The 128,790-nt window shown below is 42.1% G+C and overlaps 2 protein-coding genes across 5 annotated transcripts in view; both read left to right on the forward strand.

The window, feature by feature from the left end:
* Nucleotides 1–324: 324 nt before the first annotated feature.
* Nucleotides 325–70,124, forward strand: GSTCD (glutathione S-transferase C-terminal domain containing; the record flags this gene model as incomplete). Its single annotated transcript, XM_084251987.1, has 11 exons — nucleotides 325–747; nucleotides 1,329–1,796; nucleotides 6,053–6,304; nucleotides 10,787–10,880; nucleotides 49,114–49,229; nucleotides 49,374–49,418; nucleotides 50,819–50,947; nucleotides 63,691–63,824; nucleotides 65,527–65,557; nucleotides 67,100–67,169; nucleotides 69,970–70,124. Exons 1-11 carry the CDS (start codon nucleotides 328–330, stop codon nucleotides 70,122–70,124), a joined length of 1,914 nt encoding a protein of 637 aa, XP_084108113.1. The 5' UTR covers nucleotides 325–327.
* Nucleotides 70,125–99,906: 29,782 nt separating this feature from the next.
* NPNT (nephronectin) overlaps nucleotides 99,907–128,790 on the forward strand; it is a gene marked incomplete at its 5' end in the record, with an annotated part of 52,122 nt that continues 23,238 nt past the window's right edge. For 2 of the 4 annotated variants that reach the window (XM_084252070.1, XM_084252072.1), the window contains 4 exons: nucleotides 99,907–99,977; nucleotides 102,337–102,437; nucleotides 116,204–116,254; nucleotides 127,993–128,085. In XM_084252070.1, the coding sequence (XP_084108196.1) occupies nucleotides 99,907–99,977; nucleotides 102,337–102,437; nucleotides 116,204–116,254; nucleotides 127,993–128,085 (316 nt within the window). The remainder of the gene's footprint in view (nucleotides 99,978–102,336; nucleotides 102,438–116,203; nucleotides 116,255–127,992; nucleotides 128,086–128,790) is intronic. The other 2 variants (XM_084252071.1, XM_084252073.1) reach the window with 1 other exon arrangement.

Here is a 128,790-nt window from a genome sequence, read left to right on the forward strand (position 1 = left end):
TAATGCATCTACCAGATCCACCGACCCGGAAGCCCAAAGGCACTCTGAGAGCTGGCTGAGCTGCGAGCTGGCGGAGAGCCAAAGAGGAAACCCCCAAAGCCCACGTGTCTGGTTTTATACCAAACCTGGCTGCTTAACCCCACCCTCCGGTCCCAGTCACCTTCCCTTTGGTGGTGATGGGATTTGGAGTTCCCAGTGTCTTTTGGCTTTGGTCTGGAGTAGGGGTGGAGTCCACAAAGCCTGTATGGAATTAGCTTTAGGACATCCTTTTCCCCCTAACATAAGGTCCACTTCACTGTATTTCAGGTGGCCCAATGAAAGAAGAAAATGAAAGGCATTAAGAAAAATATGACAGAAGAATACCTATACTTGGATTTTTCTCACATAATTGAAGGATGTGTTTTTCCTCTTCATACATCTGTGACTTTATTTTTGTTATCATACTGTGACTGCAAAATCTTTAAAGTTTGCCTAGTTCTCACCAAGGAAAATACAGATATTTCACTACTTAAAAATGTATTGTCCCAAAATGTAGAAATAAAGATTATTTCAAGGCAAGAGCTCCCACCAATAGTCCAGAACTGCTGTTTACCAGCAGTAGTAGAAAGACCAGACAATTTTTGTAGAGCAGGACTTGCTGTTATACTAAGACACATCATCCAAAAATCATACGAAGCAGACCCCTCAAAGAAGGAAATCTTGGGACTTCTGGGTTTTAAGAAGACTTGCCTGAAAGCCTGTGCTGAAGTAAGTGCAATGTCTCTTTTCTCTTTTTTAAAGTCATAAAGTGATAACACAGTCACCTAACTTTAGCTTTCTGTTGGAAACTAAAATTTCACTTACTTAAAAAACCTCCAGTAAGCAATCAAGTAGTCTTTCATACGTGCCAGTGTATCAGTTTAATAGTGAAACATAAGAATTTAAGACTGATTTCCTGAGGTATGGAGACTTCTTTATCTTTTGTGTAAATTACTTTGAAGACTTTTAAAGGGAATGTTTACATGTCAACAGGAGCTCAAATTACAATGCTTTGGAAAACCTGCTTTTTTGAGGGTACTTTTGAGGTTTGGGGAAGTACTGAAGTATTTATTCAGGAAGAGATACAGGAGGGTAGTGTGTATTGGTATCTAGCAGTGTAACCTAGCCCTCCATTGTTTGATAGCATTTCTGAAACACTGTAGTGCTGATGGCACAGAAAAGCCTAGCTTAGCCATCTCCAACCCTAAACTCTCTAAAACAGCTTTAGTTGCCAATAGGAAGTTATTTTTCTTCACACCAGATTGTGCATGAAACATCCTTACACTTCTTGTTTTTGTTTTGTTTCATAGGTAAGTCAGTGGACCAGATTATGTGAGCTCACCATCCCTTCAGCTATTGAGAATTTTCTCAAAGACTCTTCTGGCCAGCACCCAGCCATTCCTGCAGAAATAATGCTGCTGGAGAATAAGCTTGGTGAGCCCGTCAGAGTCCATAATGATGACAAACTCCGTCGGCAAAAGCTGAAGCAACAGAAGGCTGCAGGAGTTGATCCTTCCCTGCCTAAGGGAAAATCAAAGAGTGAGCCCCAGAAACAGGAAACTTGGGATGAGGTGGACTCCTCATCCCAGAGCCTGGAGTTGCAAATGGCATTCTCCAAGCTCACCGTGCATGAGGGGCCAGCTGCTACACACAGGGAGCCAGCCCACATCAGAAAGGCGAGCACCGCAGCCCTCCCGCCCCTGGAGCACGTGTTTGCAGAAGGCCTCTACTTCACTCTGGCAGATATAGTGCTCCTGCCCTGTATCCATCAGTTCCTGGTAAGGCTTCCTGAAGTCTCTGCGCTATTCTAAGTTTGTCTCTGAAATGGCCTAACTTGGAATCCCAGGTCCATTTCATTCATTATGCTCTGGGCCAACTATTAGTATCTGCCACTATTTTCTTCTCTGTCGAATAATAATGGTTCCTGCCTACCAGGTTCAGTGTGAGGGATGAATGGCAATTTGTGTGAAGTGTGGAAGAACAGTGGTACATAGGAAATTCTCAGTGTTACTCATTATGACTTCTAATTTTGAGTTGCTAAAATGTTAGCAGTTGTTACTATTTTTAATTTCAAATTGCTATTGTGATTACCTTCTAATATTAGAGATTCCAGGATTAAAACACTGAAGAATCTGGTCAGCTATATATTTGAAAACAGTCTCTTAAATACTAATGTAATTATGCTAAGTAGTTATCAGAATATTATCAGAAATTTTTTATCCTCATCTGTGATTCTCTGTTCTCATAGATTGCATGGAAAGTTTTCTTTCCTGATGAGGGGTCGAAACAAAGATACAGATAAATATTAATTGATATCTACATTTATCTCTCTCTATATGAATCTCTTCCTTCCCACCTTCCACATTGTGGAGGAAAAAAGAAGAAACATGGAAAGCTCTCTGTCTGTGCTGCCTTCCAATTGGCTTTCAAGAGCTGTACTTTTCTTGCTTAAAAGCATTTCACCCTCTCCCCTACTAAGGAATCAGATATCAGATTTCATTCTTAGATATCACCGACACTTAGGTGTCTCTACTGAGAGATGAGAGACAGTGTCTAATGAAAATCTAAATATTTGGAGATTGGTGCTTCACTAAGTTAGGTGGTATTAATCAGTTGGTATTTTCTTTAAAAATTTCTCTTTTCTTGAAAATGGGAACAAAAGAAGACTAGAAACCAAAATCAGTTCACACCTAAAGGATGTAAAGGAGAGATTCAGGAGTTGTTTAGATTTCAGTATTTTACGTGAGAAAATTATGTGAGAAAATTATGTGAGAAAAATCCAAGTATAGGTATTCTTCTGTCATATTTTTCTTAATGCCTTTCATTTTCTTCTTTCATTGGGCCACCTGAAATACAGTGAAGTGGACCTTATGTTAGGGGGAAAAGGATGTCCTAAAGCTAATTCCATACAGGCTTTGTGGACTCCACCCCTACTCCAGACCAAAGCCAAAAGACATTGGGAGAGACAAATCCCATCACCACCAAAGGGAAGGTTGCTGGAATCTGAGGGTGGGGTTAAGCAGATATTTCACTACTGTTGGTCGTCTTCTTGATCTTCTTGGATAATTGTGTTTGTTTCTTCTTGCATAAGAATTGTATCAAAGCGGCACGTCCATTAATTCATTGAAACCCTACTTTGTGTGCCGGGCATTGTGGTGAGTATTATGAATCCAGGGACGGACATGACAGATAAGGTCCCAGCCCTCATGGAGTTAATATATGCTAGGGGAAGATAGACATATGTAAGTAATTAAATAAATAATATATATTTAAATAAGGGTGAATGCTCCAAAGAAAACAGGCGACAGAGAAAACAAGGATTTGCTCCAAACTCAGCTAGACATAAAAAATTGGATTCACTTAACAGGAGTGTTTGTAGATCATTATCCAGACATCTGTAATATTTGCAGTTTAACTGTAGCTTCATTTAAGTACTAGTCTACTGGCTAGGATTCACTGGAGCTGAAGTATTCCTAATTGTAGGGCTTTCTCCCTCTCTACCCGGTAGGACATCTGCCTGACAACTACTGAGTAAATTTACCTAATGCTACCAAGGAACTTTGTTTTCATCTGAGTTTAAAATAGGGGAAAACTTGTATAGTCAGCCTTTTCTGTTACATGCACTTATATGATTAAATTCTTCTCTTTTGACCTCTGTATATAAACTAATTCTCAAAATATTTTGTTTGTTTGTTTTTTTCCTGGATCTGCACATTTTCTTTTAGGAATTAATATTTCTTTGCCAAAGCCTTGGTGTTATTTCTGTTCTATTTACTTTACCCTCTTTAAAGTCATCTGGATTGTGAAGCAGTTGTTTTAGTTCAAATGGTGCCTGAAAGACTGAGCCATTATGTGGTGGCAGTCCATGTGACCAGAATCAAGTCCATGGTCAGGAACCAAGATCACAACATAGAGCTGGCCCTAGGATTGGAGTGTTTCGATACACGATTAAGGCCAGGAATATAAAAGAGCGGTCAGCATTGCCAAGTCAATGTTTGAAGTATCAGAAGTCAAAATTAGAGGAGTTAGGGGAAAAGTCCACTTACACCAAACAGAATAAAGTCAGCGATGCAAACAATAGCAGCAAGAGTGGCCAGGTTGTGTCTACACCAGCTCTGAGCTACTCCTCTTCTCAGTGGATATCAGTTTGTAGTGTTAACCCCAGATGGCCTGATAAACCCCTCTCCTCTGGAAAGTTTAGGGATAGGTTAAAAAGGAATCCAATTGAATGCACATTGCTTATGAGCTCCCCCCACTTTAGTTCACTTTTTATTCAGACAGTTCAGACCTTCATTACAATTAATTATAAAGCTACTAGAGTTTCATTTTGTGCTCTTGCTAACAATTATTTTTGTACCATTATTTTAAGAATAAATTCTGTTATTTCCTTGTCCCTAAGTATCTTATATTTATAGTGGTTTTAATCTTATCAGCTAGGTTAAAAAAAAAAATCATTTCTCAGGAGCAAATTTAATTTTCCCCGCACACATTTTTCATTAGCTACTTCCTTATATATATCTTCTTGAGTGTAATGAATGTGGTTCAGTACCTCCTGAGCTCTTTGGATATTAGTAGAGCAGCCTGGCATGTTGATTAAATGGGTTGACCTGTCATGCAGAGTAAAACTCCTCAATTTCTCTTAAACATGATTTATAGTTACCTAATCACACCTTACTTTCCAAAGGAAGGAAAGATGCCATATGCATTTAACAAATAAGAATAAATCACTACCAAGGAGAGTTAAGGAAGGTGGAAAAATAAGAACATTTCTTATTTGATTAATCTATCATGACTTAAGTGCAGTTCCCTTAGCACATAATCTATTTCCAGGCAATTAAGAATTTTTCTAAGGATTAAAAAGTTTTTGCTTCCCAGAGTGCCATTTAGACAATGGTTTTTAAGCCTTTTTTCCACTGACAATAAATAGTGCATTGTATAAGGTGATTGAGCGATTACAAATCTCTATATTATATATAACAATATATATACTTATGAATACTTGTGAAATAACCTATCTTACTCTGCAGCCTATTTTTTTTTTTTTAAAAAAAAAAAACCTATGTTGATTTCACAGCCTCTAAATGGGTCATAAACAGCAGTTTGAGAAATGCTAATTTGAGGATTTATTCTTTGAATGTAATAAGTGGTTTATTGATTTTTCTTTTCATTTACTCAGGTTTTTTGCATGACAAAAAGTGCTTGTAGTATATTTTAAGTGCTTGTAGTATACAAAGAGTTCTGTATAAAACCTACCTTATCAATTACTTGTGCTTATTTAATTTCACAGTCCAGTTAAAGCAAAGTAAACTTTATATATATTTGTGAATTTTTCACTGGTCTGTCCTTACTGGCTCTTGCTTTGATAATGGTTATTGCTACATATATTGGTAGAGAGTTTCTATGATTTGACCTTATTACTTATCTGCTCATAATCATCAATTATAATCTGGTTGTGTTATTGTAACTGTTTCTATGGATATAACATTCAGTGCCTCACAAAGAGCAAGAACATCTTAATTTTTAAAGAAATTGAAGTTTGGTGATGATGCTAAAGAGAAAGCATATGCCCAAGGGATACTAAAGTACATCAGGAGTAATGGTTTCAAATTTTTCTAATTTGAATAAGTAAAAGCCTTACATTAACTACTGCATCACAATTAAAAAAAAACAAACAACTGATGAAAGCAACTACCTGGATGAATTGCAAAAACATAATGCTAATTGAGAAAGACAGACATATTTATGATTCTATTTACATGAAATTCTAGCAAAGCCAAAATTATAACAAGGAAACTTGATGAGTGGTTGCTTGCAACTGCCCAGGGAAGCTAAATTGACTGAAAATGGTCACACGGGTATCACTGTGGTGTGACCCACATGTCGAGTTCTCCATTACAGTGGTAGGTGCACAGCTGTACAGATGCACTAAAACTCATTCCAAATGTGTGTGTTCTGTGGCATGTAGTTACCTCAATAGAGCTGCTGTAAATAAACAGAAATATAGAATAATGTGTCTTGTCCTTTTCCTGGCTAGGTAATTATCTGCAAGAATCTTTCTGAAAAATTGATAGAATTTCCACTGCTGGTTGCTTGGTACCGGAGGATTCAGGAAGTTCCAAGAGTGAAAAGAGCAGCTTCTCAGTGTGGCATCCACTTTCTGCACTTGCCGGAATCACAGACCACCTCCAGGGAGCAGCAGCCAAATGCAACTGAGGCCCCGGACGTGGAGGAGCAAAATGATCCTTCATTTGTAGGCGGACCCAGGCCCACAATGACCAAGCTAATGGTACTTGCATTGCTTTTATTAAAATTTTCTTTGAAAAATTCCATGTGACAATGTTGTTGAGCATTCTACTCCAACTGGTAATCATTTGTTGACATTATTTTTGTTAAGAACTTATTTGTATCTATTATTGTATCTATCTTACATCATTCTTGAGCAGAGAATATTTTTGCTCATTTTTGTTAAGTGTCCTTGGAACCAAATAAGTCAGAAAATATTTTTTTTTATGGTATTTTCCTTAAAATATTTTTTGTGTGTTCATTACAAGAATGGTATATCATGGCCAATCAAGTATGTTGCTTTAACCTGATGATTTCCTGGTTGCAGTAGTTTGCTCTCCTTTTGTAAATTTTGAGATGATGACTTGAAGTCAAATAAATATGAAAATGACTATCTCAGTTCACTTTTCAAAATTTTGTCTAAATTTAAGATTTTTTAATTCTTTGAATTTGTTTTTACTTGATTTGATTTTAATGCCTTTCATATAGTATGGTTACATATGATCTATTTTTCTCTTTGTAGTATAATTTGTTTCTAATAGTATTATTTGGAAAGGTTTTTAGTAATAGATTTTTTTTTCCTTCTATCCTTTGAAACAATATACAAAAAGCTTTACTTTTTAATGTAGACTAACTGGACAATTTACTTGAATAGAGAAGACTACAAGTAGTATTTAGGCCTTTTATCGAGTTGTCCTGGAAAAATAGTCATTATAGTTCCCTAGTTGGGTTAGGAAGTATTTGAGTTCTGTCGTTAACAGAAAGGTTGCTGATTTAGAAAAGCACAAGATTTTAGTTAGTGACACCAATTTCTCATTTCAACTAAGCTTTGGTAGCTCAGTAATGAAATTATTATACAGTTGGTTTTGGAAGGTATCACAGCATGTCCAAAGCTTGATATGTCTTGATCAGGTGGGCCCACTGTGCAGAGATCTCTGGTTCACTTCTTGTGTGTTGTTAAACTAATAAATATCAGGGCCTCCCCTGGTGGTGCAGCAGTTGAGTGCTGGGCTGCGAAGCTGCGCGCAGCCTCTGCCGTGCCAGTTCAGTCCCCGGCTGCTGGCGAGGGTCCCACATGGCGCGACAGACCTCTCCTGTCTGCCTGTTCTGTTCCCTGCTCTGTCTCTGGTGAATTCTCTCACCCTCCGCGCTTCTGACTGTACCCAGTGCTTGTATAAATAAATAAATAAATCTTTTTAAAAAATTAATTAATAACTATCAAAGGAGAATAATTTGCTTTCTATTAAAATTATAATTTCAAAAATTTCAGCATCAAAAATCTGTCATACTCATATGGAATCTTGAAAAAAAATCATAATTCAGTTATTTCTACTTAAGCATTTACAGCAATAAAATGGCATTAGGAAAGACATATTTTACATATTTAAAAAGTTACAGACTAAGAGAGTGGTTACAATTAAGAAGAATAATAAACGATTGTGAAAAATAAGCCCTTTTGTGTAATATTAAAAAAAATACAAAGGTATCCTGAATTTTTAATTTACAGGAGCTGTGTTACTGCAGTTCCCCCAAGAAGCGAACTTGGGAGGGGTTAGATGTACAGGAGGCCTGTGGGGAGAAGCCAGAGAGAACTGTGGTCCCTTTAGCCCATCATGCAGGTTTGGCCTCTGTACATAAGACAGAAAAGAAAGGAAGCAAGATAAGGGTAGAAAAGGTTTGCCAGTTCAATACAGCTAAATACAGTTCTGAGAAAGTTCTGGCAAGTCAGTGGGGAGTCCATGAGCTCATATCATTCCTTGAGAATTACATGTTTCTCAGGAATGGGCCTGTGTGGCTCTGCCCCTCTCTGTCACTGGTTTGCATAGCCCAGCAAGGACTCTCCCAGGGACCGAGGGACTGGGATTCGAGGCCCAGCTTTGTAGTTCAGCTAACATTGTGACCGACCGTCATTTAAGCAGAGGGTTTCACTTCCCCTCTTCGACATTAGCTGATTTTTAATGTTATGGTTATAGAAAAGATGAGTGCGACATTACATCTACAGTTTGTATGAAAACCGAGGTTCAACTCTAAAAGTAAGTTAAAATTTTAGTTTTGTTTGAATTCTGACTAGACAGTACATATTAGATACAATAAATTCCTTTTTAATGGCATTATTTTGGCTACTTAATAATTTCTCTAGTGCCATACTTTGAAAGACAGTGAATGTCATATCAAAGTAGTAAATTATGTAAATTTATTAATTTTACTTATAACTTTCATTTCTGTATAGGCACAGTATTTTGTGCCAACTGCAAAGATAGGTGAAATTGATGCTAAGTGGACGTAGGAAATGGGAAAAATTACCGTAGGAAGAGTCACATCTCACCGTTTTTTTAGAACAGAACAAAACCTTCTGTTTTGTTTTGAACAGTCTTGCCTCAAAAATTTCTCTTGGGCTACAGAGTTTTAAAATGTATTCATTTGGTCAGTCATAAAAATGTACCTGTCTTTCCTAAATACTAGGAATTGTTCTTTTTTTAAAATCGAAAAGTGGTGATGGTTTTTTTACAATAAAGCTTTGAGTTTATATATATATATATTTTTTAATTGCACTTCTTTTTGTGTTCACATTCTTTTTTTATTTTTTACATCATTGTTCATTTTTTAACAATATTTGTTCCCCCCCCCCCGCACCTCAGCTAGAAATTGATCTTAATGTCGGAGGTATATAAAGAACAAATTGGACTGCCCTCAAGTAGCTTAACATTCTGGTAGAGGGTAAATAAAGAAAAAACACAAATAAACGTATAAAATATTAGGTAATGAAAAGTGCTGTGAAAAAAAAAGAATGTAATGTGGGTGGGGCTGGTGGTGATGGGAGTTGCAGTCCTCTCTAGGCATTGTGTTTAGGAAGGTGTATCTTACAAGGTGAAAACATTGAGCAAATTAACTGGAGTGAACTGATTTGGAAGACGTATTCTAGACAAAGGGTCCAGCTAGTAAAAAAGACTTAGCAAAAGTATAGAAGCAAAGTGGATATAAGTAGTTGACCAGGCCTGGCAAGAAGGGAGAATGGAGGTGTTACTATTGGGTGCACCTTCTTTTGGAGGTGATGAAAATATTTAAAAATGAATCGTGGCAGTGGTTGCATATGCTAAAGACCACTGAATTGTGTGCTCTAAGGAGGTAAATTTTATGGCATATAAATTTTATCTTGTTATATATAATAGTTGTATGTTGTTGTTTTTTTAAACCCCAATATTGGAATGAGTTTGGTGAGGTAAGGAATGGCTTGTAGGAGTAGACTGAAATAGGGCAAAAGGACAGCAGTAGATAGCAGAGAGATGCATTCATCTTCCGAGACACAACCAAGTGCTCTAGATCTCTTAGACTAATGGCTGTATCTCCACCCCCGCTAAAGAATCTTTTCACTAGTACCTTGCGACTAGAATTCACCTAATTTTCATGATGGAAAGTAATGATAGATTCTCAGATACTTTTCTTTTGTATAGAACATTCTGGAGATTAAAAAAAGTAATAATTATATATATATATGTATATATATATATGTATGTATCCTGCGGATCATTACCCCAAAATATGTTTGGAAGGGATCTGAGACTCAGTGTGTGCTATTCCACTGTCTATGGATCAAACTCATAAATACACAACTTATACCATGGCAAAGGAACTTGAAAATTTTTGATTAATCGAAAAGTGGTCCTCATTCTTGAAAATGCTGGAAACCATTTGGTTAAACTAGAGGAATTCTCTTCTAGACACATATTGGGCATTTATGGAAGCCTGGGATGGGTGTCAATTGAAGTGGGACTTTCTGGTCCTAAAAGTACAGCTCTCATACTGTGGCAGTTTTCATATGTGTGAAGTCAGAGTTTGATGCACATATGCAGAATCAGTTTTGTATTATCTCTGTGTGGATTGTTGATAACCTTTTTAATCAAGTGACTTTTCTCTTTGATACCCAGTATTTCTAGGTAGCTTATTACTGCTCTGTAGTTTCAGGCAATGATTTAAGTATAGCATTACATTTTACTATCTCAAGATACCAAGAAAAAAGTAACTGCTGCCAAAACCCTCAACATACTATGTTTTTTATGTCACTGAATATTTTGAGGAGTGTCTGCTGATTTTTAATATTTATGTTCCTCTTTGCTAGTATTTTTTTTAAAGATTTATTTATTCATGCATGCAAGAACCAGGGTACAGGCCAGAGGCGTGGGATGGTGAGAGGACTCACCAGAGACAGACTGGAGGAGCAGAACAGGCAGACTGACTGAAATACACTTCTGAGGGGAGCAGTGGGTGAGACAGAAGAGGTCTGCCTTGCCATGTGGGAATCTCCCTGGCCGGCCGGGAATCAAACCTGCTCTGCAGAGACTGTGAGCAGCTTCACAGCACTGTGCTCAAATGCCTGTACCAGCAGGGAGACCCCTTTGCTAGTATTTAAAGTAGAAATTTTGCATCCTCGAACACAAGAGGGCTTTATTAACTCATTAATTGGGAAAGGGCCTGTTTACTCTTCTAGGAAAAAGGCATTGAAGTGATGTTCTCTCCCCACCCTTGCCCTGCTTGGACCCTCGATTGGAACAAACTTCCTGCAGCAGTGAGCCCAAAAGAAGGTGAGTTTTTGCTCCCTTTTAAGTTCACTCATAATCTGGGTATCCTCTTCAGATCCATCTTTGGCTCTATCTAATATATTTAATGTCCATCGATTTCTTATTATAAAAGTTTTATCTGTATGTCACTCAGGTTTAATATTGCCTACATTTTTCTACATTTGCTTCATCTGTCCTTTTTTTTCTTTGCTGAAATATTTTGAAATGAATCCCAGAATACATGTCCTACTGTAGCACACAGATATTAAAAACATTGACTTCTTAAATACTCACCATGCCATTATCACAACTAATAAAAATTTAACAAAACATTCTTGGTCATCTAATAACCAGTTCATAGTCATTTCTCCAAAACTATTTGAAAAACATTAGCTTTACTTGGGTTTTTATACGGTATCTTTCATTACCAGATATTATATGCGGTTGACTTGTTTTTGATAATAAACTTTTCCTTGCTCATGATTGAGTTTCCCCTTTTTATAATTTTAGAGCATATTTATTACATATTCTATAGTTATTTCTAATAGCTGATGTCCATAGAAGTCTACTTCTGTTTGTTATTTCTGTTGACTTGGCTCCTGGTGTCCTAATGCTCTGTTGGTTTTGTAATTTTAGATTTGTATTCATTTTTGAGTTACCTAAATGTGTGGGAATCTTCTGAGACCAGGATTAACCATAAATTCCTGCAGAAAGAATGTGTATTTGCTTTTACCAGGCATCTTGAAGTATTAGAACTTAACACTACTTATCATTAGTTTTCAGCTTGAGATTCCTTTAGACTTTTCTATGAGGATCTGAGGTTTAAACAGACAAATACCCTTTATCATCTTCCTTTGCTGTTTGGTAGCACTTTTTATTTTTAAATATATCTTTTCATGGAGAATATGACTTTTCAAGGTTTCAACTTTCATGTAGTGGTAGTTATTCCATCTCTTCAGAGTGCTAGCTGTCAAGGGCTATGCTGTCTTCTTTGTCCCACTGTTAAAACCTCAATCCCTATGATTAGCAAGTACCTTCCAGGCAGCTGTGGTGTCTATTCAAGATTAGTAAACCTTTCCCCAGTTTATTTCCCCTTTTTTTAAATAAGTAACCATTTGAAATTTTTAAAATTTTATAAAAAGTAACATTATGCCATGATCTTTATTGGATAGAAAGATCATATAGGGAGGGAAAGAACTAGTAGAAAAGTGTCTTCATTTTTCAGTGTTACTTTCTTCATGTGAAATTTTAAAAGGTCTGTAGTTTCTTCATTTGAAATGGTAAGTCTAAATAAGAAAAAAGAAATCATGCAACACAAAACTTTATTGTAGTGGTTTAATTATACATTTATTTTTATTTAAGTCCCTTTTACACCTTTTACAAATTTTAAAGCTTTTAAAATTTCATATGAAAGCTCTTGAATAATCATATTATCCTCAAAATTATCGGTTTTATACAATTTTTAGCAAAATCCCTACAGGTAAAATTTAGATAAGGTTATTCTAAATTTTATATGAACAAATAGTTTGAAAAAGAAGAGAGAGAATCACTCTACTCGAGGTCAAGACTTACTATAAAATTATTGGAGAGAGAAATATGTAGATCAATAGATGTGAATAGAGAACCTACCCAAAGGTATAAGAGAAACTCAGTGGAGAAAGATGCTTGTTTTCAACCAGTGCTGTTGGATCAGTTGGCCAGCCAGAGGCCAAAACAAAGGAATGTCTAAATTGCTTTAGCGGGGAGTCTTGGTAACAAGAGATCACAACTTTGGTTCTTTAAACCCATTAGTGTTGGCTTACTGGGGTTCCTATGGTTTTCTTCTTTTTCTGTTTTTACACCAGATTATCTTTTTAATAAAATACAACTTTTTTTTTTTTTTAAAAAGTATAATTTAACCTCCAGTTATTGTTAAAGAAGTTCACTTTTCTTCCCGGAGTTAGATTTGCTATATTCTTCCCAGTACTATCTAACAACACTTTATTGTGTTCCCTCAGGCTAGGCTTCCAAAAACCTACTTACAGACCATGTTTTTTTGTTTGTTTGTTTGTTTTTGTTTTTAAGATTTATTTTTTTAATTAGGCAAGCACTGGGTACAGTCAGAAATGTGGGAGGGTGAGAGAATTCACCAGAGCAGGGAACAGAACAGGCAAACTGATGAAAAAATACACTGCTGAGGGGAGCAGTGGGCGCAACAGGAGAGGTCTGTGTTCCATGTGGGACCCTCGCCGGCGGCCGGGGATCAAAACAGCACTGCAGAGGCTGCGTGCAGCTTCGCAGCCCAGTGCCAACCACTGCGCCACCAGGGGAGGCCCACAGACCATGTTTTTAAGTACTTGGTGAGTAGAGCCCATGATGAATGATCACCATGAAAGATTTGAATGGCTAGTTCGCCTAGGGTAGTTTACATAGCATCTTGTAAGAGCAATGCCTTTTATTTTTTTGATTTTTATTTTTAAAGATTTATTTATTTATACAAGCACTGGGTACAGTCAGAAGCGCAGGAGGGTGAGAGAATTCACCATAGCCAGAGTGGGGAACAGAAAAGGCAGATTGATGAAATACACTGTTGAGGGGAGCAGTGGGCAGCAGGAGAGGTCTGTTGCTCCATGTGGGAACCTCGCTGGCGGCCAGGGATTGAACCGGTGCTGCAGAGGCTGCAGGCAGCCTCACAGCCCAGCGCTCAACCGCTGCGCCACGAGGGGAGGCCCAGCATTGCCTTTTAAAGCAAAAGTACTTGACATAGGAAGTCACTATGTGATTATATAAATTTATCTAAAGTCTTAATTCAAGTAGGTTATATGTAGAGTGTAAGGATTACTTGGATTTTTTTTTTCCTTTGGTCCATACACAAATGATCAAATTGAGAATTTATTGGGGAGTCAAGGATATTGGTTCTGTTCTTCATGCCACTGAGTCATTTATTATTAATACTAAGGCAAGATGGAAAGATTCATAGTGTTTTTGAACCATTTGTGAATTCATTGATACTTAAATGATCCATTCAAGAATGAATATTGTTAAGGATTAATGTATTTCAGAGACCAGTTGCTCCAAAAGTTGAGGTGGGATTTATGTGAGTAATGAAATACTGATGAATCCAATTAGTTCCAGACTAGGGTTCTGGTCTCCTCATTATTGTTGAAATGTAGTTGGAGTGGGACCATCTTATTCAGCCCTACCCTTCCTGAGAGCTGGTGGTCTAAAGCACTGTTGCAGACCTGCTGAGTCCCTGGCAGCACTGCTGCTCCTCAGGCCAGGAGGCGGGTGCTCGCTTCCAGTGAAGACTTTTCCTAAGAGTTTTTCAGAGTTCTAGTCATTGCAGATAGTGGGTACCATAGCAACAGCCTTTAAGGTTTCAGAGTAAGGCTATCTTAGATGAAAATGTGCAGAAATTTTATAATACTAATGGGTGAATTTTCAATAAATACTCATATGGAACAAATCGTACTGTTGATGTTGTCTAGAAGCAGTGAAGAACAGGGAGGAGCCTTGATCTGAAACAAAGATATCTGCAGTGAAGTGTTTAGTCCAGCCTTTGACATGTCCTCTGCTGAGGTCAGATGGAGAAACAACCCATCATTTTCAGAGTGGCATAGAAGCCATGAGTTAAGCTACTCTAAAAGATTTCTGTTCACCATTATTGCAAAGCCAACTCTGCATTAACTCCACTGTGCATTGCAGAGAGATACTTCCTCCAATGGTGTAAGCTACTGCATGGGCTTCCCAGACTACTTGTTTTTAAGCTTAAAATCTCTCTTCCTGCTGTTACACTTTAACATTTTTTTTTTTAAAGTTTAAAAGTTTGTAATCACATACCGGAGACAGAGGGAAAATTAATGATGTGGATCCTTATTTTTTTGCAAATGGAAACTAATTAGTATTATTCATTTCATTTTAAATTGGCATTCGCTGTGCTGTTGCAGGCAGTTGTGATTAAAATCAACTCCACTACACAATGAAGTATTTTACCCTGTGCTTTGAACCGTCTGCACCCAATCCCATTCATTATTTTTATATTTAATTAGGCCTAACTTACATTAGAGGTACCTGAAGCAAGGAAATTTCCCTAATAGTCACAGACTCTGCAGTTTTTCAAGATTGAATTATCAGAATTTTGAAAAGTCTAACCATAGGACAAAAGTATATTCATAAATAGGAAATAGTCATTATTTAATTAGGTAATTAGCAGTTTCAGCATAAAAACTAGTAGTTTCCCAGAAACAATTATATAAAGTCTATCTAGAAACATTATGCTATAAATTACTAATTACAGTAGAAAGTTGTCTGTGCAAATTTATATGCTTCCTTGAAAAAATGGCTGAGAATTTTGCAGATGATGGCACAGCAAATACTTTTTAAAACTTGGGCATACTCAATTCCCAAGATAACTATGTATTTTAAAAGCAGGTGATTTTATATGATGGTTTTAGTTGGACTTATAATGACAAAAAGACAGGTGTTTTGTGGCACATGCACATCTAACAAAGTAGACGTTAACCATTATTTGTAGGGCTTTTTGGGGGGAGGGCTTGGATGGGGTCAAGGCCCCTTTCAACAACTTTATTGACTGTATAGTTCCAGGTCTTTGGGGACATAAATTTAATTCTTTTTGACAAAACAAAGAAAATCAGACTGCCAGAGGTAATAGTAAAGAAAATAACTTAGAAAATTGCTTTCCAGTCTTGCCCTCATCTGCTCTCATCTAACGTAGATGGTTCACTGTAAGTCAGGTCACTGTTGCATTAATCACACTGTGATCTAGCCAAAAAGATGTTTTTAAATACTTCTCCTTGTTTATAAAAACCCTTAATCACACTATTTACAAAGTTGTCATATGAGTCAGATTCCCAGTAGGCAAAGATGACATTCAAATTGGAATCATCAGAAGGAACTTGTTTATAGAGAGATAATGACAAAGTTGCAGGCAGGGTCTGTGGAATAGGAAGGGACAGGGCCTGAACTCAGGGATGGGGACCACAAGCTGTTTCCACATCTCTGCCCTCTGGACAAGAAGAGGGAGAAGGAAGAACAGTCTGCTTTGAGAGGGTGGTAACCTCAGGTAGGAGAAGAGGCAGCCCTAAGTGACTGCAGGATGAGATTGAGAGGAGTGAAGACCCTGTCCCTCATTCTCCTTTACCATCTATCTAATTTCCTGTCAGGGTTTTCACTGACAAGCCCTCCCAGAGTGCAGGTGGGCCTGATGTTGACCCCTAAGATGAACCTCATGGTGGACAGGGCAAATGTAGACGTGCAAACCTCAGACAGATTGAAAAAAAAAAAATATGCCAATAAGAAATTTAATAATAGCATGTACACCTCCTGTGTACACAAGAGAGAACTAACCCTAACCCACAAGGCTTCAGGAGCCATTTCAAATAGGTTAGCTAAGAGAAAGGTGCTTGGGGGATGGGAATGTGCAGGGAGATCAGCTAGGGAGGTTTCTCGGGAAGGCACAGTAAATAAAGGTATGCAGATTAAATTCTGTGTTCTCCAATGAAAAGAAATGATTTCAGTGTAAATGCAGAATTTTCTTATTTGAGAAAGCTATAAACCATAACGAGCAAAAATATATTCTAGCTTTATAAATATTTTCACTGGATCTTTAAACACTTTCCTTTCACACTTTTGCTTTATCAGGCAGTGTGGTAGAAGTTGTCATTTTTATGTCAGATCACAGTCTTGCTCTGCATGATGACATGTGGGTCAGTGGCAGAGCTCATGTGGAATGTGGATGCCCAGAATCCTAGCTTAGAGGCACCCTAGCCTTCCTGTAACATTTCAGCGTTTTACAGCCGCAGCAGCTTCCTGCATCTCATGTTTATCTCACCTCCTAATAACATCATTGCCCCTCATGCTTGATTTTATCTTGTGTTGTTGTATGCATTGTGGCCCCTAAGCACACAAAATCCACTGCTAGTGTTGCCAGTAAGAAGCCAGGTCCAATGTTGACATAGAAACAAAATGAACAGTGACTAAGGACTGTGACAGTGGCAATTCATGATGGTCATGCACCCTGGCCAGGCCTGTCCCTGTCCCCTTCCACCATGGCAGCAATCTTGAACAAGAACAATGTGACCTTGGACAGTGATGTTCTCGGTGCTGAGACTGTCCCCATTGGTAAGTGACACATGCTTGTACATTGAAGAGTATGGCTGTTTTAATGTAGTGTTTGCTTTTGAAAGCATTATACCATTTGAAACAATACAACCATATTCTAGTAAAACTGCTAGTTTTTAGTGATGCCATGTCTTGGTATTTCATCAAGTAGATTTTATGTTTTCTTCATGTATCTGCAGTTGAATCTGAAGTTGCTCTCAGCTAACACTCTGCAGATAATAACACTAGCATGAGGACATCCTGAGCATAGCTTGCTCTGTGTTTTGAACTGTTTCCCAGAAGTGAGTCAAAGGACATGAACATTTTTGTTGCTTATATACTTACCACTGAATTGATTTCCAAAGGGGCTTTACACAGCTTACTCTACCATCAGCAGTGTTCCAGATGCCCAGCTTCATCTCAACTGCACTTAACCTCCCAGAGACTCCTTCTTGGCCACCATTTTGTTCTTATTTTGATAAAAATCTGGCATTTCAGTGCAGATGACTGCTGACTGACTTGGCGTGGTTATTTCCTGGAGTAGCAATACTGGAGTAGCATACTCCTTGGGCAGAAACTTGGCCACAAGCACACAGAGAGAATTCCACCTGTTACTTGTCAAGGGTTCATTAGCCTCTTGGTGCGCCTTAGTCATCTTTTTGTATCTGTGGCTAATCACCCTCCTTTAAATCTATTTGAATTTGAAAATTCTATTTCGGGAGTCTCTCTTATGCATTATTGGCAGACCTCATTTACTCATTGAGGGAGGGACAGGGTAGTGTCGGGAGGAAATTCCCCAGAGTTTGTAAGACAGTAACATACTCTTTTTCTTTGTTGTCAGATTGGAAGTATCTTTGCCTTTAGTCCCTGAGGCCACATTTCAAGTGTTATCCTAAAGGAACCTCTCACATGGAAAATAGGCAGTCCTCCCCTGAATAATTTTTGTCACCTAATGAGTGATTCAGATTGGGTCTGTCAGCACTAGGGTGGGCACCTGATTGCAGGGGCCAGGTGAGTGGCAGATTGAAGCGATGGCTTATCTGTGACTGGCAGCCTGAAGTCCCAGATGCGATGTCCTAACTCAGTAAGGTCCCCCCACCTGCTTTTTAAGAGATTTCTGAGCCAAACTGCAGTTTATTCAGAGTTGGCTGCTTTTTCTAGGTCAGTTAACACATCTGATTTAAATGGGATAAACACCTAAACAGATGAAAAATGATTCCTGAGTAGGTCTGTCCAAGTGGACACAATCTTGTACCTGACCCAGCTGGTACGTCTGACCTATTCCAGGAGTGTAGGGGCATGTGTTGATATTTTCTCCACCAGCAGTTTGGTGGTGTTGAGTAGGATATGCTTAGTGCACTGTGAAATTGACATTTCAGAGCTCCTGGTTGCCATTTACAGTGACCAGTTTCTATTGATGAACTTTGTGCTTTTTTACTTACAGATCCACCAAAACTTTTAAAAATTTACCCACTCTTAAATTGATTCAGGCCTTTATTTCAGATAAGGTTGTATGAATTCACCTGATATTTCTGTTCTTGTTATCTATCGAGGAATGGCTTCCATTTCACTCTTTACTGCATATTCCTCAGTAAAAAGAAATTTTGGGTTTTGAAATGTCAGTCATTTGAGTTGTTTGCGGTTAAGAACAGACTTAATTCATCTCAGACAAGCACAAAATGTCTCATTAAAAAAAAATAGACTGAGTTTACAGTAACTGTTGCATACCTAGCTTGAGGTATCCCTGGCTCACATAATGAGCAAGACAATATATATATATATATATATATATATATATGAGCCACATGTTGGCTCATATGAGATACATGTTGGTATTGTATCAAACCTCACCTTGAAAATTTCACATGAACAGTTTAGAATTTAGGAGTATAGAGGAGGTGTGCCCCCAAGCGTGGGGCAGGTTCACTATCGATTTGTGCTGATGGATAAAGAGAGTCCTGGAGCCCTCAGTGGGTTTTTCAGGCTTTAACACTCTATCAGGGAAATCAGGTTTACAGGCACACCAGGCAGGGAGACAGGCGTGCAAGGAAGCAGGCATGGGGCCCCCAGCAGGGGTTGGGAGGCAGGCAGCCCCCCCTCCCCACTCCGTGAATCTTTACACTTTTTCTGGGCTCTCTCTGGTGTACCTCTTTGGAGTAGTCTCTGTAGTCAGGTCTCTAGTCCTCTTGCTGCTGCTGCTGCACAGCTTTTAGCCCAGACCCTAAGCTCAGATGTGTACACTCACACATCTGCACACATCTATACTCCAGATGTCCACAGTCAGGAACATGTGCTCCATGCCCAGCACTCCCAAAGGGTCTTCTGCTTTAACATGGTCAAGTCTACAGGTGACAGCCACAGAGGATAGTGCCCTAAAAGGCCTGATTAATTCATTTACTCAATAAAAGGATATTAAGATTCTTCCTAAAATTTTGTTTTTTATGAAACCCTTCATTGTTAGTGCACCATGAAAGACATCTCTGTAGGGGTGAGGTGGAACAGAAATAAATAAAAAGGAAAAGGAAATAATTACAGTTAAGAACTTAAGTATTGTACTTTTTTACATTGATAAAGTTCTTACTATATGCAAGACACTGTCTTAATATTAACTCATATAATTCGCATAACAACCCAGTGCTATGCATATTATTATCTGCAGATAATAGAAGTCTACAATCTATGGATAAAGAAACTGAGGTACAGAAGAATTAGGGAATTTACACAAGGTCCCACATCTTGTAAAAGTTCCCACATCTATGCTGGGATTTGGAGACAGGCTGTGATTTAAAAACATGGTCTCTGGAGCCTTTTCTCATTGAATCAAAAATATAAATTTCATAATAATTTGATTTTTTTCCCAGTGTTTTCTGTGACCCCCATCGCTATTAGGGGTCACTGATAAAGTCATCTTGGAATGATTATTGGGTGGGATAAGAAGCCTTCACATAACCGTATTTTCAGAGACCTGGGTTTCGTTGCATACTTTATTACATATGTTCTTGAATACTACATCACTCTAAAATCTTTTTTCTCTGGAATTGATAAATGTTGTCAGAGTTGGGCCCTAATAATAGCAAAACTAAGTCAGGAAATAATAACAGGAGTTTCACAGTATGCCTCTTCATAGTATGCATAAATTGATCAGTCAGTCTCCCAATAGTATACTTATGTATGCAAGTATTGATTAGCAATTTAAAAAGTGAAACAAGTTTTATAGAAAAATGAAAAACAAATGTGTGTAAAAAAATTAAATTTCAGTATATTTACACTACTGTATGTTACCATTGGATAGTGCAGATATTTTATATGTAATCTTTACAGCTTCCACTACTAATTTACATTTGCAGTACTTAATTTAAACTGGGTGACAGTTTTATCATTTGTGAGTGACTAAGTCAGGTTTGGCCAAAGATGGCTGCAAGTTCCAAGATGAGGTGCCAGCAAGACAGGTTTCTGGTGAGCGAACCATTCCGGGCTTGCAGTTGGCCTCTTTCTCTCTCTGTTCTCTGACGGCTCTTTCTCTGGGCCCCACACTCCTCATGTCTCTTTCTTTCCTGATCTGGACACCAGTCCTGTTGGGTTAGAGCCTCGTCTTTATGACCTCATTTACCCTTTAATACACCCTTAAACATTCGACTCCAAATGCAGTCACATTGGGGGTTAGGTCTTCAGCATAGGAGTTTTGGGTGGATGCCACTCAATATCAGCTTCAATAGTACGGGTGACCCGCCATGTTCTATTGACCACGTTCTCATACTTTTCATGTTCCACAAAACAATTTTTTTCTTTTAATTTATCTCACTTAGAATGGAAATGTTTTGTAATCACTTTATACCTCAGTTTAGGCAAGGGGCATACTAATATGATGGGTTTCAAAAATTTTTAAATTTCACTGACTTACAGAACTAGATTGTCCATCACAAACAATTCACGTGCACCTACAACCACATGTACACATACACACATTACACTCTGATATTTTTATTCTTTCTGTTCTCATATTTTTAAATGGTGGTCATGACTTCATTGTTATGACCTACTAAATTGGCTCATTGGTTGCCACCAACAATTTGAACTGTTTGCTTAAGACATAAAAACTCTTGTTTGAACCATTTTGCCTCAGAAGGGCACAGTTGCTGTGGTGCATTTCTAATAACTTAACTGGAGTGTCACTATGTATTCTTTGTACCAGAGTTTTACTATGCAGCTGTTAACAACTGCCAAGTACTCCACACGTAGGAAGAAATTCCCTAGAAAGTGTACCCATCAGTTTAGACGGTGGCCTGGTTTCTTCCAAATCTTGAAACAACTCAGATAAAAAATAGGAGATTGGTACCTTGTGGGGTTGACATTCTTGCATGCCAGATCCCATGAGGATACACAAGGGCACAGTGAGTCAGCCTTTTGTCAAGTATCTTGATGTAGTATTCACTGTCACCTATGGTTTTGTGTCTTTCACATTAATTGGAGATACTGTTTTTATTCAAGGTCCTTTGACACAGCAAACAACTATTTTGAACAGGGCTAGTGCAGTGCAGGTAGTTAGTTATGGGGTGGTAACAGAAGTCCAGAGAGCAGTGGTGACTCATTCCAGAGCACGGCAGTGGCAGGACCCACAGGCAAGGCAGTGTTACCCCAGCCCACAAGCTGAGCTGTCTGGGTGAGGCAGTGCCACAGAGGCAGCTCAGCTGCTGCTGGAGACACCCCCAGAAACAGAGGGAGATGCTCAGGCTTCTCTGTCCTCCCACCACCCAGTCTTCTCCCAGTGCCACTTATTGATTAAAACTGCTGGAAGCCAGAGAGTAGGAGGAAACACAATCAAGGAACAGAAAAATGATCTAAGACCAAATAAGCAACTGATTGGCATCGACATGAGCACTTGTCTCTTTTCTCTTGTTTGATTCATTTCATTTCTTTTTTAAAGATTTATTTATTTTTATACAAGAGCTGGGGTACAGGCCAGAGGTGCGGGAGGGTGAGAGGATTCACCAGAGACAGAGCAGGGAGCAGAACAGGGAGACAACAGTAATACAATGCTAAGGGAAGCAGTGGGCGCAACAGGGGAGGTCTGTGGCACCATGTGGGACCCTCGCTGGCCCACCGGGATCAAACCCGCACTGCTGAGGCTGTGGACACTCAACCGCCTGCCCCACCACGGGAGGCCCTGATTCATTTCATTTTATTCATGACCCCATATAAGGGTTCACCATTGTGAATCACATTCATGCCTGTGAATTCAATGAATGAGTTCTAGGCTTTTGGAAAACCTATCTTTCTCTTATGTACTCATTAAATAGATATGCCATGATTTACTTAACTGTTTTCTTCCAGTTGAACACTTAAAGTTGCAGTTATTTTGCTTCATAAATTACTCTGCAGTCACTGTGTTCATATATGCGTGTGTGTGTATGCTTTTTCCCATATTGTTTTAAAAGCCATATACCTAGAAGATGGATTAATGTGCCAAAAGTATTAATGGAATCATGGCTCTTGTTATTTATTATCAGCTTGCTTTTCTGCTGCATTGTTCTGTTACAGGCCAGGGAGAGGGGCACCCCAGAACCCCTAAACCTGCCCTCTCTAAATAGCTCCAGCTCTCTAAATAGCTCCCTCCTTTGGGTGGAGCAGGGAACCTGGAACTGCCCCTTTTTCAGGGGATCCCCCGTTACAGTTCCAGTGTGCCAATACCAACATGTGATAGAACCTTTGTAGTAACCGTTGTCTGCACTGTAATAGTGGCATTGAGAACATCTTGTTGCCCCATTTAATTAGTGACTAATGGTAAGGTGTTTTCCATTGTTGGTCTTTTGTTTATTAGGATGCTGAGTATACTGTTCATGTTTGTCAGCTAGCAATATTTCCTTTTCTGCAAATAGTTTATTCACATTCTTGCATGTTTTTCTGGCAAGTTTGCTGAGACTCTGGAGTGAAGAAGCCCAAAAACAACTAATATGAGAAAAACAAGAAGCTACAGCTTTGTGTCCTTTGTTGGGCATGTAGCCTAGGTGATGTGCTAGAAGGAAGCATCTGAGAGATCCTGCAGCAGTGGTTTCTGCACTGTCCCCAGGCTGGCCTCCTTTGCCTTCTGTTCTGCACCCTTAGTACCTGATGGGGGCAGGGAAGCTTCATAAAGTTAGTCTTAGACTTTGTAACAACTTCAACATAATGATCAAAGTTTTCCTTCTTCCTGAGAGAATTCTATAGTGGCTTTATAGTTTTCTTTTTACTTCAAATCATATTTATTCACAAGTGGAAAAAATTAAGTGTTTTGAGAGGGAATTGCATAATAGTTTTTATATGCTTAAATCTTTAATACCAGTCTTTTTATACATACCATGGCTTATTGCTTTTTTTTTGGCTTTAAAAATGAGTTTTTAGTGTTAAATAGGTGTGAACGTTTTATAAGAATTGGGATCTTACAAGTGATCCGTCCTACTGTTTCATTTGTTACAAATCTACTAACATGAGGAAATCTTAAGAGCTTTAAAAGAAAAAATAAACATCTTTTTAAAAAAAGTTTAGAATTCTTCCTTATACTTGAGGTTTACAATAATAAAAGGCTTACCTGATCTTTCTATAAATGCTTTAGTTCTTTCCTTTGAAAGCATTAAACAGAACACTTTAAAATCACTGTAATTGTTTAATTAGCACTCATAAGCTATATAATATGACTGGCTAAAGTAAACTGAGTTTTTACTTAAATGTTAACATGGTTAATATTTATTTGCTGCTACTGGCTGCCATAAAGTACTTTTTATGACTTCTTATGAGAAAATTAGTAAAGATTTACATTATGCTCACATCCATTAAACAGAACAAGTACAGAACAAAAAGGCACAGAAGGGTAACAGTACACACATATTTTCTAAAATGTTTTACTTTGAATGGGGAAATTATTTTACTTTTTCTAAATACATATTGAGATAATGTATACCAACTGAAATTCAATTTCTCTAGTGTAAAGCCAGGTTTCATTATCAACATTTTCTGTTTTAATCATAAAAGTAGAAAATTATTTTTAAAAATATTTTTAAAAATTATTTAAAAAAAAAAATGCCCGTAGCAATTGTTACTCCCTGCCACAACAGTAGAACCTTGTAATTCCAGGTCCAGAGCAGGGTAGTCTTCCTGTGCCAGCAGTCTCGCCATGGTAAAGGAGGTGCTGTGTACTGTGTGGATAGGATGGCCCCGCCTGGAACCACACTTTGTGAGTCCACAGCTGGAAGATACAGGTTTATGATCTTCTATGATCTCTTTGTCTTGTCTGGATTTTCATTCCAAGTTGTTCTTTTCAGGCTTTTGAAGGTCCCATATGGTTTCCTGCCTTTACTAGTACTGTTTTCTCTTCCTACAACAACACATTACCAGAAGGATAAACCTTGCTTAAAAGTCTATTTTAATTTCAGATCAGCAAGTTGCTGTAATGATGAAGTTCAGGCAGCTAGTCTTTCTTTTTTCTCTTATATTTGGTTCTCTTTTATTTAGCTTGTATGTTGGTTATATTGTTTGAGCATTTTTTCCATGTTGCACCTTTCTGAAAGTTACTTGCTTAACAAAAATTATGTGCTGCTTATCATAAAGATTCTAATTCTATATATCTTGTCCTGGTTTCTTCCTCTCTAGTATAAAGAAACCATTGGATGATCTTTATGGGGCCATCCATTCATCTCTGATGTGTGACAGTGTGTTTTAGAAACTCTTAATGCTTTATAATTGCCCCTCCCCAATCTCCATATTCTACTTCCTTCCAGCCCACGAGATTAATCTTCATAATATATGGCTCATAAAATGTGACCTGTGTTTTATAATTAATAAAACAAATGTTAGTAACTTTTGTCATGCAATACGATTATTTTGGGTTATCATTAACAACCTGCTACCTACTTGTTAAACAGAAATTTACTGATAATTTTTTTGTTTGTTTCTGGTTGTATTTTTAGGGTTAGGGATACTGAATTGATTCAGATTGGGGGGGTGGTTAAAATTCTCTTATTTAGTGTTTAACCTTTATAGCTGATATGTGTGTTTATCTTTTAAATGTTAATTTCCATAACAAAGAATATGAACCTTCCAACCATAATTGGTTGGCTTCTTTCTGACAGAACAGAAACAACTGGTTTCTGTCTCCCCTGTGGGTCCCCAAATTCCCAATATCTTTGCATCCCTGCTAGTTGGAATGACTTTCTCATTGTTTTCAACACTGAGATTACTTGTTACCTAAAAACCTTTTATCTGCCTCTTCCCTTTTTATGGAGTATTACCTTTTCAGCTTCTACTATAATCTGTTTAGCTGCATAGCTGCATGATTTCTCCTTGTTTAGCCTAATACTTCTTGAGGGCAGGAAATCACTTAAAAACGTAGACCTCAGAGTCAGACCAGCTCTGTCATTTACCAGTATGCCTACCATTTCTCTCAACTTCAGTTTCCTTATCTGTAAAAGGCGGGTGTTAATAACGACTGCTTTTTAAGGTGATTGTAAGGTTTAAATGAGTTACCACTTGTGAAGTGCTTAGTACACTGTGAGACATGCTAATAGGTGTCTAGGAAATTCAAGACCTTCTAATAAATATAAATGTTAATAAAGTAATAGCATTGCTTTTGTATGTAATTAAAAGTATATTAACAGCCCCTCCTTCTACCCTGTGGCCTCTTTGCAAAAAAACTTAGTGTCTTTAATGTAGTGTTTAATACATGTTATTTTAAAAATTTGAATGAAAGTTGTTAAGTAAAGGCTTATATAGGAACTCAAACAAAACAGTGGTTAATTCCAATTGTGGGATTGAGGCAGGAAGACATGGTTGCAGTTTGTGATGAACTTTCACATCTCAGTGTGATTTCAGCAAATAGAAATGAGCAAAAAAAGGGCATTTAGTGCCAAGAGAATAGTATGCAGTTTCAAAGAGAAGTGCTATCCTAGCTTAGCATTAGTAATAGATCTACTTCATAGGGTTATTTGGGGTAATAAAATATACCTGGAATACTGGCATAGTAAGAATGCAGTAAACATCAGCTGTTATTTTAACAGACCACAAAAACTATCTGTTAAATAAGAAAAACTCATGGGTATGTTTTAGGGAGGAGGGTGCCTGCGAGTCTATGAGAGATTGTTTCACTATAGAATGAAGGATCTTTATATCGCAACATTTCCTTAATATTTTTGTTTACAATACCTGTTAGAAAGTAGCAGGACAGCATATTGTTTATTTCAGCTGTGTATTACTGTTTGTTTAAATTTGTGAGACAATACTTTGCAAATAGTTTTAAAATTGTCAGCTATTGGGGATTATCATGTTGTTGTTCCCCCTTGGTTTAGTTGATTTGAGATAAAAGTATTTAAGTGATAGTTAACAACAGCCGCAACTCCTTGATAGGTGGAAACAGTCGAGGGCTCTATTTGAAGCTCAAGGTCACTATTTTAATTAAACATATGACTTGACTTATACTTTTTATAGGAATGTTACTAGGATCTTTTTTGTTATACTCTCTTTAAGCCTTTTGTCTTGATATACTTTCTAGGCTTAGTAAAGTTGCGTGATCCGTGCTAATATTCACATATACCCTTTCCCCAGCTTTCTCAGTGTTAAAATATTGATATATATGTTTGAGATTATTCCCGAAATAGCTGTTTATTTACTCTTGAATACTTGAGAGTGCATTTTCTAAAACATAGAAAAAGCAAGGACATTTTATCAAATATCAAAAAATTCATTACCCAAATTATGAAATAAACAGAATATAATACTGTTATCTACAGACCTTATTCAGTTATTGCCATGGGACCCAATAATGTCTTCCAGGAGCAGAAACCCTGTGTTATGGATTATGGATTGCACTTACTTGTCTTGTCTCCCCTCTCCTTGAATCTGGTACGCTTCCTCAGACTCGGTCATGCTTGATTTTGAAATTTTTGAACATAGTTCTTTGAAGAATGTGGATGTTCGGATAGTTTTTAATGACTCAGTCAGGTGATAGGTTCTTGGAACAGGAATATCTTAGGACTTTACTGTTTTCATCTCAGATCATCAGGGCAAGAGAACAACAAAAATCTTGAAAGATGAATAGAAACACTATTTTACTTTTTTGGAATATTTATACCTTTTTTCTGAATTCTTTTGTTTTTATTTTATTTTTCCCTTTTTAGACTATCATTGATCATGCAATGTGAAATAACACTTTTCCTGCAATATTCTTTGTCAAATTATTATGTTTTACCCAGCATATTGAGTGTTAAGTGAAGGACAGTGCAGAAAGTTACTTTTTGGTAAGAAATGTAGTATCCATGATAGTAAACTGTGATGTAGATTTGAAAGGAAACAGTATTGTGGTGAGTGTTTTTCTTTGACAGATGTAAACAGTACTTGAACTAAGTATCTTGTCTGCCAGATTTTGACCACCAAATTCTTGGGTCACCGACAGGGAAAGAATGGCAGTATCTGCTGTAAATGTTCACTTTGTGTCAGTTAGGATTTCAGAGACATTGAGGGAGGTTGTTTTCTGTTAGGTCAAAAATCATTTTAGGGCCTCCCCGGTGGTGCAGCGGTTGAGCGCTGGGTTGCGAGGCTGCCCGCGGCCTCTGCGGCGCCGGTTCGATCCCCGGCTGCTCCCCGGCCACTGGAGGAGGGTCTCACATGGCGTGCAGACCTCTCCTGCCGCCCGCTGCTCCCCTCAGCAGTGTACCTTGGTCCTTCTGCCTGCTCTGCTCCCCGCTCTGGCTCTGGTGAATTCTCTCGCGCTTCTGACTGTACCCAGTGCATGTATAAACAAGCAAACAAACAAATAAATAAATAAAAACATGCCTCTATTTAAAAAAAAGAAATCATTTTAAATCTGTCATGCTTTCCATTCAGATGATACAGAATACTGAGACTTTAAACCTGACCTTTTTTGCTTATTTACCTTTTATATAGGAAAAAAGCCTGAATGTAAAACCTGCTGCACAGATGCTGTATCTAATTAGTGTTCCATATTGTTACTTGCCAACAAATCCATGTTAGTAATAATGAATAATCAACCTTGCTTAGTAAGAGCAGCACAAAATGTGTTTCTGCTGTTTCCCATGATGGATAGACCCAGGGGTGCTTAGAGTTGTTGTCCCAAGCACGTTGGTGGCCCATGGCTTATTAACAGCAACCTGCATTAGATGATGAAGTGTGAAATTGATGGGCCCTGCAGGGAATTTGAGCTGAGCTCTCCAGGAGAGGGGAGAGCTGTCTTACAGGATTCTGCTGTAGTGCTCATTGGCTGCCTGACTTCCCCTTCATGATGCTCTGGAAAAATTTTCCTAAGTTAACACATGTGCTACTCTGTCTGACTAGCAACCATATTGCTAGCTTAATGCTTCTAGGAAATTTTACAATGTCCTGTTCCCAGTTTGGTCACTAGAAGTCTGAGCCATATGAAGATGGCTAGACAGGGAACAAGTGGGTGAAATATTTCAGTCGGTCATTATGAGGGAAGAAAGTCATGCTGGAGGAAGAGATATGTAATTACCATCATGTGAGGAACTGTGCAGTCACTGGTTCCCACCCACTTCTAAAACTTTACACATTAGTTCGTGATTCATAGAGTTAACATAAGTCTGAACATTCTTTTCCAATAAGAAAAATAAATATGTGATTTTCATTTCATGTAATAAATTGGTCAGCTGGCTCAAATTACGTGTAGTTTAATTTGGCATATTCTGAAAGTGTAAATTATATCCCTATGTATTTATAGTCTGAGGAATTATTTTTTGTAAAATTGTTTCCCTCCTGATATTTGAAAAGTCAAGATAAACTTATGTTTAGTAGTAGTGGGCAAACTCCAGGGAGGCAGGAGAGAGATTTGCAGGTATAAGCTTCTTTTTCAAACAGCCCTGATAATTTGAAGTCATTTCCTAGGTATATAATCTCAAACAAATTACCTAACCTCCCAAGCCTAGATTCCTGAGCTGAGACGTTTACCTCCTGTCATGAAGTAAAATTGTATGTGAAATGTCTTGCCTGGTGCCTGGCTCTGCTTGCTTCTCTCACTCTGTGCTTTGATAGCTTTGTTGAAACAGAATAGAGTAGAAATGTTAACATTACCACTGTTTTATTTTATCAAGAGATTTTTGTTTTTCCATGATATTCTAAAACTTTCCTATCTTTTGAAACAAAAATGAATTTGTACATCTGCTAGGATTCTTTGGGAGTGCTCTGCCAAGGGTAGATGCATCAATGGAACAAGCAGGCAACAGTGAAGAGGTTTCTGTCATTACAGAAAAGGGAGAAAGAAAAAACAAAACACATTTTCGCAAGATTGTTAAAGATGAAATCTAAATTTTCGGATTTGTTTTCTGGCTGTAACCTTACCTCTTAGTTTCTTAAATGTTATTTATGGTAAGTAGGGTACAGATTTGGGGCAAGCTGCTAGAAATCAAAAGGCGCCTGTCCCATGGCTGTCAGGGATTGCCTCAGTGTTGTTCACCCAGGTGTGTGGTGTCTTCGTGGAGGGCAGTCCTCATTCTGAAGCCTGAGACATAGGGCGATGACTGCTTCAGCACTCTTAATCACCTGGCATGTTTTATCTTAATAATTAAGGATTTGTTTCAGGTTTTTCATTTTGAATCATATGAAAAGAATTTTCATTTTTGAGTCACATGAAAAGAATTATTGTGTTTTTGTGTGTATATGGTATGTAAAAATAAAAATATCTGTAAAAGTTCAGCCTAACCTCAAGTAATTTTTTCTGTCAAAGTCATCTCGTTGTTAGTAGCAACTGTGCCATACCATCAGTTCACCCTACTGTGCAGCGCACTTCTCACATTCCTGCCTCTGCTGAAAATGGACAGTTTGCTCCAGTTTTGACCTTTCTTGCTCTTAGAGGCATAAATTTGGACTGATTCATTTCAACAAGATTGAATATTGCACCTGGCGTGGGTAATACTAGATTACATCTTCAGGAAATTGAACTTTTTTTTCTATCCTTTAGAACAAACAACATGCTGAAATGAATGTGTTGGAGACAGTGTTAGCTTTTTTTGTTTGTTTTAACTTTATTCTTCTACAGTAGTCTTTAGGTGTTAGAAAAAAGCAGTTTCCTGTTGCTTTAGGAAGGTGACAAGTGTACTTTGAAACTGCATTTCATGGTGTGTCTTGATAAAACTTAACTTTTGTAGTTGGTGACATAGATGCCTTAAAACTCTATTTTAATATATTCCAAACTTAAGGAAAATTACAAATAATTACAACAAAATATCCAGATTCTCCAGTTATTTATATTTTGCTCACTTTTCATTGTTCTTGCTTGCACCTTTCCCCTTTCTCTTCGTGTATGTGTCTGGGCATACAAGTGTGTGTGTGTGTGTATATGTATGTTTATAGAACCATTAACATGTAAGTTATACATATTTTAATTCTTTATCTCTTACATTCTCTTACATAACCATAGAACAGTGAGCCAATCAGGAATTTTATAGTGACAGTACTATTTTCTCTGTAGCCTATATTCACATGTTGGCAGTTAAGAGTTGCTAAGTGAACCACTAGATAGTTAGAGAATCTTGTGCATTATTGTTCACAGCACTAAAAAGAGTCCTGCTGAGCCACTAAAAGTATTTAGCAATCATCACTGCCCAAGATGAACAGAGAGGAAGGAGGGATTATGGTGGGGGGTCAAAAGAACAAAATTATTTGTCTTTCGATGCTGAATTGCTCTGATTTGGGAGATCAACACATATTCCTCCTACCACCCCTGTTATTGTTTTTAAAGAGATAGTTTGTTTTCCCTTGATTGAAATTTCTAAATGAAATGTTCCTTCATAAACTGATTCTTTTCACATGTAGAATTATATACCAGCCCTCATCTGAAAGAACCTCTCTCATTAAAATAAACCCCTTGAGAATTGCATTACAAATAAATCAACCAAGTAGAACTTTCATCTATCTAACTGTAAGAAGTATTTTCTCCAAGACCAACAAAATAAACCTTATACCAAGCCCTTCCAAAACCTGGCTTGTGGGAATAGTGGCATCCTTTCGCTCTGGTGATGCCACATTCTCCTGATTTTTCTGGTAGCTCTTTGGTTGTTCTTCTAGACTTCTCTTGCTGGCTCCTCCCCTGCAGGGAGCCTTGGCCCTCCGTTTCCCATCCTGCCTGCCTTCTGCGTTCCCTCCATGCTTCAGTTACAAGTCTCAAATTCCTTTTTTCCGCCAGGCTTCTGACCTGGATTGGCTCCTCACACCAGCATTCTCACTGATTTCCTTCCAGCACCACACCTCTCTGACCCGACTCCATAAACCCTCGGCCTCCCAGAGTGCTGGTGGTCAGAGCCACAAGGGTGGTGTGTTTGTGGACCCCTGCAAGCTTGTGCTGGGACGGCTGTGCCTTGGGGGTCTGTGAGGTGACACAAGGCAGTGGTTTGGGGGGATGTGGTGGCTTTTGAGTGCCTATCCCCTCATTTTGCTCTGTTACTAACTCTGAAAGGTCTGTCTGGCTTCCATCAGTTAACTCCACACAGATTTGGAAACAATAATAAGTTTCAAGTGAGCAATATTTATTGTGATCACACAGTGAGGGGAAGGAGTCCTGGCTTTATGGCGTTGATCACCAGGGTCAGGGAGCAGGGAAGCTGGGCATTAGCCCGCCAGGCTCTGTGTTTTTCAACAACAGGAAGGTAACACACAAGGACCAAGTTCCAAGGACCCTGTAACAGTCAGTCATCAAGTCTCGTGTTGGCCTGCTGCTGCCCCTTTTACCTCAGGTCCTTTCTCAGCCTCTGCATCCTCTTTATCCCTGTCGCTGGCCTCGTATCACCACCTCCTACTTAGGTCATTGCAGCAGGCTTCCTGCCCGCAGCCCCTTCTCTTCAGATCCAGACTGATTCTTAAAACACTGACCTGGATATGTCATGCCTGTGCTTTACCTGCTTTCAGTGCCTTCCCATTGCCTCTACACTAAGTCCTCTAACCTTAGCATGGTTAGCCACCCTTGACCCTTCCTCCTCTTGGCACTTTACCTGTACTGGCCTATTTCCCTCCCCTCTGCCTGTAACCTTCCTCTTCCCCTCCGCCAGCCGTGGGTGTTGGTCCTCTTAGCAGCTCCCGTTGTTCTAGGCAATGCCCATCACAGCTCTAAGCACAGTAGATTTTCATTAATTGTCTTTTCTGCTCACCAAGGCTATACGTACCTTTATCAAGGACAGTGTCTGTCTTGTTAACTAGTGAGGAAAAAGTAAGGGAAAGGGAGTAAAACCAGAATTCATCAGAAACTGTGCTCTATTTTTGGTGATAGAGAATTGAATTGCAAATAAATTTTCCACAATTTAAAATCCAACCTCTGTTTCATATTTGCTCTCTCTGGCGCCGTCCCTGTGTTTTTGCATGTGTAATGAGGGGATGCACTGTACAGGGTGCAGGTTCTGGCTCAGATCTCAGCCACTACATAATCTTGCTTCTGACCCACCCTCACACACTCTACCCCAAAATCTAAGTATCTATTCCACAAGCCAGTGAAAGATTTGCGTATTTCTGGGTATTTTTTATCTGTATTATGTGAGTGTAGCATGAAGCCCACCCTGACAGAGCTCTGCTCTGCTCTTTTTGAAGTTAGATTAAGGACTCCCTGAGCAGGGCGTGCCCATTAAATTACATTGTCTTAAAGTTTGAATCCTGGAAATACATCCTGCTTATATGTGGGGGTTTAATAGGATTAGCCTTGCTATGAAAGAATTGGAGAACATGTGTTATGCTCTTGTGAAACTGTTTGTGGGTTAATTTGGTATGAAGTGATGAGCTACTTTCCCTGCTATGTCCCAAAAAGATTTGTTTATACATTGAGAATTTGTGAAATAAACAGAAAGCTAGCATCTCAAAGTATTTTAATCCTTATTCTATATGTTTTGTTACTTGTGTTCTTGAAATAATAACATTGAAGACACACCTTAACTAAATGACATTCTAGAAAAGACAAAACAGTAAAAAGATCAGTGGTGCCAAAGTGGGAGAGGATGGATAGAGGGATGAGTGAGTATAGCATAGAATTTCTAGAGCAGGGAAACTGTGCTGTGTAATACTAAGCAGCAGATACTTGTCAAAGTACAGAGAATGTTCCTTGTCAGGAACAGACCCTACTGTCAACTCTGGACTGTGGCTGGTGATATCATGGCCCTGCAGGCTCACTGATTATAACAGATGTCCACTGGGAGTGGGGGCAGGTGTTGGTCATGGGGCAGGTTGTCCAGTTAGGGCCAGAGGGTATATGGGAACTCTGTACTTTCTGCTTAGTTTCACGGTGAACCTAAAACTGCTCTCAAAAAAGTATAAAAATCCCACATCTTATCATCATTTCTGTGTTTTCCTGAATTGCTGGAATGTTTAACAGCTTTGTGATCTATAGAGTGCCTTCTGTCATTAAACATGTCCTCATCAGCAAAATATATCCAGGCAGTGACCAAAGCACTGGAATCTTTCACATTTCCAAAATTTGTGTTGGATTTTTCTTTTTATTCCTGTGTTTGCTTTTTTCAGTTTATCTTATTTTCTTTCTTATATATTGTGGTTATTGGTTACTTGATTTCTTGGATCCAGTGTTTAAGTAAATTTCCTCCATGCTTCTTGTTCTTTAGTACATATTTTTTTAAAAGATTTATTTATGCATACAAGAACTGGGGTATAGGCCAGAGATGCCGGGGGGTGAGGGGATTCACCAGAGACAGAGTAGGGAACAAATCAGGTAGATTGACTGAAATACACTGCTGAGGGGAGCAGCGGGCGAGACAGGAGAGGTCTGCTGCGCCATGTGGGTTTCTCCCTGGCCTGCCGGGGATTGAACTCGCTTTGCAGAGACTGTGGATTGCTTCATAGCGCAGTGCTTAACCCCTTGCACCACCAGGGAGGCCCTGGTACATATATTTTTAATAAAGGCTCTACACTTTATTCTGACACCTGCTTTGACTATATTTCATACACTTTTTATATACAGTTGTGTTCTCATTGTTACTTGTGTTGGAATAATTGTGGTTATTGAGTAATATTTTCATCCTAGAGTTATTTATGGAGTGCTTTCAGTTTCCAGGTGTTTAGTGTTTGTTTTGATGGCTTTGTCTGTTTATATTGCATTGTGATTAGAAACTCTAATCTAGTGCATGATCAGCTTTGTAAATGTTTGCGGGCACTTGCAAATGCGTATTCTGTCTGAGCCAGAGACAAAGCTCATATCTGTGTATGAGTTCATTTAAAAAGTATATCTTAGATTCTTTTGAAACATCTAGAAACATTAGGCCTGTATCCCCTTGGCAACAACCTGCTAGAGCTGAATGGAAGCCTCTCCCCACATACACTTGGTTAGGAAGATCATACGCTCCTATTGCCCCAAATTAGCAAATACTGAGCCATTGCTCCTGGGGAAATGCAGAATTAAATTCCTGAAGCCTGTGGGCACAGTGTTGGAGGGCCAGTGCATATTGTTATGTGTGTTTTTATTTAAAGACACCTTATTTAATATGTGTTGTGATTGACTAGCACTGAACTCGCAGCCAGTGTACTAGCGCTAGCCTGGCACACTTGTATTCTCTGTGGGGACATCATAGTCTCCTCACACTAACACTCACAGCACTTCAGCAACACACATGGGCTTGAGGCACAAAAATAGGAAACATGTGGCTTAAGACACGAGTTTGCAGAGCAGAGAGAGAAGACAGCATGTCTCCAGGTTCAGCCCAGCTGGAAACATTTGTCTGGGTACTCTTACTGGGCAGCCCCTATACATGTCCACAAATGTTATGAAACCACAAGTGTTGATTTTGAGGTTACAAATAAGTCCTAGTGAGTGTGCTAATTCGCAGACACAGAACTTTTGGTATCAGATTTGGAGAGGCTATGCACAGCAGGTTAGCACCTGTCGCTTTCTTATAGTAATTAGCTTACTCTGTATCTTCTCTCTCTAAACTTTCTCTTCCAGGAGCTATTCCCTTTGGCTTAAATATATGGACTCTGACACAGTCCCTCTTTCTTGTACTGACTAGCTAGCTGTATGGCTTTGAGCAAGTTGATAAACTTTCCAAGTACAGTATTCCCTTGGCTGTAAAATGGGGATCATGAAGGATATTCCCCCATTGTAAAAATGGGAATAATGAAGGATATAACTTATTAACCATAAAATGGAGATGATGTTATGAGAATAAATGCTGTGTAAGAGCTATTTAGACTAGACCCAGGCATATCATGCTGTTGTCTGTTTTTTCCCTCCCTTTCCCCAGAGAAGGTGAATATACTCTAAGCACTGTTCTGTTGTCGTCACTGGTAAATGTAGTGGTTTCAAGAATTCTTAAGCCATGACTGTATTCTGTCAAAACTTTGTAAATACTGCTCCCACGTAATGCTGGAGAATAAGCTGAGACCACCTGGTCTTTTCTATATATTTAGATAACCTGTCATCCTGCCTTCTGCTATAACACTTAGAGATGAAACACTTTATTTAAGTTCTCTTTTCCCCTAAGGATACTGAAAGACAGTCCCTAATAGTGATTAATCTCTCTTCATTAATTTTGCCAGAGCTGGTTGGTTCATGTCTGGTTTTTGTTTGGGAAAGTTCCCTTCCCTTAAGCCAGTATTTCTTTGAATAAATTTTTCATTCAACTTTTTCTTTTCTCTTCAGTAACTTCAAGTTATCCATATTGACTTTTCATTGTCTCTTCTTCATATCTCTTTAACTCTATTCTCCTTTCTTTTTTCGCCTTTGAGAAGTCGTAGTCCAGTTTTTCTGTACGATGACTCTTAACATTTATGGTATGGTGCTTGCTGTAATTGGTGAAACTGTATGAATCTTACCTTCAGGAAGGCAGAATGTCTGGAACTATGTAGAACACATCTGTGACGAGGAGGTCAGCCAGAGAGTCTGGTCTCTCGAAATAGGTGGGCAAACACCACCGTCTAACGTGAAGAGAGTAGAAGCAGAAGGGCAGCCGCCTATGTTACCGAAGGCCAGGGGCTGAGCTGGGGCTACACTGCGGAGCTCTTTATTTCTCACAATGGTTCTGTCAGATGGTGATTGTTATATACATTTTATAGAGGAAAAAGCAAGTACTCAGAAAGATTTAGTTGCTTGACAAGGTAAGACAGCTCACAAACGTAAGCCAAACCTGCAGTACTAGGCCTTTTGTTCCTCCCATAATGCCCTTTTATCTCACAAGACAGTACACATTGCCCCTCGAAAAAGCTCGAATTTAGTTTCCAGTCATCTTATTTTTTTCTTCTTTTGGCCCTATACTCAAATTTCACTGGCTGGGGTCCAGGTCTATGGGGAGGAAAATGAAAATAGAGAACTTTAAAATAAACATTGTAGCAGCAAGAAGTCTCTTGCCAATACCTAGTGAGTGAGAGAGAACTATAAAAAGCAGACTGGATGTACTAATTGTAACAAAAATAATTAATATACATCTCTAAATCTCTGCAGGCATTATTATAATACTGTGTTTGTTATAAAAGCTGATGTTCATAAATATGACATTTCATATTTTTAAGAAATATGTTTGGTTGTAATAGCAAAAAATTCAAAACATTCTAATTGACTATCAGTAGGAAAATAACTAAATTATATTGTGGTTCCACAAGTAAGTACAGCTTCATGGGTCAGCAGGGATGAAGTTTACAAACAGCAAAAAACATGTTTCATAAAAATATGCATAATTCCATTTCACTAAAGGTTAGAAATATTCACAAGTAAATAATATGGTATTTGAAACACATATCTATGTGGCAGAATAGGAGGAACACCAGTGTAATGGTAAACACAGAATCGGGGATCACAGGGATCTGAAGACAGGAGGTGACAGGGTGGGTGTGTTCTGCAAGCACATGTGCACATCCCTGAGAAAGTGTTAGTGGCCTTCTTCTTCTTAAGTGAGTATTGGACACCACCCTGTGTATTTTGTCCTCAGTATCAGTATTTATAGCATACATATACAAAATCCATGTGTATTTCAGATATATTTAGTAACAAAAGACATTTTGATTCTGAGGAGGATTATGGTTCAGTTGTCTAGAAATTTTCAGTCATGAGAAATATCTCCAAAGATATCAGATGATTTATTGTTATTAACAAACATGATCAGATGGCTATATCAGGGAGTATATTTGAAGTAACAATACTTTTTATATAACTGCCTAAATAAGCTCCTTTTTATTGGAATGTTGGGTTCTATGTGCATAAGATGGCTTTAATAAGAAGGGTAATTTTTGAAGAAGTCACATCCTTTAAGTTATGGTATACTCTGTGGAAACCTATCTTTTAATATTTGGGGTTCTTTAAGTTAATCAAGGACAAAATTTCAGAAAAAAAAATAACGTAAAATTCTAGAGAGACTGTCACCTAATTCAGGTAATTCACATGTCATATTTCATGTTAAGTTCTGATGAAGGTGTTTTAGAATTTTGTGGGTGCATTTTTGTCCTCTACTAAAAAAAAAAATCACTAAGCATTTGCATTCCACATGTTGCATACTATAATAATAAAATACTTTTACTTCTTTACATTAAAACCAAGTGATTATTTTTATTTAAATTATACAGAATAAACTGTATTATTAGTATAATTAAGGAGGAAATTTTCCAAAATATTTATTGTGAAAGAGGTGTAAGGAAAAAATCTCTACCTATTTGGAATATATGGACAAATTTTTGTTAAAGGTTAAAATCAAGCCAGAAGTCTCTTAAAAATTAAATTATATGAAGATTTAGGAAGCTTTCTCTATTTCCCCATTGTGTTTATATTTTAATTGCTTTGTAATCCATAATTAATACTGTAATGTAGATTGGCATCCATGATTAAGAAGAAAATTCTCTTTTCATCTCCTGCTGTTGAATAAACGGGTTCAATTTCCCTCTGGTTAAAACTCAAAAGGCAGAGTTATTTTGAAAGGTTTTCAAATATTTTTCTTACAAGATGATTTTTTAAATTTCATCTTTAATTTTAGGAGGAAATGAAATATTAGATTCCGTTGTTTTTTTTTTTTTTAAATTGCTTTTTAACTAGTGGCTTGGGAACAGTACATTGATGCCATCTATGAGGGCCCCTCTTTATATGCAAAATGCTTTACTTTTCTTGGAAACTAATCTCCTTAAAAGCTAATAACCAAATCAAACAATGTACCCTTTTCAGTGCTGAATAAAAATAGGTCAGGAAGGGATTAAAATACTGGCACTGTACAAAAGTGAAAAAATGAAAGTTTTACTCTTTCTGAAGCTCTGCCTTGTTACATGAGAATTTGTACATCACCACTTAATTCAGACCCCTCCTTCCGCTGCCTCTTGCTTGCACTCAGTGTGTAAGCCCTTATTGTTCATGTGTGTGTGACATTGCTTTCTAAGAAGTTTTCCCACTGCTTGCGTTAGAAGTGACTGTCAGTCACCACTGAGCCCCTCCAGTTTGCTTCTCTGTAGCTTTCATCAGGGAAGAGGCTTGAGTGGAATAGCATAATACTTCTGGTTCTGCTGGTGTTTCTCCTTCACTCCCCTTTCCTTTCCCTCAGAGTATCTGATGGTCCCCACTGTGCCCTGGGTAGTTTTAGGGTCCTTAGTACTTTAATAGGTTCAAAAAGTGTTTCTGAAAACCCACTGGGTGCAAGGAAGTATGGAGTCCACATAGAGGTGGATGAGATACAAGGCTGTCAGATTTCAATGAGAACACTTAATACTGATAGCTGATAGCTGCAATTCTGCATTTACTGATAGCTGCAATTCATATGTAAGTGCCACCCATTCATGCGACAGGTGACACTGGAGACCATGTCAGTTTTTGAACCTCTTGTATGAAAGAGGAAAATAGAAGTTAAAATGTGTACCTTTTATAACGACTTACATAAGTAGTTCTTAATATAGGAGATCGTACACCAAGTAGTCAGATTAGCACTACCTTATAGGAGGATTCCAATGAGTGGTTTTGTATGTTTATGCTGTTGTTACATTTGGCCAGTTAACTGTATGCATTATCTCCTCGTGATCTGCTTTTTTTACTCTCAGTGCTTCAATATGAAAGGATGGCCACATCTACCTTTCTCTGCCTATAAAATGAGTGGATTGAACAATGAGTTCTAGGGTTTCTTCCTCTTTGTGTAGATCTCTAGTTAAGGAAGTCCAACTTTAGTACTAATAACCCTTAAATAGCGTTTTCCTGGTCAACTCAGTACGTAACTGTTTCACATCAGATCCACTGTAATTCACGAAAGAAAAATAGGAACAATCGGAAGAGTTTCTACATGACTCCACCAGCGAGTATTCCAACATACCAGCTCCTGTGGCACTGCATCCCGGGCACTGCCCACTTTATACCTCAGCCTTTTTCACTGTGCACTCGAATCTCATCCCCTCATGCCCTCAATCAATTTTCTCCTGGATCATTCCCACCAAATGCTGAATGCTGAAATGACAAAACTGCTGAAGCCCCTTCATTTTAAAAAATCCTCTTTTGCCCTACTTAGCCCTATAGCTACTACCCCATTCACCTCTCCCCTTGAAACAAAACACCTTACAATTTATGCTTTTATCTTCTTGTCTCCCACTCTCCTTCTTTCAATCTTCTATTAAAAATTATAAACCTTTGTTTTAAAAAGTTGCACAAATATACAATGAATTTCCCTGTAGCCTTCATATATTTGTCAAATTTTAACTATTTTGTCTTATTTACCGTATTTCTTTAATATGTTCATTCTTGAAACATTTGGCATTTCCTTTATAGGCTGTGACATTTCACCCCAAAATACCCCCTTGTGTATCCACTAAGAACAAGGGTGGTCTCCTCTATGATGGCCACCCAGTGATTACACACAGGAAACAGCAGAGTGCTCTCATCAAATACACTGACCACATTCAAGCTCTCCCAGTTGCTCTCACTTTTTCAGTATCCAGTGTCCAGTCAAGGATTATGCATTGCTTTTAGTCATCAGATATCTTTAGTTTCCTTTATCCTTTAGTGTCCTTTATTCTAAAACCCTGGCCTTTAAAAAAATTTTTTTAGAGATTTATTTTATTTGTACAAGAGCCGGGGTATAGGCCAAATGTGCGGGAGGGTGAGAGAATTCACCAGAGACAGAATGGGGAACAGAACAGGCAGACTGATGAAATACACTGCTGGGGGGAGCAGTGGGCAAGACAGGAGAGGTCTGCTGCCCATGTGGGTTGCTCTGAACCCGGCAGGGATCGAAACGGCACTGCAGAGGCTGCAGACAGCTTCACAGCACTGCGCTCAACTGCCTGCACCCTTTAAATTTTTTTGTCCAAACATTTGAAGCAGTGTGAACCTATTCCCCTAACTCATCTACAGTGTTGTAAACCAATGTTACCTTGAATTAAATAATAAATTAATTAAAAAATAAAATTGTTTTGCCTTTTATGAAATCGAGTTTTTTTTTTTTTTAAGGATCTAGGATAGTTATCTTGCAGAATGTTCTCAATTTGGCCTTATCTGCTTTCCCTATTAGAAGGAACCAAAACTATTTGGCATGTCCACAGTGAAATGACCCCTGGACATCATGGAAAACACACCAAGTTGACGCTGTGCCCTGAGCACTCCGTGACAGGGAGTACTTACCAGCTCACACATCATTTCATGATAAGTTTGGCCACTTGGTTAAGATGGTGTCTGTTGATTTCTCCTTTATGAACATACTGATTTCTCTTTGTAATAATAAATAATACTAGGAGCTACTTTGAGAATATCTTGTTTCCCCTCCTCCCAATCATTTTTCACCAATAGTCTTAGTATCCATTGATAATTCTGTGCAAATCAGTTATTGCTATGGACATTGTAAAATGCTGATTTTTTTTTCTATTTATTTTATGCCTTGTGCATTTCTCAGTTTTCTGTTTTCATCTTTCTTGAACCCATATTAGTGAGACTTCTTTCCCATCATTCCAACAAAACTGTTGTCAAGGTTACCAACAATTTCAGCTTACAAAATCTATTGGACAAGTCTTCCTTAGTATATCAGTTGCCGTTGACAAAGATAATCATTCCCTTCTCCTTAAAATGCTTTCTTAGAAATTAATAAAAACCCAGAGAATGAGTTGTCAGTCTCCTTTGCTGGGTTGTTCAGCTCCCCACGTTGAAACATTGAACAGCCTCCAGATTTAGTCTTGGTTCCTCTCCTACACCTCGACCTTGGTGGCTTGATTCTTCTAACTGCTCTGGTCTAAAAGTCTGGAGTCATATTTGACTCCTTTCTTTTACCCTGTGTATCCACTATCGGCAAATTCTGTCAGTTCTGTTTCCTAAATACACAACAAACGTCATGACTTCTCACCTGTCACTGCTCCATCCTCAGTCTGAGCAGCCATCAGTCTGACCTTGACTACTGCAGAGTGTGTTAGTCAGATTCTCTGCCTGCCTATAGCTAAGCCTTTTTCAAATCAAAGCCCAAAATCCATTCAATTCAAGTAAAACCCCAAGTTCTTACCTCGATGATAAAGTCTTACATACCCTGACCCCTGGCTACTGCTTTAGCTTTCTCTTCTGCCAGTGTCCTATTTACTAACTCTGCTTGTTATCCTTTGTCTTAAAAACTTTTACCCCAGATAAGAGGGGAAGAGTTCGCTTCATCACTTCTGTCAGCTCTTAAATGTTAGCTGATTGAGAAGTTCTTGCAGATGGTCTTGTGTGAACAGGCTGTCTCCCTAGTCCCTGTGCACTGATGTTTGTTGGTGCACATCCTCTGTGGGCCCCTCCTAGCAGTCAGAACTGCTATTTCCCTGCCGCCAGAACTGTCCCTAGCACAAAGTAGTCATCTAATAAATATTTGTTAATTGGCTGTTGTAATTCCTCTTGCTCTCTTCTATTGATGAAAAGAAAATAGTTTGTTCCTACTTCCAGGAGAAGTCTTAGTTTTATAACAGCTCTTTTTTCTGAAGCATTGTTTACAGTTTTTCAAAGTAACTCTAGGGAAGAAATTGTTTTTATGGCTTGTATAAATTAATGGGTTATTTATAATTTTGTTTTGCTTATTTTTAAGCCTAATATGTTTTTCTCAATGTTTGGATATGCTTCCTTAAATAAGGGAAACTAAAATTCTCCTCTGTTAACCTAGTGTTATTTCTTTCATTATGTTTGAAAGTATAAAACCTTTTGCTAAATCGTCCATTTATGAAGTTTAAAGCCCACCAGTACAGCAGTATTTACTTTAATATCCTCTATAATCCTCTAGGAAATGTACTGTTTTCCATTAGCTAATGAAGGGAGAAAGTTCTGATTCTTTTTATTACCTTGAAACAAAAAAAACTAATCACATATTTATAAGATGAAATAATAGAAATCAATGAACTTTTTTTATTTAGTTTTTTATTGAGGTAATGATTTACAAAACTGAATGTTTTAGGGGTAGAGGTTCACACTCCTTCAGATGCATGTCATCATGCCAGACCCATCACCAAAGCCCCCATAATTTTCCATCAGAGTCTACTGGACCCCCACCCCCGTTGCCCATCACCTCACTCTCCCCCTCTGGTAGCCTCAGTTCTGCAGTCAGATTCCAAGAATTTGTCTTTGTTTGGTTTTGTCTACTCCTTTGCTTTGTTACTTCCACATACGGTGGAGATCATCTAATATTCGTCTCTCTCCTTCAGATTTATTTTGCTTAACATAATCTCCTCCTCTTCCATCCACATTATAAATGTCATGTTCTCTTTTTATAGCTGAATAGTATTCCATTGTGTGTGCAGACCACACCTTCTTTATCACTCATCTGTTGTTGGGTACTTAGGTTGTTTCATATCTTGGCTATTGTAAATTATACTGCAGTGGAGTGGAAGTGCTTATGGTAGTTATATTTTTAATATTTTTGAGAAACCTCTGTGTTGTTTTCCCTAGAGACTGGGCCAGTCTGTATTCCCACCAACAGTGTAGGAGGGTCCTTTTCCCCACATCCTTGTCAACAGTTGTTGCTTCTGATCTTTTTTCATATGTACCATTCTCAAAGACGTAGGGTGATAATTGTGGTTTTGATATCCAGTTTTCAGATGATAAGTGTGATGAGCATTTTTTCCTGTGCCTGTTGATCATTTGCATGTCTTTTTTGGAGAAGTGTCTATTAGGTCTTCTGCCCATTTTTTGATTGGGTTATTTTCTTTTTGTTGAATTGTATGAGTTTTTTCTAGATCTTGGATATCAGCCCCATTGTCAGATTAAAATGTGCAAAGATTTTCTCCCATGGAAATTGACGAAATTTTTGGATCAGTCACCATCTCCTGGGATTCTTGTTCTGTGTTTGATTTCTCTGTGTATCACATGTGCTTAGGTTTGGGTGTTGGATTTTGTTAGCATATTTCAAGCCTCGGTTGTGGAGAGAGGAAGATGAGAGATATCTTTGTAATACCAAAACTTTATCCATCCCAACTTAATTCAAACGTATGTCCAGATTCTTATGTTCTGAGTTACGTTCTGAACTGTTTTTAATGATCCGAATCTCGGAAACCTTCGTTTAACAAGTACATGTTGGAAATGCTGTGATGATGCTGGCTGGCTGGCTGTTTTTGCACATCTACACCTGTGCTACCCACAATCAGCTCTTGGCCGTTGTTTTTGCACAAAAAGCCCAATTAGAATATTAGCATTTATTGGATTTTAACATACAGTGATCACCAGGGTAAGTCCTGAGTAACTTTTAGTTTACTAATTAAGACCATGTATGCACCTATGCTTCAACCCCAGCATTCCCATTTGGTAACATTTTCCTGAAAAATTGAATTTACTGTACCTTTCATGCTGAATTTGAGGTTAGAACTCAGTATCAAAATACAAAAGAATGATGTTCATTACTGATGGAAACTTTTCTCATGTCAGAAATATAGATGAAACATATCTTTGCCACACAGGGAGGCAGCATATGCATACAAAGTAGACAAAAGTACTGTTTTTGCTTTCTAAAAAAGACATTAACTTTACTGATATTATTTAACTAATTGGCAATCTTAGATCTATTGGGTCCTGCTCAAGAATATTTTGCTGATAAGGCTTTGTGATTCCTGGGATGACCCCCAAGAGTACAGACCCTGGGGTAAAATGGCAGGATTCAAATCCTTGATCCATCGTGGAGTAACTCAAGTTCCTTTATTATTTTTGATCAAATTCAGTTATTCACAAAGTGTAATATTGCCAGCCTCATTAAACTGCCCTGACAAAGGATTGAAGCAATAAATGTAACATGCTTAGTACATCTTAATCATTCAATAGTGCTAACACCAGCCAGTGAGAATATTCATTTGGTGATTTTATATGTGGTGGTGGGGAGGATACATATACAACTATAAGGGTCATCCTCAGACATCTCTAGACCCTCCCCACCTGAAGACCACATCAGTAGTCCCCTTGACTGGCCTGGTTTTTCATCTTTAGTCCCTAAGCTGGCCTCTGGTCCCTCAGATCTCTGTTCTGTTACCTGTTCTGTGAGACCTTTTCAGACTACCAGATCTCAAATACTCATCCAGTCAGTTTCAACCATATTCTACTTTAATTTTCTCCTTGTCATTTGTCACTTGATTTAATTTTTTTGTTGCTAAGCTCCCTGCACTGTAATGTAAGACTCTTCCTTGTGCTCCATGTATCCCAGCACCTTGATCAGGGCCAGGCATATGTATATAGTAAGTGTAAGTGCTTAGAAAATATTTGCTAAATTAATGAGCTACTCTGTAGAGGTAAGAATGAAGCAATCAGAGATACAGGTTGAAAGAATCAGAGAAAAGGGAAATGGTTCAAAATTCCAGTTTAAGAAAAGTCAGCTCTGCCTCCTTTTGCCTTGCCAGGCCGTGAGCCAGTGTCCTGGACACTGCCTTTGAGGGGCTGCCTGTGAGGTTGACGCAGTCCCTGTGCAACTTGTGGTGGATGCCTTGGAGCATCAGCTCTTAGTTCTGTTGACCATTTCTATTTGGGTTCCTGTTGTAGTGTCCAGCACCACCTCATGTACTGGTAGTGCCCTCGTAGTACTGTTATTTGATGGCAATCCTTACATGCCCCATGTTAGCATGTCCTACTGATGGTCCTTTGATGCACAGATAACTGGCACAAAGCTGAGTGTGTCTTTAAACACAATGATTTCATTTATAAGTCCACCACTCAGGTAGCGCTTGTTTGGGAAAACTTATCTGTTCACACAGCCTCTTGGGGATTGTCTTACTAAAGCAGCTTGTAGTGTTCCAAGAGCAAGTGTCCGGAAGGAAATGGAGAGGAAGCTGCCAGAGCAGCAAGCACAGTGTGGTCCCTGATTCACCTGTCAAGTGTCATACAGGTCAGAATCAAGGAAGCTGCCTCTTCATGGGGGCACTATGTAGTGACATGGTATTAATATTATCCAAGAATTGGGGGCCTTGTTTCCTTACGTAGTTACCATTTTCATTATTTTCATTGATATAAAATATATTTAAAAGTCACAAAACCTGTGAGTCAGGTTATTGTAGAGATTAGAATACTGAATGCACGCAAGAAACGTTTATTTTAAAATAACTTGCCTTTGGAAATTGATTTATTTTAGCTTACCATTTTGGGTTACTGAAGTATTATTTAACCCAAGTGTTGAGATACGCATCAGATTGGAAGCCAAATGGAGATTACTTGAATGATCACAAGAAGTTAATGCAACTTAAAATACATTACTGTTATTAACTGAAACCTCTGAAAAAGAAGAAGAAATAGCTTAACTGTTTCTTAGACTTGAGTTTTTTGTCCTACTACATTTCAGTTTGATCTTATGGGCAACTTGGAAGGTATTTTGAACTTTCTCGTTTTTTTAACAAAATTGCAGAGTAAACTATCTTTATTTCGTGTGGTGTAAATCATAATTGAATGAAATGAAAAGGTGTGTGTTCTACTAACTCTGGGTTCTGGTTATTCTCAAGTAGCAATCTTAGAGAAAAAACATTATAAGGAATAAAGAAGGGCTTCCTAATTTCTACTATTCACTGGATCTAAGCTCTCGTATGAACAAAGCAGAAGCTTTGATTGGGAAATAATGAGACTATGCTTTCAACTTTTGTCCTTCGACCCAGCCTCTTGCCTATTTTCTAGTTACTGGTTTTCATCAAAGACAGCCCAGAGCAGCTACAGGAGGTGAAGGTTGATGCCGTTTTAAGTCTGCGTCTGCTCTACCATAGCATGAAAGATCTTCCCAATCCATTTTCATTTCTTTCCTCCTGGATAATCCAATTTTGCAACAAATTGATTGCTCAATCTCCCCATGTCACTTTTCTATAAAATGAAAAAGGTTGTTCCAGTCCCAGGGTGGGGAGATGGTCTCTCTAGACAGAGTGGCACTAAAAGGTCACCTCCCTACACAAGTGACTGATGCCACCTCCAAATGACGCCTTAGGATACAGACAGAGTGCTCAGGTTCTGGACCTGATGTGTCCTTTGTGCTGGAAAGCCTGCTCTTGGAAACCTTATTTAGAGCGAAAACTGAAATAAAGTATATTTTATGAGTGATTATGAAGAAGTAGAAGTTTTTTCCTAAGATGTAGTTACTAGGGAAAGTCCCTGCTAGAAAGCACCAGTGTCCTTAAACTTTCCCCTAATGGGACACTAACTCTGAAGTTATGAAAGCACAGGTAATCAGAGTCATCTGTCTGAGAAACGTAGATCATATCGGAGAAAAGACTGCGCCTGCAGTGAGAATCCTTGCTTAGAGTCCCACCTCACACCGTAATAGCCGTGTGTCTGAGCAAGTGCTAGGTTTGAGCCACCGCCTAAGTCTCAGTGTTTTCATTTGAAAAGAAGGATGATGTCATCTGCCTGACAAATCTGCAGAGTGCTGAGATCAGATGAGATTTCAGATATGCAAATGCTTAATAAATTGCAAAGCATTGTATTAACAGAAATAATTACTGCTCATTTTCGAAACTTTGATGAAAGATACGGATTTTTGTAAGTTATCATTGTTAAAATGTCACTAAGAGCATATTGTACAGTGTGGTTAATAAAACAGGTTCTCTAAGTTCAAGTGTTCTGTTCTAATTATACAAGTACTAATTCATTAAGGGTGGAAGCCAAGTGCTACACTTCTTTGTGTCCCTAACTTCATCTCCACAGTCCTGGGTAGGCCAAACTGGCCAGTTCCTTTTGTTGGTTGAATGATTAGATTATTTGTGGTTTGTTAGTTTCCAATTTAGAGAGGGATAAATTGGCCTCTTTTAACATTTTGAATTTGTAATTAATTATTGAGTTCTCTGATACTATTCTAGCAAAGCTGTCAGAGTGAGTGAAAATACCCTCACACTGTCTCACTATTAGAAAGCTAGGTAATTCTAAATGTCAGTGGAAATATGGTACAGACCTTGCTATTAGTTATTCCATTTTAGAAATGTTCTTTTCTTATCGCCTTGCTCTTAAGACATAATTCTTCTTGGCTCTCTTTAATGAAAATCCTTTGGCCTAAGACTTGTTAAGAGACGTCCCCACGCAGGGCAGAGCCAAAAGTGCTTGTGCTCATGGCGCTGCTGGGTCACTGCCTTTAATGACAGCATTTGCAACTCTAGCTCCCACAGGAGCCTCCACCTTCCTGCTCCTCATCTTTGTGCATATTCTCGCTCCTCCAAATCAAAATGACACTCGTAAAGTAAGAAGGTGGGTTTCTGAGTGGACAGCTAGGGGAATGCGCAGGTGCGGATGCCAAGCGCAGCTCACGGTTCTCCACAGGATCTAGACGAAGGGTATGGAGCCTCTCCCTGTTCAATTTTGCTTGAAAATCGTCATACTCATCTCATACAAGGATGGTTATGCACAAAGGCGGGGATAACCTTAAATTTTTCACAATTACATTAATAGAGAAAAATGAAAATAGCTCTTTTAAAGCTACATGAGACTGCCTTCCCAAATGAAATCACCAGCTAAATGCTCCTCGTGTTTAAAATTCACATGAAGTTGTGTTAGATCATTACCAGTGTACAGACTGGGGTGTGCAGTTGTGCCCACATCATGACAGTAGGAAAGGATTCAGGAGTTCTGGTGTATATGGTCAGAGGAATACTTACACTATAGAAACAGTGTTCATGTGCTGAGTCGGGAAGGCTCCACATGTTATCTACAAAGCCGTGAGTGGACTTGTGGGTGTGGCTGAGAATGCATATACACAAAAATACTACCTCTGAATTATGAAAGAATGAAGCATTTTTTTTTTCCTAAGAGGTCTTTCTTAATCTACATCTTTTGTTTTTTTCCTAAAATAAAATTTTCCATATGCTTTTATTCACATTGGGAACATAAGAAGGAAAACAGAAAAGAGAAGAAGAGAAAAAAAGTCATGCTATTTTTTTTATGAAAATGAAGCAGGGAAACCTTGGTATCTGTACCTTTTTGATCAAGCCCTAGAAATTATCTGGATTTTCCCTTTCATCTTTATCGCCAAAATCTATTCTTATATTTTCTTCATCTTGCTGCTATAAAAAAGTACACTCAAAATATGTAAAAACAAATAACTTCATTCATTTTTCTGGAGATTTTTTTTTTTTTTTTTTGGACTTGGCTAGTGGCTTTTGAAAGGGAAGTTGAGATGTTTTCATGCGTCTAGGCCCAAGGCATTTGGTACTTGGAAATGCCCTATCTTTAATCTCTAATTGCATTAAATTTCTGAGTCTGACTCATGAAGAGAGGAAACTTCAAAGGAGAAATGGGAAAATCCAATTTCTCTCTAAATACAATAACCACTGATATATTTCAGACGTGTGACACCTATGTTCCAAGTGTTCTAACCAGAGGAATTTGGACTTCAAGGATGTGCCAGAGATAAGAAAAATGTTTTCACTTGTCAAAGATCTTTTCTCTCCAATGAGATATAAGCAGTGCATTGAAATTAGGTAGTTTTCACAACATTTCTCAGAGAGGGGTAGAGAAAAGAGACTTGCTGTTAAATTTTATTCATGCAGTAAACATTTGTTGAATACTGACCTTGTCTATCATTCTGAGCCTAATGTTTCACTTACTTTCTTGGGAAGACATTTTTGATAAGTTTTTGCTCAATGGCTATTGAAAGGAAAGTTCGATGGGAGTGAAAGTGGGAGTGAGCGATCTCTGGGTTCAGTTCTCTAGTCTCTCATCAGAGTATATGGGAAGTGTGATTCCCTTATGTAGTCATCCCTCCCCCTCGTATGTGGACACCATGTTGTACCTGTACCTTCTTGGTCCCTCATAACACAGAATGTTTCATTTCTTGTCTCTTGTCTTTTTCAGGTAAAATGTCCAGTGATCGAGCTTTGAGGAAGCAGCAACAATTAAACAACCTGGTTTATGTGGTGACAAATCGGGCCAAACCTGGTGACCGAATTGTGGATTTCTGCAGTGGTGGGGTAATTATATCCCTCCTTTTATTCTTTCTAGCCTTACCAGCACTGTGTGACTTTACCTTACATTTATGGCAGTGCTTTTACTTGGCAAGATTGCTGTCCTAGAATGAACAGTGGCTCACTTGTTGCTCTCCCTGCCTATTTCAGGGCCACGTTGGGATCGTCCTCGCGCACATGCTGCCCTCATGCCAGGTAAGGTTGGCTCAGCAGCCCCGAAAATTATGGACCATAATTTATGTATTTATAGTTTGTACAAAGTTAGGGCTGTTTTTGGTCTTCTGCCATATTAAATGAGCCTGTGCTTTTAAATATAAATTGAACTATGATAGATTCTTTGCTTGCGAGCTCTGGAAGGTGCCAAATTATAAGGAATCCTGGGAGGGACATGGGTGTCTGTGTCACAATTAAGGAAAACAAGAGTTTCATGGTGAAGTGAGGAGAGGAAAGCTCAGAGAGGAGGCCTTAGAGAAGCAGTCAGGATACATGTCTTTGTTCCCTTCCTGGAAATGCAGATGCAGAGACTTTGAAACAGGTCGGTGGAAGTCCTGACTAGAAGAACAAGCTGCAAAGCTTTGACACCACTGTGCTGTGACAGGTTTTTTGTGCAAAGGGATCCATGATTTCTCCATAAAGACAAGTATAAGGACAAAATAAGGACAGAACTAGGAAGGATAATAATAAAAGTGACTTCTGCCCTTTTTCTCCATCTCCACCAATGATGGCTCCCATCATCCCTTGGGAGAGAGATAATACCTTGGCCTGGATTACAGTTAGTCTCCTAGTTGGTTGTCTTGCCTCTTTCTTGCCCACCCCAGTCCCTACTATAAATTGCAGCAACTGATCCTGTTATTATCACACATGATCTGGTCCCTGTTGAGGTCCTCTCTGGCCTCATTTCCACCCTCCACACCCTGTCCTCCACCCCACCAGCACCATCACACACATTGTGTCCCATATCTACCAATTTTCTGTTCTCCAGACACACCAAACTCTTTCTCACCTTGGGTTTTCAAACATGTTTCTCTGCCTGAAATGCTTCCTTGTTTCCCCAACTAATTTCTATTCATTTTTAGGCATTCCTTAATATTTTGCTTTTCCATAAACACTTTCCTGAGTTAGCCAGTCTGAATTCTCCGTAACACATTATGTGTCTTTCATTAAATACTTACATCATGATATTATAATTGCCCATTTCATTGACATCACTAAACAGTCATGTATCACTTGGCAACGGGGCTCCTGCTGAGAAAGGCAACATTAGGTGATTGCTCAACTGTCAACAGCCTGTAGTTACAGAGACCTGGCATTGTCCACTGACATGCCTAGGCCTTGTGGCATAGCCTGTTGAGAACACCATCATTTAGGCAGCTTCTTCATGAACTGAGCCATCTTGACACATGACTGTGTTGTAAGTTTCAGGAATTCAGGACCTTATTCATTTTTGTACCGCATTGTCTGGTAGTCTTCCGGGGACAGGATAAGTATCTATGTAATATGTTCTGTATTATTAAAACTATGACATATAATAATAGCTTGCCCTAATGTCTGAGTTATGTTACTGAATTTGCTGTTGTTTCCTGGATAAATTCTAGGTTACGTTAATAGAAAACAAGGAATTATCATTAATTCGTGCTAAGAAGAGAAGTGATGAACTAGGTTTAAGCAACATTTGGTTCATTCAAGCAAATATGGAGTATTTCACAGGGGTGTTTAATATTGGGGTAAGTAATCAAGCAATTAAATTTCTTTAATTAGCTAAGTAAGAATAAATATATGTGTAGAATAAATAGAGGAGAAAATTTATGTCTTTTTAAAGGAAGAAATGTGTAATATTTGTTCTGTGTTCCCTATAAAGTCTGGCATATCTGTATGTGATAAGGGATATCATGTAGATAATGAGTGTCTTAAACATTGTACATCGTAGCATGAAAGAGAGTATGTCTGTTCCTCTACCAGGTGAGAATTTTTCTTCTTCACTGCCTATGTAACATGTAGCAAGTTCTTAAAAATAGTTACTAATTTAAAGAATGAATTCTAATTCATTCCCTTGGTTTAGTCTGCATTTTTAAGAGATAGTAGAAGGGGAAAAAAAGCCAATAGAAAAAATGGCATATTAACAACCTATAAATACTGGAATTGCCTTTAGAAAATATTTTACTTAGGAATTTTATTTACTGGTATTCTTAGCCTCCAAGAGACAGAAAGTATATTGGCTATATGTCTAAAACCTTCAGATCAAGATGTTACTGTTTGATATTACTAAAAAGAATTAAGATCATTGATTCTGCCAGTTCATTTAAAACCAAGATTTTGTGCCTTCATACTCTGTAGATTCTACTTTATTTGAACACTGTCATAAATCTTTCCCCTACTCATTAATCATGTTTGGTGTTTTTTTTTGTTTTGTTTTGTTTTTGGTATAATGCAATCATTGCTATGATGGATATCTTATGCATCATATAAGCCTTTTGATGCAGTTGCCAAATTACGTTCCTGGGAGGCTGTGCCAGTGGGCACTCCCAGTTGTGTGTGTTCGCATTAGCTTAGGCTTGTCTGGGTGGGTCGCCTGTCCCGTTTCAGAAGCTCAGACCTTTTGTAGTACTGCGGATTTCTGTCCAGTGAACTTCATTTCTTCAGTCTAGACTACTGCAAATTTGTGGAGTTTGTGGTTTTTTTCAGCTAAAAAACTTGCAATTTGTTTCTTGGTGCAATTTGTTTCCTGGATTAGTTATCCCAAGTCAAGTCTACACAAAGAGAAGTTAAACTATTAAGAAAACTATTGATAAGGAAATTCAAGAAAATGTAGACATTTCATACAGAAATTGAAAATTTCCAGTATATTTGCAACTTAAATTTTACATAAATCTCAAAATAACGGTAAAAGCTTGTCCCATGCATATGTCACATTACCAGTCCACCAGGCAGAATGTGACAGGTAGCCAGACAGACCTGTTTATTCATTGCTGAAGTCACAGAACCTGCAGACTACCAGCCACGCATCTACTCTTCTGTTGATTACAGGTGCTGAATCATTATACTTTTCTAACACCAACTAAAAAATGTATGTCTTTTTGGAAAGTGACATTTTCTCTACATATCACAATTATATATCCATAATGTTTTTTTCTTTTATAATTACCTTTGTCAAGATATATAGAAAATGAATTAAAATTACTGGGAGGATTAGACCAAAATTAGATTCACTCTCAAGAAAAATAATTTGCCTGGGAGCACTGTCACAAGATAACTCAAACTAAATGCATCAGTGGCTCTAACTCTTGTATGAAAATAGGTTCCATTTCAAATAAGGGTTCAGTTGTCATTTATCTTTGCCTAGTAAATGTGTTTTTAAAATTATATTTCTTTAAATTTAAAAAATTAGTGAATTAAGAAATTTAGGGAGAGAATTTTTAAGTCTTAGCAGCTTAGTTTCCTTGTCTGTTTTTTGTTTGTTTGTTAAATTGAGGTAGAAATAGTTTACAGCACTGTATATGATTCAGCTGCATAAGATCACACCCCCTCAGATGCATATCACCACGCCATACCCACCACCAAGGTACCCACAGTCCTCTACCACAGTCAATCTTGCCTTCTCCCCACTTTATCTTCACCCTCCCCACCCAACCCCCCCTCAGTAGCCTTAATTCTACAGGTATTTAGGGTTTTTTTAATTGACTCAGTTTTGCCTGATCCTTTATTTTGAAGAGACTGTTTTTAGGAACTTTAAACAAATCATTTATAGAAGAATTGAAATAGTAATTATTAGTCTTATGTCCACTAGTATAGCATTAGCAGGTAAAATGAATAAATATACTTTGTTAAGCTAGTTAATTGAAATAATCAAAGGAAACACATCTAAATATTTTTTTTTTCCATATGAATTTCATCAATAATTGTTCTATTTCTTTGAAGAATAACATTGATATTTTTATTGGAATAGCATTGAATCGGTATATTGCTTTTGGTAAGATGGCCATTTTTTTTTTTTTTTTTTTTTATAAATTTTATTGTTATATTCCCCATACAATTGCAGCCCCCCATTCTGACCCCAATCCCTCCCCTCCCGCCCCCGCCCCCCTAAAAGTGTCTCTGGTTCATAGTTTTTTGTTGATTTTGATTTTCACTTTCTTATAGTTATTCATTTTCCTGGTCCCTTATTTAAGTTTTCTAGATTCCTGCTATGAGTGAGACCATCCGGTATTTTTCTTTTTCTTTTTGGCTTATTTCGCTGAGCATGATCCCTTCCAGCGCCATCCATGTTGCAGCAAATTGCATGTGTTTATCATTTTTAAATGCTGAGTAATATTCCATGGTATATATGTACCACATCTTCTTGATCCAGTCATCTATTTTTGGGCATTTGGGTTGTTTCCAAAGCTTAGCTATTGTAAACAGTGCTGCTATAAACATAGGGGTGCAGGTGTTCTTTGGAATTGATGTTTCTGTGTCCTTTGGGTAAATACCTAGGAGTGGAATTGCTGGGTCATATGGAAGCTCTATGTTTAGTAGGTCCAGAAATCTCCACACAGCTTTCCACAGTGGTTGGACCAGTTTGCACTCCCACCAACAGTGCAGAAGAGTTCCTTTTTCTCCACACCCTCGCCAACATTTGTTGTTGCTAGTTTTTTTAATATGTGCCATTCTCACTGGTGTAAGATGGTATCTCATGGTAGTTTTGATTTGCATTTCCCTGATGACAAGTGATGTTGAACATTTTTTCATATGCCTGTTGGCCATTTGCATTTCCTCTTCAGAGAAGTTTCTTTTAAGCTCTTCTGCCCATTTTTTGACTGGATTATTTTCTTTGTTGTAAAAACAAAGAGAAACCCCACCAACTGGGAGAACATTTTTGCACCCAACACTAATGATAAAGGACTGATCACAAAAATCCACATCTAAATATTTTTAACGTCTCTCACCAAGGTCTTCCAACTGCTAACCTACTGTACCTCCCCATATGACCAGAATCAATAGGTAGTGCTGTGTTTGTTCCAGAGTCATTTTGTAGTTGCTGCTTTGCTTTGTGTTTAGTTGAGAAATACATTTCTTTAGAAATACAAATATCTAATAAGCATATGTAAACTTTCAAAATCTCTAGTAACTTAATACATTATTACTTGAACAGCAATGATGATCCATTCTAGCTCCTAAAGTCTGCAGGAGTAATCATATATGAAAAAATTTCATTTATATATTATTGCACTGATTTGTTAATGATGTGAAAAATTGTAAATAAAAGTACATAAACATAAGATTTTAGCATTGGGCATCCTGGTCTCAGCTTGTCCGCTTATAAAGCTATATATGCTTGGGCAGTGTATTGAAATCCTGTTTTTCCATCTGTGAACTGGTCATAAAAAGCTGGCTCATAATCTATTGACACAATTTGTATGAAGCATTTAACCAGTTGCCTGGCTCATAGAAAGTGCCCAGTAAATTGGATCTCTCCCAGTGTGATCTCAACCATGTTTAAAAAAAAAAAAAAAAGCATTTAAAAAAGGATGGGAGAAAATTTTGTGACTCTGTTGTTTTAAAGGTGATTAGCTCCATATATTGTGATTTTTTAAAATCATTTTAGTTTCATAATATCCCAAATTTAACATATTTATAGTCATAATATAAATAAGTAAAATATAGAAGAAATGTTTAATTTATAGATAGCTATTTAATAATATTTTATATTTTAACATAAAATAATATAGATAGCTTATTTAACCAAGAAAGTTTAATAATGCCCAAAGGATTACTACAAGATATCTGAAAGAATACTGAACATAAAAGATACATTTGTAGAGATGATTTTTCTCAAAACAAATATTTAATTAATAAAGCAATGTCTATTGATTGATTTATTCTGATTTTAATAATAATGGCTGGTAATGCCTGAGAAAAATAAAAATCTTGTCAAAACAAAGAAGCATCCAAGAAACCTTTTTCCCTTTCAGTTTTATGACCCCAAATTGAGTATGTGTTATAGATTGAATATTTGTGTCTCCTCTACCTAAAAGAAAATCCTTACCTCTAATATGATATTATGAGGTGGGGCCTTTGAGAAGTAATTGGGTCATGAGGATGCCCAGTAGTGGGACCCTGGTGAGTGGAATTAGTGTTCTAAGAGAAAAGAGAGCTTACTTCCTCTCTGCTCACTGCTAAGTAAGGCTACAGTGAAAACTGCCACCTGCAGACCAGGAAGGGGCCCTCACCACTTGCCAGATTTGTCCTCATCTTGATCTTGGGCTTCCCAACCTCCAGAACTGTGAGAAATAAATACTGTTTAAGCCGCATGGTCTATGGTATTATTTTGGTAGTAGTCCATCCAAAGACAGTATATATTGATTACCATGCCATTAAAGGGAAATGTACAGAAGACTGCTTGTGTAAGTGTACATTTTAAGACTGCTTTTAAAAAGATGTCTGTTATTGGGCTTCCCCGGTGGCTCAGCGGTTGAGCGCTGGGTTGCGAAGCTGCACGCGGCCTCTGCACCACCGGTTCGATCCCCAGCTGCTCCCCGGCCATCGGAGGAGGGTCCCACATGGCGCGCAGACCTCTCCTGCCGCCCGTTGCTCCCCTCAGCAGTGTACTTCGCTCTTTCTGCCTGCTCTGCTCCCCGCTCTGGCTCTGGTGAATTCTCTCACCCTCCCACGCTTCTGACTGTACACAGTGCATGTATAAACAAAACAAACAAACAAATAAAAATACATGCCTCTTAAAAAAAAATTTTTTTTACTGATCACCTCGCCGTCCAGGACACTGGCTATGAGAGAAAGGGTGCTGCCATAAACACTGCTGTGTCTCTAGGGGTTAGGATGCTGCCTGGGTCGCTACCTCAGTCAGAAGGGTCCGAAGTTAAATTACTATGACTGAAAATATTTATAGCAGAAGAGCAGCAATTAATGTGGTAGAGGAAAGAAAATATTCCCCTCAGCCAAACAACTCCCGAAGTCCCTGCAGTCCCACGGAGGTGGCCTTGGTTGAGCTGAAGGGTGGCCTGTTGCCACTTGCCAGCAGATGGCCTAGTCATTCCACTGTTCACCAGGCATGGAAACTACCCTTCATGAAGAAAAGCAGTTGGTAAGGGCTGCTTTTCCTTGCTCTTTTTTTTCTAGCAGAGATAATGTTTAAGTTTATTTCTCATTATTTTTTGCTGGATTAAACAATTGATTAGAGGTGCTGATTTTAATATAACTCAGTGTAATCAATAAGGAAAGTGGATCCTGTTTCCTATATATGCCAAATCAGCCAGGAAGATCTACAGGGGTGGCATAGCAATACCATTGCCTCGGGGATACATGGATTTATCAGCATCCAGGAGTAAACGAGGCTCCTTCTTCTCCTCTAGACAGCCTTACACGTCACTGAAGATATTATTCCACTTACTCCATTATACAAACTTTCCTGAAACTGAGTTTAAAAGAATTACTGAGGGCCTCCCCGGTGGCGCAGCGGTTGAGCGCTGGGTTGCGAAGCTGCCCGCAGCCTCTGCAGCGCTGGTTCGATCCCCGGCTGCTCCCTGGCCACCGGAGGAGGGTCCCGCATAGCGCTCACTCCAAGGAACTCCAAGGAGAAAGCGCTAGTCATTTCTCACACCTGCGCACTGAGACAGGTCTCACTGCTCAGGTGTGAGCACTGAGACCTGTCTCAGTCCTCCTTCCTCCCTCCCCTCTCTGCCTCCCAACCTTCCTGTCCTTGCCTCCGTAAACAAGCCAGAGGTATGCGTGTAAGAGTAGTTACTTCTGGGCCTACCCCGGTGGCGCAGCAGTTGAGCGCTGGGTTGCGAAGCTGCCCGCAGCCTTTGCAGTGCCGGTTCGATCCCCGGCTGCTCCCGGCCACCAGAGGAGGGTCCCACATGGCGCGCAGACCTCTCCTGCCGCCCGTTGCTCCCCTCAGCAGTGTCCTTCGGTCCCTCTGCCTGCTCTGCTCCCCGCTCTGGCTCTGGTGAATTCTCTCACCCTCCCGCGCTTCTGACTGTACCCAGTGTATGTATGTATACATACATAAATAAATAAATAAGATGTCTGTTATTGCCATCTTGTCTAGTGTAGGATAAATAATCTTCCTAATGTGAAAACTTAATGTACACGATTATACTTTCTTTTTTTTTAAGATTTATTTATTTACCTGCACATCAAAATGTTTAAGTTAGATAATTCCAACTGTACCAGTCACTCGCCTCAACCAGGTGATGAGGTACTGATTTCGAAACAGAACCAGTAAATATGTTCTATTTGTATATATTTTCAAATCTCAAAGCAATGTTTTTAGTCATCTGTATTAACTTTTTTCTCTTTTCCCTATAACACTGTTAATATGATTGTTATGATTTATCAGTGCTCAGTGCTTAATCACAAGCTCACTTCTTAATCACAAGCTCACTTCTAGTTATATGTGTTAGTGTACAATTAGAAGCATGTGCAATTATAGACTGTAATTCAGTAACACTACTCATGAGTAATCTATATAGTCCTCATTTTTAAAGATAAGGATCCTGAAAATCATGTATCTATAAGCGCAATTTTATAGTCATGACTGCACAATGGAGGACTTCCCAGAAGAGGGCATTTCAACCTCTTCTCCCAGCCAAAGTCAGACACCCCTCTCCCCCACTCCCAAATAGCTAGAAGAATAAGGACCAGAAAAATCCTGCTTGATCTTTGATGAAAGTATGGTCAGCATCCTGGAACTTAAGCCATAATATATGTAGGCAAAAAACAAATTGAAGAAAAGTGGTAAGAGAGCAAACTTAAGTGCATGAGGAGAGGGGTTGGCATGAGGCTCCCAGGAAGGAAGTCACTGCAGCTCACATAATTCCAGGGAACTGCAGGAACTTAGGATTCCAGAAACCTCAGAGGGAGCGCTTGAGGCAGGACTGAAGTCTCATTGAATTAAAAATATTACTTAGAGATCCAGATTCCCACCCTGTCATGTGCAGTCAGGTAATTTTCTTCCCAACTCCTGCAAGAGATGGGAAGTTTATTCTTTGAAGAACCTGAACCACAGCCAATCCTGGTATAGGGATAGCAGGCCTGAGCAGGGTGAGTGTGGTATGGCACTCTGAAAAGAAGCACAAGTGAGAATCTGCATCTAAAGAATGGGTTGCTCCCTCCTTTCTACCCTTGTTTCCACTCAATTCCAGAACTTCAGAAACTAGAATCATTTCCTTAGTCAAAGAGACAAAGAGAGCCTCCTCTGCAGAATCAGAACTGTCCCCAGAGAAAAAATCTAAAGCTAAAAAGAAAAAAAGCAACTACCTGGTCACTAGGGAAACTCACCTGTCTTCATTTCAGCCTATCATTCAGAACTTCCTGCCTACTCTAATAGGAACTGACAGCCCATGAACGTAGAAAACTTCCAAAACGACAAAGGGTGTCATTCAGGGAGAGCAGACAAATTAGTGCACTCATGAAACAAAGCTAGAATGAAAAAGAAATGAACCATCAGAGAATAAAAAACAAGTTCCTGGAAACTAAAAACATGGTAACTATACACAATATAAGCAGAAAATCTAAAAAGATGAAGTGTAGGATGTCACCAGAAAAAATAGAATGACAACCAAAAATAAAAAAAGACAAAAATAGGGACTGGAAAGTAGCTTTTTAAAAAAATAAATTACAGATTCAATCCAGGAATGTGTAATATTTCAATAATAGGAGTTCCAGAAAGAGAAGATGGTGGAGCGGAAAATATCAAAGGACTATTACAGGGAACTGTATAAATGAAGGATATGGTTCTCTTGGTTGAAAAAACCCACTTGAAAAATGATCTAACCACACTTCTGGACATCAGCCTCAGAGATGTATTTAGGGATGCAAATCCAAGACAAGAGAAACAAAAACAAAAGTAAGCAAATAGGGTTACTTCAAACTAAAAGTCATTTCTATCCAGAAAGAAACCATCACAGAAATAAAAAGGCAACCTACAGACTAGGAGAAGATACTTTCATAGCCCATGTGTTACAAGGGGTTCATGTCAAAATGTGTAAAGAACTCTTACAAGTCAACCACAAAAGTGCAAATATCACGATTAAAATATGAGCAAAAGACCTAATTGATACTTTTCTGAAGAAGACATTCAGATGGCCCACAGGCACATGAAGAATATGCTCAGCATCAGTTAATTGTAAGGGAGATGGAAATCAAAGCCACAGTGAGATACCACCTCACACCTACCCTCACTGTTCAGCTCTCTCTGACTCTCTTCTGTCTCCCACCTGCCCTCCACCTGAGAAAGTTCTGTGCTTTCAAGGTCTGTGATTGTTAGGACTGAGCCCACCAAGCAATGCGGAATAATCTCGTTATGTGAAGGTCCTTAACCTTGTTACAACTGCAGAAGTTCCCAGTGGCCATGTCACAGGTGGGACATGCCGTCCTTGGGGGATCATTCTGCCTATCATACAACCCCGTCTCCTATTTTCCCTTGCAGTTTTATACCTATGTCATTTGTCCTTTAGAGTTTCTCATAGGGTGGACTTTGCTGAATGCACACCCAGTACAGTTTCACCATTACCGTGTTAATATAGAGCCTAGAAACTGCCAGTCGTCTCTAAACTGCCGAGGTCTAGTCAGGTTCAGGTTCCCTGTGGGTGCGGCTGTATTGTGGCTGGGGGTGGCTCTAACAAGCCTAACAATGGCTTCTGGTCTCAGGGGCCATTTCAGCAGCCTCCATGGTCAGTGCCCTCACTCCATTATTTCAGTATGTTTTGTGAAATAGTGGTATTCTCCTACTTTGGGCCTTCCAGCTTCATGTATTCCCCTTTATCAGCTATTCTGTTACTTGGAAGTAGAATTCACAGAGGAAAGGACAGATAAACTTGATTCTCTCCCTTTATTTTGTCTTCAAAGTGAGTTGGTTATCACAATGATTGGTTAGGTTTTTTTGAGTATGATTAATGACTCATCATTTTAGTGTTTGAAATACTTCAATCCATTGCTGTTATTTTTGTTCAAAGGTCCCCACCTTTGTTCAGGGGAGCCTCTTCTCGTTGGCCCCTGGGTCTTTTTGATGAGGATTCCGTGGTATTTGCTTTCAGGACTGAGGATGATCCAGTTCATCTGCTGCATTCCCTGCCATGTGTCAGACTTCAGCTCTTTTTCCACAGGGCTTCAAATTCCTTTCAGACAAAATGTTAATTTAGACCACAATCTAGGGACTAGGGATGATGATTGCTGTTGGTTTGGTCTTAGTTTGTGAAAGGCTTTTTAGTAGTCTGGGCCAGGCAATTTATGTTTAAACAAAATAATCATGAGTTCATATGATACATCTAATTTAAATTCAAGATGCTGGCATTTTAACTTAGCCTCATTTATCTAATATCTCTTCCTTCTTTCTCCTAGCTGAAAAAAAAAAAAGTGATTTCTTAATGACATCAGCATATTTTTTGTCTGCTTTATTCACAAAATTCACAGTAGAACCCTAAAAAATATACCAGCAATGGTTACTGAAAAAAGACAATTTTGTACCATTATTTTTCATTTACTGGTATTTTCCATGGCTGTGTGTAGAGATGGTCCTCATTCCTCCTTGAAAGCTTCAGAGGACTCTGCTGTGTTGGTTCCACCAGGCCTCTGTCAGTGGGTAGATAGGTTATTTCCATTTTGTTATTTCAAATACTTCCTCAATGTATAAGTCTTTTCATATTTTTGCTAGTATATCTCTTGGGTAGACACTTAGAGGTGATATCACATGCACTATTGGTACAGACCCCAATAAATCCTTTTATTTTTACCACTCTAATTGGTAATAAGTATCTTAATATATATCAAATACTTTCTTGTGTGTAGTATTGAACAACTTGGGTTCAAGGGTTGTTTGCATTTTTTTGTTTCTGCATTGTCCACATCTCTTGCCCATTTTAATGTGAGATTACTGGGCATTTTCTTTCTTTCTTTTTTTTTTTATTAAATAATAAATTTTATTTTTATATTCCCCCATACAACTGCACATGCCCCATTCTGACCCCAGCATTTTCTTTCTTTTTGTAAGCCTATTATATATTAGAATATTAATCTTTTTTAATTCTTTAAGTTGTGACTCTTCCTTACTCAGTTTTCTTTCTAGTGATGATTTTTGGTGTTTTGCCATTTGGCAAGTTGTTGGTTTTTGCTTTTAAGTTTTACATTTGGATTTTCAGGCTCCCCTAAGTTATGCAGTAATTCATTCATGTTTTCACTTTTTCTTTAATCTTCTAATCCATTTATTTTTATGTGTGATAAAAGGGAAGGAGCTAAGTCTATTTTCCATGCAGCTATGAGAGTAGGGCCACATCACTATTTAAAAAGTCCTTTTCCCCTAGTGTTTTGAAGTGCTCCCCATGTCATATGCTAAGTGCCCACATTCAAATGATTGTTCATCTCTGGCTCCCTTCATGATTTGCCTGTTGTTTCTGACCTGCATTTGACAAATATGGAAAGTAGGAACCTATGATGCAATAAAACTGTTTAGATCTAAAATCCATCATGTAAATAGTCCTCAGATATAGTTGTTTTGTTTAAATGAGGAAAATAAACTCACCGTTTTGCATGTGGACAAGGGAAGGTGAGCCTAAGTAAAGAGAGATTTATGAAAGTAAATTATCTCAACATGAACAGCCTTAAGAGGACTTTGAGGAGGAGCCACCTGATGGAAATGATGTGTGGGGATAGGGCTTTGGGCTCAGGACTCTGCCCCTCAGTGGTTGCTTTGTTTGGCTACAGTCTTAATTCCCGAGCCTTAGTTTCCTCCCTTCTAGAATGCAGTGAATGGACTATTTCAGGGCTCTGGTGAGCATAGATCTGCGTGCAGTCACCCAGCACAGCGCTGCTCTCGGAGTGGGAGTCTCCTCTCTCTGCCTGGGGGAAATGCAGCTATAATGTTTGCTTCAACTACTCATGAAAGTAAGGACTAGTTTGAGTTTTAATTGCAAAACCGAATCAGAGATGATCAGTAAAGGCTCATCACTCTCTCCTTGTTGTTCCACTCCCCTCACAGCAGCTTCCCAGGCTCCACTCTCAGAGTGGAGAGACAAGGTGCTCCCGGGCAGCCTTGAGTGGCTGACTCCATGCAGTCCATGTGGGCCTGGCAGCAGGGGAGACCCAGGAGAAGGGCTGAGAGCAGAGATCATGCCTTCTCTTCCCAGTACAGCCTTCTTTTCGACTTTCCAGTTCCAAAGGGAAATCTGACTTACGCCTCACACCCAGAAATTTCCAGAAAATCTTGTCGTCTTCACCCTGAAAGCCCCTCCCTACCCTGAAGTTGAGAGATCTTTCCCTTGAAAGGATAATTGAGTATACCTAGTACAGTAGAGTGTGTTTGTTCATCGAAGATGGAGAGGTGAGCATCTTTCAGGGCAAATGCTTCACTTTTCAGTCACCACATCTGCTTTTCTTTCATTGTGTCCTGTTGTGCTTAATTATTAGCCTAACAGTTTTCACGACAACCTACTTTAGATTGTAATAGAGTATACTTAAGCAATTTGTCATGAAAATATTTTAAAATTATTTTTAGTTATTGTTTTCATGAGCTAATTCCAACTCCAATTCATAATTTTAATCCTGTTTAAATAAATTCACTGAAAGTAGTTCAAGCAATTCATCAGTCAATGTTAAAAATTGTTACTATGGGAAAAGATGCTACATAAATATGATATGGTCCTTTTTTTTGATACAATTATTAGATTATTTTCATGCCACATTAAAAAAGTGTTTTCAGATGTATTTTTGTTTCATCTTTGTAAGAGCAGGGTCATACAACCATATTTTTTTTTTTTTTAAAGATTTATTTATTTATTTATTTATTTATACAAGCACTGGGTACAGTCAGAAGCGTGGGAGGGCGAGAGAATTCACTGGAGCCAGAGCGGGGAGCAGAACAGACAGACTGACGAAGTACACTGCTGAGGGGAGCAGCGGGTGGCAGGAGAGGTCTGCGCGCCATGTGGGACCCTCACCTGGCGGCCAGGGATTGAACCGGCGCTGCAGAGGCTGAGGGCAGCTTCGCAACCCAGCGCTCAACCGCTGTGCCACCGGGGAGGCCCTACAACCATGTTTCTAACCACAAGTTATACTTGAGAAAACGGAGACTCAAAGAAGTTAAATTTTAAGTGCCCCAGGATCACATGGGCAACTGGAGTTCTAGGCTAGTAGTTATTTCAGACCTGGTTTTCTTGCCACAATGCTACAACAGAACTAAATTTGTGGTCAGCAGGAGTGCTAGTATTAAACTTTCTGCATTTAACATCACATCAGATTTGCTATTGAATGACTCTTATGCTCCTTTAGCAATGTTCCATTTGTAACCTTTCAACTTTGCTTAATTTCCTTAACAAATATGACTTGCTAACTAGTCCTCTGGTTTGCCCAAATAAGAGTAAAGCATTATAGAATAACATTCTGGTCATGGGAAACCCCTGAATCAAACTTTTTTTAAAATGGCTCAGCAGCCACCCTGTGAGGGCTGGGCGCGGTGCTGAGGTCTGGCCTTGTCTTCCAGGTGGCGCTGCATGCGTGTGGAGTGGCCACGGACATGGTGATCGAGCACTGCATCCAGACTCGTGCCGCCTTCGTGGCATGCCCTTGCTGCTATGGTTTCATCCAGAACACCTCCAAGTTTAATTTTCCAAAAAGGTAAAATGCAGTATTCTACCTAAGACTGCCGTGTGGAATTACATCTATGCATGAGACTTGTTTCATGCAAAGTTACAAGGAGGCTCTGGTTTTGAGCTCGTTCCCTCTTTCCACGATGGCAGGTATTGGTGATAAGTTGTATCAGGAAGTGAGGCTCTCTGTGCCACATGTGTGCCTAATCTCTCTTGGACCAGTTCTTGCTGCATTTTGGAAGCGAGCCTGCCAAGGAGTTGGCCTCCTAGAAGTCTGCCTGCTTCGCTCGCCTCTGGGCACTTCAGAGTGCAGCTATAGCCATCCTCTGGTAGGCAATTTATAGTGAATGCTTTTTGCCTACAAAAAATGGGAATTGTAACAGTCACTACCTCAAGGCTTGTGTGGAAATTAAATGACATATGCAGAGCCCTCAGAAAGGCCTAGAGCAAGCCGTCAGCAGATGGGAGCTGTCACTCTTTACAGAGGCAGAAGTAGTGCTTCATAGTTCTGCCCAGTGGGTCTTGATCAGCCTGCAAGCTCCCAGCCATCCTCCCAGCCCTCCTCCTCCCACACAGAAGAGGGTGGTATGCTCCTTCCCTCCCTTAGCTCAGCCTTGGAGGGCCTCACGGCATTCGTGTTCATGGTATTTACTTGATTCATCACTACTGAGAATCAGGCTGGTGTTTTAATTCTAGCATAGATGCACTGTGTTAGTTTGGGGAAGTCTGTCCTGAAACGTGTCAAAAAAGACCTCTTTATCAGTTACAGCATTACTTTTAAGAAACTTTAGAAGACTTCCATTCAAATTTATATTTCAAGACTCCTAAGTAACAAAGGATAAATAATAACCATTTTCTTTGTCTTTCATTGTGTTCTTCTTTACCATAATTTGGATCTAATTGAGAGGAAACCAAGGGACCTATTGGAAAGTAAAATAGAATTTGAGGCTTATTTAATAAGTGAAATCTCATTTTATTCTAAAACTACGTAGATAAAGTGTATGTTTTACAACTGTCCAAGAAATGTGCAAGTCTAACACTGTAAGGAATCTTAAGAATGTTGATTTGAGTTGTTCAGTCGGTGGTCTGACTTAACTGATTTTCAAGTCTTAATTTTTATCTCTCACTTTTTCACATCCTTGTAAATTTACGAAAGCACACAGGCCACTATTCCCCTGCTCTCATCACCCCAAGACCTGAGTCTACTGAAAGAACTCCAACTAACCAATCCCAGGCTTGCTTGCCCACCTTCCCACGGAAACCAGAGTAAAGGCTCTTGCTGGTCTTAGCCTGCTCCCTGGGCTTCCAAGCAGCCCTGCCATGTCACCTTTTGGGTCTGCCAGGCACAGTGTGCCCCTCCACTTGGAACCCGAGCAACAAACTTTTCTAAGGCAAAGTCTCCTCTTATGTTTACCTCACCTGTCTGAAGAACAATAAAAGGTTGCTTGTTAAACACCTCGATCTGGTGCTTCCATGTAGGGGAGAGCAGAGTGGTTCACTTTTCTATTGGGGTAAACAATATTTGAAAGAAGTTCTTTAAAATTAATAACATACTATTGTATGCTTTTTTTTTTTATAAAGATGTTTCAAACTAGCATAGTTTTCAGTTCAGGATACTATACTCTTCAGATAAAACACATTTTGTTTATAATTTAGTTTCTTCAAGACCCTTTACTCTTAATATTTAGTATTTGAAATGATAAGTAATTTCTTTTTCTTTTCTATTTCAGTGAACAATTCAAGAAAATTTTATCATACAAGGTAACCTTGGAAAGATCTAGATGTCTTCCTAGTAGACCTTTTATCCCTTCTTTATGTTTTTCAATCCCAAGTTGCTAGTAAATAATCTATAGTTATATTTAAATTGCTCATGAACATATGAGTTTTTTCTTGACAAATCAGGATGACTTTTCAGGTAGCTGCCAAGATTTATGAAAGGCCTAAGCATTTACCCTACATGGAAGCTAACACACTGGGCTGCCAGTTTCATGGATGCCAGCTTCATGGAGAAATACATAATCCCATAGGCGTTGATAAGTTAGTATGAAGTTGTTACCCACACAGGGACACCTCAGTTCATGTCACCGCTGCAGTATGACTCTTAAACACCCACCTCCTACCCACGTCTCCCTCTGGAGAGGAGAGGAGCTGAACAAGTATTCATGTGGCCATCCCCCAACCAGGACTTCTCTGGTCTTTACCGACTGGATTAAAAGTTTCATGGCTCATGGAAATAATAGGTTTGTTGAAAAGCATGAGGGCCCTAGATAGTTTGTTTTCTCTCGCAAGACTTGGCCAATAAAGCAGAAAATGAATTGAAAAATAAAAACTCCATCTGTAGTCATCTCTCCTTGAGTAGTGCTAGGTGAAGCAAACTCTGACGATATTGTCTAGAAAAACCCAGGAATGGGAAGGAATTAAGGCACAGCTTACCTGAGTGAAAAAGAATGTAAATTTCCAGGAGTCAAAGGGAGGGCACCCAGGTTCCTCAGAGAGCTAAACATCTCTCCCACACCCCCAAAAACTGGGAACCAGTCCCTTGATGGTCTTGGGTGATTATTCCACAGAGAAGTCTTAATCTCTTGTGTACTCAAGGTTGACATCACCAGGAGGAGGGCTGACAGGTGGAACTAAGGGTGCTACATGACCAAATATCTTGAGGTACACTTAGGTGTTTTCTCCACAGTACAGCTTATCTGCCACACCTTTTGGGACACCTCCTGTGTGCCTCTCCTTTCAGAAGTTAACGTCTGCTGGGGAGAACACACAAATAATTCCAATATTTGGCAAGAATTAACAGTACAGGAGAAACGGCAGCTGTGGTGGTCTCCACGTACCCCAGCAGAAAGTGAGCCTTCATTCACAAACAGCGTGAGGACCCAGGCGTGCTTTGTCTGGCCCTTTCTTCAAATCATGCTTCCCGGGCCTCTGCTGCTGTAAAGAAAATCCTCTTTGAAAGTCTTCGTGCCACGTTGCTGAGATTCAAATTGTACTGAAAGAAAATAGAAATAATTTTAGGTTGTTTAGTTTGAATGATTAAAATAACAAAATGGAGCCATATTTTAAAAGCAACTGGCTGAGTGGCTGAGGGTCTTACGTGTCTGTCCTAAAAGCTGCACCTGCAGAGTAGTGCACTTGATGGGGGATGTCAAATCCCATTTTCTGCAATCGTGCTCCTTTGAAAAATGCTCTTGTGTAGCTTTTTCCAGTCAAACAGTGTCAAACTCCAAAAAAATAAGGTCTTTTTTGTCTTTACAATTTTGAAGTAGCAGGTGAAAATATGTTCTGTTGCTTTTCTTTTAGGAACACATGATTCTGTGCAGATTTGCAGATCAGACAGCTGTCCAGCTTCCACCCCAACGAAGGCTCATAGGTACGTGTGTCACCAGCCGCTCTGAGTAGGGTCTGTCCAAGCTGCCTCAGAGTGAATGGGGCCACTCGTGTGGGAAAACTGGTCCATTTATCAACAAGAATCTGAAGTTTGTTTTTCCCAGAAACTTAAGCCATACTGAAAAGGACTTTGTAACTATAACAACATTTTATCCCATTTTTTGTTAACATTAATACTTTTAAATACATTTTCAATGTTTGTACATTGAGTAGAGTTATTATGTTAAATCTCTTTTTTATTCTGAAGAACAAACTGCAGGTTAAATCAAAAGCCACAGGAGAAAATGATAAAAATGGAAAAATCAACTCTGCCTGCCAAAATTGATACATTAAGAAATGTATAAACAGGGACCGCAATCTTTCTTTCTTAGGGAAAAAACTGTACTTATGTATTATTAATCATAGACCTATTTATTTGACATTTGTAATATTAAACATTACCTAAATTGGTAGACCTAAAATGGCATTTAGAGTTTATTAAGTGATGAATTAATCCAAGATTTTGCTTTGTAAGGACTCACGTTTGGAAGGATAATGGCAACTCAGAGTTGCACATTTTAGCACTAAGCTGAGTGCCCTCCACCCACCCTCACTCAGTTCTCCTGGACCCCGCAGGGGCATGCACTGTGCACTATTCAGCTAAATGACTGGCCCCCAACTTGCCCAGGCCCTTCAGCTGCTGGCTGAGGGTGCCATGCTATGCACCCAAATTTCCTTAATTCTACACAGGAAGTTCTTACCTGCTTTGCAGTCCCTGCCCCCAGGGGTGGCATCACATCACTAGAAGATTAGGTCTTAAAACTAGGGTCTAAAAGTCCAGTCAAAACTAATCTTAAAAATGTAGAGAGGTCCCACCTTGGAGATCACCATTTAATGCCAGAAACAGTTTGCTGTTTCCCTGACTGGGCATCAGATGCAGTAACTAATTCGCATTCAGGGACCATGAGGTATGAGAGTTCATTACTCTGAACTCTGGCATCAAAGTCAGCGTAATAAGGTGTGCATGCTTGGAGAGGCCTTTGAGACCTAAGGCTAAGGGAACAAGTGAATCCTTCTCTTTCTCACACCCTGGAGCATAAACATACAAGAAGCTTGCTCTTGCCTGTAGGCAGCTCCTCTTTCTCCCTCTCTTTCTAGCCTCCTGCCCCGACACAACACTTTGAGTTAGTCAAACTTACGTTTGAATGTACAGAGGCGTCTTACCTCTGAGGTGTACTCTATGTGTAGTTCCCCCACACTCAGTGGGGAGATGGGGTTGTGGTCTGGGTGTGCATGAGCAAGCTTTCAGGCAACAGAAGGGAGTGGCTGGAGGGGAGGAGGCACAGCCCTTGGCAGGGGCCCTGGCAGGAGGGGAAATCAGGTTCCACCAAAGTCCTGGACCCTCAGATGTCCTCATCTGTACTTTATAAGGCTCTGCTTTTGTTCTGTGCACATTTTAGGAGGCTTCCCAAGCTCCGAAAGGTAGGATCAGCAACAACTGAGTTTCAGTTGTAAAGATACTTCTTTAACATGTGAAAACTTGAGATTCTTCTGTGTAATGGAAAAGGGGAAATTAACTAGCCTGGGCTCAAAGCCAAGGGGAAATGTGCTGCAGGGGGGGACTGAAGGAATGCAGGGAGCCCACTCTGACAGTTGCCTTGCAGAGTGAAAAGCAGAGGGGAGCACCTACACATGTCCTCAAGAAAGAACAGAGCTTTAAGGAAAAGCCACGTCAACCACTGGGCTGTTGATGGGGCGCGGCCGAGGGAGCCCCCATGGAATCCGAGGCATCTCTTTATCACTCTGACACAGTTCATCTTCTGGGGCTCAGGTCCTGTTAAGGAAAATATGCAGAGTAAACATTCCACATCTGAAATCAGCCTTGCCATTTCTCACCTACTGATGCTACCTTCCTTTGCTTTTCTGTGTGGCTCCTTCTGTCATCCGCAGAAGAACATTCTTAGCTCAGTAGTCTGTCATCACTTCTGAAGCTGTTGTAGTTTAGCAGTTTCTGCTGACATTCAAATCATTTAAAAGTAATGTTTAGGCATCATTGTAGGTACTGAGGAAAATGGAATGCAGTTCTACCTAGTTAGAAACCTTGTCCAAGAACCTGGAAAGTTCATATCTTGGATTTAAAGTAATTGAAAGTAGCTTTGAATGTATATTCCAGTCCCAGTCATTTCTTTCCCCTGAGCAACTTTTGAAAGAGAAGTTTGGATTTGTCAAAGGAACACAACTGCTTTGCTTGCCAGTCAGGTTTCTGCTTTTGTTTTCCAGCGATTATGAAGGAAATTGAATATCATTATTACACTGGGTACCAAGCTCTGGAAGTCAAGATATTGTCACACTCGATCACCCATCCTCCTCAGATGATCAGCACTCATTGGAGCGCTTTCTGAAATACGTTTCCTTTCTCATTTCTTCAGGTGCAAAATAGAACATGTCTCTTAGGTGCCTTCTTGTTAGCAGCTTAGTGTAGCTATTCTTAAAGACAGTTGCTTTTTAATCCCCCAACAGTATCACAGAGAATGTGATTTCATCGAGCATGCAGAGGACAGGTTGTAAACTAGATTTTTAACCAAGGTGGGAAATGCATTTTCAGTCTTTGAGATTTACTTAAAATGCATTTGGAAAGGTTAGCATTCTTTAAATTTTCAGCAGACACAAATGTGTAAATGTGAGATACTTGTACTCATCCTCTCTGTAGTGATCAGCAGTTCACTCCCTAGCCCTCGTAGGTGCTGTCCCCGCGTGTCCCCCAGAAGGCAGGCTGTCTCATGATGCATGTCACCGCCTTTCAGGAAAGCAGTGCATGTGCCTGGTGGATCTGGATCGAGCCAGAGCTGCGGAAGAGCGAGGCTACACCGTGCAAGTGATCTCCATGGAGCCGGAAAGCTGCTCTCCCAAGAACAACTTGATTGTGGGCATCCCTGTCGAGAAGGGGACAGACATCTGAGTGCCTTCCATCTCCAGGATGAAAGCCGTGTGTGCTCCAGGTTCTTGGCACGATTGGGAACCAGCATCTGCCTTGAGCCTGCTGTGCTCAGGAAGGAAAGTGGCAGGAACATTGTGGAAGAAAGGCTGCTTGCAGAGCGTCGCGAATGCTCTTAGTGTGTGATTAAAGGAGGTGTTTTTCATGGTGAGAAGCCCCTGATGTCTCAGCTGCCACAGACTCCTCCTCACTCTGGAGGCCTCATCACTGGAATAACAATTCCCTTCTCAGTTTACAGCTTTGCTTCCCTTGCCAGTGTAAGGTCCAGTTCTTGAAGCCTTTCTAATCATTTTAATATTCCAGTGGAGACCAAAATTAGATTCTGTGGGGTTTGTTTTTTATATTTTTAATAATTTTACTTTTCTATGATTTTTAAAAAAAAATCGAGTCAGGTAATTACGGTACAGTTAAATTTTTAAGCCAGGGTGAGTTGGATTTGTATATCATTTTGTAGACTCTAATATATTTCCCATAAATTATCAAGTAAGGTGATCACTAGTTCATACTTTTTATATGAAGACAGTATAAAATAATTGCAGTCAATTTCCCATATCTGGGAGCATGAATTTGGACAAAAGTTATAACTAATCTAAAGATACATTAATTCAAGCCTCCAAATAATTGCTGAAGATCCTTTATTTTCAAGACCTTGGTCTACATGCTTTTGAGGATACAATGAAAGGTTGCAAGAGATACGTGTCTCTGTGGAAGTAAATCATGTAGGAAAAAAGGGATTAAAGAATTTCTTAAGTTCTTTATCTCATAATGGAACTTGGTCACAGGCTTTGTTTTTCAGATATCAGTCATATTTTTTTCCTTATTTTTTTGGTCAAACTTAACTTGGCATAACTTGAAGGCGGGAGGAGTATAGACTGTAGAAGCATATTTGAGTAGTTCTCCCTGCCTATATTCTCATTCCGTGAGCCAGTTTTTAAAGAGGAGGCATATATCTTCCTTGCATGCTGCTCACCACCTCACTTTCTTCCTCCAGTCATTCCATTTGAGAGATTTGTTTTGTTGTTGATGATGTGTACAACTACTGTGTGACAGGGGCCATGAGGAGAAAGGACTTATAAATAACTCCTTCATTGTTGTGAGTTAAAATATGGAGATAATTTATAAAGGGGATGGGAGTTTGAAGTCTTGTTTTCTCGGATAAAATTTAAGAAAACAGTTAACCATGAGCCCTATTTTTGTCCTTCAACCTGTAGACACAGAATGCTGCTGTTTGATCCTGGACGTCTTTTTTTTATTGAGGTATAACTTACAGACACTAAAATCATGTATTTTTAAGCTTTGACGCCCATGCAAACACCATCAGCAGAAACCAGATGTAGAGTATTTCCATACCCCAGAAAGTGCCTTTGCCTCCCTTTCTACTCATTTCACCTTCTCCCCCTCTGATTTCTATTACCATACATCTGTTCTGCCTGTTTTTATCTTTTGTATAAATGAAATAATTTAGTATGTAGTCTTTTGTGTCTGACTTTTTGTGCTCAACATAGCACTTTTGAGAAATAGCCAGGATGTTATATGTATCAATAGTTTCTTCTTACTTCTCACTAATATTCCAACACACAAATTCATCAAGATGTTTTATCCATTCTCCTGTTGATATTTATTTGGATTGTGTCCACTTTGGGGGTACTAGGAATAAGACCTATGACTTCTAGTACAGTCTTTTTGTGGACATATGTTTTCATTTCTCTTATATAAACACGTCATAGTAGAATTGCTCGATCATCGAGTAAATGAATGTCGCTTGCCAAACAGTCTACCAAAAGAGTGCCATTTTCTGTTCCCACCAGCAGTGGTGTAAAGTCCTAGATCTTTACCCCCTCACCAGCATTTGCTGTCGCCGCCCTTCATATTTTAGCTACAGTGGTGGTTGTGAGTGGTACCTCTGATGGATTTAGTTTCTTTCCTGTGAACCATCATTTTCATGTCACTTGCTTATCTTTAAAATTACATTATTTAGGATTTTGTAGTTGTTTATTTATAAGAATTTTCTATTCTGGTTTTGAGTCCTTTGGCAGATATATTGGGTTGTCGGAAAAGTCATGACGCATTTTTGCTTGAAAAACAGAAAAACTTTTCTGACAACCCAATGTGTATATAAGGTCTTTAACTTATGACAATTTGACTTACCTTTTTTTTTTTTTTTTTTTGACTTTGCAGTGGCGCAGAAATCATGTACGTTCTATAGAAGCCATGCTTTGAATATTGAATGGGGGTCATTGCCAGGGCTATATAGGCAATACATAGGCCAGTGGCCACAGCTCCCCGCCAGCCCCCAGATTATGTGGGGAGCGACCAATCCTCTAGAGTGTGTGTGTTCCCAGTGTCTTTGTATATCTTGCTGTGTGTTGCTGCCTCCCTTCTGGTCTACAATACACCCATCTTTGTCTCCTGCTTCTGGTGAGAAGAGGTGGAAGATATTACTATTGAAACTCAATCCAAGTGAAAGCTAATGTGAGTGTTTTAAGCACATTAGGCTGGCCGGGCTGAGCCATGACGTGTTCCAGAGGGTTGGTGTGCTACATGCATATTCAGCTGATCAGCTGAATTTTTGGCCCATAGTGGTTTATGACATAGCCCTATTTTAAGTCGAGCAGCACCTATATGTGGAGAATTTTTTTCCTAGTCTGTGACTGACTTGTTTTCATAATGACGATTTTAATTTTCATGTAGCCTCAATAATCTTCTTCTATGGTTACTATTTTGTGTGTACTCTAATAAATTTTTATCAACCCTGAGGTTTTGAAGGTTCTTCTGGTGATTTCTTCTAGGAGATTTAATGTTCCTAGCTTTTTATGTCTAAGTCTATGATCCATCTCAAATCAGTATTCTCTTTTAGGGACAACTACGCTTTGAGGAATGGACAGTTGTTTCAGCACCATTTGTTTGAAAACCTTTCCTCTCCCCTTTCACATTACTGGTGGTGCAGGGGTTAAATTCTCAGTGCTATCAAACTATCTCCAGCCACTGCAGCCTGAGTTTGATTCCTGGCCAGGGAGCTGACCCACATGGTACAGCAGACCTCCCCTGTCTTGTCTATTGCTCCCCTTAGCGGTGTATTTCAGTAGATCCTCCTGTTCTGTTCCCTACTCTGTCTCTAGTGAATAGTCTCACCCCCCGCACCTCTATACTCTAGTCTCACCCCGGCCTATACTCTAGTTCTTGTATGCATAAATAAATAAATAAATAAATAAATAAATAATTTTTTTTAATCAGTTGATATATATGGACAATTCTATTTCTGAATCTTCTACTCTTATCCATTAATTTTTTTGAAAGTAAATTTTGAAATTATGAAAAATTTTATTTTCCAGATTGTTTTGACAGTTTTTGATTGATTCTATTTCTATATAAATTTTATATTTGGCTTATCAGTTACTTGTGGGGGGAAAAATCCTGCTTTGTTATTGCCTGGAATCTTTAGCTCATGCTAGGGAAAATAAACATTCTTAACAATACCAAGTATTATAATCCATGAACATAAGATACCTTTCCCCATATTTAGATCTTCTTTAATTACTCTTAGCATATTTTGTAATTTTCAATGTAGATGTTTTGTTTCATTTGTTATTATTTGATAGTTCTGGTGCTGTTACTTTGAGCTATGGGCCAGCTGTTCCACTACCAAGAATAGTCTCCTCTTAACCCTCCCACTAGCTTACTCTCATTCATCCTTCTATTCTTAGACTTGACCTTCTGAGGGAAGCCTTTCTAACTTCTCTGCAGTTGGGTGCCTGTTACAGGATGCTCACCATCCAGAGGAGTCTTCCCCATTCTTTCCAGGTAACTCAAGCAGTTCCCATCCCCTCCTCCCACCACACCTCCCCTCTCCCTATCCCTATCCTCACCCCACCCCCAAACCACCCGTGTTCTCAGGCATGGAATTTTCTAGCTAGGATGGCTATGGCTAGTCATCCACCAGGGCATTAATGATCACGTTGTCAGCCCTTGCCAAGGCTCCTCTTCAGCCAGGGCCAAGGAAAGGGGTCAGATGCTGGCAGCAGGTCACAGTCCCAAGAAGTGACCTCATTTCACCCCACCAGGTCCATCGAAAGCAAAGCCCCCCTTCACTGATCTGTATCCCCGGGGGTGTGATACTAGAACCTGGAGCTCATCTTTAACTGACTTGATTCTAGCTCAGAGAAGGAGGCAGAAGCAGGCAGATCTTGTTCAGGGAGGCAAATTTCTGTCATATTAGAAATCAGAACATTTTAGATTACCCATGCAGGATGCCCTGGGAATAACAGTATTTTAGCCCCTCATCTTACATTCTCCAGATTCCAGTCACTGGTGCTGCCCACTTCGGGGTTCAGAGAAATCACCACTAATAGAACTTCCATGTACTGACACTGCTTTTCCCTACTGCCTTTCTTAATGAAATTAGAGAGGGGTTCCAGTGGAAGTGATACCATGACATCAAAATAAAACTACATTTTTAAAGTTACAAGTAAAAAGAAAAAAAACAGACTCACAATACGATGTCATTAGGAGATTTTGAATAGTTTTTTAAGTCACTCTCAGAAATTTGCATTTGTTGCAGAAAAACCAGGTGTGACTAAAAAAGAAAAAAATTTAAATCACTGTATTTTGTTGTATCCTCTCTTAGACTTTGTTCTACACACCCCCACACACCCCCACACACACAGATTTATTTAACACATACAAATAGAGTCCTTAACATTGAGCTAGGCGCTATGCCAAGTCCTTTATAAATAACAGCTCATTTCACCTTTTTTTATGTCCTCCTAATGACCATAAGAGCTGGACATGCTTAATAATCCCACTTTGTGGCAACTGAAACTAAGGTTTCACAGAAAGAGCAAACCCAGGCCTGAACTCAGCCTGTAATTGGCAGAGCTGTGTTGGAGTTCAGTCTCCTTATCCACCCTCCCAGGACTGGTGGAGATGGACTGTGCTAACAAGATCTCCCTGCTTCTTGAAGTTCTACCCAAGAGAGGAGTATTTTTCTCTCACACTGCATACCATCCAGTTAGCTGTGACTCCCTGTGGTCTTCACTCCTGGCCTAGCAGCCTTTATCTCCAACATAGCTGTTCTCCCGCAAATGGGAGAGACGGGCTCACTGCTAAAGACTGTGATGCCTTGCGCTAGCTCCCCTCATCCTGTTGATGAAGTGAGTTACGGAGCCCCTCCTGAGTGGGACAGGGTGGAGATGTGTTATCTTGATGGGGTGGAGGGTGTACAGAATTGCAAACAATAATAAAGGCCATATGGAAGCAAAGTCATTAGAAGAGGAAGGAGAAGAGAGAGGAGGAACAGAAGGAAGGAAAAAGAACCAACCAGCAGCACTTGCATCTTCCAGGTGAGAACCTGCAGTTCTGAATGCTGTTGGGGCATTTTTATTGGTTCCATCAAGGAGGGGGGGCATGCGCCATAGCATTTCCTGCCATTGGTTTGTGGGCTACTTACTCTTACCTTCCAGAGGAAGTTTCTAGAAAAACACACATAGGATTTGTTTTTTATTGCAGAAGGTTGGAGAAACTTCTACTGAATGTAGTGTCAACTTTGTGAATTCTACTTCCTACTGGAGTATCTGATTCATAATGCCACAGCATTCTTTTGGAAGGCCTGGGCTTGCAGCCCGAGACCTACGTGGTTACTGCCCAGCGCCCTGAGCCAGCACAGGCATTGGTGGGTTTTTGTTTTAGAATGAACCAATTTGATGGGAAAAAAATGGCTCTATTGTTTTGATTTTCATTCTTGAAATAATTCATGTGGTCACATACTTTTCATTTGTTTACCAACTATATTCTGAATTTCCTCTTTATCAATTTCTTCATTTAATCTAGCATTTATTGACCCTTGCTTTGAGACCAAGTACGGTGTTCCTGTTTGTTGCTAATTTTTCATCTGGTTCTTTCATCTTTTCTGTAAAGGCTTATTTTTGGATTAGAGACTTTTGTTAATTGCTTTAGAGCTTTTTAAGTTGAACTTCACAGAAGAAGGTGTTTTTGGTTTTGTTTTGCTATACTTTTGTTTTGCTAACTTTAGAATGCACATTGGAACATATATGTCATTTTCACATGGTTACTACTTAGAAAGATTTCTCTCACCCACTGATAAAAAACACTTCTGTATGTTTTTGATATCCTAATTCTTTAACAGTTTTAGTTTTCACATTTAAACCTTCTCTCTGGTCAGAATTCCTCCTGGCAGGTGGTTTGAGATAGACATATAGTATTTCTTTTAACGTTATATTTTATTTTTCACAAACACTGCATAAAAATCCAACTTTTCCCAACTGATTGGTGATGCCTTAGCCTGCTAAGTATCCTGGATTTCTTCACTTTTCTTCTGTTTTATTGAATTCCTGTACTACAATTGGATTCCCTAAATGATTGCACCTTCCTGGTGTGCTTGGACATCTATCTGGTAGGCTGAGTTTTGTGATGTGATGTTTCAAATGTGAAGGGTTCGTGACCCAAGACAGACAGCTGCCCTGCCATTCCAGGTGGGTGTGTGTTGTCCCAGACAGAGGGGCCCTGGCTTCAGGTTCTCAGGAGGACTCATGACCCTGGAGGACACCAACCATCGCTGGTCTGCAGGAAGTGTGAGCCTTGTAACAACTGTGTCCTGCCCTCAGGGACCAGCAGGTACTCATTCCCCCGGACTCCTGTTTTATAGCCTTCTACAGTAGCCCCATTTTCCTCATTGTGTCTGTGTGTTGACTTTTAAACCTAGTTTATCTGAACTGAATAATTGTATAATCTAATAAGAAAGGAAAATTCACCAGCAGTCTGTTTACTGGATGGCTGCTCCAGTTTCCTGAGAATTAGAATAAGGTGAGTTAGATGCCATCAGCTGCTGTCACCTGTTCTCAGAGAAGGCTTTGTGCCCAGTTCGTGTGAAGTGACCTCTTCCAGTTCCTCTCTTGAGCCCCACAATGTGTGTGTGTGTGTGTGTGTGTGTGTTTACTAGGTGTTCCCTCTCAGATGACAGCTGCAAGCAGCCTGTTGTATCCATGATTATCGTTTCAGCACTTAATCCAGTGTCAGGCACATGGTAGGAATGCAGTAAATGCTTATAGCACGAATAATACATGTTAGCACCTTCTCATTGCCCCACGTGCAACAAAAAACCGAGGGCTCTTTCCCTTCCCTCAGATAGGCATTCATCGGGCCATCAGGCGCATGAGACTTTGGTATTGTTTTGATGTGTGGTGTGCTTACTTTGTTTACTGTTCTTCAAACACACTTACCAGATCCAAAGCTAAATAAAATTGAAGTGGCAGTCACTGCCTGTGTCTTCTGAATTGTTGCTGTGAAGAACACACCAGTAAATTATTTTCCCTGTCCCTGGAGGGAAAGGCAAAAGGGATATGCTTGAGCAAAGGCGAGGAGAGAAGGTGCTGAACACAGACTGGTTAATTTGGTATTTACGGTGCAAACCTGCCCCCGCCTCACACTGGCCACTTGATGAATATATGTACATTAAGTATGGTGAAGGGAGGAATCAGACCTTTGGTGGGGAACTTGATGTGGTTTATCCATGCTGATTCTCATTGATGCATGCCCAAAACTAATATGATAGTGTCATGCATTCTTACCGCAGTACAAAAGACAGTACATGCATTCTTACCGCAGTACAAAATAGATAAAATGCAAAAAAACTGCATCCATCGAATTAGTAATACTGAATGGCCATTAAAGAAACAAATCCAGATCCTCCCTCCCCTCTTGGAAGGGGCAGTGGGGCAGCCCTGGAGAGCCACGGGCTTTCTGCCCTGAGGTTCTCTGCTTTGCGGAGATAGCTAGCTCAGCGCCTTGAGAATGGTGGAGACAGCTTGGTACAATTTTGGAATGCAGCACGTTATTGAAAACAACGTTATCCCTTAAGGTCTATTCCTTCAGTAGTCAGTTAGAACTTCTTGGGTGGGCTAGGAAAACCAACATAGATATAAAAATTTACCATAGACAGTTAAAACCATGATTTATGTACATAATAGTATTGGAGGTGAATGTTACACATAATCAAATCTACTTCACTGCAAATTTTTAATGTGTTTATTCAATTTGGAGCCTTCATAAATCATTGCACAGCTTACTTAGAACTTAAAGAGACTGAAAATATGTAAGTACTTCGCCAAATAAATGATGATTGTTCCTCATTATTTTTTTTTTTTTGGACACAGAAAATTTAGTATAAGAAATTGGTAGCACAGGCATGGACTAGTCTAGAAGCTACCAGGAGTAGCAGAGCAGCACAGATTAGTCTCAGTGGGAAGCCTCTCCCATCCACCACCATGGAGAACCAGGGAGGAGCTACAGCCATGGCTGGCTGGGAGAGCCTTGGCTGTGATGGAGAAGTCCAGTGGAGGAGGCCATGGAGGAGGACGTAGCCCCAGGATGGAGAGGGAGAACTGCCTTGCTTTACACTGCTCCATACTCTAATCTCTGACTAGTGTTTACCATCTGGAATGAAACTGAGAGCCAGCAGACACTGCCCAGTGCATCCTCACCCCACCATGTCTGCTCTTCCCTGATTCTTTGGGTCTTTTGCTCCAGCAGAACAGAGCGGCCACACTGTGCTCCATGCAGACTGTGAGCTGCCTGCTTCAAGTCACCACTGTTGCTGCACTAGAGCAGACCGTTGCTTTGGGAACGCAACTGTGTGTGTATTTGGGGACGTAAAGAGACGCCGTGGGGGAGAGGAAACCACGCATGTAAATTAATAGAGCTCGATCTGCCCCCAGTCTCGCCAGAAGAGAGCATCTTCACATTCCTTCTAGAACTGCACAACTAGAAATAGCTTATGTAGCCAAATTCTACATTTCAACACCTTCAGTAAATTAAACTTCCAGGCAGATTAAAGGCAATCTGATTTTGAAGACCTTCGGAGCAAGCAATTTTATCTTCTCTCAGTAAGACGAGCGTATTTTCCATACCTCAAGGAAATTCTGTTTTAACCAAATTCTTCCTGCTGCATTTGAAATACCTCTGCTTAACCCCAAAATCTCCACAGAAAAACTAATTCAACTCATCAATCAATTCAGTAACGTGGCAGGATACAAAATCAACACGCAAAAGTCAGTAGCCTTCCTATACACAAACAATAAATCTGAAGAAGAAGAAATCAAAAAAACCACCCCTTTTATTATCAAAACAAAAAAAATCAAATATTTGGGAATAAATCTAACAAAAGAGGTAAAGGACCTATACAAAGAAAACTATAAAACACTGTTAAAAGAAATAGAAGAAGACACAAAGAAATGGAAAGATATCCCCTGCTCATGGATTGGAAGAATAAACATTATTAAAATGGCCATCCTACCAAAAGCAATATACAGATTCAATGCTATTCCAATCAAAATCTCAATGGCATTCTTCAAAGAAATAGAACAATTATTGATGAAATTCATATGGAATCACCAAAAACCCCGAATAGCCAAAGCTCTACTGAAAAAAAAAAAGAAGGAAATGGAGGCATCACACTCTCAGACTTCAAACTATACTACAAAGCCATAATCATCAAAACTGCATGGTATTGGAACAAGAACAGACATACAGACCAATGGAATCGAATAGAAAATCCAGAAATAAACCCACAGATTTATGGTCAACTAATCTTTGACAAAGGAGTAAAGACTATGCATTGGAGCAAAGAAAGTTTGTTCAATAAATGGTGCTGGGAAAACTGGGTCGCTACATGCAAAAGAATGAAGCTTGACCACTACCTCACACCATACACAAAAATCAACTCAAAATGGATTAAAGAACTAGACATAAGACTTGAAACCATAAAATACATAGAAGGAAATATAGGCGAAACACTACGGGATTTGCACATCAAAGACATCTTTACAGACACATCACCCAAAGCAGTGATAGTGAAGACAAAGATAAACAGCTGGGACTACATCAAATTAAAGAGCTTCTGCACAGCAAAAGAGACAATAACAAAAACAAAGAGAAACCCCACCAACTGGGAGAACATTTTTGCACCCAACACTAATGATAAAGGACTGATCACAAAAATCTGCAAAGAGCTGATGAGACTCAGCAACAACAAAGAAAATAATCCAGTCAAAAAATGGGCAGAAGAGCTAAAAAGAAACTTCTCTGAAGAGGAAATGCAAATGGCCAACAGACATATGAAAAAATGTTCAACATCACTTGTAATCAGGGAAATGCAAATCAAAACTACCATGAGATACCATCTCACACCAGTGAGAATGGCACATATTAAAAAAACTAGCAACAACAAATGTTGGCGAGGATGTGGAGAAAAAGGAACTCTTGTGCACTGTTGGTGGGAGTGCAAATTGGTCCAACCACTATGGAGAGCTGTGTGGAGATTTCTGGACCTACTAAACATAGAGCTTCCATATGATCCAGCAATTCCACTCCTAGGTATTTACCCAAAGGACACAGAAACATCAATTCCAAAGAGCACCTGCACCCCTATGTTTATAGCAGCACTGTTTACAATAGCTATGCTTTGGAAACAACCCAAATGCCCAAAAATAGATGACTGGATCAAGAAGATGTGGTACATATACACCATGGAATATTACTCAGCATTCAAAAAAGATAAACACATGCAATTTGCAGCAACATGGATGGCACTGGAAGGGATCATGCTCAGCGAAATAAGCCAAAAAGAAAAAGAAAAATACCGGATGGTCTCACTCATAGCAGGAATCTAGAAAACTTAAATAAGGGACCAGGAAAATGAATATAAGAAAGTGAAAATCAAAATCAACAAAAAACTATGAACCAGAGACACTTTTTGGGGGGTGGGGGGCGGGAGGGGAAGGATTGGGGTCAGAATGGGGCGTTTGCAATTGTATGGGGGAATATAAAAATAAAATTTAATATTTAAAAAAAAAAAAAGAAATACCTCTGCTTATGTCAGTGAGAAAGAGCAGCAACTTGAAGTAACTGTCCTTGTGCATATGAATGTATTTCAATAGTGCTACTTTTAATCAGGGTTGTCTTTATTATTATTCGTAGAGTGTTATTAGTATTTTCATCACACTAACAGCCCTAATTTTACAGATTGATTGTCATTTCCTAAGTTTTTCAGTATTTCTAAGACTCCCTTCCAAACCTGACACAATTTCCTCCTCCTCTGGCTGTAAATCTTGGATACATTATAGAAGTAAATGATCTGAGCAGAATAATTAACGCCAATTACTGCCTTAATTACCTGAAGTTTTCTAAGCGTTGATGTCTGCCAGAGAGAGACACTGCCTTGTCTTCCTTTAAATAGTCTTGGCTGTTCCCACCCTTTGTGCTTCATCTAGAGCTGAAGATCCACAAACAGCCTTTGTTGGAGCTGCACTGAATTTCCTGACCACTCCGGGGAAAAGTTACATCCTAACAGTCTCTGCTCTCTGGCCCTCAACAGGTTCGTTCCCTTAAGCCCATCCAACCAGTATAGGTGTCAGCTTTTAGCGAATGCTTCCCCTGGGATGATCAGCTCTTTTCCCCTCTCCGTTCAGTAGCTTCATGAAGTCAACTCCATCAGCATAATCCCTAATGCTAAACTGTCCTCATATTCCTGGGAAAAGCTTCTGTTACTCAAGATAAGTTTTGCCCACTTACTAGTTCTTTAATTATCTCCTCTGTGTTACTGTCATGTGGTTGTCACTTTCTGATATGATCCTGATCCAATTTGGTATCGAAACCAAAGTCACATATCATTGACCTAAAAAATGTTTTTGTATTCTCTAGAGCTGTTCTTATAAGATAGGAATTGTCCTTCTTCAGTGCTTGGGTCACTCTGGGCTGGAAAACCATGTTATGTATTTGGAGAGAGGAGAAAAAGAGTTAGATTTAAAGATACTTATTAAATTTATATTTTTAGCTGGGCTGGTGACAAAAACTTGGGGGAAAAAATCATGACTCCTAGCTGCCTGAAAAAATCTTGTGTTATTTTTTGACCCTCCAGCAGTTTGTGTTGTCACCTAATAGTTATACTATCTGGGCCATATTTGCTAAAATGTATTGCCTCGTACAGCTGAATCACCTGCCCTAGAGCCAAGATAAATCAGACCTATCGCTTTTTCTTGATCTGTTGGAACTTTGATCCTAATAGATCAGGCTAGTCTGACAGTGTTTTTCTTCACAACACTTGCTGGCAGTTATCGGCAAGGTGTTTGCAAGTGTTTTCTTTCAAAGGTTTTAAACCATGCAGATATTTACTATAGAATTTACACATGCAGCGCTATATAGTCTTAGGCTTTTACTGTGAATATCATTCTGTGCTTTCCAAGAACAAACTTTAGAAATGGAGTTTTAGAAAGTAGGCAATAGATTGGAACCTTGAACAGGCTCCTTAAAAAGGTTTGCTGACATTAAGAATACATGTGGTGGGCCTCCCCGGTGGCGCAGCAGTTGAGCCCTGGGTAGTGAAGCTGCCCGCAGCCTCTGCGGTGCCGGTTCGATCGCTGGCTGCTCCGCGGCCACCGGAGGAGGGTCCCACGTGGCACGCAGACCTCTCCTGCTGCCCGCTGCTCCCCTCAGCAGTGTACTTCGGTCCTTCTGCCTGCTCTGCTCCCTGCTCTGACTCTGGTGAATTCTCTCACCTTCCCGCGCTTCTGACTGTACCCAGTGCTTGTATAAATAAAATTTTTAAAAAATAATAAATAAATCTTAAAAAAAAAAAAGAATACATGTGGGATGTAGATACAGAAAAAAGGGTATTAACTCCTCAATCTTTTTCTCTCCCTATCAAAAGTTTAAATGTACTATAAACTTATGTCTCTGTAGGAAACACTGTGGATACACCCATGTTGTTCTAAAACAATGAAAAAAGACTACTGGTCACCATCAGATACAAATCAAGAGGTTATTATGAAATGTGATGGGAGATGACTACTTCAGTCCACTCCATTCTTTTGGAGGAATTACTTAATGGTTTGCCCAGCTACAGCCCAAGGGCCATGACCAGCCTTCAGCATGATTTTTGCAAATGCAGTTGTATTAGAACATAGCTATGCCCGCATTTTCTGTGGCTTTTTTTTTTTTTTTTGGTACTACAAATGCAGAGTCAAGTAGTTTCAACAGATACCAGCCCCCAGAATCAAGGATGTGTGCACTCTTTACAAAAACTGACTCTTGAATTAAATCACTAAGTGTTAAGAAAGTCAAGGATAGCTTCGTCTAGGGCAAGTGTCCTTAAACTGGGGTTTGCAAGGAGGTATATGTGGCCCAGCACTTCCAGAACAGTTTGTATTATTCATTGTGTATGTACATTGTATTGCTAAGACAGTCCATGACTCTCATCACATTCTCCAGAGGACCTTGTGACCTATACTGTTAAAAACTAATGTTCTAGGTGAGTGTTGTTAATTTGCTCTTTTGAAGACTTGTAGGATGGGACTAAAGAAAGGCCAGTTAATGAAACCCATTCAGCACGATGAGCTACCACTCACACCTACTAGGATAACTATTAGAAACTGGAACCCCTCTGCAGACTTGTTAAGGCTGTTATTAGCCCACAGGGCTTGTAAAGCCAGGAGGAACCTAATTATTGTACAATGTACCTATCACTCAGTTTCAATCCACAAGCTGATTCAAACTACCCAAACTTCTACCTGTGGAGAATTTTGAAATAACTTTGAAGTAAGGTTTATGTAGGTTACTTGAAAATAATTGCAAACATACAAATGAATATATATATGGATCCTCATGACCTAATCTTCACTTGACTTGCAGCTAGAATGGCTTCGGATAGTTTCCTGCATTCCATCCCTTCCTTAGCACCTTTCAATGACTTTTGCACCTGAGAAAAATAAGTGAAGGCAGGGAGATTGAGCTTTTCTGCTACAACATCACTAGTTCATTAAGTTAACCTTGGAAAACCGGCCCTGGGGTATTTCTCCCTGATGCTAGTGTTGCAGGGTTTTGCTGGGAAAGGCATTCTGCTTTCTGGGCGTGCAATGATTTCTGTAATATCTAGTCATGCTGAATGAAGTGGCCTCCCATCTTTGTACATCATGGTGCTGAAATGAGCATGGGCCCTGGCAATGGCTTTTGTGCTTCCTGAGTGGGTTGCGTGTACTGTGTGTAACCTTTAACCCTTTGTGAAGTGGAGCCCGCCCAGCTCTGCCCCTGTCCCCTGCCCCCTGAGCTGTGACATCTGAGCTGTCCTTCCCTCCCTGTGTCCTAGCTCACCAGGGTGTAGGTGGCATTAATGGTGAGTGCTCATTCTTGCTGAGTTTCTAAGCTGTATCTTGGAATTTCCAGCTACCTGAGTTTTCAAGAAGGCATGCTTTCATGTGAGGTTTGACTCAGGTCGATATCCACAGTCGTAGAGGTCCTGGTATTTCGTAGCCAACAAGAAATGTACATACCCTGAATAATCTATTAATCCTATTACTGTAATCACCAAAGTCAATTTATGGATTATCCTTACTAAATTCGAGAAACAATTTACAGCTAATCCAAAATGTCTTTTTTTGTATCAGTTGTGTCTCCTTATTTACAACTTTCTACTAGTGATATAATAACTGATTAGTGGAGGAGGCAACAAGAAGGCACAAGTTTCTTACTGCTAGAGCTCAGCAAAACACAACAGGAAGTTGTTTGCAACCAAAAGCAGGCTTTAGATATGCAAATAATCTTGGATCCTCAGAGTAAGTCCTCTGTATAAAGAATGGAACCTCATTATAAACATACACTACAAATTGTCTTTGTAGAGAGTCTGCAGTTTAGAGTTTGGGGGGTCTTCCTTCAATTGTCCATACTTCTGTCCTGCTAGTGCCCCTAGAAATTGGTGCTTGCAGAAGCATGCACAGAAAATGGGAAGGCAGGAGAGAGAGGTCAGTGCATTACTCCCTGCCCGGCTGCAGGGGAGGTGTGCCTGGTTCTCAGAAGCCCACGGCTTCTGTCTGGGTCACAGTTTCCTCCTTGTCCCCACACCCACAGACATTTAACTGTGTCCCACTTTGTGTGTCTCATTATCCACATACCTTCCAGCCTGTTTCTAGGTAAAGTCTCTTCATTTGAGCCACCTGCCGGCACCCAAATAAATAGACATGGAGTGCCTTGAATGGTTGCAGTTTCCTTTTCACTGGCCATGTTGGGATATAGGTATTGGGGGAATGGGGCAGGAAGGTCATGACTGACTTACAAACTGAGCAGTTGGGGACACTTGGGACCCCTGTGGTAACCTTATGGTCTGGAGCTCTACCTGCTGGAGTGATGTCAGAGTATTTCCATGTTTATAATATGGTGCTGTAGAAGCAGAGATTCATTTATTTTATTTTTGGTAATTTCTCAATCTGGTAATATTTAAATGAAAATGGAGTTGTATAAACCTAGCTGATATATATGATTATTTGTATGTCTCAGCATTCACAGATTGTACAAATAGTCCGGTGACTTCCCAAGTATAGAACATTCAAGTAGGGGAGACTTTAAAATTCCTCAAACAGCACATCAAAGTAAATAATATAATTAAAATAAATATCTCACTTATTTTCTTTTTTTTAAAGATTTATTTATTTTTATACAAGATCTGGGGTACAGGCCAGAGACACAGGAGCATGAGAGAATTCACCAGAGAAAGAGCTGGGAGCAGATCAGGCAGACGGACCGAAATACACTGCTGAGGGGAGCAGCGGGTGAGTCAGGAGAGGTCTGCTGCACCATGTGGGAATCTCCCTGGCCGGCCGGGATCGAAGCCGTGCAGCAGAGGCTGCGGACAGCTTCACAGTGCTATGCTCAACCCGCTGCGCCACTGGGGGGGCCCACATCTCACTAATTTTCATAAGCAATCTAAATTTTAACTCTCTGCATTCCAAATCAAATTTTTTTAACTTGAAGTATCAGCTATCAATGTTAATTTTCTAAAACCTCACCCAATAACAGCATACTCTTATCATGATATCTATTAAGTGTGTTTTTTTAACGTGTGTGTGTGTGTGTGTGTGTGTAGAGAGAGAGAGAGAGAGGAGGGAGAAACTATTTAACTTTTCATTGAAAAACAGAAGCATTTCTTATTATAAAGCTAGTTTCATCCCAAATAAAATAATTATGGTCCCTGAGAAATGTCTCCTTTACAGTTGGCTTGGAACACTGTTTCCCTAAACTTACCAGAGTTGCCTGGTGAGATAAGACTACTGGGTGGAATCTCAGTCCTTCTGTATGCCTAGGAGCTGGACAGGACTATCTGTCCATTCACTGTGACCCAGAATCTGAGGCCAGGCTCAAGGTGAAGTGCCCTTGGTGAAGAAATGGATCCCATTGAAAGTGGGGAAGGCACAGACCTCGGTATCCAAAGGTGGAGAAGGGACAGCTCCCAGTGTCTGGTGTGGAACTCGAATCTGGGGGAGATCATAGCCATAGACTGTTTCAACCATGTATTTCAGAAAAAGAAGTTGACATCTGAGAGATCAAGTAACTTGTAATGAATAATCATAATATTTCATACATAGCAACACATTTTAGGACAGGTAATGAAAAAACAAAGTACTAAATGAGCTAATTTTTACATCCTAACTCGGCCTAAGGACGTAGGAGGCAGTCGCTGCAGGGCAGTCTGAAGCCAGACTCATAGGGCACTTCCTCTATATCTAGGGTCAAGGTCCATTTCCCCGAAAACCTAGCAGACTCATAACCTAGCAGACTCCTTCCTCCTCCACGGGTCAAATCCTCCACAATGCTCTGTTCACCCTTGAATATGTGTATTGACCACCTTTTCCGCTGTGCTCCCTCCTCTCTGTAGCATAAGTTAGGCAAATAATAGCAAAGTTCTTTTTTCCTCCAAATATCTGTCAATAATGTGAAATTCATTTGCTAACATGATACTTTGTGCAAACAGACCCAAAAATGTTTAATATCTAACCCCCTTCTGCCTGCATATTAACATGATTAGAAAATATTTGTGGCTAGATAGTCATCAGAAAGTAAACACTTAGTCACCTAGCTATTCACGAAATTATTTCACTCTGTTTAAATGGAATTTATTGCTGACCACAGCCATTCTTGTCTCTCTCTAAGGGTGCGCTCCACCTATTATCTTCCAAGGGTATTCAGTTGCCCAAAGTGAAAGTGCTGGCATAATTTTTTTTAGGAACTGCTAAGTAAAATTTAGCATCAGCTAGAAAATGATCCTCGTTCATTTTTTAAAAGCAGTATATTTTCTCAAAGGTTATTAGGAATAATGATAAAATAATAATGGTGATTCACATTGATAAAGCACTTACTATGTGTTAATTATGTGCCAAGTATTATGTATGGGGTACTTCGCTTATCCAACAAATTAAAAGTAAGATATTTAGGCAAATGTGTGTGAATATTTACAGATAGACATGTACGTGAGCATATATGTGATAAAATATACATGCACACATGTATTTACATATATATGCCAGTTCTGGGCAAGTAAGAAGCCACAGTTAATCATCTCACTGTAGCCATCCCCCTATTTCTTGCCAGCAGAGCACTCGTTTTGCTCGGGGGCATGTGCCTGGCCCTGGGGGTAAAGTAGGATTGACCTAAACCAGTCCTGGCAGTCCATTCTCTTGCCTCCAGTGTCTAGGGGGTATGATCAGTTCTTGCCTGGGGAACAGGAGATAAGGTGAGTCTGCTTAGGGCTCCTGGGAGGATCTGTCTCCCCAGAAAATGAAGATGTGTGTGAGAAAGCTCCCTCCCTCTCCCGCTTCCTTTCCTCCTGAAGAGCCTTCCACTGGGAAGCGTATTGTCTGGAACTGAGCCGCCCTGTGACTCGGGTGTGAACGACCCTCGTGAAGGAGAGTGGCTGGTGACACAGACCCCACGGGTACCACCCCTCAGAGCAGACTTTCCTAAACCCTCCGTCCTGCCTGAGATTTACTGAATGACTGACCACCGGAATGAGTGGAGATTCAAAGGTCAATCACATATTGACAAATGATGGGACTCATGTTTTTCCATGAGCTCCTCCTCCCAACTTGGATCCCACTTGTGCATATAAACTCTAAGGGGCATAGAGGTAATGACCATAGATCGACTTGGTGTTTTGATTCATTAATTCATTTAGGTACCCATGTTACTTAACATCATGCATGTAAAAGTGTAGATTGAAAAATTTCAGCATTGAAAGGGAAACAATCATTTACACTCTTTCCATTCAGCTTCTGTGTCAGTGTCTTGCAATTTTTGGGACCACTGATAAGAACAAACACGCGCTCTGTCTCAGGGAGGGTACCTTAAGAGGGAAGTGGGAGAAGTTGGCCGAGCACACCCAGCCAGGCTGTGAGGGGCCAGCAGGAACGTGGGTTCACCTCAGAGGCACAGCCAGTAGGCTTTGAAAAGGCATCTTCTGGCAGCCCTGCGTCTGATGCGCTATGTTGGGTGTCACCAGGTATATGACACGAGTGTCCTGATTTTAACTAGTTCCAGCCCTGACTCTGCCTTACAGAAGATGCTGAGCGTGTGTATGATCTTAGCCCTTAGTCTTTACCTACTCAGCTGAGTATAGGTGACTTAGACTTTTTCCCAGCAAAAAAATCTTCAGAATCCCCCAATCCAAGTGGTATTCCTATATCACAACCTCAGGACTGTCAACCTCAGCGTGCTGGGAAGTAGAGTAGGCCTCACACTGCTCTTTGCGTACAGACGCCCTGTGACCTCTGAGGGTCTGCTTCAGCTGTGATAACCCAAACCCCGTGAGAGGCTGTAGCCCAGGGCTCTGTCACTGATATGTCATCAGCTGTTCTTTTACAGGGGACGGTGGATGCAGTATGGCTGCAGAGAGTATAATTACATAATGATGAAGAGAGTCCCTTTCCTACCCTGCAGGATGCTCCTAGTACACATACAGTCAGGCTGGAGCTTCTACATTCAGTTGTGCTATAACTTTCAAGCACACATTTCATCTTTCCCGCAGCGCAGAGTTATAGCCCGTGAGCCCATCAAGCCCAGGGTGTGGCAGACAGACGCGGGGGCAGTAGACAGGCAGTCCTGAGTGAGCTCGGACCCTGCGCCTTACCACAGGTAAGTTGCTTAATGTTGTAGGTCTCAGATTCCTCATCAGAAAACCAGATTTTTTTGTTTGTTTGTTTTTGTGGGACCCTCACCAGCGGCCGGGGAACAAACCGGTGCTGCAGAGGCTGTGGGCAGCCTCGCAGCCCAGCGCTCAACCGCTGCACCACTGGGGAGGCCCTGAAAACCAGATATTATACTGACCTACCCAAGCTGGTGGCTTTTCCTGGGAAAACAAGAGAAAAATTCTGCTCAGTTATCCAGCTTTCTCTCTAAAAGGCCAAGAAAAGAGTGAATGCCTAGTATTAGTGTCTGATCAGTTACAGACACATTTTCTTTCCCCTCTGGAAAAATGAGGTCTTCCATTAAAAACAGTAGTTGGACTTTAAAATAAAATAGCCTTGATTGTTAAATGCGTAAAAAAATCTAATTGTTGAAGTTCCTGATGGAAAAGGACCACCACTCACACACAAAAGTTTAACGTGAAGGTATTCAAATATAAAACTGGAAGTGATGTAATGATACAGAAACTGGATTTCAAAATTAAAAAATGCCACAAACAGACTACAAAGTCAAAATAATAAACAAATGTTAAAACATTTTTATTGTATCTGAAAAACTAAAATGCCAAACGACAAAACTTTGCCAAAAATGTGCAAAAAAAGTCAAACAAATGTTTCTTTAAACAAATATTATTTTAGACAGTTTTTTTAAACATTTTTTAAAAAGATTTATTTATTTATTTATACAAGCACTGGGCACAGTCAGAAGTGTGGGAGGGTGACAGGATTCACCAGAGCCAGAGCCGGGAGCAGAACAGGCAGACTGAGGAAATACACTGCTGAGGGGAGCAGCAGGCATGGCAGGAGAGGTCTGCGTGCCATGTGGGACTCTCGCCCAGTGGCCGGGGATCGAACTGGTGCTGCAGAGGCTGCGGGCAGCTTTGCAACCCAGCACTCAACCGCTGCGCCACCAGGGGAGGCCCAGACAATTTTTTTTTTTTTAATTCATGTGAACGATTTAGTAGTTAAAAGACTGGAGATATATTTTAACTGAAATATTAAAATATGTAACATTTGATAATTTAAGAAATTTTACTACTAACCTGTTCCACTGCCAGAGATAAATTCTGGTCCCGAAAAGAGGGCCTTGGAAAGTCATTTGACACCCGCTGTGTTTGGCCCCAAGTTCTGGCCAGGGCCAGGATTTGGTTCTGAACTTTGACCTTGGGGAGGTCAAAATTTGGGATTGGGTGGCCCTGCTCCCCTCAGAAGCTGACTACAGCCTGTTGACTGTTGACTGTCTGACATGGCCCAGTACAGAGGCTCTCAGCTTGGGGATGTTTAAAGATCAACTGTCACCTCTACAGGAATGTTCTCTACCTGAACCATCACATGGCGATGACCCCAGGCACACAGCTACACTGGTGCTTGTCTTTGGTTAGCGTTTCAACATGTGACTACAAGTGTTTATTTCCATTTTAGAATTTCACTTCGTGGGTAGAGAGTAATTTGTGAGCTTCATTGTTGTTTGATGGCGAATAATGGACATACATCTTAAATGTCCGTTTTCTTCATGGCTTTTCCCCAAAGCCTATCCCAGTGTTTGAACTCGTTCTTGGTCATTGCTAACCACAAGGACTCCAGGATGCTGAAGCCCTGGGTCTAGACCACATTTAGCCATCTCTCCCGGTTCTTTTCTTCAGTACGCACCTCCTTACAGGCCAGGCGCCTGCTTCCCACGTTAGGACGCAGCAAACCCAGCCCTCTTTGAGTAGAAAAAGGTGGATACCTGATCCAGGAACCCAGCTAATCTGCTTGTTTTCTTCTTGAGAATTGGAACTGAGACATAGGCTGAGAGTGAAGTGGGGGTTAGGGGTGATGCCAGGATGTGCGGGGAGGGCTCCTCCGAGCTGCCAGGTACAGTCAATGCAACTCTCATAGCACTGGGGGGCAGTGCCCATGATGAGCTCCCGGAGGTCCAGTCTTCAGAGGCCAGACCAGGTGCAGGAGACAGAAAGGCGGCCAGGGGATGAGCAGTCCAAAGGAAACTGGTCCCCACAGACCCTTCCATTTCCAAGTCGAATTCCCCCCCCCCCCCCAGGCTTGAATCCTTCCTCTCACACGGCTCTTCAGTGAGAGCTGAAATCTCAAACTAGGCAGTTGCCTCCAGAGCCCGTGCTGGCAGCTGCTTGTTTACTGCTCCAGCCAAGCGCTGTGCACGTGTAAGAGAAGTGGAGGGAGAGGTAGGGAGCACCCTGGTGCTGGCTTCAGCTAAGGCAGCACACACCTTGACCATGATAGGTCTGTAGACCCGCCAAGAACTGGCTGCTGATCACACCGGAAATGCCAGCTCTCCCGGCACCTCCAAGAACAGGCTCAGGAGCCGTGCAGCCGTCTGTTTTCCCCATGAGGTGACTTCCCAGCTCATCCTTTTACCTCACTTTATCACATAATTATATCTCCTTTTTTTGGACTGATTTCTTGGGGCAGGGCATTCCATAGTTGCAGGTCCATGGCCCTGGGATGAAGAAGGTACAGGAATATTGCCTTGGGGAAGCAGGTGGCCTGGGAGCCACCTCGCTCTGGATGCATAGTCTGCATTTCCCAGTCACTTCCAGGCAGGCCCTCTGCTACCTGTACTCATGTTCCAGAGAGGGGAGTCTTTCTCTGCCCAGAAATGTTTCTGGTGGTGCCATAGCACCATGAGGGGCACTACATGCTAGCAGAGGAAACCAAGGTCAGAGGGGGCACTCACCTGGGCCTCCACCATCCTGAGTCCCTGAGTCCCCAAGAAATCAGTCCAACTAGCCCATCCCAAACAGCTTACCCTACCCTGCTGGCTGTTCCCACAGAAACCCCAGTAAAGGTCCAGCCAAGGGGCCCAACCCCCTCCACCCCCCACTGCCTTCCTACCTCTCTGGTGTCTTCCCTTGGGGGGCCTGTGAGCTCAGATCTTGTGTTGAGCCTCTGTGTCCTCTGGCCCATAGATCTGCAGGTAGAAAAGGGGGTGACTCCTCCAAGTGTTTGCACTTCTTCGGTGGATTATTGCACAGGCTGTGTCAGTCAGGCACTACCAATGTCCTCTCAATGTTTAATTTTAATGAATTTAATTTTAATGAATTTGAATTTTGAACCGGGAATCAGAGTGAGTTGTGCAGCCACCGTCAGTGTGTGAGTGCAGCCTTGGCTTCTCCCACCTGGGACAGAACAGTAGGGATTTTCCACCAAAGACTGTGAGCTCTTGGATCTGTATTTTACTCTTACTAGGGAAAGACAGATTTTATTGTGTGAACAGAGGGAGCATATAGGAACTGATGTATAAAATGTGAACTACTTATTGAGAGATCATAAAGCAGGTAGGAATTTGGAGATTTTTTTCCTGAAGAACATAGCTCAGTATTAGAAGCAGAGAAAATTCAGTGGGAAATACTGAAACAAGTCACCTACAGGCGTGAGAGCAAACCTAAGTGTAAATAGCTGGGAGGCTATATTTTTATATTTTCATTTGATGACTCTTAGTCCAGCTTCTTTCCCAAGTTAATTAGGAGTTAATTGTGAGTAGGTCTTCCTACTCACAACCCTTTTGATTTCAAATGAGTACCCAGCAATTCTCCAGTGCTCTGCAAAACCAAAGAGGGGTCCTGGAATGCTATTCATATCATCACAAGTACTAGTGAGGGGTTTCCAAAACCCTCTCCTTGGGTGCAATACTGGAACATGGAACTAGGGGAAATACTTTCCTTACTACCATCAGTTTATAGGGGATGCAACCCAGGCTCAGCCAGATGAAGAGGGCACAGGGCAGTGTGTGTGGGAAGGGGTGCAGGACTCCAGGTCTCCTCGGGGCCCAGCACACCTGGCCTGTGGGTGCTTCCAGCAACCCGCGTCTCTGGAGCCCAGACTTTTAGGGTCTTGATGGAGGTTCCCTTACGCATGACGAAGTCACTAGCCATTGGTGATTGACCCCACCCTAGCCCTCTCCCCTCCTGGGAGGTCACGGAGGGGCTGGAAGTTCCAGCCTCAGCTTGGAGGCTGCCCTGGCCACCAGCACCCATGCGAGCCCCCCAGCTCCCAGCAAGAGCCTCAAACTAAGGTGTGGTTGAGCATGTTAGGAAAGCAGAAGACTTCCTTTGACCCTTACCATTCAGGAACTTATAAGGGTTTTAGGAAATGGGTGTCAGAAACCCGGGCAAAGACCAAAAACATACTTCCATTATATCACCACAGCTCAGGTTATAAAACAGAGAAATCAGAGCCAGTGCAAACAGAAAAACACTCTGCTAAGCAACCCTGGGAGCTCCTGAGCAGAGCTTGCTAGCACCTGCTTTTAACAAACTTCCCTCCCTCCCTCCCTTTCCCCTTCCTTCTTTCTTGCCTTCAGTGTTCTTCCAAGTCTGTGTAAGAATTGTGATGGTCCATTTTAAGCAAATAACATTAAACATGGCTGCCATATAAAATTTAAACTATTGGGGAAAAATAAAGGCAAAATGTATGTTTCTTTAAAAACATTTTATTTTTAGAGCAATTACAGGTTCATAGTAAAATTGAGCAGAAAGTAGAGATTTCCCATATGCACAGCCTCTCCCCAAAATGTGCCCCCCATATGCACAGCCCCCCCATTATCAATGCCCCCCCAAGGGGTACATTTGTTACCTTAGCTGAGCCTATGTTGACACATCAAGATCAGCCAGTGTCCATGGTTCACATGAGGGTTCCCTCCTGTGTTCAACATCCAGAGGGTTTGCACAGATGTGGCATCGTAGGAGAGTTTCCCTGCCTCAAAACCCCTGTGCTCTTCCCATTGACCTTTCTCTCCTCATTAATTTCTGGCAGACATCATCGCTGTAATGTTGGCATAGTTTTCTGGCAGCCACTTTTAAAAGGGAAATTTGATACAGGAAGTGTTTGTCAGAAAATACAGGACAAGTTTCTTCAGAAGAGACTACATATTTTTTTCAGGGTCCTCAATCTGTGAGAAGCTAGTTACCTGGCATGAAGGGGGATGCACAGGAGAACGTCCACAGTGCCCTCCCAGAGACGTGTCAGCGCCGCTCCCACTCAGCGGTACCCTAACAGCTGGAAGCCCAACTCAGAAAGGGAAGAATTCCCCATGTAGAGTCCCAGGGGGCTCTCCTGATCCAAGGTTAGTATCTGGGAAATCCAGAGGCGTTAACAGGACTCACCCCTATCTAGACTGGCTTCCATAAATAGCCTGTAGGGGGGACTTTGGGAAGCAGTAAAGTTTCGCCTAGCAAACTAATCTTCCCTGCAGCCTGAGATCTGATCTGTGTTTCAGGAACCGGAAGAGTAGGTTGATAACTCATCCCTGGCCCCTGTGCAGTGGGATGCAGAGGATCTTAGGCTCCTCTGAATTTGCTCCAGGACTTTGATAAGAGCTCAGCCTAGATAAGAACACACATCTGAAGTGTTCAGGTGCAGAACACGGTAACGCTGGTTGCCTTCTGTGGACATAAAACCCTCAGGGAGAACTGCCTGCACCCCAGCTGTCCTGTGCTCACTTGGTTGGGGAGGAGAGCAGTTATGCTGAGCACCACGGGCTCAAAGAGGTACTTTGTACAGTTTGCCTAAACACACCGGAGTCTACAGGGTCAGAGTCAGCCTGGACCTACGAGACTGCTCCGTGAGGAAGGAATCCGTTTCTGTCTTGTAGCTGTGGTATTTGGGGACTTCGATGTTGTTGCATTTTAACCTTAATATAGAAATTGGTGCCGGAAGGACATCCTAACAAAAATCTCCTTTCTCAATGGCGAGGCAGACATGCCGTTGGAGAGTCAGGGCAGAGTGGGGCTTGCTTATACTCTGTAATGCGGTGCCAAGGGCCAAGGGAGTCTTCACTCACTGGCAGCTGTGCTGTTCCGTGACACCATAACCTGTGATCTTTTGGAAGGCACGACATATGTCCAGCTAAAGGGCACAGCGTTAAAAATGAAGATGTCCGTGTATCTCACTGCTGCTTGTTGCCTTTATCTTAGAAAGAGATGAGCTCAGGCAAGAACTGGCTTTGTTGCCAGTAGAAATGGAAGGAAATGAGAATGTCTGGAAATCTCAGGGTTGAAAAAGACAAGTGCTTGTCTGCCCCACAAAGGGACCCACGCCTCATGGCAAGGATCAGTGAGGGGTGTTGCCTCCTAAATAAGCTTCTTGCTCAGCTCGCCCCAAGGTGTTCCCATGAAGATGAAAGAGTGAGCGGGACCCTCAGAAAGGAAGAAAGCAGGCAGCCGAAGAATGTGGCCTAGGGAAGACTTTGGTCGTGGTTATCTACAAAAGGAACTGACTGGAAGCAATTAGATTGAAGCCTATTAGTGTTTTAAGGAAATCATGTAGCCACAGAAACCACAAATCTCCTTGAAGCAACGCTCAGGCCTTGAGATTTGTGATGATAGAAAAGAGCTGTGCATGATGTCTAGCCCTCCGGGGAGGCGCAGCAGCCGCACCCCCTGAGGTGGACGTTCGAGATGAGTGGACAGGAAGCAGACAGGGGTCCCAGCTGGCCCCCAAACACTCCCTCTGCTGCCTGCGAGCCATGGCTTCAGGTCTGTCTGCGCAGGGTGTCAGTAATTCACTGTGTTCCGCATCCTTGCCTTTTTCTTTTTCGAATCAAGCTTTATGGATTTGACATTTGTCCACAAAGCTATGCAATTTCTGAACACAGCTTCACACCTCCACAGAGCGCGGGCTTCAGTCACCCTCCCTGAGTCTTCGTGACTGGCCTTGGCACATCATCCCTCGTTCCCTACCACCCTCCGAGCCTCTCGGGTAACCACCATATTTCTCAGTCTAGAGTTGTTTTTGCTGTGTTTTGCTAGCTCGTTGGCTTTGCTTATTATACTCCACACGAGAAGCCTATCCACCAACCATCACTTTCACTCACATGGCCTAGCACCATCACCTTAAGGTTCATCCATGTTGTCAAAGGGTTTTGTCTCTTTCCATAGCTGCGTCACAGCAGTGTGTAGCACTGAGGATCCCACAGTTTCCTGGGCCAGTTGTCTGTCGATGGGCATTTAGGTCGGGTCCGTGACGTGGCTGCTGTGTCTAATGCTGCTGTGAGCATAGGGGTGCCTGAGTCTTCCTGTAGTGTTCCCCCATTCTTCAGATCGACAGTTCTCTTGAAATAGAATGTACATATCCTGTAGCTCACCCGGGGATGTGTACAGTTAAGTGTCTTTCGTGCACCCACACTACAGTGTGTGTGCACAGTGTGTGCACCCTCACAATTAGCCTGACATTTTCACCCCCAAATGAAACCCTGGACCATTGGCAGGCACGGTCCCTGTCCTCCTTCCTCCACTGCCTGGGACAGCCCTAGCCTACTGTCTATCTGCACAGAGCCACCCTTGCTGGCCACCACCCAGGTGCCGAGGGCTCGCGCTGGGTGTCGTCTCTTGTGACTGACTTTTTTCACTTAGCATCATGTCTCAGGATCCGTCCATGCTGACCCATCAGTGCTTTGTTTCCATCTATGGTGAAATAAGATCCCTTCCTCTAGGTCAGCTGCCAGAGTGGGGGACTGTAGGCTGGGCATGTATGGACCACCTTCTCTTGTCTTAAAGGGAGTACTTAAAGCAGTAATCCCATGCCCCCTCGGGATGGGGCAGCCATGGCTGGCTTGATGGCTGCATAACACCGTGAGAACTCAATAGAGAAATCGCGCCTCTCGGCCCGTACCCCCTCTGCCACCTGCACTCCCACCTGGCTCTGCTCACCTCAGGTCCCTACCAAGTCACTCCATCGCTGTCCATCACCTTAGCCTTTCTTTCCCTTCCCTCACACCTTCTTCCTCTCCTCCTCCACTCATTGTCTGGCTCCCCCTGCAGTGGAAACTGTCAGCCGTGACCTTGCCTTGTTCCCAGCTGAAGTCCTGGCACCTAGAATTAAGCCAGTATATTATAGGTTCACAGCAAGTCCTGGCTGGGAGAAGGCTAAGTTTCTAATGCGGATCCTTGCCATTGTGCTTGGCTCTGCTCTGTTGTGCATGGGTATCCTGCTGTGGGCAGTGACAGATGATTCCTTGTGTGGAGAAAACTGGGATGACCACTTGCAAAGGGGCATCGATGCTGGGGTGAAACTGGACAGCCCTGGAAAAGTACAGGCACTGCAGAAAGCAAGCTGCCAGGATCTGGCTCTTGTTTGTGCGAGTGGGACAGCGCGCTGCCTTTCCCCGGTGCCCCATCTCTGTCTTGGCATGGTCACTGGTGGCTAGGAGGGCAGCATAATGAGCAGCTAGACCTTGGGATTCTTTGAGAGTCTGCTCATACCATGAATACGAAGACTGATATAATTAGGCCCAGTTTACTCTAGGGAGAAGCTAAAGGTCATCCGGGAAATTCAGTTCAAGCCAGTACAACTGATTTCATACTCGCTGAACTCAAGCCTTGCGCCACGCTTTGTGCTGGGCCCAGGGGATGCTGCAGCGAGTGCCCGGGCTCTCCTTTGTGTGAGATGACAGTCTGCAAGCTACGAGCAGCAGTCACAGCGCAGTGCTTGAAGGGTTACTTCAGGACTCAGAGCAATATAGAAGCCCACGCAGCTGGAGTATCCGCGCAGCCCTCAGTCAGAAAGGCTTCCCAGGGTGAGTGTCAGCGGAGCTTGGCCCCAAAGGTCGTGGCCACTAGAAGAAGGACGGAATGTTTTCTGGGCCAAAGAAAAGACATGGACAAAAGTCACAGTGGCAGGCAGAGGGCAGTCCGATTTTCTTCGCTCCGGCTATGCCCTGTTTTGTTCTCCATGTCTTTTCCTGCCTTCCCTCCACGTCCAGTTCTAACCCGCAGGCTAGCCCCTTCTCCCTAACCATCGCTCTGCTGGGACTTATGTGCACATCCAACCTGGGAGCCACCAAACAAAGAAAATGGTCCAGATAGCACTGGAGCCTGGAACCAAGCCTACGTTACGCTTACAAAAATTTGATTTTGTGCAGGAAAAATATTTTGACTCCTACATTTTTGGACTTCATTAGAAAGATCTGAAATGGATGACACCAAGCTGTTTGCCTAAAATAATGTCTCCAGCCTGAATTGGCATGGATATTTCCGGAGATTAAAATAGAAACATGTTTTGCTAACAGAAAACAACTTGGAAATCAAAGAGTCATATAAGTTGAAACCATTAGTTTTTCCTTTTCTTGTAGAAAATTCCTGTTTCTAGACACTAAGAGATCAGGATAGTGAGGTCATCCTGCCACGGAACTTTCCACTAAAACTGTGACGGTGAAGAAACCTCAAAAAGAAAAGAGAAAAACGTTCTAATGTTACAGTCAATAAACAGCTCGGAGCCACCTACAGATGTGCCAGGCATTGCATTGTTCACAAGCAAGAAATAAGCAAATTATATACAAGTGTGTATGTGTATATAAGAGACAAATATATAAATAGGCAAATATATAGATCATATATAAGCAGTTTATATAAATAAACAACCAAGTAGGCAATTATATGGTGAACTGGGAGGTGAGCAGTCTGGACAGGACACGAAGTAGATAAGTCAGGGTCATCCAGGAGGGGCAGGTGGCCATTTTAAATAGGGGAGCCAGATTGCTCTCAAAGAGCTGACTTTTGAGCAAAGACAAAGTAGCCAGAGGTGAGCCCCGCGGATACCTGGCTTCAAGCCCAAGTAACAGCTAGTCAGCAGCCCTAAAGCAGGCCTATGCCTGGAACCTTCCAGAAAGGCAGGGAGGAGGCCATGGAGAGGGAAAGCAGGGGAATGGCTGCAGTGTGAGGTGTGGGAGCAGGCAGATGACTGCGCTGGGGTGTAGTTCGGGTGGGATTTGAAAAGTGGGGTGACTCAGTCGGACTTTGGTTTTAACATGCCTTTTGGCTCAATTGAGGGTTTCCCTGTGATACAGCCTTGGGGGACCATGCAGCAGCAGCAGGGCTAGGTTGGTTACAGTGGGTGCTGGCTGATCTGTGCAACATCCATCTGCTGTGAAAAACAGCCTCCTTCCCCCCTCTTTGGCGTCTCAAGCCTTGGGGGGCCACCTTCACTGTGCAGCTGATGTGCGGGGAGTGTTGCTGCTGGCGGTAGCAGTGCTCTGCACGTTGCTTCTTCACAGCTCCGCTGCGGAGCCGGACATTTCTTTCGGTTGGTTACAAAATAAAAAACACGCCTTTGCCAACTCTGCGGGAGCAGCAGACTCCCGGAGTTTGCCTTTGCTAATTTGTCCAAGTCGTGCTGTGGTTTCGCTAAATGCAGACGCCGCTCAGCCCCAGCCCCATAAACCCCTGGCGTCTGGGGCGCCCCCACCCTCCCGCGAAAGGCCGCTGCCCGCGCCCGCCACCTGTTGGGGCGGCAACCGTGGAGCGCGCACCTCGCCGCGGCCTCCCGCTTCCCCGCGCCTGGCCTGCGCAGCACCCCGCTTTCCCTGGCCCAGGCCAGGCTGGCAACTTTCCTCGCAGCCTGAGGCTCACCCGCTTGGCTGGCCCCCAAGAGACACCGCCTCCCCCAGCGCCCCCACCGCAGAAGCTTCCCGCCCAGGGGCCGGGCGCCCTCACCCCTCGCCCGGGGCGGCCAGCGCCCAGCCCGGCGCACGCGCGCCCCCCCGCCCCCCGCGCCCCCCTCCCGGCCCCGCGGGCGGCAGCTCCCCCTGCAGCGCCTCCCTCGCGGGGAGGGAGCCGAAGGGGCTCCGGGCGCCGCGGCGCAGACCTGAGCCGACCGCGCGCCGCGCCGCCGGCCTCTGAGTGGCAGCAGCAGCCGCGGCGGCCGCAGCTCCCGGGGAGCCCTGCGCGCCCCTGCTCGTCCGCCGGCACCCCGACTTACCCTCGGCCCTCGCCGCCGACATGGGTGTCCTCCCGGTGCTGGTGCTCGGGGCCTCGCTCTACCTGCAGGCGGCCGCGGAGTTCGACGGGAGGTGAGTGGGTTCCGGGGCGCCTCCGCCCCCCGCGAATCGCACGCCCGCTGTGCTGGGGTGCCCTGTGCCCGGGGCCGGCTGGGTCCGAGGCACGGCTCGGGTCCCGAGCCTCGGGGCCGTCGAGCAGCTCTCCCCACCCGCGCGGCAGGAGGGCGCGCCCCACGGGCAAAAGGGAGGCTGGAGCCCCGGGCTCGGGACCGGCTCCGAGGCGCGAGTGCAGGGCCGGAGCCCAGAGCACGCCGGGGCCTGGCCCGGGCGAGGACCCGCCCCCCTCCAGCCCGGCGACGCTCCGGCGGGGCGGCTGCCGGGGCCCGGGCCGACCCGAGCCCCCGGGCCGTCGCACAAAGGGGGCGGGCGGGCCGGCGCGGGGGCTTCCCGGGCGCACCTGTGCGCTTCCCCCTCGGTTTTCTTGGAGAGAGGGGGGCGCCACGTGTGCGAGTGCGACGGTGCCGGCGAGGGCGCGCGCACGGCCAGCCCTGGCGAGCCTGCCTGCGGCGGGCGTGCTCTGACAGGTCCCGCCGCCCGGGCCGGCTCCCTGTCACTCAGCCCCGCTCGGCGGCCGCGCGGTCTCCCGGCCGCGGGCGCGTGCAGCGCGTGCTCGGGCACCCCCTCTCTGCGCACGACACCCCACACGCGCCCCGCGCTCCGGCCGCTGCTGCTCGCGCAGCGACCGGCTGGAGCCCCGGGAGAGGTGGCGACCCGGGTCGCCCCGCCGCCTTGCAGCCGCCCTGCCCCCAGCCCGAGCACCTCCGGGACGGCGCAACCCAAACAGCGCCGCACCTGTTCCTCCTGCAATCTCGGAACGAATCGATTCCACGATTGATTGGCTTTCTCGTGCCTGGAGGGGACGCGGGGGCCCCGGGTGCGCCAGGCAAAAGCTGCGGCCGCCGGTTTCCCACCTGGTGGGAGGAACTAGAATTTTTTTGTTACTGGGGCTTGGGGGCATGATGGATGATAAAGTAATGGAGAACTGAAAAGACTAGGAGTTGAAGAAACGGTGGATTAGCCACCAGGGCAAGACGCGGAAAAGTTGGAAGGCTCTTCTTTGTTCACCTTGGAGTGCTGAGGGGGTGCACGCACATTTGCAACAGGAAACGACTTGCATCATTACCTTAAAAGTCTAGTGGAGCTTTAAATGTGTACACCAGTGTAGAGGCAGGAAGGGCCCAGAGCAGGATCTCTGTGATCCTAGCAGATGGGTAAAGGAGAGTCCTGGAGCCCCTGGTGGCTTTTCAGGCTCTTAGTGAGTTTTTTCCAGGTACACGGCAGGCAGGGGTCCAGCAGGCTGGCAGGCCTCCCAGCCCCGGGAGAAGCTTCACGCTTTCTGGGCTCTCTGTCATTCTCTCGTGGTTCTGCTTCTGCTGGCGTCCCTGTGACGCCGCCCTTATAAGCCGCGGCTCAGCCCAGGTGTGCCCACCTGTGCATGCCCACACCCTACTCCAGGTCTCCACCATCAAGCATGCATGCAGGACCATGGGGCTCCATCGTCAACGCTAATGACAGGAGGGTGGGAACACGTGACACCTTTTCACTTACCCTACAAACAGCCAGTAAAAATATGGGGAGGGGGTCATTTAGGTGTGCACCTACACAAGGAAAAGATGGACCAAATAAGGTGGAATCTGAGGATAAACGGGCGTCCCCAACTGGAACGCCTCCGGATTCCTAATTTACCTTCCACAGTGGGGATTGCTGATAGAGGGAAGTTTCAAACCACAAGGACACTTGAGATGTTAGCCACACTTTGAACGCTCCTTGGTTTCATTTAGATTTGTTTCTCTGGTGCATTTTTCGGCGGGGGGGGGGACTTTTGCAGCCAGAGTCCTATCACAGAAAGGGTTGTGTTTCATTGAATGCTGAGGCACTTCCCCCCCTCTGCCCACACCTCCCCTTTGCAGAAGGCAGGCTTGTTTTCCTTAATGCCTTTCAGTTGCTGATGAATCAGCCCAAATTGGCTTCCCCCTGTAACGGGTGTGGGTCTTTGAGGAACCTGTTTATTTCCAACTTCAAAAACCCCCTCTGAGCCTGAGTGGCCACCTTGAGAAGCCTTGCTTTGTGGCTGTTGCTCTTTCCATTTCGGAAAGCATCCTCGCCCCCACCCACTCCTGCTCCGCCGCCCCCACTTCTGTGTGGGGTGTTCGTAAGTCTGAAATTTGAAATTAGATCATAGCAGAAGTATTTCCCTGAAGGTGTTTGATCCTTAAATTTCTGCAGGAGTTGGTAGGAGTTGGTACAAAGGAGTTGGTAGAAAACTGTTGGCTGTGATTGAAGCATCTTTTTTTCTAACCTAATAACCAAGAGGAAATTGTTTTCAATTGCAAGAGTGTCTGTATTTACTTTGCCTCTTTCTGTTTGGTAGGTGGCCCAGGCAGATAGTGTCATCCGTTGGCCTGTGTCGCTATGGCGGGAGGATTGACTGCTGCTGGGGCTGGGCCCGCCAGTCCTGGGGACAGTGTCAGCGTGAGTATCCTGCCTGGGGACCTGGCTCCCCTGGAGGTGGGAGGGGCTTTCCTGTCAGTCTGCTGGGGTCCCGGGCCCTGGCTGCCCAGCATGGCCTGCAGGTGCGACTCTGCATGGCATCTTCAGGTGCAGTCACTGCCTCTCATTGTGCCTCTTGCCCCCGCCCCTCGGAACCAGCTGTAGGAAGAGGCCAGGTGTGCTGTTCACGCAGAACCGGCTAGGGTGCCCATTTTAGCATTTGTCGCTGACTTTTCCAGCGCCTTTTTTCTCATCAGACTTAATCTTTGCTGGGGGCTGAGATGGGGCTAAGATAATGAGTCTAGACTGTATTTACATTAAATACCTCTGAACCTGATAGCACTGAGGGAGCCTTTGCCATGGCTGTTGTGTACAGTGGCCTATTTGTCAATCTTTTTTTTTTTTTTGAAGCGAGATTGCTTTGCAGGGATTCTAAATGGACCCCTCCCCACTGCAGCCAGTAACTCCAATTAAAAAGCCTCTTGTTGAAGTCCCGTAAGCACCTACCTCATGCAGTCAGTGCCAGGTCAGGACGCTGGTTGCTTTTCCAGGATCACAGGTAGATGCTTTCATGCTAACAGTTGGAGCCAACTCATAGGAGTCTGCGGAATTCATTTCCAACATTTTATCTGGATCTCAAATTCTATCCCGCTTCTACGAAAAAATCTATCAGCGATCAAGTCAATTTCCAGGGGGGGCCTACAATGATGGACTGGCAGGGCTAATGAGAAGCTGGGGTGTCACAGCCAGCGTGTGGCTGCTGGAAGAAGGGGCTCAGTGGAGTGGCAGGGGTGGGGGAGGTGTGGGCAGGAGGGTGAAGGTAAGGGCTGCCCATCAGGCTTTCCCTCAGGTGCTCTTCTAACATGGAGAATTGCAGTGATGTCACTCCTTACCTGACTGAGGGAGGGGAAGGGTCAGTCACAGGTCACCATCTCTGGCTGGGGCTGGGAAGACAAAGGGGACTGACAAATGTCCTCTGTCTCCCTCCTGTAAGCCCCTGGCCAGACTTCTGGCACCCAGGGCCGTTGTGTGTTTCCACAGAGGGAGATGATGCTGACCCAGTTTCCAGCTAACCGAGGCGTGGGGCAGGGCTGTTACACCCCAGGTGACTCTAGTCCATGTTGTTTTAAAAGGAAGGTGACCAAAGAGCAGAATTGTGCAGGGGTGTGGTCTTCTGCCACTCGGGGCACAGTGTTGTGAGTGTTTGCACAGTGGCACCAGGTGTGGAATATGAAGGGTGTGAAGGTCCAGCCTTGACAGACCCCTTTACACATTCCTCTCCTCAGTAATCAGTGGGTAGTTTCTTTGCGGGATTGCAGATTGATCCTTTGCTGTTGATTTAGGAGATTTCCAGAGTGAGTGTGAAAGTACTGTGGGGTACTTTCATCCCCCCACATCTCCCCCCCCCCCCCCCCCGCAGGACCTGTTCCCCTGGCAGAATGCCCTGGAAGTAGTGGCAAGCAGCTAGTGCATCCATTCATTGACCCTGCTGGCCTAGGAGCAGCGCTGAGAACCCGAGGCCGGGGAGGTGCCCCCAGAAGCCCTCCACCAGATGTGCACAAAGAATTCCAGGGAGCAAACTCTGCTGTCTCCTGGAGGCTCATCAGCTGTGGAGTCCCTGGAAAGAACCCCCAGGGCTGTTCTCTTTCTCCATACCACGTAATTACGTTTTCTCTGTACACCCTGCTTGGCAATTCTGAATTTGAGTGTGGAGACCTTTCAAAGTCGCAGTGACGGCACAAAACATAAACATCCTAGGGATTTCCTGGCATTGCACTTCTTAGAGTAGCTTTCCTAGAAAACAGAGGGCTCTGACGCAGGTAGTCAGTCTAGTACTGGATCGCATTTTTATCTTGTTGTTAATTCTCAAGAATCTGAGGAAGCTGTACCATTTCATTACTGAAATGCAAGTGGAGGATGTGTAAGGTGTTCCTGCATGAGCTCCACATTCTCTCCCCCTGGATTTGGTGACGGCTTGAGAGGCAGCATGATGGAGGGGAATGTAGACTCGGGAGCTAGACTCCCTGACTTTCATTCAGTCCAACCTCTGATTTGCTGTGTGACCCTTATCCAGTCATTCAACCTCTCTGGACTTTTGTTTGTCTCTCTCAAAAATAGCCCAGCACTTCACAGGACTGGAACAAGGTATAAGTGAGGTACTGTTTGTAAAGCTGTTAAGAGTCTTCCTGGCACAGAGTGAACATGACGTGTGTTGGGGGAGCCAAAGGAACAGGAAGAAATAGCACCAGTGAAAGTTGGTGGGATGGGGCTTCGGGCTCTTGCTTCTTGAGGCATGATAGAGGAATTTTTGCCTCTCTGCTGCCAACATAGGATGTGGTTGCAGGGTTCTCTGTGGCAATTAAATGCCATTAAATTCAGGTGGCCAGATGACGCTTCCCATTATGTCATGGATGGCAAAGCTATAAAAGTGAGGTCAAAGACAGGTGTTCCCTGTGTTCCTTGGAACCGTTGATGTCCAGGCTCTCTTGTCAGCCAGAGCCCCCCATCTTGGTTGTCCTCTGAATAGACAGAGGAATGAGGGGAGCTGTGTTCAAAGATAAGCACCAAAAAGAGGCAGTTCCTGTGAAATCAAGACCTGTTGCTCTGCTTCTCCGAGGAAACCCTTGCTCTCATGGTGGCCACCCCTGCTGATAGGGCACCTGTGCGAATTCGAAAGCGCTTCTGGGAAGTTCAGTGTGAAAATTGTGTCTGCCTTTCTGCCCCAGGAGGCACTTCTTTTCTTCCCTCCTTTTAGCAAAGCTGCCCCATTCTTTTTTGCCAGTGTGATTTGCTCGATGCTTTCCTTGGAATCATCACAGCACAGTGACAGGAAGCGATTCCCACCTGTGTACCAGCCTCCTCCTACCCACTAGGTGTGCGCAAGGTGTGGGGGGCTCACACCCTCACCCTGTGGATCATGTCCACATGAGACACTGTGGGTGTTTTCCCGTTCAGTTGTGGGGTGTGTCCACGCTGATCATGAGAGTCAAATGTACCTGTTTACGCAATGGGCTGCGTTTCCATGTCACTCGTGGGCCTGCCAGCAGGCAGCGTGCACTCTGTGCAGCCACAAGGCCACACTTAGCTCAACTTCCAGTCTTCCCTGCGGCACTGAAGAGGGAAGATCACAGCGGGGCCCTCAGCAGGCCTGGGCAAGGTCCTGCTGCCCTCCGCCCACTGTCCTGCACCCAGCTTTGTGTCTACATCCCCACCAGCCACTGGGAAGCAGGACTGATCCAGAAGTGGGCGGGTCGTGCCTCCATTCCCTTCTGGCCTTGACTTCTCTCTTTGCTCTGATGCTTTCTTTTGTATTCTTGACTCATAAACAATCTACATACCAAAAATTCAGGTTTTGATTTTCTGCTGATCCTGGGCTTTAGTTTGATTGACAGTCAACAGGCTCTTTGTTGACAAGTGGCGTGTTCTTCTTGCCTTCAGAACAAGAATCTCTGTCTTGCTCTGTAATTATTCCACTCCTTTTGCGTCAGTTAACGGCACACTTCATTTTCATTTTAACCATGTCTTCCTACCAGGTGGGGGTTTCTGTGACTGATTTCTCAGGGGTTGTCCACCTCATTGTAAAAGCCGCTTGTCCTGTGGCTACAAGGAAAAGCCAAACATAGTTTGGGTACCTGGGGGGCCCTGCCCTTTGTACCTGATAAGCTGCTTCACATCCTCACCTGCTCTGCCCTTCCTTCACGGGGTAGAGGGGGGATGCGGGGTGGGGGGGGTTTCCTAGGTACATGGCTGTGTTTGGATATTATATTCCTGTGTGGTTGCCTTTCTGTTGACTTGCTGATTTGACTGAGGCAACAATGTTCTTGTGAAAGCTCTTTCTGGAGGTGAGCACAAAATGCAAACTAGAACTGGTCCTGGCCTTCCACAAAGCTACTTACTTCCTAAGCTCATTGATCCCCAAAGCAGGCAATTCTTTTCCCAAGACCCGGCCTTGAACTCTGGTTCTTGACCTTCCTAGGGCTAAGGCAATCTCGATGAGCCACGAGGCTCCTTTCTCTAGGGAGATTTGGCAAAGATGTTAAACCTCAGTTAGCAAGGCTAAGCTGTGCAAACGCCATGTCAGATGGGAATTTTGTCAGCGCTCGAGGACCTTACATGTGGGTGCAACATAGTTAGTGACTGAGAAGCAGTCATTCGGAAGCTATTTGGTTGGATAATGTCTGTAACTGGCTAGTGATTGTACACTGCTGGAAAGATGAGCAAATCGTTGAACTATTTTCTGTATGTCAGATGCGGAAGGCTATTAGTTTAGGCAGAGACTTTTAATCTAGTCAAGAGTTAAATTTCATAGTTCACTCATTACTTGTATCTGGGTTCAGAAATTCAGCTTCATAAATGGAACATGGTTTACTAATTTTTGCTCCCATTGATTTATGTCTCTAGCCACATGGTATACAGGTTATATTTTTCTTGGCTTTTTAAGATTTTGAATATTTTTTTAAAGCTATTTTTTCCTTTTTTTTTTTTTTTTTTTTGGCCTAGAAGAGCTGGGATGTAGGCCAGAGGTGTGGGGAGCAGAACAGAAGGATTGAGTAAATTACCCTGCTGAGGGGAGCAGCGGATGAGACAGGAGAGGTCTGCTGCACAATGTAGGTTAGCTCCCGGCCAGGATGGAACTTAGGTCACAGTGTCTGGTGATAGTGCTGAGACTTAACCCCTGGGCCACCAGGGGGGCCCAATTGTGACTATTTCTTGAAAATAATCAGGAGTGGGTAAGCAGTAGGAGGACTGGCTTAAAAGTCCACTTATGAAATCTCCACAAAAGAGGTGGTTCATAGTGATTGTCCTTCCATTTGTGACCAATTGTGAGGCACCCCCACTGAAGTGTGGATTAGTATTTGGTCAAGAAAGTGATTTTTTTTTTTTTTTTATTCCTGTATGTATCCTGTGCCCTCTGGGCACATCTGGGGTCTGGGGCAGTTTGTGCTGCCTCCAGCCACGGGGAGAGGTTCCGCAGGGCTGGGGCCTGCTTTATAGACTGAGCACAAGCCCTGATTTCATCTTGATTCACTGTCTCTAACTGTGGGGGGAGAATGCAGAGTCAGGCTCTCTTTTGAGGCAGAAATCAAAGCAAGGCAGTGTGCAGGCTCCAAACTGCTCTCAGCATTAAAGCCTGCCCTCCAGTCCCTAGGAAGTGAAGTTTTTGATTTAAGGTTACTCAGCCACCACTTTCTGGGAAAAGGTTATTTAAGGACACCATGTACTTGGGGTAATGTCAAGTGGCCTTGGAATGCAGACTCCAAAGTAAACTGTGTCGAAGATGTGGGACCTCTCCAGACAGAACTCCATGAGAGAACGTGTAGTCTTCAGAGTTGAGTTTCACAGAAATTACTTTGTTCTTTCATGTCATCCACTACAACTCATCTCTGTATAATACTATCAACATCTACTCATTTCCTAATATCCCCTTGTAAAGTGTGTCTGGCCAGGTCTTCACCTCTGTGTCTCAGAAATCTTAGTACTTCTCAAGCCCAGAAGTCGGACCACATTAAGGGAACATTCCAGTAGCTACAAGTCCAGCTGCTAGGGCTACCCTAGGTCCCCACCTCAGGACCTGCCCCTGGAGCTCCAGGGACAGCCCTGGCCTGAGGACCATCTTGTGTTTGCTGCCTGGACGTTTGGGACAAGCTCTGACGACTGTACTTGTCCCAGCCATCCCTGCTTGGGCGGCTGCAATGGATAGAATATCTGTGTGATGCTTTTTTTAAAAGATAATGATTTCCTTTAACCCTGTTTATGAAAATATCCTCACTTGGACAAGTAATCATATGAAAGTGATGTGCGCTTTAATTTTTTTATGCTGTTTTGAAAATCTGTTTCAGATCTAACATCTGAAACAGATAATAACACTTTTTTTTGTTAAAAATGTTTAATTTACAGATATATACCCTCCCCCATATAGGAAATAACAAAATATTTATAGTAGTTAACGTCTGCAGATTTGGCTTTGGAAGGACAGTTTTTTATCTTACTAAAATTTGCCTATATTTTATAATTTTTTAATTTTTTTTATTTTTTACATCATTGTTCATTTTTTAAAAAAAGATTTATTTATTTATTTATACAAGCACTGGGCACAGTCAGAAGCACAGGAGGGTGAGAGAATTCACCAGAGTGGAGAGCAGAGCAGGCAGACTGAGGGGAGCAGCGGGCGGCAGGAGAGGTCTGCACGCCATGTGGGACCCTCACCTTAGGCCGGGGATCGAACCGGCACTGTAAAGGCTGTGGGCAGCTTCCCAACCCAGAGCTCAACCGCTGCGCCACCGGGGAGGCCCACATCATTGTTCATTTTTAAACAATATTTGCTTCCCCCCACCGCCTCAGGTATAGTCCCCATAGAGTTTTCTTCACCAGTGCACTATCACCCCAGTCCGCTATGCTCCTTCCTCCCTCCCTCTGATCCTTCTCCCTCCTCCTCCCCTGCAGTATGTCTTTGATTTATAATTGTCTTTTTCTTTGTACTGTTATTATTTTTTTTACACTGATGTCTTATTTGGCTCCTCTATATTCCTGCTTTAAGTGAAACCATCCAATATTTTTCTTTTTTCTTCTGGCTTATTTCACTGAGCATAATTCCTTCTAGCTCCATCCACGTTGCTGCAAATGGCATGAGTTTATCTTTTTGATTGCTGAATAATATTCCATTGTGTATCTATGCCACATCTTCATGATCCAGTCATCTATTTTTGAGCATTTGGGTTGTTTCCAGGTTTTAGCTATTGTAAATAGTGCTGCAAATAAACATAGGGGTACAGGTGTTCTTTTGAATCAATGTTTTTGGGTCCTTTGAGTAGATCCCTAGTAGTGGTATTGCTGGGTTGTACGGTAGCTCCATTTTTAGTAAGTTGAAGAGCCTCCAGACAGCTTTCCATAGTGGCTGGACCAGTTTGCACTCCCACCAGCAATGTAGGAGGGTTCCTTTTTCACCACATCCTCGCCAACATTTGTTGTTGCTAGTTTTTTTGATATGTGCCATTCTCACTGGTGTAAGGTGGTATCTCAAAGTGGTTTTGATTTGCATTTCCCTGATGATAAGGGATGTTGAACATTTTTCCATATACCTGTTGGCCATTTGCATTTCCTCTTTGGAGAAATGTCAGACAATAACTCTTTACCCGAGCCAGTTGCTCTTTATGTAGATTTTGGGAAATGAACTATTGCACACATACACTGCCGTGTTCCAGGGGCCCAGACATGTTTGAGGGATATCAGACACCTGCACTGGTGCCAAGACATCATGAGGTGAAGTCACGGCACAGTACGTGTAGCGGCTGCCCTCTTCACATGTGTGCATGCCGCCCAGTGGGGTGGCCTCTGGGTCTGTGGGGCCCACATTTCATGCATGTTGGGCCAGCTGCATGCTTTTAGGATGGCCGTCTGGTGACACGGAGGGCCGAGTCCCTCAGGGGTAATGGGCAGTGTTTGCCCCGGAGAGGAAGGGGCCTTACCACTCCCCGACCCCCAACCACTACCTCACACCGGTATTTTTGTTCCTTTCCCGCAGATTTTGCACATGTGTGAATTTTTCCTTACCAGTCTTTTAAAAAGATTTCTTTTGTAAGAGAATGCACATTCATTTCCTCAAATACCTCTTCTCAGAGCACCAGTTGTCCGTGTGATCTCACAAATATATTTATACATACAGGCAATTTCCTCTCTCTCCCCACCCTGTCTTGTGAGATGAAGTCCTACTACGTGCACCTGGCTTCTCTTCTTACTAATGCATCTCGGGAGGCCTTTGCCCTGCAGCACAGGCAGGGCCTGCTCACCCCATCAGCCACTGTGTGGCTACCCCCTGGTGTGTTCACCAGTCTGTTCCTGGTGGCCATTTATGTTGATTATAATCTTTTACTAATGCAAGCAATTCCCAAAGAAGCAACTTCAACCATACAGTGGAAAGTTTTCATCAGGTTCTAGTATTTCTTCTGCATGATAACTTTTGACAGTGGTCACATGATCTATGTTAGTAATCTGATGCTGTGTCAGAGATCCAGAATCTGAGTTGTTGCTTGATTCGGGTGTGCTCTCATACCTGCTCTTCCCCAAATGTCCCTGTGACAAATGAAGCTCCATCTGCCCCACTATTCCTGTTTTTTCCTGGACTGTGGGCACTGGCTGACGCCGGGAGGATGGTGAGATCTGCTAGGATCACCTCCTGGCTTCCTGCCACCTAAGTGTGTTTCTTTCCCCTTTGGCTGTGAGGCCTTTTTTCCTTGTGAGAAATGCACATGCATTCTTTGAGGAATCACTCAATTCATTGACCCTTTTATTATAAATATATATATATATATATATATATATATATATATATATATATATAGGTCAGCCTTAGATTTTACAATTTTGTCTATTGCATTTGGTTTTTCCCTAGACCTGATGTATTAGAGAGGAGCGTGTAGAATTTTGATATCAGAATAAGGTTTTGGGAGACACCTGTCCTGTTGTGATAAAAAAAATTTCATCAACTGTTAAAATAGTTTTACTGGGTTATTTGAAACCATAGGTGCATGTCCTTTACATTACTTACTCTATTTCTTATTCGTTATTTTAACTATATACTTAAATCATCTTTTAAAAAAAAATAAGGCATACAAAAGTGGAAAACTCAAAGACTGGAGAAGGCAGCAAAAATAACATTCTAATCTGTTTTCCTTCTACTAGTTCCAGCCCCAACAAGCAACCACTTTCCTATTCATTTTGCAGATTGATATATTTTCCTTGTTCATAAAACTATAATAACGTGAGGCAAGAACTATTCCCTGTCTTCTTTTTTTGTATAAGATTACGTCTCAGAGACCAGTCCATGCATTCATGTAACCTCTTTCATGTGGCTCTATGGGATGCCATTACATAGATACCCCACACTTAAGTTCTGCAGGTCCCCAGGCCTGCTCCTTAGCGGTTTTGCACATTGTTTTCTGCAGTGTGCTGCGGTGGTTATCGCCTCCTAGCCATCACCACCATATCACGTGCAGACGTGGGCATGACAGAGACAGCTTAAGCATCATAACTGCAGGACCCTCAGGTTATTATTACACATTTTCTTCTATAACATATGTAGCATAGGGAAGGTTAAATCATGGACATTACAGAATAGAAATCTTCTATTCAGTCACTTTCTATTTTTGATTTCTTAGAAGATACCATAAAAGAGAAAAAGAATGGATTTCTTTATTTCTGTTGGATTGGTCCTACCTTATTGGGGGAGGGTGGGAAGAGGTTCGCCGGCATGCACGTGGTAGGAAAGGAGAGTAAAATTTACACAATTAACACGGGGGAAGAAGGGGGAAAGGCATAGTAAAGAGTCCGATGTTGGGAGGAGAACTGTTGACATGCTGGTGTGTGTATGCAGGGCTCTGAAGGCACTTGAGAGTCTGGCTCTGAGCTTCTGGTAGCCAAAGGAGCAGGAAAGTGGTGATGCTGCTAGAATTCATGGGTTTGTCAGGGAAAAGCACCCCCACCATTTGGGGGAAGTCCTAGCTTTCCCCACAGCTCGTTCTGAAAGACTCTCATGGGGGCCTTTCTGGAGTGGGGTGAGCAGGGCATGGCTTCTGGGTGTGGCTGTTCAGACTTCCTTGTGGCCCTTAATCTGGTTACTGCCATGGCCAAGATCTCATCCAATAGATGATGATTTCCCAGCGATAATGGAGCATGGCCTAAATCTTCTGACCTAGGACTTGCCAAGGGATGTCAATGACTGCCTGAAACCTGTGAGAGCCCCAGGGGCATGAGCCTCACTGGATGGACATGCGTCCCTATGGCCCTACCAGGGGATGTGCTGTCAAATCTACCCTGAGTTACTAAAAAACTAACATGTCACAAATATAGTTCCATTAAGTAAAGTTAAATCTAAAGAAATTTTGCTCTGAAGCTGGTTTTCAAGTTTTCTGTTTTCATCACCTGATTGCCACTAGTCAACATAATTAAGGTTATAACAGGATTCCTGGAAAAATCCCTACTAAGCCAGCATCGGGGAGTCCAACACCGCCTGCATGTTGTGTGTGGTGAAGTAGAGGCAACATCTCTCTGTCCCTTCCCCTTCCCTGTGGATTCCCCCAAGATTTCTGGTTTGACTTAACCTCACAAAACACCGTTAAATCAGCAGTTATCCTAACTGATGGGGGAGGAAAGAGATGTGAATAACTGCTCTCTTAGCTTCAGAATGTGGTAATTGATTTAGGAGCAAAAGCACCCTTTTCCCTTCCTGGGGTTACTGAGAAGTGCCCCTTTTCTGCCATGTTTAAAGGGAAGGCTGGAGACAGCCGAGGTAGGTTCCAGATGCTGGGGAGAGCCGGCTGGAGATGAAGGGCACTGTGTGGATCAACTCAGGTCAGCCAGATTGTAAAGCTGAACACTTGATTTGCTTAATATCTCTTGCTCATTCTGCAGGCGAGTGGTGTCAGCTTTCCCAGGCTAACACTGCTTTCTCAGGACTGCCTTTGTAGAGATCATTGACTTCTGAAATTTTAGGGACTATGTATCACAATTTCAATTTTTGCTAACGTATACAAAGGAAGAAGCGATTGCAAATGTCTGTGTTTATGTTTACTTTGGCAAAACCAATTTTTTTAAAACATCATTAGTCTTATTTTCACAAATCAAAATTTTCAAACTTAGTTTCTCTGAAAGATCCCTGAATGGTCAAAGGTGGGTGTTACTAAATTTACAGAAACAAACTCCATCCGTAGACATTCCAAATACAGGCTTCCTGGCACAGAAAATAATTTTCTACAGCCTTTGCTCCCTCCTGTTTTATTTCAGTGTTAAGATTTTGTGGGTTAGTTGGTAATTCTCTCCCATATGTCTGCATGCTGGCAAGTAACAAAAACATTGATCATTAGCTGGAAAACACAAATTGCAGCCCATGCTTAGTTGTATTTTTTTTTAATGATCCATTGATATTTAGGGTTGATTTACTATTGCATATACTTAATATGGTAGCCATTTCTACTGGGTAAATTGCCACAACTTCCTATGATCACACATATACTTCATGGTATTTCACATACGTAGTGGTGGTTCCAAAGTCTTGGTGACTTAAAATCGCAGGTGAATTAGAAAGTTCCGTATCTCTGGGTGTCTGTGTGTGACCAAGAATTAAGATATTCCTAGTGAAGGCAGGATTCTTTTCTGAAACAGTTAAATTTGTGGGAAAAAATTAACTTTGAAGAAATCCTTTATAAAGGTGTTAATTATTCTGTTATTTAATCTTCTGTTGCGGTCTGATGAATTCTGTAATTGGAATGGATTGAAAGTGGAGGCTTTCAATTTCATAATGCTTTTCCTATTCCCGGGACCTGCTGTCCCGGATATTGGTTATATTATAAAAGTGCAGAATTGGAGGTTGTGTGTGAATTGAGTTTGCTGAGCTAACAAGAACTTCTTTGGTTATGAGAAATACAGAGAAGTTTAAGGTTGGGGTATAGAGAGCGTTTAAGAGTCATTACCTTTTCCAGCGGAAGATTAGCGTTCAGAGAAGTACGGTGTCAGGGGAACGTCACCATTCATGGGTGTACCAGGTATTTGTCACCTGTAAGGAGGCTCCCTGGAGAGGCCAACTCCTGTGTGGCTCATATGGAAACTGCGTCCACTTTATTATTTTCTTTTTAAAGCATATACTTCACCTAACATTTGGGTTTTTCTCATCCTTTACATAAAGTTAAATACATACAGACCCTTGGATAATAAGTAGCCTTGGTTCCTTAGTGTTTCCTATTCCTCATCCAAAGCCCAGGGTTGACTGCATCTGTAAACCTGTCTTTGGCAGGCAAGAAAAAGGAATCTCAAAATAGTTCAGTTTGTCCTGTTTTTATTCATGATTTCATAAAAACCATCAGACTGATGGTTATTTGTAACCCTATGTAATCTCGAGAACCCTCTGTGGAACTGGAGTAGCAGGAGGAAGTTCTAGAACTGTAAATCACACCTGAGTAGCTTCCCTGCAGCATTGCATGCCTTACTACTGTCTCTGTGTGATGGTGACTGTAGAAACACAGTCTGTTGGGAGAAAGTGAAAATATAGTATGTGCTCCTAATGAGTCCTTTATTTGAGTACTTCTCACTATGGGGTTTATGCCACCAAAAAAATGTACGTAGAACATTTATTTTTGGCAGCTTTCACAAAAATTTTAAAGATGGCTGCCTATGAAAATTCTCTTGTGTGTCAATAGAGACTGGACCCCAGAAACTCTTCGGAAATAATATATTCCCAGTTAAATTTAGCTTTGATTTAAAATGCAGTTTTGTATAGTTTTAAAATGCAAAATTTAAAAATTTAAAAATTTTAAATTTGATGCTGGAAGTCTTAATGGGTATACATGTCAGTACCATGAAATTTACTTCAATCTATGGTGTCAATCTAAGGCTGATGCAGGTTAAGTAAGGGAAATGTGACCCCATTTTAAGATAATCTAATATAAGAACAAAGTATACAGAACTGTTGTTTGGTGCTAGTTATAAAATAATGGTGTTATTCTTTATTAAGCTTTGTTTGCAATTATATTCCTCCATAAAGTATGTTATTCCAAGTTGGCAATTAAAGACTACTAAAGAAATGGTATCCTTTTATATTTTTCCCTTCTTACACAGAACCACAATCAAGCAGTTTTCTTAAATGTATGATCCAGGACATAATTTGCCATTTATTCTTTCATTCATTTTCAGCTTTTTTGTTTAGATTGTATCTGTTATGTTTCATTATTCTAACAAAAATGTCCACCTCAGGATATGGTGAGAGCTTTTAAAGTTAACAACAATAAAAGCAAAACCTAATTTGTTACTAAAACAAACAACAAGGGAAAAAAAATACAGAGCCACCATTCTTGATCAGAAGTTTAAATCGTTGCTTTCATTCAATCAAATTGGTCTTAGGATTTTTTTCCCTCTGATAATTCCCCAAAGAAGGCTCTATCCGCCCAATTTTAAATTATGCAAATCAGTGAAGAAAGTGAGAATTCAGGTGAATATGGAGTGCTTTAGAGGGGGAAGAAAGGCATGTGTCCAAAAGAGAAGGCTCTGGGTCATATTTGGGGTCCTGGGCCTGCTGGACCCTGCCCATGCTCAGCAGTGTCTCAGGTTTCCCCCTGGCACTGTCATTAAGCTGGGTTATTTATGTATCTTCAAGTGAAATGGGCAAGCTTCATGGTAACTCTTGTTGCTATTGACAAACAAAGCAACCATGCAAGAAGAGAAGGCTGTGGAAGGAAAGAGAAAACGTCAATATTTCCTCCCCAAATCTGGAGAGATCAGGGGACATACAGTGTGTGAGAAACAGGTAAGTAAAGATGTGTCCATTGAGAAACTACCAGCCTTGGTTAAAGTTGATCAAAAATTTTGATGTTTTCCAGATATTTTACCCAACACTCATTTAATTAAAGGATACTGTCTCTTTGACCCTAAAATTACTGTTCTGAGAATGAAAATTTGCACTGGAAGCCACTGTGTCACCTAAGGTCTGAAATGTTTTAATTTAGAATTTGGACTATGAAAGACTAGCATCACTTCAATTATTGGTTAATATTTTTGTTACAAAATGTTCTGTAATGGCAAAATGGTGACTAAAATATTACTATTTTAAACATGTCCTAGAATTTTTTTTTTTGTTTCAGAAAAGCACTGAAAGTTGAATATGTGTAAGTCTCCCGGAATGTAACAAGTTGATAAATACCCAAGTCCAGCCTCCTTACAGAGAAAAGATCTGGAATTTCTTTTTTTGGACATTTGTTTTGCAGCTTTCTACGTCTTAAGGCAGAGAATAGCCAGGATAAGGTGCCAACTCAAAGGTTAGATGAACATATTTCTTGAAATAATTTTGGCTAATCTATATGTCTTGGAAGGCATAACTTACAAAACTATCAGTAAAATGTAACTTTAGTTGTGATTTTGAATTGTTCTCTTGGGGAAAAATTACATTCCTTAGATTTGTGTTTATTGTGTTCATACCTGTATTTCAGTTACTACATTAAAATTTTCCCTTTCAGTTTATAATTGCTTTCTCCTGTGTTATGAATCTAATAAATTGACCTTCATTCTAACCTAAAGGACAGTTTATATTTTTAATACTTAAAGAAGCCAATAAAAAAAAGCAAAGTCCATCAATGAAATTACTAACACCAGCCTATCATTAACCTGAGGGAATTAGATCTCATTTTCATTAATTCTCCATGGAAAAACTCAGGTAAGACATTTTTATTATATAAAATATGTAAGCTCGTATAGTAGCAGTTGTGCATGTTCATGCCATTGTTTTGATACATAAAGCATTTCTGGTCTAAGATATTTCTGCAAAGTGAAAAATATCACTTAGTCAATCACCATCATGGCACATCAGTGACAAATTGAAGTGAAATGTGTGAAATTTTCTTTGGTGGAGTTGGTGCCAAAAAGACAGTGGACATTGAACTGACAGATAATTAGCACACGTCATAGGGCATGTTTTTGAGGGGAGACTTTAACTCTAAAAACTTTTGGGAAAATAACAATGCTATTCGGGAACAAAATTGACAGTGCTGGAAAGAAAAGTGATGGGATTTTATTCGGGGAAGAGAACATACCTCATAATGACTGCAGTCACAGGATTAGCTGGCGGGGCTGGGCCGAGGACAGGGTGCCCGGGTGGAGGAGAGGAGGGACTGGGCTATGTCAAAGAGAGACCTGGGTTCTGCACGGCTCCCCTGACTTCCCAGTATGAGTCACTCACATTACCTGGGCCTTTCTGAGCTACAGTTTCCTGATCTACAACCCTGCTTGACAAGAGGGTGCTGGGGTTGTTGAGTCGCTGGTGGAGAGCAGCCTGAAAGATGTCCGCTCCGTGTGTGTGTGTGTGGTCCATGTATGTGCCCGACACCCCTGACCCCGCCGCCAGGGGCTGTCAGCGTGGCGAGGCTAATTGTGTTTTCAAATCCATTTTGTTGAGTGTGACCATCCTTGCGAAATGACCAATGACTAGAAAACATCTCTGATTATTTCTAAAGTAGAATCGTTCCTTAGCTGATGCGCCTCTGAGGCGTCCTGTGCTATTCCTCTGATATCTGTTTGTAGCCCTCAGAGTGGAGCAGAGCTTGGGTTATCTCACCAGAGGCCAGGGGAGCTCACGCACAGAGGGGGAGCTGTGGAATCACCCGTAGAGTCACAGGGCGGCCGCTTGGCGCACGTTTGTTTGAGACAACATGGCATTTGGACTTGCTGTAACTTGACAAATGTTTGAGCTCTTACTGGGGGCAAGGACTGCATTGGGTGCTGAGAGAGATGCGAAGACGAGCAAAACGGGCTTGCTTGCAAGGAGCTGATTTGGTAGGGGTGGTACTCCTGCCACATTCTGAAGTAGAGGAGATTTGGGGCAAGGAGTTGAGGCTGTGGAGAACAGGAATCCCTTCCTGCCGGGGAGGACTGAGGAAGAGGTCGTGGACTCGGTTGATTCCATCACTCAACAGATGGGTAAGAAGCCTCCCCCGGCCTCGGCCCGGCCAGCACATCAGTCAGACCGCGATCTCCCCTGGACCTCATTTGCTGTGGGTGTCGAAGGTCGCAGCTGACATTGAGCGCGAGATGGTGTGCTCTGCTGCTGGACACACGGCATCTCTCCAGGCAGTGCCCCAGACCTGGACTGGCGTCCTGGGGGCCCAGCCACGTCCCAGGGAAGTGGAGGGGAGGGCACCCTGGTCAGACAGGAAAAGGCATCAGAGCTTCAGAAGCCTCAGTGCGTGGCCCATTCCAGGAAATGGGAGACCCTCCCTGGCATCGGGGCCTCTGCTTGAGGGCACCGGGGGTGGGCCAGGACACCCGCCTGGGCTCCCACTGTAGAGAGCCTGGGGAGGAACGCTGTAGTTCAAGCAGCGATGACATAATCCGATTGATATTTTGAGGGTGTGAGCTGGTGCTCGTGGCTCACATCCAGCACACAGGTGGATTTGGTCTGGCTCCCAGAGGGTTTCGTAGTTTTTGAGAGTTGCCAGTGCTCCGTAGGAAACGTGGCTCATGTATGCTGTCAAGCAGCTGGCACTCGGGCACTTGTGCATTGCTGTGGCCCCTCGGGCTGTGCTGCTCGGCAGCGGCTGAGTCCCCTCCACTGTGGGCTCCACCGCCCGGGGCCTGCAGGCACTGGGCGTTCACAGGCCAAATTCTGAGCACTTTCCTCATTGACAATTTAGAGAATAGCTAGTTGAAACTCGGGACGAGAGGCTGGTAGTGTAAACTAGAAGATAGATGAGGTGATGTCCTAAGTCGTGGTGATGGGAACTGAGAGAAGGGCGGGACTGAAGGTGTTAGAAAGGGTGACTGGAGATGCAGCAAGCATGGGGCAGTGGTGGGGCACTGGCTGCCCCCACAGACTGTTTTGAGAACTGTGCCTGACTTTTTTGTTGTAAAATGTAGATAAGAGCCCACCTCATAGGGCCGAATGTCCCCTGTCCTCTCTGAGTCCTGCCTTCAGCAGCAGAAGGCCCCTTTTTCTGGATCTTGTTGTGATACTTGCTGTGGGTCTACCTTCACTGTCCTGCTAGACTCTTGGTTCCGTGGAGCCGGGGGCTGGTTCTCATACCTCTGTCTCACGGCGCAGCGGCATCTACGGTGCCTGCTCTAGGTGGGTCCAGGCGGAGGCCCAGACATTCTTATATCAAAGAGATAAAAAAGATGAGGAGAGTATGATCTTAGTAAACAGATTGTGGTTTTCAGAAAGACAATTTACTGGGGAAATGAACATATTTCATTTGTCTGCCTGCCTCGTGACCTTAGTAGGTATCATAGATCTTACCTCCTGATGAAAATTCCAAAAAGAAATCCGTTTACATGCTTGAAAACACATGCATTGTAATCTGCTTGTGGCAGCTACTGCTTGCAATGCGTTGATTATCCACAGTGATGGGTAGCAGGCTGCTCCTTTGACAGCTGCCTTCTCGTGTAAGGATGAGTTTTGCTCTCTGGACCAGTTCAGGGGCTGCCCTTTTCCAGACCCTCTGCCTCTGGTGTGCTTATAGCTGCTCTTCCCGCACCCACCATCCATGTGGTGAATTCCTTCTCCTCCTCTGAGATTCAGCTCTCCCCTGACATTTTCCCTATTCCCACCTCCCAACTCCCACCTCTGTGCAGAGAGATACCTTCTCTGTCTTCTTTTAACACTCTCTATACTTGTCATGTCTTGTTTGTCAGGAGACTGTGCATGATTTCAGAGCAGGTACTGTGTATCTAAAGAGCTCACATTCTACTGGGGGAGCTAGATAAGAAAAATAGCCAGGGTCACGCCGCGTGACATACATCTACGTGAATAGAAGCATACAGATAATTTATGACAGAGGAATGCACACAGCTTATGAACACACCGAGGACTCCAAATTAGGAGGAGGGCTGATGCGGCTCTCGGAGATGGTGGTGGTACGTGCGTCCTGGAGTCTGGCTAGATGTCACTGCAACCGACTAGGGGCTGGTGTTCCATGTGGAAGTGTGGCCGTGTAGATTGTTCCCTCCTGGGAACTCTGGTCAGTGCATTCGCGGGCGGGGCTGGAGATGAGGCTGGTGGGATGGGCAGGAGTCCAGTGGTGAAATGAGGTGTCGAATGCCTTGCGAAGACTCAGAACTGACATGGTGAGCTAGGTCAGCATGGCAGACAGCCTGAAGGGCCAGGCAGGGACTGGACGGTGAAATCATGGATTTGCAAGGTGTGGATAATAGCCCTTTGGGCTTGGATTGGAGCCCGTGCACTGGAGGAAGGAAGGTCGTCCTTTCCTCCCTGATTGCTGGACATTTACAGACTTTCCAAATGTCTGTTTAAGGCTCCTCATCAGATAAATCTGGAACTTTTATGAACTGATGTTTTCCTTTAAAAAAAGAAAAAAAACAGGAGGTCAAACGGATAAATACTTCACATCCTATGTCTGTGCAGTCACAAATTAACTATAGTTTTTCATTAGTTACTGTGGCTCAACTATGTGTCTACCAGACACTCTTGAAACATAGGCATTTTTTTTTAAGGTTTATTTTTATTTATACAAGAACTGGGGTACAGGCCAGAGGCATGGGAAGGTGAGAGGATTCACCAGAGACAGAGTGGGGAACAGAACAGACAGGCGGACCGAAGACACTGCTGAGGGGAGCAGTAGGCAAGGCAGGAGAGTTCTGCCGCGCCATGTGGGAATCTCCCTGGCCGGCCGGGAATCGAACCCGCACTGTAGAGGCTGTGGACAGCTTCACAGCACTGTGTTCAACCTGCTGTGCCACTGGGGAGGCCCGGAACGTAGACATTTTGGTAGCTGAAAGAAGAAAGGTCGGTTACATTACAATTTCCTGACCTGCCTGATAATCGCTCTCTTCAGACCATCTCAGCTAAAACAAATAGGGTGATTTTCAACTCATAACCTAATGATTTCTTACATTATGGAAACATAAGTCTTGTCAATTTCCTTTTTGAAAGAAGTTTGTTAGCACTGTCTTTCCAAAACCTTTCCTGATTCGCTTGAACTCGTGCATTGATCACTTCTGCTCTCTCCCCTTTGCTCACTGCTCTCTCCCCTTCCTGGACCTATCTGCTTTGTGGGGTCTTGGTCACTTACTGACTTGCATGTCCCCAGTGCTTGAGCCAGCATCCAGCCTCTGGAGCTGTCCTTGTGTTCCGGCAGCCTCCTCGTCACCAGCCTTCTCTGTTGCTCTCCCTATGAGAAGGGGGATGCTCCATGTACTTGGATTTTCTCGCTTCATTCTCCTAACAAACCTATGAGTAAGGGCTCTATGCCCCATGGGGGCGGGGGGGTGTTTATTGTTTTTTTAAGTGGAAAAAAAAGCAATGCAGGCGACTTCCTCTGGCTGAGCTCAGATCTCCACGTCAGAGCAAGGAACATCGCCCCCCGCCCCCCAACCGATCCAGATAGGGCATATCTGTCCTGCCCCAGCTCTGAAGCTCTCAGCCCCTTCTCAAGGGCACTGATCAGTGAGCACAGGCCAGTAAAGTAACAGTAGCTGTCAGGGATGAACGTCATCCTCCTCGTGTTTATACATTTTCCCCATTTTTGTATTTGAAAATTTTGAAACCCACTGAAAAGTTAAAAGTACAGAAACAATAAACACCCACACACACTCTTCATTTGTGATTATTAACACATTATACATTCCCCTCTGCCCTCCCGTTTTGTCGAACCATTTGAAAGTAATACAGATAGAGTGCCATTTCACTCCTCAACACTCACCCTGCCTTTCCTGAGAACAAAGACCTTGAGCCAAAACCACATCATTTATCACACTGAAGGCACCGAACACACATGTGATGATATTACATCATGAGCATCCTCTGTTGAGCTTTCCCCAATTACCCCAAAACACAGTGTTATGCCTTGTTTTCTTTAGGATCCAGACTCAAGCAAGGGTCACATATTGCACTAGCTGATACTCCATTTGGTCTCCTTAAATTGAGAATGGTCCTCCCCCCTCCCTTTTTTTTTTTGCTTCTTGTCAATGACATTTTGAAGAGTCCCGGTCAAGAGCTTGGCAGACTTGTCCCCAATCTAAACATCTTGCAGTTTCCTCACCATTAGATTTATGCTCACTCTTTTCTGCAGGAACATTACCAGTGGGTCACGTGCTCTGCTGTTACTACTGCATATCCCACTTTTTCCCATTGTCGATGTTGCTAGCTTTGATCACTCAGGGTGTTGTCCACTGAAAGGTGACATTTTGTAATAAGTCATCTGTCCGGTGGTAACATGGAAACTATATGAATATCCTCTTCTCTAACAAACTTTCACCCAGTGAAAGTTTCAACATTTATGGATAATTTTGGCTCAAATGAATTTTTTCCATGGTGGTTGGGAAACTGTTTTCCAAATTCCTTCTGCGTGTTCACTGAAGTTCTGTAAAGAGGAGCCCTGTCCTCTTCCTTTTTAGAATCTCTTTGCTCTTCTGGATTCTTTCATGTATTCAATGGCCATCAATTAGTAGTTCTTACTCTTCTTGGTGCTCCAGTCACCCCACATTTGGCCTGGGGAAGCACCTCCAAGCTAGTTCCTATGTCCCTTTTACTTGTGACCGACATTTTGTAGCTACATCCTTGCTTTCTGTCAAAGCAAAAGAGCCCAGCCTCCCTGCCCAGCCCTAATTCCTTTAAGGAACATAGGATGGCATTTAGAAGCAAAGATGCCAACAGACTCTTTGCCACCTTTATTGGCGGAGAAAAACTTGCCAATAAATAGTAACTTACACTTCCCAATAAATAGTAACACTCTCTTACATATTTTTAGGTAGAATATGGGTTTACAGTGTTGTATGATCAGAGGCATAACAGGTCCCCCTTCAGGCATATGTCCCCACCACCCACCAGCAAGGCACCCACAGTCCTCCAGCACCATCCCCTGCGCCCTGCCACATCCTCTTTCTCCGGCTCCTCTGGTGGCCCCAGTTCTACAGTGAGTGTCGTGTTCATTATTGGTTTGGTTCTGTCTGATCCTGTTTCTCTATAGTCCACGTAGACATGACACCATCCGGTATTTGTCCGACTTCCTCTGATTTTTTTTTTCTCTCAAAGATTTATCCATTCATGCAGTCTTCCTCTGATTTATTATCAGGCTCTAACTTACTGTCCCCTCCAGTCCATCCATGTTGTCACAGCTGGCAAGTCTATTTCATGTGAGTCCATCTCATTTGACTTTCATCTAAATCTCTCTCTTATATATAGCACAATGAAAACAGCAAAGTTAAAATTCCAAGGAAACTGAAAATGACAATTCTCTTTAAAAGACAGTTTTTTCAAGTGGGAGGGGAGCATGCTTAATGATGGCAAATGAAATTTGGCTTGAGATACAAAAACATACATGCACTCATTTTCTCTGGACTCTTTTAGGAAAGAAAAGTTAAACAGGGAGGAAATAGGTCCTTGTAAAATTTGTTTGAATTGGATGTTCCTGAAGTCAAAAATAAGTTTTTATCAGACAGCTCTTAGAGATGGTATTAGATCAACCAGAGAAACTTATTTCATTTCATATTCTAAATTATCCATTGGTTGATTCAATATTTGCAGTTCATGATGCATTTAAGTCCATTAGTAAAAATAATGTTATATAAGACATGAGCCAGTAAAACAGATGGGGAATACTTCTGAAGAGCTAGCAATTCTATATTCTCTGAGTGTTTCAGAATCTGGGATCTGTAGAAGCAACAGAATCGAAGATATTTAATGTGGAAATACTCTGGCAGGGTTACTTTAATTTCTGAAATTATAGATTGTGTTCTGAGCTGCAGCTTCTCCTTCCTGGAAAGATCACTGAAATATCTTTATGCTTTTCCTCCCATTTGACATCCTCGCCCCTCTGATCCTTTCTTGCTCATATTTGTGTGTGATACCCTCACTCCCCCCCCCCTCCAAATCCACTCAAAATGCTGGGCTTTCTGCTCTCTTTCTGAACTTAAGAAGAACTGGTGGGTTGATGTTGGAACTGGGATAAGAACTTTTTACTGAAATTGGGCAAGTCACTTAACCTCATGTGCTTTCACTTTCTGCTGGTAAAACGAGGCTCATGTTTGTCTCCCTCCTGCCTTATATGGTTGTTGTAAGGTTAAATTTAGTCAGTCATGTAAACAGGCTTTGAGTTCTGCATTCATGAGAATGCTTGTAATAGGCTTTTAGAGTGATAACAATCAGAGGCACTTTTATTTCAGTTTCTACTACAGCAGGAATTTAGATTTGAACACAGACTCATCCACCCAAGGACACAGGATACAAGCGAAGCTAGAGAGCTGTTCTGTGCAGACCTGAGACTCTGGAGAATTCTTTGCTAGATTTTGTTGTACCTGTGACACCTGGGAAGCTTTGGGGCTCTTGCCAGTGGAGCCTATCAAATGCTGCTCTGTTCCTTCCGAGTTCCGTTAATACAGCCACTCGCTCTCTTTCAAGGCCAGTTGTTGGAAAAAGATACTCCTCACTGGGGTTGCCTGAGTTCTCAGAAGCCTGTGGGATGTAAGGAGGGCTCGCAGGTGCCGCCCAGTGTTGTGACCCTTTGTCGCCTTGCCTGTCCTTGCCTGTGTCTGTGATCTGTGTCACCTTTGTTCCAAACACTCAATCCAGGTGGACTCGGGTCTCTGCTCTGCTTTCAGGGGTGCTAGATGTAGATTGCAGAAGTTACCGATGATTCTTGGGGGGGCTGAAGACAATCTTTCCATTAAAGAGATCAGTCTCAAGGCAGCAATAACAGCTGAATTTGAGCTGGCTATGCCTTGCCACACTGCAGAGCTACCAGCCACCCTCGGCTCTGCACCTCAGTAAAGCCTAAAGCTCAATGAGTCAGTGGGAATTGTATTTGACCTCAAGTAAGATGGCATGAAGAACAGTGCGCCAAATCGGAAGGGGGGTCAACTTACAGTTATTATAATGATTTCTAGCTCTGCCTTCATTTCCATTCTCACCTCATGGTCATAAAGCAGCCATGTGCTAGTCAGCACTCTGCTAAAGTAGCATTCTAGAAGCCTCACTCAGGAACTTTCATTTATATACAACTAGCCAGAATTTAGTTTCTTGCTACCTAGCTGCCAGGGAGGATAGGGAAAGTAGTTTGGGATTACTAATTCATTCTATACTCCAAAAAAAGTCCATTCTGTTTTAAAGACAGGGAAAATAAAGACAGGAAAATACTGATAGCACACCACATTTTCTGCCACATAAGCCGTTTATGCTGCACAGCAGCAGCTTCCTATTGCTCGCATGTGCTGTCAGGCTCTGCAGGTCTAAGGGTACCTGCCCCACACCTTCACATTCTGAAAGGCATTTGTGTGTCCTCCCCAGCATCACTTAGCCCTTAGAGGGCCACATTTCCTGACACAGCTTTTGCAGGACCTGCCGTCATAGTTATCATCTGCCTCCTTCCTTCTTGCATCTCCACTATCACGACTGCAGCCAACAGGCCAATATATTCTAGTTCCAGTTGTTCATATCTGCTGTGACGCTGCCCCACCCCCCACCAGCCTAGGATAACGCATCACATGTCACCTATGTGCAATACCTGTTTATGGAACCACGCTGGCAAGATTATAGGAAAACTTTCCCAAAGGTGCTCCTTTTTTGCATGAGAAAATACTTGGTTATATCAGCATCAGGAGCGTCCTGTCCCACGGGGGACGAGCCGTTGGCAGATACATAAGCTCCGGGGAACCTCAGGGATAGGCTGTTGGCTAGAAGTGCAAACACGGGTTGGAAGAAAACACTGGCCCTGAACACAAAAGAAACATCAGCAGTCTCGCCTCTAGGAATGTGTGCATTTGATGAGTGCCAGGTTGGGGTGCTCAGGAGGGCACAGTAAAACTCCTGAAAGGCTGTAGACCTGGTCATCCAGCTAAGTGGGGGTCAAGAGGCTAAAGCAGCCTGGGGCTCAAGTATAATTGTTTCATGAATGTTTCATGAACATGACCTTATTCATGTTTCAGGTGGAGCTTTCTAAACGACTTTTGCATATTTGTAGAGCTCTTGCACATTCCAGCTATTCGGGGAGGCTATTACCTGGGCATGGATTTATGGCTGTAGATGTCTCTGCTTTCCTTTTCAAACTGGCTTGATTCCTAAAGATGGCATTCGTAGATTGTGTCCACAGAGGAGCAGAAGGGCCTCCTGGAAGGCTCATTTCTTCTCCCAGATATGAACAAAGGCACTTCCCTGGGATTCTCACACCGCATCTAACAGCCTGATTCCAGTGCTTACCCAGGCATGTCCTGACCTTCCCACCAGCTTTCTGGTTGACTCCCAGAAGCAGCACTGTCCAGTGTTCATGGTGAGGCAGGGGCAGGAGACCGGGCAGGAATGTCTGGAGGCAAAACTGGCACCTCATCCGGGGAGTACCAGGCAAGGGAAGGCTTTTGAGAGTTGCATGAGCAAGTGCAGAAAACAGGAAAAGTAGCATGCATGTCGGCTTCCCAGGAGTGTTAGTTTGCAGGGCATTTTGCGGGGGACAGTTATCAGCGAACATAGGGTTAGTGTGGACCCCGGCACCTGGCGTGTCCAATCACATGGTTGCTGAAGCCCGCTCTGCCTCTCTGGGCCATGAACCATGCCTTCCCTCGTTAGCTGCCCAGTCATCCCGCACATATCACCTGGCAACACTCCAGAGTTTTCACTGGACATGGTCATTCTCCCCATGAAAATAAACTTCCAGAAACTTCCCATTTCCTGTAGAGAAAGTGTGTGCTCCTCCTCCTATAATCTAGGGAACATCATCTCCTGGTCCCAGCACCTGTTACTGCCTGCTGCTCAGCCCTCTGATACCTCGCCGGCCTCGCGCTTCCTCACTACCTATGAGTAGATGGCTCTCTTTTGCCACTTAACGTCTCCTTCTCTGGCTTCCCCTTCTGTCCACTTTGCTTCAGGACCTAGCTCTGCTCTCCAGTGAGGCTTTCTGTGCAAATTGACAGGGGCTGGCTTGTGTGATGGCTTCTTCACAAATGTCACCCGTGCCTCCCTTGTGATCCTAAGTTAATGTTGCCAGTTGAAACATGAGACTGTCTTGTGACTTCCTCTGGTTTGTTGGCTCTGGGGTCAGTGACCCCGCTTCATGATGCTCCCTCTGCTGTCTAGTGTCAGATGTGGCGCCCCTCTGTGTTTTGGCTGGATGGTTCTCGTGTGGGGGGACTGCTGCGGCTTGGCCATGTCTGGTGGCCTTCCTGTACTGACGCCCGATGCCAGAAGCACCCTCACCCCCTGCCTGACCTTCCAGAACGTCTCCCTTTATGCCAGGTATCCCAATAGGGCAGAAATGCCCACAGTGGAGAATTGTTGGTAGAGAGTAAAATCCAAGCTGTGTCTTGGCAGACATGGGAGACCAAGAATATTGGATGATTTTACAGCTTCCTGGGGTCTCAAGGAAAGGCATCAGGGGTGGAAGGTAGTAACTGTAAAATAGAACATGGCGCTTCCTGGGGTCGGCCGCAGAAAGGCTGTGAGACTGGTGGGTCTCGACTTGAGCTTGGAGTTGAGAAACAGCAAGATGCTTGCTTAAGTTGAAGGTCCAAAAATACCGAGTTATTTTCAAACATTCCATACTTGGAGGTATCCTTTCCAATAACATAAGCGTGTTGTTATTTAACTGGAAATTTATTACATAACCAGTATTTTTGGATTAAGGATTATTTTTGAAGTGTATTGAGGAGAATGCGTCTCAAATCACCGGTGCAAGTTATTGTGAAGGGGTAACTCTTGCTAAACATCCCTGGTGTTTATACCTAGTCTTACGTCTTCTTTCCCTTTCTTTGACTTTGCGTATTGTCCTCAAGTTCAGCAAGTCTCCCAGCCCCACGTCTGTCTGTCTGTCTCTGTAACACACACCACATACACAACAGTGTGGTGTGCGTGTCCGTGTGTCTGAGTGTGTGTGTGTGTGTGTGTTGTGTTTGTGCTCCTGTGTAATCCAGGCAGTGCTCACCACTCCAGGACACAGTGATTGTGTATATTTCTGCTCCCCGGGACTCAGTTCTTAGGTGATGTTTTGTCATCAAGCTGGTACATGATGTAGGACTACATGTTTGGTGTGCGCTGAAGATAACACCCGGCATCCTCTCTTCACAGCTGTGTGCCAGCCACAGTGCAAACACGGCGAGTGTATTGGACCCAACAAGTGCAAGTGCCACGCCGGATACGCCGGGAAGACCTGCAATCAAGGTAGGGGACTGGCACACGGGCAGTCACCTGCGCCCTCACTGCTGCTCAGGGGCACGCTCAGCTCTCCACTTCTCCGTGGTTCTTGTGTCCAAATATGTTAGCTGCCGTTTTGCTGAAAGATAAAAATAAGTAACAGTCAGTCTTTTAAAATGCGTTACCTCGAGGCTAGTTACAAGGATTTCATCCTCTTGTTCACTGACACTGGTTAAATGGGCAGGGAGGGATGTCATACCTTCTGTTTCTCTGTGTTCTGCTGATGGGGAGCCCAGACCATTGTCAGCCTCCTTGGACCCCAGTGAGAGGGGACCCCTGGATCCCACAGAGTCAGGTGGGGGGTTTGGCCACCAGTGGCGTGGGCCCTGCGTCTCACAGCCCTTTGTACTGTGATGAAAGTCCCTCAGTGTAACTGGCCTGCGCTCGGAACATTACAAAGATTTTGATGAACTTAGCAAGGTATTTTTAATTGGCACCAGGTTGCCTATAAAGGAACATTTATTCAATACTAGCAGCACCTCGGGTATTTTACATACCTCTTTTCACCATTGTAACACCACCAGGAGGCAAAGGGTTGTTTATTATCTTGTTTAAAATGACACATTTTCCATTTTTCATTACTTAGAGACCTCAGGAATATTAAGTGTCTTGTTCCAAGTCACAGAATTAGTTGGTAGAAGACCTGTGTGGGCTTGGAGCTGCTGTGTGTGT

Source organism: Talpa europaea (genome assembly GCF_964194135.1).
Source record: "Talpa europaea genome assembly, chromosome: 13".
NCBI lineage: Eukaryota > Metazoa > Chordata > Mammalia > Eulipotyphla > Talpidae > Talpa > Talpa europaea.